Below are 121735 nucleotides of genomic sequence, written 5' to 3'. Positions count from 1 at the left end.
ACAAAATGGGTACTAAATGATGGGCTTTGGTACAAATTCGCAGCAAAAGTTGTGGTGCTAACTTCACGCACCTCAAAATGTTTTGTTTTGATTTTGATAAAAGCAATCGCCAACGAATTTTCACCGTTGCCGTCACCAACGAATTTGTACTTGTACGAATTTTTTGGCTTCACTTTTGTGTCTGCATCACGCTATTCGCACTAATTTCACCTCCTTGACATTTTGAGAACCCCTGTCCCTGTGCTGTTACAAAAGATGCCCACTTCCCAAACATACGTCTTATCATTTTTTTTTTTTTTTTTTTTTTTTTTTAAAAAATTTTAAATTTAATTTTTTTGGCCTTTTTCAATTATTTTATTTTTACCATTTATCTAAATAGGTAATACATACTGCCCCATGATTAATTAGTAAATCAAGTTTATCCAATTCACATATCTAATTCAAGGGGAAACCCGTAAAACAAACAGGTAATTGGAACATCAACACACTCAAATTGTTCTGTCTGAGCTCAGCTTTTAAGAGATCATCGGCACAGTTTAACTAACTTTAATATCAGGGGTGCGTTCGCCCAATTCTTTGTAGGAATTACTAGAGACATTCTGGGAAAAGCGCACTTTTCTGCTCACTAGCAGGCCACTAATTGAAGATAAGTACTACTGGTTATTTTAATATGGAAAAAGGATGAGATAACCATTGAATACCATTAAAATTTATTTTTCGGTGTACTAAAACTGTATTGTTTTCATCAGATTCCAAGCATGCAGTGACATCTCATCCACCTCCTCCTACCTAGTTTGTCACAGTTGTTGAAGTCTCGGTGTGACAAGAACCTCCCGAGATGTCTTGTCCTGAAACCCTTCTGAGTGGAGATGGAGGATTCAGAACACAGAAACAACTCGGTAGCCAATCAAATTTCAATTTGGTAACACCAAGGATTATTCTGGCCCTTTGCCATACAAATTGAGAGAATTTTTTTTTTTTTTTTTTTTTTTTTTTTTTTTTTTTTTTTTTTATGTGAGTCTGAGATGGCTTGGGTCTACTGGGATTTCAGCTAGCCCTTGATGATCTGTAATCTGTCCGGAAGTTGTTCATCCAAAGTGCTATTGCAAGTGGTTGGTGTTAGATGACAACAAATGAATTTTGTACAAAAGCAACAAATCCATTGCTAAACTTAAAACAAGATTTTTATTTTCAACAGGGGACCTCAAGGTTTGATAGCATACGGAGCAAACCTATGTGTTGTTGTAATAGATCCTGATACTTGCCAGACAGCTCAGAGTCTGCTCAAACATAAGGCTGTGGTCAAAAAGGTAAGATTAATGACCAAAACCACAGCTGAATCGTTTAAATATTATAAATGAGTAAATAAACCTTTATTTGGTGGTCATTATAGGCACAATACATACTTATGAGTTTAGAAAAAACATACAAAGAGTAATCCTATACCTATGAATATAACCATCATACATGAAGTATTTGCAAGTTCTGCCCATTTGAAAAATATGCCCAAGCTCAAGGCCAAGACCCCAATTCAGCAACTGCTGAGGTATAGAATCGTTCAAATACAGATTTAAAGTAAAATTAAATAGAAAAACAAAAAACATTGTGGGTAAAGTAAGAGGGAAAAACCGGTTGCTATATGCATTTATATGTCATAGCTACTCATTTTCCTCACGAGGTTGAGTGGGCCCCACAACAGCCAGTCACAGAATCAATCATTTGGATGATACATATTTCTTGACCCCGCTGGGAATGGAACCCGGGTCTCCCGCGTGCAAGGCGAGCGCAGTGACCACTAAGCCATGGGAACTGACTAAAAAAAAAATGTGAAAGTCCTGAGGTTGTTATCCACAGGACTAGGTTATGGTAGGCTTAAAATATAGAATGATTTTTCAATAAATCAATCATTGTAAGGATCTGTGATTATTTCCAAGGAGAGAGAACCTTTTGATAAACTGTGAACAGCTCTGCTTTCTAAAGTTTGCTGTTTTCCCTGTTCATAGTTCCTCAGCCTACTCCTCTCCATGTCTAACTTTCCTTGTTTTGTCTTCAGGTACTATGGTGTCCTCAGGAGTTTGGAAAACTACGTCTTGTATCAGCAGACATGGGAGGCAGCCTAATTCTATGGGATGTAGAGGCTGGCATTACTGAACATGTTGTTCAGGATGATAAGAAACCCATACTAGGTGAGTAAAACACTCGCATACTACAAGTAAAACAACCCCATACTACACAGGTAAAGCACTCCCATATTAGGTGAGTAAAACACTCCCATATTAGTTGAGTAAAGCACTCCCATATTAGGTGAGTAAAACACTCCCATAGTTTCCCACCACCCTATTCTTATCCTATACTTTCCCTTGTGTTATCTATTTGGTTTAACTCTCACCTTTGTATCAAGTGCTCACAAAAATGGAGTTTTTAAAATCACTGATCGATTGGGAGCTATAGTTGACCAAATAAACAACAGGCACACAGATAAACTAGATGAAAAATCATCTAATTTCCATATTTCGATAATCTTTTTACACTGGTAGTGCCGCCACTGGTCGCTATTCGATTAAAGTAGCTACTCAATTGTCCTCACGAGGCTGAGTGCACCCCAAACTCCAAACACAGAACCAAAAAAACACTGACCCCACCGGGAATCGAACCCGGGACCTCCGGAGTGCAAGCCTAGTGTGATGCCCATTTTTTTTTTTTTTTTTTTTTTTTTTTTTAGACCTCTCTATTTATATCAGGTACTTCGTTTCGTCAATCATATAATCCATCTTCTACCCATCAGGCATGGCATGGACAGCTCAGCCCAGTACCACACGGTCAGACACGGCACCTTTACCTCCCCTAGCGGCACTTCACTCCCCCTACTCGGCTAGTTATCTGCGGATTATGAACCAAGGACTCAGCTCTGCGAGGAAAGTGCCGACACGCTACTCAGTTCGATATGGGACCCGTTCGATCCGACCGACTTGCATGTGAGTAGCCAGTGGTAACGTGGTCAGTGGTAAACGCGCTGCCTGCCATGCAGAAGGTCCCGCGTTCGAATCTCACCATCGACAAAAATTTGAACCGTTTTTCGATTGTAAATATTTCAACGGGTTACTTTCTGGTGTTCTCGTGTTGAGCCAGCACCTAAATGGGAAGTATTGTGTCTCTTCTCGCCCATCTGATGAGAGGCATACTACGGGATGGGCATGCTACGACACAGGCCACAAGCGTCTAATGTAGCAGTTGTTCCATTGCTACGAAATAAATACGGCGGTGGAACACTCATCTTTTTTTTTTTTTTTTTTTTTTTTTTTTTTTTTTTTAAGCTGGTGGGAGGACTTGTGGGAACTTTAATTTTACGGGTTTAACGTCACGTCGCTGTGTAACTGCTAAGGTTTTTAGTAACTTGGATTTACCCACCATTCAGCTACAAGCTACCCGCGTACGCTTATTAACCTCACCCAGCCTGAGGGGGGCCGGGAAAACCCAGAAGCATGCGATTGCCTAGAGGCCTAGATGGTCACCCATCCGAATACTAAACACGCATAATGTCGCTTAACTTCAGTGTGCTGTTGAGAACTGGTGCATTCAACATCACTTGCTTCAAGATGTTTGACCAGAAATATTTGCTATCCAAAAACTATCTCAGTCAATGGTTCAATAAAAGTATGCCAGATCTTCTCCAAGCAGCTTACGACAAGAATGAATTAGCTATCATGATTGCCAACGTTCAGTAGAATATGGCACCAAAAGAAGAAGAAAAACTGGTGCAATTTTTCGTCGATGGTGGGATTCGAACCCGGGACCTTTTGCATGGCAAGCAAGCGCGTCACCACAATGCTCACCGTGCCCCCCATTTATCCTTTGATTTACTGATCTTCTTTTTCACAGTCCAGTGTCCCGACTGCATTCTCTTCATTGACGACTTCACCGTGAGCCGAATACCGTCCTCGAATGGGCGGAAGTTTTACATTTCTTCGCCCAAGATGAGTGAACCAGAAGAGGTTCTCAAGTCTAAGGATAGACTCAAGAGAATGATGCGTGGTCTGACGGTGGGAGAAATAAAACCAAGGTAAGAAAAAGTGACATTGAAAGGAATAGAATAGAGGAATAATAAGTAAAACTCTGGAATATTGGACTATATCTAAATAACTTTTACTCTTTAAAATGAACCTTCACAAAGTTACTGAGTCTACCATCAATATTGGACTATCTTTTTCAGTAACGAGTATACAGTCTGTTCATAAAGTCCCAGGCCACCCTTTTATTATTTTTTTTTTTTTTATACTGTTCACCCTGGGAAGCTGAAATTTTGCATGCAGACCTTGATTATGATAGAGAATTTTGTGGGGTACTCAAAATTTTAGAAACTAAAATTTTGAGGTACTTTTTTACTCAAACTTTAAAATCTTAAATGAGAACCCCCTACTTGTGATACATCATATCAAAGGCCTTAAAGAACGTAGCACTTTGGTACAAAATTGAGCTCGATCTGACAACTAGGGCCGGAGTTATGGCCTATTCAAATTTCCATTTTTTCATGTTCTCCCGCCAATAGGGGAAGCACCAAAAACGGGAAATTCATACTTCAAATAGGTCCCACCAATGGTTCATATTGAAATTCAGACCCAAAAATGAAATTTAGACTTTCGGCCCTGATGGCCTCCGGGGGTGAAAAAGGATGTTTTCTTTTGGGCCTGAATTTCAATGTGAATCACCAGTGGGACTTATACAAATTTTTGTCGATGGTGGGATTCGAACCCGGGACCTTCTGCATGGCAAGCAAGCGCGTTACCACTGGACTAACCGTGCCCCCGAGAAATGGGGAGTGCCATTCTTTTGCACTCCCCATTTCTTCTTCTCTATTTGTTCATTTCTTGATTTTTCTTCCAGATAAAGACTCACTCCTATCGAAAGAGCGCAAACTGAGCGAGGAACTCCTCTATCGACGTCAACAGGACGAAGATCTTACAGGCGGCGAAGCCCAAACCCCGGGGGGCCTCGGGGCCCCCCCCCCCCCCCTCCGCTTCTTGTTTCTTATCGATTGCTCAATGCTCTAAGCTGACGACTTCCTCTTATGTTTGTTCTTTGAATGAGGGAGAATAAATAATTATATTTTTCTCATAAAACTTCTCACTGTTCTTCATTTCTATTTGAGTTTATGATGTTCACTTTTTCTCTTGGTGGGACTTATTTGAAGCACAAATGACCAATCGATAAGAATTTCCCATTTTTGGTGCTTCCCCTATTGGCGGGAGAACATGGAAAAATTTAATATTTTTATTTGTTGATTTTTCTTTTCTTTTAAAATAAATAATTCACATTCAAATATATTCTATTCCAGGGCTGAGGACGCAATAACTCTGACCGAGTGTCTACAGTTGACCTATCACAGGTCGTTACGTCATCATATTCTACTTCTGTACGCCAGAGATATTCTTATCATCGATCTTCATATTAATCTGAGGACGCAATAACTCTGACCGAGTGTCTACAGTTGACCTATCACAGGTCGTTACGTCATCATATTCTACTTCTGTACGCCAGAGACATTCTTATCATCGATCTTCATATTAACATGAGTGTCGGAGTTATTCCCATTGAACGTACAGCTTCCCCTCTTATACAGGTATGAATCTCTCAACATTATTGGCATATTAACATGAGTGTCGGAGTTATTCCCATTGAACGTACAGCTTCCCCTCTTATACAGGTATGAATCTCTCAACATTATTGGCACACTTATACAGGCACTCCACTTATACAGCTGTGGGTCCGAAAATCGAGTCCTTTGGAACTAAGAGCGAATCTGGGATTCAGAAATGTCAAGGAAGAAATACAACAATCCTGTAGAGCCGTATTTTATTATTCCTCCCTGTGGCCTTTTCGTCAAGGAGATAAGATTTTTTTTAACTTTAACACTCTGATCGCCAAAGCATATTCCATGGTGTTTACCCACGGAAACCCATGTATTGAAACATCTCCCTTAACACGAGTCACAGACTCTTTAATTGTTGGAATTTTTTCATCAAGAAATAGCAAAATCTCACTCATTTCTCACTCTTTCAGATAGCCATTAAAAATAGGTGGCCTGTGTCAGCAAGTGTGGACGTCCAAAGTCGAATCTCTTTGGTTGAAACTTGAAACATGCTGAATCTAAAAAAAGTCATTATAAAATACGTCTTATTTTCCCCGTTTATTTCTAGATGATCTCATGTCGCCAGCGCGATGTGCTCTTCTGTCTGCACGAGTCCGGCTCGGTCTCCGTCAAAGTGCGCCGTCAGTTCCTCTCCCATTCCAACACCCAGGAGGTGCCCGGTACCCCTCTGCCCCCTGAGCCGGAGCCCGGGGAGGGGGATTTGTGTGTCTGGTACGAGCATCGAACCCAGGCTGAGGTGACCCGCCAGAGTAAAGGTCTCAAGATCATGGCCCTCGCGGTGTGTCCGCTGGCTGAGAATTCTGTGGGTGAGTAGAATAGTATAGAATTGGTATAAGTAGGGCCATCGGCTTTAATAAACGCCCTTGGCAGCTTAATATCTGATACGCGCCTCATCGAGGTGCCAGTATATTAAACTGATTTTTGGAAAATGACGGAGTGCTAGGGGCTTGCTCCATCTCTGTCGCGGGTTGACCCGGTATTGCAGTACCTCCGGGACCGGCCCACCTAATCTCTCATCAATATCTCCTCTTGGGGAGCTAATCAGCTAATGCTCTCGAGATCATGGAAAACACGCCCAGTCATTACTGTGACTAGTAAAGATTGCGTACGCGCACATCCTTATCCTATTACACGATAATTAAATTCTGAAGAAAACAGGCTAGTACCAGGCTAACAGCCTAGTTAGCTTGGTTGGTAGCGATTCTGCACAGTAAGCGCTAGGTCGCGGGTTCGATTTCCGTCCAGGACGGATTTTATTCTAAACGGATAATGTTCGTTCTCTGAACGGCTGGCTTTCTCTATCCTGTCTTCCTTCTCTCTTGAATAAAGGAACGATAAGACAATAGCAGTGTCAGTTCCCTCTATCAAACCTAAAAAGAAAAAAAAATTGAAGAAAACAGACCCTTTATCTGATCCATAGGAAATGAACCTGTAAAATTAGTTTCTAGCCCAATTAAAGCCCCCAATGGGTGACTGGTCTTGATCCAAAACAGATGAAATTCGATCTCGAAACGGCTGACTTTCTCCTACCCTGTTTACCTCTCTTCAATTTTGAAACGATAAGACCTCCATTGTTACAGTTTTCCTATAAAATCCTTCCAATACTGTGAGGCAGGTATCATGCCTGTCTCACAGATACGGAAAATTGGTACAGTTCCCTATGGAAATTTTCCTATAAAATCCTTCCAATACTGTGAGGCAGGTATCATGCCTGTCTCACAGATACGGAAAATTGGTACAGTTCCCTATGGAAACCCTTAAAAAGAAGAAGAAGAAGAAGAAGAAGAAGAAGAAGAAGAAGAAGAAGAAGAAGAAAAGATATTTATTTCGTCTTGAAATAAATAAAAAAGCTATAGCACAATACTTACCCCGTGTTGTGTTCTCGCACATACACACTCGTATAATATTTGAGGAAACAGTCTTGAAATAAATAAAAAAGCTATAGCACAATACTTACCCCGTGTTGTGTTCTCGCACATACACACTCGTATAATATTTGAGGAAACACATGAGGTTGTACAGTTTAATGTATAGCACAATACTTACTTACCCCGTGTTGTGTTCTCGCACGTACACACTCGTATAATATTTGAGGAAACACATGAGGTTGTACAGTTTGACGTCTCTCAGCACAACGCTCACTAGTATGTATCGGTCCAGTAGGTCTAAACTGTTGAGCAGACGATCATCTATACCCATATCGCCGAGTTTTTCCTGAAGACTTCCTGGATACGAAGAAAAATGGGTCAAACATTGGCAAGAATTAAGTAGGAATTACAAACATGTCACAAAATTTTCAATCTCTACAAAATTTAATAGACCAGTTGCGCTTACTTACTTACGTGAGGTTTCAAAGTCAAAGAGGAGAAAAAATGAGGAACTAGGAAAATTTTCTTTTTCTTCTACGACTTCTAGATCCGGAGATAAATCGATTTAAAAAATACCGGAGAAGGAAGACAGGGTATAGGAAAAAGCCAGCCGTTCCGAGAACGAGCCCTATCTGTTTATGATAAAGTCCGCCCCGGACGGGAATCCAACCCGCGACCTAGCGCTTACAAGGCAGACGCGCTACCAGACAAGCTAACTAGGCTGGAAGTGGTACATATTTGTCCATCCATTAAAGCTAGTGTGGAACAGACGGAGAAAATGTTCCCCAGTTTCTTGGCCAAAGCGTTTCCAAGCGTCTCCAATACTAGTACATTTGTACTAGATGTACGTACATATTTCTGTGCTAGATTCTGTGCGATCAATTTGTACTCATTGTTACACTATGGATTACCTGTGTTCATATTGCCGATAACACTCTCCAGAGGGACTTCCAAATACAACCGCTCCACACTCAGGACATTGGCAAGAATTAAGTAGGAATTACAAACATGTCACAAAATTTTCAATCTCTACAAAATTTAATAGACCAGTTGCGCTTACTTACGTGAGGTTTCAAAGTCAAAGAGGAGAAAAAATGAGGAACTAGGAAAATTTCCTTTTTCTTCTACGACTTCTAGATCCGGAGATAAATCGATTTGAAAAATACCGGAGAAGGAAGATAGGGTAGGAAAAAGCCAGCCGTTCCGAGAACCAACCCTATCTGTTTAGGATAAAGTCCGCCCCGGACCGGAATCCAACCCGCGACCTAGCGCTTACAAGGCAGACGCGCTACCGGACAAGCTAACTAGGCTGGCAGTGGTACATATTTGTCCGTCCGTTAAAGCTAGTGTGGAACAGACGGAGAAAATGTTCCCCAGTTTCTTGGCCAAACCGTTTCCAAGCGTCTCCAATACTAGTACATTTGTACTAGATGTACGTACATATTTCTGTGCTAGATTCTGTGCGATCAATTTGTAGATTTGTACTCATTGTTACACTATGATGGATGATGGATTTACCTGTGTTCATATTGCCGATAACACTCTCCAGAGGGACTTCCAAATACAACCGCTCCACACTCAGATGCAGCAACAACGAGTCGAAATTGTGTTTGGACAGGAGGCAGAACGGTTCCAGACGGTCGGTGAAAGCGTAGCGTTGCAATGGTGACGCGGTGATGGTTAGAGTTCTATCTAGAATGAGAAGGCTGCCGTCTTCCAGGAGAAGAATGGGGTGGTCACTGCTGGCCCAGTCTATGTCGAGGATCTTGAGAATGTCTTTCGGGCACTTGAGCTGGGCGGGAACATCGGATGGCTTATCCTGAAATAGAATATATGTACTTAGTGAGAACAATAATTGAAGATTGCTTGAAACCCCAGGAAAAAGGGAGATTTTTTTTAAAAACAAAGATTTAAAAAAAGGCGTTTACAAATTGGTGTACCCACAAGGTAGGGTGAAACAAGTTCAGGAGTGAACTCTATTTTTTTTTGGGTTACTTCTCCTGATTTAGGTTGTTGGAATGCTATATTATAGTGTCGAGCTTCCCAATTACCGGAAAATAGTCACTCGATTGGGCTTCCGGCATCCTCGTTCTTTTCTCAGTGAAACACAGATTTATCTGCAAACAGATTTCTTTCCTTTTTGTCAATTTCTTCTTCTTCTTCTTCTTCTTCTTCTTCTTCTTCTTCTTCTTCTCCTTCTTCTCCTTCTTCTCCTTCTTCTCCTTCTTCTCCTTCTTCTTCTTCTTCTTCTTCGAATTATCAAGTTGTTTGAATTATGCAAATGTTGTAGTTGTTTTAGCGGCTTTAGCTTTCGCTTGATTAATTAGTAAATCAAGTTTATCCAATTCACATATCTAATTCAAGGAAACCCGTAAAACAAACAGGTAATTGGAACATCAACACATCAACTTTTCTGTCTGTTAAAGCTCAGCTTTTAAGAGATCTTAGATCCATCAGTTAACTAACTTTATATCAGGGCGTTTGCCCGATTCTTTGTAGGCATTACTAGAGACATTCTGGAAAAGCCACTTTTCTGCTCACTAGCAGGCCATTAAGTGAAGATAAGTACTGGTTATTTAATATGGAAAAAGAGATGAGATAACCATTGAATACCATAAAATTATTTTTCGTGTACTAAAACTGTATTGTTTCAACAGATTTCAAGCATGGCAGTGACATCTCATCCACCTCTCCTACCTAGTTTGTCACAGTTGAGTCTTGGTGTGACAAGAACCTCCCGAGATGTCTTGTCCGAAACCCTTCTGAGTGGAGATGGAGATTCAGAACACAGAAACTCGGTAGCCAATCAAATTCAATTGGTAACACCAAGGATTATTCCTGGCCCTTGCCATACAAATAACAAAGGCTGTATTGATTGGTAAGCAATTAATTTCATGATCTTTTTTTTTTTTAATGTGAGTTTGAGATGGCTTGGGTCTACTGGGATTTCAGCTAGCCCATGATGATTTGTAATCTGTCTGGAAGTGGTTCATCCAAAGTGCTATTGCAAGTGGTTGGTGTTAGATGACAACAAATGAATTTTGTACAAAAGCAACAAATCCATTGCTAAACTTAAAACAAGATTTTTATTTTCAACAGGGGACCTCAAGGTTTGATAGCATACGGAGCAAACCTATGTGTTGTTGTAATAGATCCTGATACTTGCCAGACAGCTCAGAGTCTGCTCAAACATAAGGCTGTGGTCAAAAAGGTAAGATTAATGACCAAAACCACAGCTGAATCGTTTAAATATTATAAATGAGTAAATAAACCTTTATTTGGTGGTCATTATAGGCACAATACATACTTATGAGTTTAGAAAAAACATACAAAGAGTAATCCTATACCTATGAATATAACCATCATACATGAAGTATTTGCAAGTTCTGCCCATTTGAAAAATATGCCCAAGCTCAAGGCCAAGACCCCAATTCAGCAACTGCTGAGGTATAGAATCGTTCAAATACAGATTTAAAGTAAAATTAAATAGAAAAACAAAAAACATTGTGGGTAAAGTAAGAGGGAAAAACCGGTTGCTATATGCATTTATATGTCATAGCTACTCATTTTCCTCACGAGGTTGAGTGGGCCCCACAACAGCCAGTCACAGAATCAATCATTTGGATGATACATATTTCTTGACCCCGCTGGGAATGGAACCCGGGTCTCCCGCGTGCAAGGCGAGCGCAGTGACCACTAAGCCATGGGAACTGACTAAAAAAAAAATGTGAAAGTCCTGAGGTTGTTATCCACAGGACTAGGTTATGGTAGGCTTAAAATATAGAATGATTTTTCAATAAATCAATCATTGTAAGGATCTGTGATTATTTCCAAGGAGAGAGAACCCTTTGATAAACTGTGAACAGCTCTGCTTTCTAAAGTTTGCTGTTTTCCCTGTTCATAGTCCCTCAGCCGGACCTAGGTTATGGTAGGCTTAAAATATAGAATGATTTTTCAATAAATCAATCATTGTAAGGATCTGTGATTATTTCCAAGGAGAGAGAACCTTTTGATAAACTGTGAACAGCTCTGCTTTCTAAAGTTTGCTGTTTTCCCTGTTCATAGTTCCTCAGCCTACTCCTCTCCATGTCTAACTTTCCTTGTTTTGTCTTCAGGTACTATGGTGTCCTCAGGAGTTTGGAAAACTACGTCTTGTATCAGCAGACATGGGAGGCAGCCTAATTCTATGGGATGTAGAGGCTGGCATTACTGAACATGTTGTTCAGGATGATAAGAAACCCATACTAGGTGAGTAAACACTCCCATACTACAGGTAAAACACTCCCATATTAGGTGAGTAAAACACTCCCATAGTTTCTTATACTTTCCCCTGTGTTACCTATTTGGTTTAACTCTCACCTTTGTATCAAGTGCTCACAAAAATGGAGTTTTTAAAATCACTGATCGATTGGGAGTTATTGTTGACCAAATAAACAAACAGGCACACAGATAAACTAGATGAAAAATCATATAATTTCCATATTTCGATAATCTTTTTACTCGGGGGTAAGTAGTGAATTTAGAAATCGATTTCTAGGTTTGCTGTTGAATTCCGGTAAACTGGTTTTGTTTCAATTGGACGCCAATCAACCATCTGACTCGATTCGGTCGAGACATCTTCATACACTCAGCGATCTGGTTCCACCATCCACTTTTGTAAGTTCTGTTTTAAACCTTCCTCTAAAAATAGTATTTAGGTACATATTTATCCATTGTTTGAAAATTTAAATTTAGAAAATAAATCTAATAATGATAATCATGTCGTATATGTCATTAAAAAGCTAAGCTTTTTTTTTGAGATCGGATAAAAAATAAGTCAGTCCATCTTCAATATATTTTTCAGGAGAAAAGTTCCGGCCCTGCCCTGCGTCTACTGGCGAGTGGACTGATTCAGAATAGCTCCACACAGATCAGCACCATCCGTATGTGTCCGCCCCTGACTCAGAGAAATCTCCTACAGTACAGACCTCTCCTGGCTGCAGGCGCGGCAACAGGCCACATCTTCCTGTACAATGTAGGAACTGCCATGCTGGAGAAACAGTACAATGCGCACACCGTGCCTGTGAGGTAATGTGTCCGGCCCTGTTTGAGATAAAGTTAGCATTACAGAACTTAAAAAAATCTGGTGTGAACATCACTCGACTTTGCTTATCCTATTCGGCAGATTCCTAAATCCGGCATTTTGGTCGCTTTTTGACGGAACACCGATCTTAACCAACCGATCGTGTTGCACCTTTGTCACATTTGAGGGCTACACATCAAATTTCAAGTCTCTATCTCCTACAGTTCTCGAGATATTTTGTTTGCAGACAGACACACGGACCAAAATGGCTGAAACTTTAAATAAAGGCTCTTCTTCTTTTTCTTCGCCTTTTCCCGTGTACAGACGGGGTCGGCGTTTTTCGCTAGCCTCTCAATCAGCCCTAACTAGAGTGATTGCATTGGGCTGACATTTGGTTGTGGCTACAAATTACGAGTGGATGCCCTTCGCACTCAACCTTTGCTATTTCTTTAGCAAGGGGAATTCACTCCCTGTTTAAAGTTGCCCCGCCAGACTAAGCTGATTTACTCGCTGTTTAACGTCCCCTAGCCCGACGGTTTAAATAGAGGCTCTAAGGACCTCAAATTATTTACTTTACTAATGTGTACTCGTTTTGCTTACAGAGGGATAGAGTGGGTGAGCTCACATAGCTTTCTCTCTTGGTCCTATACACTCACGTCTACTAGTGCTTCCTCATATATGGCACGGAACGACCTAGTTCTCACCGACATATACATCAGTCATTCCTGTAGTGTCCGAAAGAGTGCGCAAGATGAGCCGTATATTGATATTCTTAAGGTATTCATATCTCATTGCTCCTTATGATTGATACTGTCGGGATTTTTTTTTTTTTTTGCTAAGAGGTTTGATAGAGGGAACTGTCACAGCTAAGGTCTTATCGTTCCGAAATCGACAGGAAGACAGGATAGGAGAAAGCCAGCCGTTCCGACCGTTCAGGATAAAATCAGCCCGGGGGGGGAATCGAACCCGTGATCTAGTGCTTTCAAAGCAGACGCGCTACCCTCCATGCTAACTAGGCTAGCCAGGGTATCTTTAGGGTAACTGTTGAAGGTACCCAGAAAAACGGGTCCGTCCCGATAAAAATGCTTGTATTTTTTCCTCTGAAGAGGTTTGATTTGATAGAGGGAACTGAAACTGCTAGGGTCTTATCGTCCCTAAATCTGAGCAGCCTCTTCGTGATAGAGGGAGCTTTAACAGCAAAAGTCTTATGTCCTGAAGTCGAAAAGAGAATTAAAGATGGACAAAAAGCCAGCCGTTCTGAGAACGAACCTTTGTTTCGCAGGTGAGTCCACTCAAGCAGTACTTCATCCTGATCCTCAAAGACGGCCCGTTCGAGCTATGGGATCTGCGCAAACTTCAACTCCTGCGCATCATGCCCAAGAAAATCCCCATTGTAACTGCCCTCGAGTGGTCATCTGCGCATGGGAAGAAGAAATCGGCTAAGTCCGGAGGGGCTCGGGCTGAAGATCGATGGAAAGCGGAAGATTCGACCAATAGGAGTGATCGCTCGGGGTCGGAAGAGACGGTGGGGGAAAGGAAGGAGAGAGGGGAAGAGGAGGATGCTACAGGTAAGCTTTTTGCTTTCTTAGTCCTATTTTTATAGTCTTTCTGCTTCATCAGCATCATCAAGGGTAACTGTTGAAGGTACCCAGAAAAACGGGTCCGTCCCGATAAAAATGCTTGTATTTTTTCCTCTGAAGAGGTTTGATTTGATAGCCCACTGAAACTGCTAAGGTCTTATCGTCCCTAAATCTGAGCAGCCTCTTCTTGATAGAGGGAGCTTTAACAGCAAAAGTCTTATGTCCTGAAGTCGAAAAGAGAATTAAAGATGGACAAAAAGCCAGCCGTTCTGAGAACGAACGTTTGTTTCGCAGGTGAGTCCACTCAAGCAGTACTTCATCCTGATTCTCAAAGACGGCCCGTTCGAGCTATGGGACCTGCGCAAACTTCAACTCCTGCGCATCATGCCCAAGAAAATCCCCATTGTGACCGCCCTCGAGTGGTCATCTGCGCATGGGAAGAGGAAATCGACCAAATCTGGAGGCTCTCGGGCTGATGAGCCATAGGGAACTGTACCAATTTTCCGTATCTGTGAGACAGGCATGATACCTGCCTCACAGTATTGGAAGGATTTTATAGGAAAACTGTGAACAACGGAGGTCTTATCGTTTCAAAATTGAAGAGAGGTAAACAGGGTAGGAGAAAGTCAGCCGTTTCGAGATCGAATTCCATCCGTTTTGGATCAAGACCACTCTCCTATTGGGGGCTTTAATTGGGCTAGAAACTAATTTTACAGGTTCATTTCCTATGGGACAGATAAAGGTCGAACACCCTGTATATTTTTATTTATTATTACTTTTATTATTATTTTCAGGTACGGAGGAGACCTGGACCAGCTTCCTTTGAGTAACAGGAGACTGAATCCGCACCCTTCGATACCGCCCCTGGATACCAGCTACGATATACTTCTAGACCCATACCATTATCAGGTAACAGAAAGGAGTTTTTAATTTTTTTATTTACTTATATATTTTCTTTACAATATTAGAATCTTACCCCAAGCTTAATCTATGCTTCTAAGATAAGATTTTAACTGGTTGATAAAGATAACTTGAATAACTGGGGGCACGGTTTATTTTTCACAGAAACTACAGCTGGACCGCGCTTCTCTACACGAATCTAAACGGGGGGACTACAAGCACACGCAGAATGTTATACAGAGACTCCTCTTACTGGGTGAAACGGATAGACTCTATTCTCTGCCATTCTTTTGCACTCCCCAATCTAGGTGCGTATAGTAAAAGTGTAGAACTAGTAGAAGGTATTAATTCTATTTAAGAAATTTATTAAATAAGGATTAAGGGAATTTTAAGGGATTTTCAAAAAAATAAGGGATTTCTGGGATTTTTTTGGGCTTTGTCTGGGATTTTTTGTGGTAGTCCCGTAAGAACACTGCTCCCCATATGTGTTGATGTTGGTCCATTCCTTTCTGCTTAGCCTTTTTTTAAAATGAAAATTTGGCAAACCTGATGCTTTTACTCTTAAAAGACATTTGATTTTGTCTTCAGTAAAGCGAATGGGATCGGTCACGAGTGCTTTTTCTCAGTCCTACAGTTCACTGAACCACTAGTTTGACTCTTCTTCGAGATATTATCATTATGTCAAGGCGGTCTCTTCTTGATCCCTTGTGTGCCGCGTCCATTTATTTTTGTTTAGGACTATTGCACTCTTAATAATAATATGGAAGTTAACTTTTTAACACATTAACAATAAAATTTTCTTTTTGAATAAATCCCTGCAAGTACTTGAGCATTTTTAGGAAATTCTTCTTTCTTGCTGAATTTTTTTTCTTGTTGTTGTTGTTGTTGTAGCGGCTTTAGCTTTCGCCGAACGGCGGATAGCAGAATAAAGAAAAGATGTCTTTTTGTATCTGCTATACACCGGGGTGATGGTCTCTAGCTCTAGCCATGTAAAATTGGCAGGCTCGTCCTGAACCGCAGTCAACCATCGTGAGGACTTGTATACTTGGTCTTTAAAAGCAGAGAGAACCCTTTGAGGAACTGCCAGCTTGCTAGGCTAGTTAGGGTTAGCTGTTCTCCTCCTTGTTTACAGTACCACAGCCAGACGCTAGTTTTCTCTCTGTTTAACGTCCCCTTCTTTATTTGTTCATTTCTTGATTTTTCTTCCAGATAAAGACTCACTCCTATCGAAAGAGCGCAAACTGAGCGAGGAACTCCTCTATCGACGTCAACAGGACGAAGACCTTACAGGCGGCGAAGCCCAAACCCCTGGGGGCCTCGAACCCCAAACCCCGGGGGGCGGTATAGAGGATTTCGTGTTGCCCGTGAAGGAACGCGTTGTGTTTACGGATAACGAGTCACAGCTGTACTACTTCATCGTCGAGGGCAATATGCTGAAGGACGGGATTCGAATCCCGCCTGAGGTAAGAATAAAGTTACTTCACTACCTTATTTTATATGACTAGGGTTCTTAGGGATACACAGGCGATCTTATGGATAAAGTAATGTTTTAAAATAAGACAAGCAATTATCTATTTGGGTGTTTAATATGAATCTTTTATTTAAATTTCAACCTATTGTATACACATTTCCATCAAAAATACCTACATGAGTTTAAGACTTTTGTTAGACTGCCAGTTCTGGAGTAAAGGGTCCTATTTGTTTTTTAAAGTCCTATTCTGGCAGGTCAATTAAGTCTCTATTTTATGCTGATAGTCCTTATTGTATGCTAACTTTTGCTGATTTTTGCTATTCCCAGGAGAACGCCCGTCGTGTGAGCTACCTAGCGCTCAAATCCAACCACATCGTCCAGGCTCACATGGATGGTTTGCTGCACATCTGGGATCTGAAGGCGAAACGCTCCAAGGTTCGAGACCTGGGAAGGCGGTATATTCGTAAAATGCGGTTCGCTCCCGGCAAGGATAATCTGAGACTGTTGATATTGTTTGGGGATGGTGTGGATGTGATTGATTTGAATGAGGTGAGTGAGCATCGAGTGTATTCATTTATTTGCATTACGGATAACGAGTCACAGCTGTACTACTTCATCGTCGAGGGCAATATGCTGAAGGACGGGATTCGAATCCCGCCTGAGGTAAGAATATAAAACACGACACGGCTAGCCCACTGGTAAAGCGTATGCTTGCCATGAAGAGGGTCCCGGGTTCGATATCTACCATGGACAAAAAATTGTACTCGTTTTTCGCATCTTTTTACAGGTTTTTGGCTCCCTACGTATGTAATTTGACCTTTTTTAAGTGAAGTCTTGTATTGTAATTTCAACCTATTTATCTAATTCTATGTAAGTATTATAAATATTTTCATCAAATAGGTACATTAGATTGAGACTGGTTAGACTGCCAATGCTGGAGTAAAAAGACTTTGTTTTTTTCCTTCAAAATCATATTAAGGCATTACAATTAAGTCCTTATTTTATGCTGAAATTGCTGATTTTTTGCTATTCCCAGGAGAACGCCCGTCGTGTGAGCTACTTAGCGCTCAAATCCAACCACATCGTCCAGGCTCACATGGATGGTTTGCTGCACATCTGGGATCTGAAGGCGAAACGCTCCAAGGTTCGAGACCTGGGGAGGCGGTATATTCGTAAAATGCGGTTCGCTCCCGGCAAGGACAATCTGAGACTGTTGATATTGTTTGGGGACGGTGTGGATGTGATTGATTTGAATGAGGTGAGTGAGCATCGAGTGTATTCAGTTATTTGCATAATTCAAACTACTTGATAATTCGAAGAAGCTATACGGATGCCATCAAGTGAGCCTTTTATCTCATTTAAGAAATGAACGTTTTTGTGTCTAAAATACCGATTTTTTGGGTGGGGAGACAGAAATTTTGATAATGAGAACTGTAACAACCGAAGTCTTCTCGTCCGAAATCGAAGAGAAAAGAAGGATAGAACAGGTGAGAGTCAATCGTTTCGAGAACAAGCCTTATTTTTCTAGGATGAAATTTGTGGCGAAAGTTCGCTCCAGCGCTTAAAAGGCCAGCGCTTAAAAGACAGTCGCGCTAACTTCCAAGCTAACTAGGCTATTATGTCTTTTGGCGTCCATAGATAAAAAAAAAATAGTAACTAGCCAAAGTACACGGGCTCATCATAAAATTTATTAATAAATAAAAAGTTAAGTAACTTTTAAAGATGTACACAACACTCCATAACACAACTTAAAATCAATAGGAAAAAATGATAACAATAATACCTAGTGTACAGTTTGTAGTACATAGATCTCTTACTTCAGCCCATTGATTAGTTATTTTCACTCATCATAAAATTTATTAATAAATAAAAAGTTAAGTAACTTTTAAAGATGTACACAACACTCCATAACACAACTTAAAATCAATAGGGAAAAATGATAAAAATAATACCTAGTGTACAGTTTGTAGTACATAGATCTCTTTCTTCAGCCCATTGATTAGTTATTTTCAAAGTTTATTAACGTTTCTAGTTTATCTCTTGACTTGTTCCACTCCAGGGCGTGTCTCGTGTCCACTATTCAATCCACTGGAGCCGCTCAATCCACCATTAAACTGGTCGCTACCAATCTCATTGCCAACGAAAGGATTTGGGAAGGTAAAAAAGAAATAAATCTTTTTTTAAGAGGTTTGATAGAGGGAACTGTAACTGCCAAGGTCTTATGGTCCCGAAATCGAAGAAGGAAGACAGGATAGGAGAAAGCCAGCTGTTCCGAGAACGAACATTTATCCATTCAGGATAAAATCCTCCCCGGGCGGGAATCGAACCTTGGGCCTAGCGCTTACAAGGCAGACATGCGCTACCAGCCAAGCTAACTAGGCTGGTAGTGATGCAAGCTATAGTGTGGAACAGACGGAAGAAATGTTCCATAGTTTCTTAGCTAAATCTGTCCCCAGTGCTTCCAATACTAGTACAATTGTACTAAATAAACGTACATATTTGTGTACTAGATTCTGTACGATGTACTTATAACTCACTATTACATTACACTAACATTTTTAACAGCACCAAAGCCATCAAATGTTGTTGATATAAGAAAAAACTTGAAAGGAAACTTTTTCTTAACGAGTTTATTTTAACCGATCGAATAATAATTTTATTTTAAGCAAGAAAAAACCTGGCCCTCTTTGGTTAGTGACCAATAAGCCTTTTTCTCTGTTTAGATAAATAAAAAACGCCTTATTTTGTTCAAATTTCCGCAGGTGTTCAACTACTCTGCCTGATCAGCAAAGGTCTAGATGCGTGCAAGTACCTCATATCATACGGACTGTGGCATGATGCTGTCTGGTTGTCCAAATCCATTCTGCCACCTAGCGATATGAGTGATGTATTGAAGAAGTGGGCTCACCATTTGAATTCGTCCGGAGATTGGGTTAGTGTTTATTATTATTATTATTATTATTTTCCAAGGTTCAACGTCACTGTAGAACTAACTGCCAAGATCATTAGTAATAGGGTTTTCGGCGACAAGTTACCCACATTTCCCATTTTGTTTTCAGTACTCGGCTCTTCTGGCGTACATTTCACTCGGCCAATACGAGACAGGACTGGAAATTCTTCTGGACAAGAGAGAGAACATTGTAGCCTATCTGCTACTCAATGTATGTGATCATTGTGATATCCAAATCAGTGTCGGAGTCAAGCAAAGGCTGCGGGCTGCGTTGGCTGAGCAGTTCAAATCCTGTGATGTAGACCTGGTTGGGTTCTTATTTTGAAAACCGGGACCGAATGGCTTCGATTAACAGTAAGTACTTACATACTAAATTTGTTCGGGTCTGATAGTATGGATCATGTTTTTTTTTTTTTTTTTTTTTTTTTAGTTTCTGCTTCTTTTTCTCTTTATTTTTTTATTTTAATTAAACTTGTATGGAGTGAAAAAAACTATGCTTTGGGAGTAAAATTAATTTTGTACTTGATTTCTTTTTCTTTGGTAATTAGTACTATCTAGTGGTTCTGTGAACTCTAGAACCCATTCACAAGAAGGGACCCTAAATTCTTAGAGTGAACCCCCCAAAAAATGCCCAAATGATTATGTAGAGGAGGGGGGGTATTAATTAAGTCGTACGAATTTTTTTTTTTTTTTTTTTTTTTTTTTTTTTAAGGTTTGATAGTGTATAAACTGTAGTAGGAACAAGTATACAATACAAAAAAGGTTTGATAGTGGATGAACTGTAACAACGGAGTTCTTATACTCCCAACAGTGTCAGTGAAGAAAGAAGGAGGGCAGGATAGGAGAAAGCCAGACGTTCTGAAAACAAACCTTATGTATCTGTTTAGGATAAAGTTCGTTCAGGATCTAGCGCTTTGCAAAGCAGGCGCGCTACCAACCTAGCTGGCTAGGGGACGTTTAACAGAGAGTAGATTAGCGTCTGGCTTTGGGACTATAAACAGGGAGCTGGTCTGGCTAGGGGACGTTTAACAGAGAGTAGACTAGCGTCTGGCTGTGGGACTATAAACAAGGAGGAGAACAGCTAACCCTTACCAGCCTAGCTAGCTGGCGGTTTCAAAGGGTTCTCTCTGCTTGAAAAGAATAAGCACAAGTCCTCACGATGGTTGACTGCGGTTCAGGACGAGCCAATTAAACATGGCTAGAGACCATCACCCCGGTGTATGGCAGATACAAAAAGATGTCTTTTCTTTACTCTGCCAACACCATCCGGCGAAAGCTAAAGCCGCTACAACAACAACAACAACAACAACAACAACAACAACAACAACCAACCTAACTACATAACTAAGCTGATCAAGGCAGTAGAAATCAGCTGATTCAGAAAAGTAAACAAAGGAGAGGACCTAACTCACCTAACCTCAAATATTTTCATTTCCAAGTTCGAAGACCACGTTTTGACCATAAAGACCATTGAAGTGTGTAAAAAATTAACTAAACATAATCTTTCCCAGTTAACAATCGGACATAAATTGAAAGTTAACCAGTAAAAAATTATTTAGATTGTCACAGTAAAACAGATAGTCTCTTAACATTACTTTTTTAGTGGGTATAGTGCCTAACTCACCTAACCTCAAATATTTTCATTTCCAAGTTCGAAGACCACGTTTTGACCATAAAGACCATTGAAGTGTGTAAAAAATTAATTAAACATAATCTTTCCCAGTTAATAATCGGACATAAATTGAAAGTTAACCAGTAGAAAATTAGCTTACTTTCATTTTCCGACATTCGTAAAGTGTTTTATTTAGATTATCACAGTAGAACAGAATAAAGATAGTCTCTTAACATTACTTTTTTTAGTGGGCATAGTGCTTTATTTATTTATTTATTTTTCACTAGGAACAAGAATACAATAGTAATATTTCCCCATCATGACAAGTGCTGATGGTATGAAAGTCCTTTGCGTTCGTCTAGTCAGGGGAGATGACTTGAAAGTTAAACTTAAAGCTCTAGTGGAGGAAAACAACATAAGGGCCGGGTTCATAGTGTCATGTGTGGGTAGTGTGTCTCAGGCCACACTCAGGTTTGCCACTCAGGTGAATGGAGAGCATGAGGTAAGCTTGAAATTATTTGGGGGTGCACCCGGGGAAAAAAATCTGCCTTAAATTCATTTCAAGGAGCGTTCCTACTTTGCAAAGTCCCTGAAAGTCCTTAATTACTTAGAGGCGTGTGGTTTGAAGAGAAAGGTTGAAATATGAAGGGGCTCTGATATAATCTACAGACCCGGCTTGAGATGTGTCCACACATAGTCGACCAGCCGTCGATCGACGTCGACTGAACCGTCCACACTGCCTCGACAACATAGATTAACGTCGTCGGTCGACCATGTGTGCACAACCTTTAAAACAAAAACCATACTCTTTGGATCAGAATCTTTTTAGCGCAACACTTTAACTTGATTATTAATATCATTATTTTTTTTTTTTTCCTTTTATTTTCAGTGCACTGGTGAGGTCTTTTTCTTTCTTAACATTTTATAACACAGATTTTTCCCTGGGCTGTAATAATAAAAATCCAAACTTCGATGTCCGACATCGATAAAAAATATTATCTAATTCATCTACATTTGTGGCAAAGCATTTTACATAATTTCACCTTTCCACCTTGTTTGTTTCAGATCAGAACCCTATCCCAGAACATGGAGATCACCTCCCTAGTAGGTACTTTCTCCCCGGGAGGTCTTTTTCTTTCTTAACATTTTATAACACAGATTTTTCCCTGGGCTGTAATAATAAAAATCCAAACTTCGATGTCCGACATCGAAAAAAAAATATTATCTAATTCATCTACATTTGTGGAAAAGCATTTTACATAATCTCACCTTCCCACCTTGTTTGTTTCAGATCAGAACCCTATCCCAGAACATGGAGATCACCTCCCTAGTAGGTACTCTCTCCCCGAATGGCTGTCACCTACATATGACACTCTCTGATGACCAAGGTCACGTGATAGGGGGACACTTGATGTCAGACTGTATAGTGCAGACGACGGCTGAACTTGTGATTGGCTACTTGGATCAGGTTAGGTTTGAACGAACCTATGATCCTGACACGGGGTACAAGGAGCTAGTGGTTAGCCCATGTGATAAGAAATAACTCTAATTAAACATATTATGAAGATTTATTTGGTTTGACAAAATAATACAAGATTTATTTGGTCCTTAGTCGCCACAATTGTGGACAATTATGTCTACAGTTTAGACAAGGAGTAAAATCAGTTATAGAGAATGATTGTTTATATCGATCAATTGGTCGCTAGAATTTGATTGAAATAAATATTAAGTATCTAATTATTGAATGATAGAAGTTAAAGTATTAGTCGATAAAATCCATTAAAAAAAAAAAAAAAAAAAAAAAAATAGAACATTGGATTTGCCTAGCCTAGCTAGCTTGTAAGTTAGTGCAGCCTTGTAAGCGCTAGGTGGCGATATCGATCCCGCACGGGGCGAATTTTGTCCTAATGTTCGTTCTGACTGGCTTTTTTCTAACCTCGTGGTTCCTGCCGAGTCTGCCGACGTGTTCGGTTCCGCGCTGCGCAGAAAACACGTCGCTAGGAAACCGTACCTTTACTTGATGGGATGAGAAATAATACATGCCTTTCTTGTAAGCGCTAGGTCGCCAGTTCGATTCCCGCCCAGGGCGAACTTTGTCCTAAACAGATGAGGTTCGTTCTCGGAACGGCTGGATTTCGAGTATCCTGTCCTTGTCTTCGATTTCAGGACAGTAAGGCCTACATTGTTAGAATTTCTTCTATCAAACCTCTTGGGAGAAAAAAATAGTGAAAGATTGTTGTTACAACTCTGTAAAGATTTTCATAGTAATTTGTAAAGAATTATGAACATTGTATTCCATGTAAATAAAAATAAAGTTTATTTTCTATTCTTAAACAATGAATAATAACAATAATAACTCTATGAAAATGCATTAATAATTTAATAACTTACTAATCTAATAATTAAAGGTTAGAACTAAAAACAATAGTTAGGAATGTAGGTAGGAATATGTTTTAGTACGAAAGATCAAATACATTGTAATCCTTAGGTTGGAAAACTGACCACTGGTCCACTGGTCCAATGGAAACTGAGCACTAGACCTTTGATGGTTGGGAATGCGCTACCTTGGATTTCCAACGGTTTAGTACAGGCGCTACCACGCCACCAAATGGTTGAACTTATTCCATTGCAATTCAACACCTATAAATACACATCCTAAAAGTAAATATAGAAATATGAAGACACGATCATCATAATGTGCTAAGTGCCAAAAAGTTCAAACTGAGATAATGAGGTTTTTCTTCCTGGTTTATCCACGGGCACATACCACCACCCCCATCTATCGGGATTTTTTTATTTTTTATTTATTTATTTTTTTTTTTGAACGTTGTGGAGCTTAGCGCGTTTTACAGAGTATGTTCACTGGTACAGTACGTGAATCCGTACCTAACTCAAATTATTTTATATTTTTGGCACTTAGCACATTATTGATGATCGGTCTTCATATCATAAATGCCATTATACCTAACTGTAAACTTGTTCGTTATCGTTCGTTATCACAACGCTACCTAGAGCTATATAGGTATAGCAGATAATAATAAACTCACTCTAATATACAAAATAAAACTCAAAACAAAACCAACCTCTCAATCACAGATAAATCTTAATCACAGGCTAAATCCGAACCTCTCACTTGTACTATATACTTGTACGGATTATAGGTAAATCTATCTAACAGATTTCACTTTCTAATTTTTATTGAACAAAAAAATACCCATATTTAAATTTACCTCAATTCTAGCTTGTAAAGGTAGAGACACGCTACTATCACGTCCCGTAAGCTCAAGTGACCTGATAGTAAGTGTGTTTCTAGTTTCCACCTTAATCATTATCCCTTTCAAGAATAATTGGGCACAGTTTGAAAAAAAAAAAGAAAGTCCCAATTTAGACCGATGAAGTTTGCTACACACGCTACGAGTTTTTTCTTTCTTTTTTTTCTAATAGGTGTGGACATTCAACTGTAAGATCCTTGTACTTCGAGTACCAATGGAAAACTGTGCGATCTATCGCGTATTTTCCATACCACACAGGAACATGTTTAGAACGCCGCCCCGACGCTTTGACAACACAAAACCGCTCAGACCGCTTGGGAAAAGCCGCCTGGATAGACTCCATCACCCTTATGTTTACTTCGGGTCCAAAGTCGAATCCTGCGACTCCCAAATGTCCGACGGCGAGCTAAAGTTCGACCCCTCGTAAAACTTAAGCCGCGTTCTAAGGCCTGCTATCGTACGGTCCTTCTCACTCAGTTCATTCATAAGCTGTTTGATCAGCTTCTTGAGCTGAATATTTATCGTGTGCAGTTCTTCGATGACATTCTTGTCGGTTTTGGGCAGTTTGGTGCCCGCTGGTTTTCCACCGCTAGAGGGCGTGATACCAGGGAGGGAGGAGTGGGGTGGAATGTCGGTTTTGTTTACGACTAGCATGTCCAGGAGGCTGTCGGCTTCCTCCATGGTTCTGGAACGAAACACAAACAATTAGAAAATTATGTAGATTTTTAAGATCCAAACTCGCTTGCTCACGACAGTACTTGGTTCAAAAGGAATTGCTCGAGCATCATGAGCACGTTGCCCTCTGAAATGATGTTAGATGAAGTGTTTTATTTTAAAAACTCGGAACGGCTGGCTTTCTCCTATCCTGTCTTCCTTCTCTCTTCGATTTCGGGACGATAAGACCATAGATCATTATTAAAATGTAAAAAATATGAAACTCATGAATATCATTATTAAAATGTAAAAAAATGCAGTTTCTTTTGTTATTATGTCACAACTTTGGTGCTCACTGCAGCATTGTAGGATTTTCCCAATATCTCAATAATCCTAACATCAAATGTTTACCTACCATGCTGGCACCGGTTGCTATGTGCATTTATATCTCATAGCTACTCATTTTCCTCACGAGGCTGAGTGGGCCCCACAACAGCCAGTCACAGAATCAATCATTTGACCTCTCCAAATGACTTGACCCCACTGGGAATTGAACCCGGGTCTCTCACATGCAAGGCGAGTGCAGTGACCACTATGCCATGGGAGCTGACTGAATATCATTATTATCATACTATTATCTTCAATTTATTGTCAAAACTAAGGCAGCTCCAAGCATCATCATCTTAAAGTTAAAGGATAGAATGACAGTAGATGTTTAGAAAGGTTTCGATAAAAAGTAGGTACCAGTTCTTTCCAGGTTCATGCTGAGCAGTGTTGACCTATGAACCTACCTGCCTTGAATTTTGGCCAATTTGAATATTAGAATAGGAAAAATAGAAGAAAAGAGATTACTGAAGTCCTGGAACTATCCTAACAGTGTAGGTACTAACCTAAATATAGCTTTCTGGATTTCATTGCTATTGTCTTCACTTGATGTAGCCATGATGTCTTGTCTTGCTTTCATTAGTTGATGATCAATGATTTTCTTCCTTATTTCATGCTGAGTCTTCTTAAATCTAGGAAAAACACACAAGAGAAATATATAAATAAGATGATGAAGAACTTGATACCTATGTGAGCCCTTTAAAATGCTAAATTACTTAAAAAAAAAAAAAAAAAAAAAAAAAAAAAAAAAAAAAAAAAAAATGGGTTTGTTGATAGAGAGAACACCAGAGGTCTTATCATCCTGAAATTGAGGAGAGGACAACAATAAGATAGGAGAAAGCCAGCCATTCCAAGAACAAACCTTACCTGTTTAGGATAAAGGTTGTACCAAGCAGAACTTGAACTCATGACTTATCCAAGCCAAGTGTACTTTCAAGCTAACTCAGCTCCTCAGCTGGTTTCATCAGACTTTAAAACACTTTGCAAGATTAAACTTACTGCACAAAATCTTTCTGTTTCTTGTGATATTCAAGCTGAAGTGTTAGAGACTGCACAGCCTGAGTGACGGTGGTTATCTTGAGGGCTTCTAACAAGTATTCCTTGGCCTTATCATGCTCTAGAACAGCTTCGTCAAATTGCATCTGCAGAAGTTTCTTTTCAGCCTGTCTGCCATGCTTGTGAGCCTGAAAGAAAAGGACAAGAATGAAATAAAGATTACTATTTTTTACAATACAGACATTTGAAGAGAGAATGAGTTAATCTTATAAGTCAGAATGTCTGAATCTAACTCCCTATACTTGAGGCTCAGGACTACTGTTTCAGGTTGACATGTTTCCAGACCCCTTGTAGATTCGTAGAAGCTTAACCCATCTTTAAGGGATGTTTGCCCACCTAAGCCTTGGAGTGGACTTTTTGTGTATGGACAACCCTGTGCCTAATGATAATTATTGGTTTACAGTGGATTCTAAACTTACCAAATTCAAAGGTCCCTTATTACAGTAGAAAGCTTCCTCATTATTCATGGAGATGTTATCTAGGGGTGAATGAACTCCAAGCTCTGAAGGCTATTTCACAAACATGTAATAGTAATTATTAATGAGGATATATATCAAGGATTGAATTTAATTTTATTAATTGAAGAAAATGGAAGATAGTGAGGATCCTGAGATTGTAGAAAAAAGAAGGGTAACATTTGTTTACTTTTTCTGATCTTTCTACTTTCCAGTGTTGCCGATGCGAAATGCCAACGAGGGAAAGAACGAAGAACGGCGCCTTGAAACGGCTAGAAAGAAGGCAGTATATCCATGGATATACTGCTTTCTCTCTTAATGTCTCTTAATGTCTGGCGCTTACTGCTTTGCTCTTTAGCATGGCAGAGATAATTTTGGGATATACTGCCTTCTTCCTTGTCTGTGCTCCTTGTATCTTCGTTGTTTTTTTTCGTAGACTGTTTTTGATGCGTTTTTTGAATTCTACGCATAAAAATACGTGGGTATAGATATATAACTCAAAATGTCAAATTTTGGACTTACTGCCCTCTTTTTTAGCAGGGCAGAGTATCAGGCTGTGTTTATGCCTTTTTGCGTGTAAAGTTGGCGGGAAATTTGAATTTTTGATTTTTTTTTCTGCAACTTGTACAATCTGAATTCATTTTTTACTTTTTATCTTTAGTTTGCACGTTTATATTATACTTTTCATTTATATTAGCTATTAAAAACAAGCAAATTACAAAGCAAACAAAAATAAATATAAAATGAATTTTAAAAATTGCCGCCGGGACAGCTATCTCACGTCGTCCGAGCTCATCTCAGCCCTGTTCATAACCACGGCCAGAGGCTAGAACGGTCATTTTATTTTCTTCGAAGTTCTTCCTTTTCCTTTCTCTTTTCTTATAATTCGCATCATTTATTCATTATTTCACCTCCGAAAAAAACATTTTCTATAAATGTACCTATAATATTTTTATTTGATATAATATATGATGGTTCAAAATTTTCCCTCACAAGAAAAAGAGGGAGAAATTTCTTCGTTGGGACTCGTTGTGAGAAGCTGGCAACATTGCAACTTTTCGTTGGTGACGTTCGCGTTGGCGTGTTTTTGTTTTCGAGAAGAAATTCGAGAATCGAGAAACTTGTGGTTTGCACACTTTGCACTTCGAAGAAAAAAAGTTGAAAGTTTAATTTTACCTACTTTCTTATCCTCTTTATAGACTTTATCCTTTTATTTTACTGTGGTTTTAAATTACTGTTTCCTCAGTTTCATTTCTATCTAGAGTCTAGACAAATAATTGAAATAGATAATTAAATAATAAAACACTTCGCCGACAATGTTTTAGTGTTAGTTTTTCCTCTTTACCTATTTCTACTGTTTACTTAAAACACTTGAGTATAACTAGGGATTTAAAATAGGTACTACGTTCTGATTAAATAAACTGTAAGTACAGTGTTAGTAACACTTTAGCACATTTCAAACAGTACTGTATATTTTGAAGAGATTTGGTAGAGGGAACTCTAACAACAGAGGTATTATCGTCCCGAAATCGAAGAGAAAAGGGAGACAGGATAGGAGAAAGCCAGCCGTTCCGAGAACAAACTTTATCTGATTAGGATAAAGTTTGCACCGGTCGGGAATTGAACCCGCGACCTAGCGCTTTCAATGCAGAAGCGCTACCTTCCAAGCTAACTATGCTAGCAAATAAATAAATGGCTTGGGTCGAGTGGATTGGAACACATCACATGCCTTCAGGCACACTCCATTTGTCAAGGGTCTAGGATTTCCTTGCCCTTGGCATCAATTTATTTTGAAATGCGTTTTTTCTCAGAAAGCGTAATGCACACCGTATCCGTCGAAGTCAACATGCGACACAACCGCTGCGGGTGAATACGGAGCCTTCACTGCATACGGGGCCACTCCGGCACTCACGGGCGCATGGTACGCTACGGGGCTATACGCTACCGGATGGGCGATACTCTTGACAACAGGGGCGTGGTACGGGTACGGGGCTGCGTATTTGAGCACGGGTGCGGCAGCGTAAGTCACGGGAGCTACGGATTTGACCACCGGCGCGCTGTACACGGGTGCGTGGTAGACTGGCGCATGCGCGTAGGCGATCGCATCGTTGCTAACTCGTGAGTCATATTTCCGTACGCTCGAGAACGGAGTGTCTACGGCCTTGCTGTAGACGGAATGAACGGAGTTGCCGTCCAGTGAGCGGACTACGGATTGGCTCTGGGATCCGACGGCGGAGTGAGCGTAGGAGGGGGTGACGTAGGCGACAGAGGGGTAGTCACCAGCCTGGACGGCGACTAGCAAGCAAGTGAGGAGAGCGAGCTGAAACATTTGCATAGAGCGATTTGTTTCAAAACATAGGAGTGAACAGTGAAAAAACGTCTGAAAAACGATGCTAAGTACCTACCTGATATCTGTAAAATGATGGAGATCATAACTTTCTAATTTTCTGAACCTACTTTTTTGAAGAGGTTTGACAGAGGGAACTGTAACAACGAAGATCTTATCGTTCCTAAATCGAAGAGAGAAGGAGGACAGGATGGAAAAAAGCCAGCCGTTCTGAAACCAGCCAAACCGTATCTGGTCAGGATAAGGTTTGTCCCGGGTGGGAATTGAACCCGCGACCTAGAGCTTACAACGCGCTAACCTCCAAGCTAACCTCACATTTGACAACTGCATACCAAATTTCAAGTCTCTAGCTCTTTCCGTTCTCGAGATATTTTTTTCAAGAATAATAATAAACTGAATATTAAACAAATTAGGTAGGTACATAGGTACTGATTTTCTTTAATCACTATCGAATAAACTACGGGCTAAAAAATTCTCGGAGGGACGGACCCTGCTTGTTAACACATAACCAGATTCTTTCCATCTATTTGATGAGTCGATTTATCTGATGGGTGGCTTTTGGGTATGATCGAATAACACTTACTTTTGTCCCGTCGCAAAATTACCAAAAATCACATCATAGGTCCTATAACTTCAACTTTTATACGAAATACCCAACCACACTGGAGATTTAGCTCTACCAACGGTGATGCGTTAGAAAAAGGAATTTCAATTGTGTTAAGCATTAAGCACAAATGCTTGTCACAAATGTCGTTCCCAGCTTAATGCACTACGATAATTTTTTTGACATGACTTGGACTCGAACCACCAACCTCCAGATCCAAAGTCCAGCGCGCTTAACACTGCACCACTGAGGTTGGTTGGTGATGCGTTAGAATTTTTACTTTCTATTACTACAGTATAGCGGAGCTATACTAGTAATGAAAGTATTGCAATCGGTCCAATTTTTTTTTTTTAATTATTGTTAATTTTCATCATTTATTTTTCACAGAAACTACAGCTGGACCGCGCATCTCTACACGAATCTAAACGGGGAGACTACAAGCACACGCAGAATGTTATACAGAGACTCCTCTTACTGGGTGAAACAGATAGGGCTGTACAACTCCTACTGGAAACTCAAATCAGCAATGAGAGTTACTATACGGATCAGGGCGAACTTTGTCCTAAACAGATGAGGTTCGTTCTCGGAACGGCTGGATTTCGAGTATCCTGTCCTTGTCTTCGATTTCAGGACAATAAGGCCTACATTGTTAGAATTTCTTCTATCAAACCTCTTGGGAGAAAAAAAAAAGTGAAAGATTGTTGTTACTAATCTGTAAAGATTTTCATAGTAATTTGTAAAGAATTATGAACATTGTATTCCATGTAAATAAAAATAAATAGTTTATTTTCTATTCTTAAACAATGAATAATAACTCTATGAAAATGCATTAATAATTTAATAACTTACTAATAAGTCTAATAATTAAAGGTTAGAACTAAAAACAATACCTAGTTAGGAATGTAGGTAGGAATATGTTTTAGTACGAAAGATAAAATACATTGTAATCCTTCGGTTGGAAAACTGACCACTGGTCCAATGGAAACTGAGCACTAGACCTTTGATGGTTGGGAATGCGCTATCTTGGATTTCCAACGGTTTAGTACAGGCACTACCACGTCACCAAATAGTTGAACTTATTCCATTGCAATTCAACACTTATAAATACAAATCCTAAAAGTAAATCTAATATATAAAAAGTAAAAATGAATGTGTGTGTGTTTATTCGAAATTTATGCCTGGCCAAACCACTCATCCGATTGCTATGAAACTTTGTCAACTTATTGCTTGCACTCCCGTGAAGGTTATAGGCTATTTTCCAGTTCGTTTTTGTTAAGCTACGCCGAGCAAGACCACTAAATGGATGAGTGACATGAACGGCCATGCCTTAAGGATTTACTAGCAGAAATCCGGAGCGAAGCGATGGGTTTCGGCTAGTAGTCTATAGAAATATCATAAATACCATTATACCTAACTGTAAACTTGTTCGTAATCGTTCATTATCACAACGCTACCTAGAGCTATAGGTATAGCAGATAATAATAAACTCACTCTAATATACAATATAAAACTCTATCTAGACTTTGTTCAAGTATATATAATTAAATAATAAAACACTTCGCCGACAATGTTTTAGTGTTATTTCCTCTTTACCTATTTCTACTGTTTACTTAAAACACTTGAGTATAACTGAATACCTAACTAGGGATTTAAAAAAATAGGTACTACGTTCTGATTAAATAAACTGTAAGTACAGTGTTAGTAACACTTTAGTACATTTCAAACTAAAGTCCAAGTTATCATGGGTTCTGCTAGCAACGACTTCACACCAACATTCCAAACACAACTCAGATATCTAAATCAATGGTTTCTTGAATGGAGTGAAATGCAGAGGTGTGATTTCCTACCCATCCTGTTGAACAAATTTTCTTCCAAGAGCACCATGAATGGAATTATTCCCAGCTTGGAAAGTCTGAGTACTGAGGAAAACAACCGTCCACCAAGCTTATTCCAGTGCCGTATTAAACTCTTCCATGATTGGACAACAAACTGGACTGATATTGAGAAAGAGCAGTTTGTCAACTCTCTGAAAAGTATAGATGAAGAATTCATGAAGAAATATGATGAAGAGCTAATGTTGTCAAGTAGTGATAAATTAGAAACCAATAATAACGTTAAAGAAATCATAACAAATGGAGATCACAAAGAACAAGATGTAGACTTGGAAGATAATATTATCTAAGTCACCTTTGAATGAACTATGGCCAAACAATGATGCTATCATTCCACAAAGAACAAGATGTAGACTTGGAAGATAATATTATCTAAGTCACCTTTGAATGAACTATGGCCAAACAATGATGCTATCATTCATATTTCCGTAAATTCTACTGTTCATAGTCCAAAGTATGTTGTTTGGAACCCAAATCTAAATTCACACTGATTGTTTTACAATTACAAATTACTTAAGGTGCATATTATGTAAGGTCACATTGAACTTGAAGTTAGAGACTTATTCATAGGTGTTTCCCAGCACCTAACGTTTAAATTGAACAATCAACCATGAAAGTATTTGATCACTTTTTTTTATCTTAAGCCCTTGTATGATGTGTCATATAAATTTAAAAAAAAAAATGTTCTGAACCTAATTGGGTAAATTTAGTACCTACAGAAGTAGGTTTATCTCTCTTAATTAGTAATAGGTAGGAAAATAACCACTATGAAAATGTATGTTTTAACAAGTATTTGGTGTTTCCTAGCTGTTGGCAGTATTTTACTTGTATACAATAGGTTTAGTGATCACATAACTAATATAACCATGTCATTTAATAGATGTATAGGTGTAGTAGGTACTTAGTATTATTTGATTTTGTAGTTAAGTAGATCTACTACTTAGTATAGTACTATTCTATTTTGTAGTTAAGTATACTTACTCACTAACTGATGAACTTTTTTTCTCAGTTATAAAACTCATACCTACTGTAGCTAAATGTGAGGTAGCTTTTCAAAATTGTGATGTAGGACTCAATTTATATTACAATAATGTAACTCCAATTACTTAGGTAGGGTATCTTGAATAGCTTCCAAGGGCCATTGGTCTGTTTCAAAAATGACTGCACATCCCACTCCTTGCTTTATACTTAGGGTGACCATAATTTTTTTGGCCCAAAGCGGGACGCAGTCCTTTTTGGACAAGGGGGGGGGTGAGGTACAAACATATTTTATACCCACCTGGTTAGGTGGGTATAAAATATGTATATACCCACTTAACTAGGTAGGTATAAACATAAAAAACACAAAGACATATTGTACAATATTGGAATCGTAAAATGGAATTTTTCCCGAGCTCATTGCTCTCAATGATAATATTAGGTTCGGACCAGCTAAAGCGGGACAATATCGGGACTTTGGGCGAAAGCGGGACATTTTAGCGTCCCCAGAGGATTTCTCGGGACAGCGGGACCAGAGGCTCCAAAGCGGGACTGTCCCGCCGAAAGCGGGACGTATGGTCAGCCTATTTATACTCCACATGCAGAAAATATTCACGTATGAGTGGGAGTACAGAGTCATTTGTAGAATAGGGCCCAAGTTGACAGTCTCATGTTGACTTTAAATTGGTCCATTTTTTGGACATTTTATTCTTGTATCTGCTCATGTGCAGACATCCTAAATACATTTCAACATAAATCTATCAGGAGGCTAGATAAGTTAGTAGGTACATACTTCAGTAATAGTACAAGTATTATGTCAAACATTCCAAGTAATGAGAATTTATGAAATTGTATCTTTTTCAAAGAATTTGTGTATTTGCATTATTTTTACTAAATATTAGCCACAGAACAATATTTTTTTTTTCTGCATTTCTTTGTTGTAGGCAAGTATTAGGTATTAGGTACCTACCTATGCAGAAATTGTTTCTCTGGCTAAACTCATGACTTTGGTCTAACCATTTTTACACCAGGAACTATTTGATGAGCTCATTGTTGGACTTTTTTTTTCGAAGTTGAGCTTTAAAGTTTTTGAATGGCAGTTGATTGTAGAGTATTAATGTACAAAAGTGTGTAGATTTTTTGTCTACCTCAGGCAATAGATGAAAGATCCCTGTTTGAAAGGAAGACAGAAAGATTCAAAATGTTATTGATGTAAAAATGTACTAGAAATTGAACATTCCTATGTGAGACTTTTTTTTCCTTCATTTTTCTATGTTAATGTAGTTAAGAAAGAGACTTTTATTTTATTTTACTTTGTAATTAGGTATTCCAGCTCTTTTTATAGTTCGTTTATATGTAAATATCAAAAAAAAATATTCTATTCTATTTACCTATCTATCTACTCTGACCTTTTTTTCTAATTTGATTTGTATACCTAAATATTATTTAATTTTAGACTTGGTTTTATAATTTCGAAATTAATGAAATTTTATTTTTTAGTTTACAAAGTAAATTCAATATTAATATTTCTAAAGCTAAAAAAAAACTATAATCTTTTCATGTTCTCATTTTCTAAAAACACTGTACCTAGGTGTCTTGTAGCTTTTTTTTTAGACTCGACCCTTTCTTTAACGACCCTTGACTTTGGTCATATCAGGGTTTTCTTCGCTATTTCACTGGGGTTTTAAGCCCCTCACCTATCCTGTTTAGGGCCTGGAAAAGCCAGCATCAATGAAGTTCTATGAAAAATTGTAGAATTGAACGACGACTACCTACCTACTTCTCAGTTCCTATCTCGAATCTTGGAATTTCCTGTTATGTAACAATCCCTGAACAAGGATCTTTCAAGATTGACCAATAAAGGTAAAAGCGAGGGTGGCTACCCGATAACAATTAAACCAAGGTAGGTCTCTTCGTTGAAATTGAGAGCTTCTATTGAAAAAGGACATAGCCCTACTTGTCAGCCTAACTCCATACACAAAAAGCCCACTGTCACGTTTAGGTGTAGGGACAAACAGCCTTAAAGGACGAGTTAAGCTTATACGAATCTAGCCCTACATGGGCCCTTTTTGGGTAAAACGTCTTTTCTGATAAGAAATGTTGGTCAGAGTCAGTTCCCAAAAGAATCATATTGATATCTCCATTATTTATTAAAATACTACCTACACGAGTTTTTGTAAAAATCCTCCCAATACTTTTCAATGGAATTGTTTTACTCAAAATTCGGTTTCGTCTTAGAGAGTTAGAGCCCTTATTTAATAAACCCTTCAATTCGGAGGTTGAATCAATTGAATTTCTGGCCTCCTCTGTCAATAGAACTTTGTCATTGTTAACTTCCATTATCATCCATTTCAATAGAAAACAGACAGGGTGGATCACTCATCAGCCTCAATAGTAGTGCTTTCGCTACGATGTGGAATACCTAATGGTCGAGGGAACCGTTGTCGAGTCCTGCCGGTGACATAAAATACCTACCTTATGGAGAGGTAAACTATTCTCAAGATTAATTTCAGACAAATAAGTTCCTTCTTTACTTATTTATCTACAGGGTAGACCACCAGAGTTTACAAAGCTCGAATCGGTACGACATTTTGAGAAGAGAAACATTAGGTTTTTTGTAAATTAATATTATTGACTAATTGACTATTAGGTTTTTAGATAGGTACCTAATGATTTATGTCTGCCAGTTCACCCGGTATGCGTATTTTCTATGTTGTGATTTTATTTGAAAGATAAACAAGAGTAGTACAGATATCGCACATGAATTTCTTCATTGCACATAATAATCTATTATTAACTTTGGATCTCAACCCGTTGCCATCTCGAGTGACCGAATGAGGAGGTCGCCAGTAAAAATTGCTCAATTATACGTAGATACCTAGAAAAGGAACTAGAGTCTACCGAACAAAACTATCCTAATATCATTCTATAACTTTTTTTTTCTGAAGACTTACCTTTACCTATCTATGAGTAATTTATTGTAGGATGTGCTGATGTGAAAAGGTTGTAGAACTGAATGTGTGAAGCACGTCACACATCATCTTTTTTTCTCCCGTGATTCTGTTACTGATCGAGAACTATCTGTGTTTAATCTTTTTATTTTTACTGTTAAATCATATCTAAAGTTTTTCTCATTGCAAATTCTTATCTATGTATAGGGCCATAGTACATACATATGTATACCTACTACCTACATAACCGTTATCTGTTCTCCAAAGGGTTAAGTAATTAGGGCGAGTAATGTTAAGGTCTAATCTTGAGGCTACAGATTTAGGTCTGGGTTTGGTAATTCCAACCATCAGAAGCTTGTTTTTCTAGTGAATTCAATTCACAAATCATATAAGGCAAAAGGTAATCAGTCACATAATTCTGTCTTCAGTCCGTGGTATGACGAACTTTGGTTCAGACAGAACACGTACAAGAGTTGCACGTATTTGGGTGGTACCGCTGTTAGCAGAGGATGAAGAAATGGTAGGTAATTTTGTTGAGCTATTGGGACAACAATAGGTGTATGTCCCAATTTTATTCCTTAATGGGTTTGTCTATTTTTACTTTCTATTTTAAATTTTATTCGCCAGCCTTCAAGAGTTGCACGTATTTGGGTGGTACCCGTGTTAGCAGAGGATGAAGAAATGGTAGGTAATTTTGTTGAGCTATTGGGACAACAATAAGGTGTATGTCTATGTCCCAATTTTATTCCTTAATGGGTTTGTCTATTTTTACTTTCTATTTTAAATTTTATTCGCCAGCCTAGTAAGCTTGGAGCTTAGTGAGCTTGCCTTCTAAGAGCCAGGTTGCTGGTTCGATTCCACGGAACTTTATCCAAAACAGATAGGGTTCGTTCTCGGAACGGCTGGCTTTTTCCTATCCTGTCCTCCTTCTCTCTTCCATTTCGGGACGATAAGACTTTTGTAGTTACGTACAGCTCCCTCTGTCAAACCTGTTGCGCAAAAAGTTGCGAAAATACATGCAGATATAACTTTGCTTCGACTCCTCATTTTATCTTTCCCACTACGCCAATATCCTGCATGTGGCAGGACTGACAAAATTCCCGGAGGAAGAGAAGGAGAGTGGGAAGGAAGACGATAAGGGTTAGTGACTGCGTTAGGTTGAGGGTTCGATTCATCCTAAATACACTGGAAAACTACGACAAACCGTTCTTGAGATATTTTGTATACCACCTTTTCCCATGTAAACCTGTACGTTCGTACAGACCATGGGCTAGGGAACTGTAACTGCTATGGTCTTATCGTCCCGAAATCGAAGAGAGAGGGAAGACAGGATAGGAGAAAGCCAGCCGTTCCGAGAACAAACATTATCCCATCAGGATAAAAATCCGCCCCGGGCGGGAATCGAACCCGCGGCCTAGCGCTTACAAGGCAGACGCACTACCAACTAAGCTAGCTAGGCTGGCTTATAGGATCTTTTAGGAACCATAAGATTTCCTTTCGGGAACGGAACCAATTCCAATGGCACGCCATCTTGAATTTATCCATGAGCTGGGTTTCTCCTATCCTGTCTTCCTTCTCTCTTCGATTTCGGGACGATAAGACCTTAGCAGTTACAGTTCCCTCTGTCAAACATCTTTAAAAAAAAAAAAAAAATAGACTTAAGATTTCCTTTTGGGAACGGAACCAATTCCAATAGTGCGCCATCTTGAATTTAACGATGATTTAGTACAGGCGCCATCACGCCAAAAGAGGGGAAATGAGTTTCAGAAGAGGGGGGAAATTCTGAAAGGAAAATACGACTAGGTATATGAACGATCTAAATATAAAGAACGATCCAAGCTATACAATGCAATGTTTAGACTGCCGGACAAATGAAAAAACAACATTGATTTGATTAACAAACATTCATAAGCCCTATGTAAATCCCCAGCCTAGTTTCCCCTTTGCCATAGTATGGCCTTCTTTCCCTTAGTCCCCTACAGGATAGAGACCCAGGCCCAAATTGTAACCTGACCCCAACTACCCCTTCGCCCCATACACAAAAAGCCCCATCTGAGGCGTAGGTTTAGGGGCTAGACAGCCCTAAAGGATGGGTTAAGCTTCGGCGAATCTACCCCTTCTCTCCCCTAACTCCTCCCCCCCTCCCCTCACAGGACAATGACCCCGGGGGCAATGCATCGAGTCGCTTCGCGTCATTCTTCGCTCACCGCCGCATGCCGCGCTTCGGTGAGGCGCACCACAAGCGCGTCCCCACGCCCATGAAAAAGCGCCGCCCCTCCAACCCGAAAAAGTTCCCCGATGACCCGCCCACGCCTTCGTCGGAAAACGAAGACGACCGACTCGACCCGACCGGTTCCGACTACGACCGACTGAACCCGAGTGGCGCTGACTCCGCCCAAAAAGACCCGAAGCCCCTTGGAGTCCCAGATCCGTACTACCCGATCTATCTCCCGATTGACCAGGCGTTCAAGGCCAAGTATGTGTTCCACCATAGGCGGGGCAAGACGTTCCAGGAACGGGTGTATGTGTTCTTGGAGCATCCGTGCGGCTGGATTTGTTTCATCTATCATTTTGCCGTGTAAGTATACCGCTCCGTTATTTGTGTTAACCTTTTCCTGATGTTTGTCTTTTTTTTCCTTCTTCTTCTTCTTCTTCTTCTTTTGTGTTACATTACTTGTACTTGTCTTATGGGGGGGCTTATTTTCGGAATTTGTATGAGTGAAGTCCAGTATCTACGACAATTTGCCTATGTAATTGCAATATCCCAGACTTCAGTATTTGGTAATTGGGATATCTAGGTACTGATGTTTATTAATACATACGCTATTATGTTTTATTAGGTGGATGGATGGATAGATTGTTACTTATTTATTGAGTAAAATAGAAATAGCAAATACCTATAGTTTATCCAGATCAATGTGACAGCATTCGACGCCGTCAATCGATGGTCTATGACTAAGTTATCCCCATCCGTGGCACAAGCTTTTCCCCATCCGTGGCACAAGCTCTGCTTATACGGATGGGTATACCATTTATATGAAAAATGTATGTTCTGAGTTTTTTGTCAATCAAATATAAATGGAAACTTGTAAAAAAAAAAAAAAGCTCTGCTTATACGGATGGGTATACCATTTATATGAAAAATGTATGTTCTGAGTTTTTTTGTCAATCAAATATAAATGGAAACTTGTAAAAAAAAAAAGTGAATCTATGTTGCCGAGGCAGTGGACGGTTTCAGTGGACCATCGATTGACGGCGTCGACCATGTTTGGACACAGCTTTACTCATACTAACCTAACCTTTACTCACGTACACCAATAGAATAGTTAATAGAAGATAATAGAATATACCTTGTTTATCTTGCTGGAATTTTTGATAAACTCTCTCTTCTAAAATGCAGAGGTAGAGCTCTAAGTTCAGAGGTTGGATTCCAGAACAGGTAAGGTGGATATTGCCTCAGCAAGTTGATAGAGATCCAATTAGATGTAAGCCAAAACTGACTCAAACCTGCTAGTTATCTACTAATTGCCAAGATAAGATAGTGTTGATTTGTTGTCTAGAAAACAAACAGGCTTCCAAATTGGTGTTGAAGTGATATCATAACTTGTCTAGATTCTAGGAACACGCTATCATTCGGATCATACGTTAGTCATTGTAGGCTTATAGTAGGTAATACGTTAATTCGTTTAAAGGAGGAGTGATACTGACAACGGTCTAGAATTCGGATTACATCCATTTTTGTCGGGTTATATGTATCTACAGGGTGTCTCGAACGACTGTACAACGCTTGAGGGTTGATGCAGGACCTAAAAGGGCTACCAGAAAAAAACCTATTTGGTCAGATCCGATTTTCAACAGAGGCGAAGTTAAGCATTGTACAGTCGTTCGGGGGATATCCTATGTATATACGTCTCGAAAATGGTAGGTAATTTTGTTGAGCTATTGGGACAACAATAGGTGTATGTCCCAATTTTATTCCTTAATGGGTTTGTCTATTTTTACTTTCTATTTTAAATTTTATTCGCCAGCCTTGTAAGCTTGGAGCTTAGTGAGCTTGCCTTCTAAGAGCCAGGTTGCTGGTTCGATTCCACGGAACTTTATCCAAAACAGATAAGGTTCGTTCTCGGAACGGCTGGCTTTTCCCTATTCCCTGTCCTCCTTCTCTCTTCCATTTCGGGATGATAAGACTTTTGTAGTTACGTACAGCTCCCTCTATCAAACCTGTTGGGCAAAAAGTTAAAATTAAAGAGGACTTAAGAAGAGGGTTGGTATGATCGATTACTTCTATCTATGATTAATATTATAATTATGGTTCGACATTGGACAAGAACTAGAAACAGTTGTTTTCAAGTTCTGATCAGCTGATGGTGACTTTGTCTCAAGTGACAACCAGGGTGATCATCTATTGTTGATTGAAAATTAATTTAAAATATAATAAGTTCACATTGCTGTCTATCTATACTTGGATCTTTGTTATTTTATATTAATGAATAGCTTCAATAATTGAGTAGGTAGTAATTGAATAATTATGATTTATGATAACTAATCCTCCTTCGATGTTTTATTTTTCTTCGGAACTAGACGTAGGTACCTAAAATACATTAATACATAATTACATATACCTAGGGTGTCCAAAAATCAAAGTACGAAACTTTCGGTGATTTATTGGTTTTAAATTCAAATGAGAAGTTTTTCTCTAAACAAATGTTCACTTTTCCGTATACCTACCACGCGCAGCGTTGCTTAACTTCAGTGATCCAATGGAAACTGGTGTATTCAACGTGCTACCACCGCTGGCTTAAGCAACATGGGTTGTTTTGATACACCTATACCTACGTAAAGTGTCACAACTGTCATAAGAACAATGACTGTTACAAGATACAATTTGATTAATTGTCTAGGTGAAACAAATTGAGATAATAATTATTTTCTTATTTATCTATCTACTCTCTTAATTATTTTATTTATCTATCTATCTCTTACTCTCTTGTAATCAGAAGATCTTCATAAAACACACGAGAAAGGGCCAAGCCAAAGTTCATCCCAAACAGTCGTGTTGTTAAGCGCCAATGAAATATTTCACTCTCAAGGTGTGTCGTTGATCAACATCGATTCACATCGATCGACGACCGTCGACCTTGTGTCGACGACATAATTATTCAGATTGTGTGTCAGAATTGTGGACACATATTCAGATTGTGTGTCAGAATCTGAATTTTGATTATGTACCTACAACATTAGGAAGAGCTCTCTCATGCTGCGTTTCCACTCACTCGGCATCTGCCGACCAGCATCGTTTTCTCTTTCCATTTGTTAAACAGATCATGCCGATCGGTAAATACCGAGTGAGTGGAAACACACCATCATGTTTCCCACAGCAACACTATCATCCGGACGTAGAGATGTAATCACAGGTCTTGTAGGTACTCGTAATCTGCAGTTAGGTCTAGGTACTCTAGGGTGTTGTATTAGGTATGGTGAACAACTCCTTGGATATATGCCTTCAGCCAGCAAGTTTCACACATATCCTAAAGCTCTGTCTGGCCACACATAGGTAATCGACGCCGTCAATCGATGGTCTATGACTAAGACAGTTATCCCCATCCGTGGCACGTGTTTTGGCACTAAAAACTGACCATCGAAAATTTGACCCGATTACATTACTTTCCTTCCTATAGGATAAGGAAAGTAAAAAGAGCTAGGATACCTATTACTAGATTTGAGCATACCGTTTCTAAGCGGCCTCTAGTAAGATTTACAAGAGACGACAAAACTAGCTCGACGTCCTCTTGAAATCATCATCTTCATTTCTCACGGCACTTTTACCATCACAAGAGATTAGACTGGTGGAACCTGTAGGTATTTACCTACTCTCACTCTTGATCGAACCAGAAATACAATCTAACAGGTTGTAAAGTGTTCGTATTGAGATGATTGAACTTTGTTAAAGTATGCTACCTACCTATCTACCTATAATATTAAAATCTACATAGAATTTAATTTCTATTTCAAATAGGTAGGTAGGTACCTACCTACTTGGTTGGGTAGACCTAATGTAATCCTATTCTTCAAATGGTTTATGGTTATGAATAAATTATTTATTAGACACACCAAACACAGGTGTCCAGTTCAATTAATCAGGTTATTATAAAATTTGTGACGTGAGAGAAATAATGATGGCAGTCCAAATAATTATTTCAGGCACCTAGGTAAGTCTACTGACTAAGACAACTGAGGAACAGGTTGGGTGGTTTTGTTCAGATTCAAAATTCAAATGACAGGTATATAGAATAGAATATACCTTGTTTATACTTCCAGCATAGGACTGAAAAGTCCCTTTACTCTCGCAGTCTAAACAAGGTCTTATATATTTGATTGGTAATGACATTACATTTTATGGAACAATAATAAAATTAAGACCTGTTTAAATTAAAAAAAAAAAACGTTTTATGGACGCTTTATGTCCGCCATTCACGGTCAGACCGTCTGACAGACCTGGGTCTCGCACTTTTTCGCATCCTTTCACCTATTCACCAACCAGTGCGTTGCTTAACTTCAGTGGTACCTACACTGGGAGACTGGGACCTAGTACATTCAACTAGAGTCCGTTATAGTGAACTTATTTGTATGAACGCCTGGTATCTCAAGTGATTATGCAATGTGCAAAGTACAAATAGTAAACAATAATGATCGGATTAATCCCTAACTTGATCCACTTTCTTTGAAAGAGAAAGTACATGCTCAGACTACCTATCAGCCTACCACCTATTTCGGAAGGTAAAAGGTTTCTTCATACCTAGGTACAAAAAAAAGTCCACCCGAACAAGATTTTGATTAGAAATCATCTGAGCCTGTACTTTCTTTTTCAAAGAAAGTGGACCAAGTTAGGGATTATCCGATCATAATAGGATTAACATTCAATAGTAGGTAGTAGGTATTCAAGAAATGAAAAAAAAAACTATTGGGTGTTTAATTATAATACCTAGGTACCTACTAGTTCTAACTAGATATTGATCTCACGAAACAAAACCACTTTTAAACAAGCTGGGCCCGACCCTCCGGGAATTTTTGAGCCCGTAGTTTATTCGATCGTGATTAGAGAAACTACCTATGTAGGTACCTACCTAATTTGTTTAATATTCAGTTTATTATCATTCTTGATTTGATTTTTTAATTTTACTTTCATGTAATGATTTAGAATCAAGAAAACGAAGTTCACCGCGTAAAAAACTACCACACCAAAAACGCTGATTTCGAGGGCGATAAATTACTAGCACTTCTAAAAAGAGAAAAAGTTGACCACTAGGAAAATGTTGAAAATACCGCGATTTATACATACCTACCTATTACCTATGTACTATGTAGGTACTAAAAAGGAAGAAAAATAATAAATACCTACAATACCTACATAGATAAAATGCTCTAAATTCGACTTACTTTGCAGAACATTTCGGTGGTTGGATTTGACACGTTTGTAGACTGATGGTAACTAAGTGCGGACAAAGCGTACTTATATACTGACCCTCTCTCTCTCTCTCTCTCTCTCTCTATGTAATGATTTAAAATCAAGACTAGAGCCCGTTCTCCCTTTGTTCCTTTTAAGTCACCCATCCATTTATTGGCCTTGCTCGGCGTAGCTTAACATAGGTAACGCTAAAAGCGGTCTTAAATTAACGACTGAAGTGTTATCTAAAACTTTCTCGCTTTGTGTGAGAAAATGTGAAAAAAATCCCCCCAAAAAGGAATTTTTTTTGGTTCTCTGGACAAAATTTGCACCACCACTTTCGTTTTCCTGGTAAAAAGACCTTTAATTTGATGTATAGGTCGACCAGGTTTGGATAAGTCCTTCTATGGGGTCAGACACACAGACAGACAGACACACAGACGACACCGAAGCGAATACAATAGCCCGTCCCTTGTACTTTTTTTTATTACTATCGTAATAATAAAGGAAGGACGGGCTAAAAAAGGAGAGATAGGTAAGGAAGAAAAGGTCAGAAGGGAAAGAAAAATTAAAACCCAAAAGAGAAGAGAGGGAAGAACGATGCGATAAGGAATAAGGAAAGATGATAAGGAAAGATGCGGGCTAATAAGGCCAAAGAAAAGGAAGGGAGAGAAAGAGAAAGACAGATAATTACAATCATATTATAATGAAGGTGTATACTGTATAGTGTATACCTAAGTAGATAGATGGGTATCAGGGACGTATCCTGGATTTTGTCTAGGGGGGTCGGATGCTCCAAATTTTCGGAGTCTAGCCTAAAGTATGTAGGTAAAGGAGAAAAATGAAGCTCGAGGGGCCCCTTAAATACGGCCCTGATGGGTATATGTATAGAAAGTGAGAAGAGAGCAAGGGGAAAGGACAAGAGAGAGAGAGAGAGAGAGAGAGAGAGAGAGAGAGAGAGAGAGAGAAAAGAGATGAAGAGGTCCCAAAACCTTTTCTTTTCCAATTTGAGAACTTTCCACTTTTCGTTGGTTTTTTCATGCAACGACCTCATGAAGGTATATTTTTAGAATATGAATCCTTTCATCTCTTCAACCTTCACCCAGAACTACCTTTTGCTTTATTCTTTTCATTTCAAAACCCGCAGAAACCTCGAATGATTTCCCATCAAAGTTTTTCTGAACTTTTGACTTTTGTATTCCATGCTTAATAAGATAATAAGGTAAGTAAGATGTGACGTGTAATCACGTACATATCGACGTGTAATCACGTACATATCGACCTGACTGCAGTTAGATAGTATATCAACCTACACGTTACCACCTCGGCCGGGGATCGAACCCACGATCCAAGGTATACGCGCTACTCTCCAAGCTATGTAGGTTTCTTCTTCTTTTTGAAACCTCGGGCTTTTCCTTTCAAAAAGAGGGGTTCCTTTCAATCTTTAGAAACATTCTGCCAAGAGTACCTACTAAGTTTGTTTTCTCTTTATTTATGTAGATGTCCTACTCTTCTCTTATTAACATAGGATAACTACTCGTAAGTAGGTAGGTAACTATTAGGTATGTAAAAAAAAAATAAAAAATAAAAAAATGTGTCTACAATTGTTCATATGTGGCCCGCGAAGAACCTCCCAAAGTAGCATGTGGCCCCATACACAAGGAAGTTGGAAACCCCTGAGCTAGGAAGCTCGTCTGTCTTGCAAGCCAAGGGTTCAATTCCCGTCCAGGCCAAAACTTAATCCTAAATATGTAGATGAGGTTCGTTCTCGAAACGGTTAAAATGGCTGGCTTTCCCCTCCTTTGTTAGAGTTCCCTATATCAAACCTCTTTAAAATGATGATAAAATGCAATATCTATTACACTTATGCTATCTAAAAATCTATTATATGCAATTCGATTAAAATTGAACTTTCTTCATCTGTTTGCTTTGAAGTCTTACCTCAAACTTTTAGAACCTATAAAGTCTAGAAACTGCTAAAAGTGTTAATGTTAAAATTGTTAATACTCCTAAACTATTAAATTTTATAAAGTCTAGAAACTGCTAAAAGTGTTAATGTTAATATTGTTAATACTCCTAAACTATTAAATTTTATCTTGGAGTCAGGAAAATTGTTCATCTTTATCTTTACTATTCTGTTCTAGATATTCTATTCTATTACGAGTGAAAATTGTGCTGGTGTGTTTAATATTCAGTGTGCTGGCCACGATAGAATACTATTCGAAAATGGCTGAACCCATGCTCTTCTGGATGGTAAGTTATTATTATTATTTAATGGATAAACATGTCAACTTTCGGTACTATCAATTTGGACTATAAAAAAATAAAATGTCACCAAGTTATGGTCATTTTTCTGAGCGTCTTAAACATAGGACGCTATGCACTAATGGGTTAATTATTACCGAATATCCTAATAATATCTAAGTATATTGAATTCTGATGAAATGGTGAGTTCTGGAATAATTACTGCCGAAATAAGTACTTACGAGTGCAAATTTTTTGTCGATGGAGGGCATCGATCCGGGGACCTTCTGCATGACAAGCAATCGCGTTAAAACTGTATTAGATCTTCCTCTCATTCCTCCCTGCTCCCTTTCCTCCTTCTCTTCCTCTGTCATCTCAATCTTCTCATTAAAACCCATTCTGCCTAAGGAAGGCATTTATTTTTTCCTCCTCTTCTTACTCCTCCTCCTCCTTCTCCTTCCTCTTCTTCCTCCTCCTTCTTGTTTTTCTTCGTCTCCTCCTTCTTCGTCTCCTCCTCCTTCTTTTTCTTCTTCTTCCTTTTCCTTCTTCTCTTCCTCCCTCTTCTTATTCTTCTTCTTCTCCTCCTCCTCCTCCTCCTCCTCCCTCTTCTTATTCTTCTTCTTCTTCTTCTTCTCTCACCACTTTTTATTCACGATTTTTTTTGCTCCCTGAGGGTGAAGGTAATGGCTAAATGACGCGAGGACCCATTTCTTCCTCTTTTTCATCTTTTTTTTTCTCTTTCTTGTTCTTCTCCTTTTTCCGCCTCCTCTTTCCTATTCTCCTCCTCCTCCTTTTCCTCTTCTTCTTCTTCCCTTACTTTTGGTACCTTCTTACCTACCTGCTTTTTTCTTCGGAGCATATTCCTTTATATTCATATTCCTTCTCCTTCTTCCTCTCCCATTCTTGAACTTAACAATTATTTATACTCAAAAGTCTGGGGGGACTTCAAAGCAAACAGAACTCCATTTCTCTCTCTTCTGTGCGTATCTCTCTCTCCTCTCTTTCTCTCCCTCCTCTTTCTTTCTATCTTTAGCTCAAATTTTGACTCGCTCTCTCTCCTCTCTTTCTCTTTTCTGTGCGACTTTCTTTCTTTCTCTTCCTTTCTCTCTTTAGCTCCGTTTTTTCTCTCTCTCTTTCTCCTTCCCTCCCTCTTTTTCTCTCCCTCTCTCTCTCTTTAGCTCCCGTATTTGCTCTCTCTCTCTTTTTCCTTCCCTCCCTCTTTTTCTCTCCCTCTTTCTCTCTTTAGTTCCCATTTTGACTCGGTCTTTCTCTCTCTCTCTCGTATTTTTTTTAATACAATGACGTAAATGCCGATGGCACTTTTCTCTTGTTTTCTACCAAACACAATTTTTTCTCTCTCTCTCTACTTTTCCCTCACCCTCTCCATTTCTCTCTCTCTATTACCCAATCGTTTGCTCCCTTTCTTTCTCCATTGCTCTCGCGCTCTCTCCTCTCTCTCGTATTTTTTTTTTTTTTTAATACAATGACGTAAATGCCGATGGCACTTTTCTCTTGTTTTCTAGCAAACACAATTTTTTTTCTCTCTCTCTCTACTTTTCCCTCTCCCTCTCCATTTCTCTCTCTCTATTACCCAATCGTTTGCTCCCTTTCTTTCTCCATTGCTCTCGCTCTCTCTCCCTCTCCTTCCCCCCTTTATTTCCCAATATTCTGTCTCCCTCTCTCTCTCTTTCTTTCTCTCTTCACATTATTTCATTTCTCATGCAGTGATTTTTTCGGGCGGAAAAATTGCATAGGATTGCGAAATGTGTATGTGTGCTCGACCTTTTTTAGTCATTTCCCCCTCACTCTCCCTCTCCCTCCCTCCTTTTCTCTCTCGCTCTCTATCTCTTTCTCTCTTCCTCTCTGTCTCCCTCTCTCTCTCTCCTTTTCTCCCCCCCTTTCCTCTCTCTCTCCTTTTCTCTCCCTTCCTCCCTCTCTCCTACAAAAATATATAAAAAAAAAAATCGATTGACGCCGATCGCGAAACAACTGCTACATTACACTCGTGTGGTCTGTGTCGTAGTATGCCTCTCATGAGATGGGCGAGAAGAGACACACGTAATAGTTCCCATTTAGGTGCTGGGTACAGGGTACACTAATGATAAATAGAAAGTAAAAAAGCGCCCTAAAAGGGGAAAAAATAGGTAATGATAAGCCATATACTATTGGTATAATGGGACTACAAATCCCACTTTTGACAGTCCGAACTCCAAACTTCTGAAGCGCTATAAACTGAAAACAAATTAAAGTAAAAAAGCGCCCTAAAAGGGGAAAAAATAGGTAATGATAAGCCATATACTATTGGTATAATGGGACTACAAATCCCACTTTTGATAGTCCGAACTCCAAACTTCTGAAGCGCTATAAACTGAAAACAAATTTGTTTGAAACTGAGAGAGAGAGAGAGAGAGAGAGAGAGAGAGAGAGAGAGAGAGAGAGAGAGAGAAAGAGAGAAACAGAGAGAGAGAGAGACAAATGCCCTTTATAAAAAATATCGCGATCGCGACATACCTACATATACCCCTGAAATGCTAACGTTAGAGTAAGGTCCCATGATAATATCATGTTTATTTTATATTTTTTAATTAAAACAAATTAGTTTGAAACTAGGGCCTGACATTGACATTGGATAAAAGTTGTTGAAACTTTTACGAGGATATTATACTGTCCTGAGTAACAAATCAATATGTCAGCCGTTCCCAAACTTACACCATTAAATTTACCTACCTACTAAAAGTTGTTTTTTATTATTATTATTTAAGAGGTTTAACTGTACTTTTTTAAGCGAATGCAAATATCAAGTTTTTTTTTAAAGAGGTTTGACAGAGGGAACTGTGACTGCTAGAGAAATCGAAGAGAGAAGGAAGACAGGATAGGAGAAAGCCAGCCGTTCCGAGAACGAACATTATCCCATCAGGATAAAACCCGCCCCGGGCGGGAATCGAACCCGCGGCCTAGCGCTTACAAGGCAGACGCACTACCAACTAAGCTAACTAGGCTGGCACTAAAGGTTTTTTTCTTCTTTTTTTACCCTTTCTTTCAATGCTACCTATAAAAAGAGAGTACACCGGGCGGGAATCGAACCCGCGGCCTAGCGCTTACAAGGCAGACGCACTACCAACTAAGCTAACTAGGCTGGCACTAAAGGTTTTTTTTTTTCTTCTTTTTTTTACCGTTTCAAAGCTCCTATAGGATAATGAAAGTAAAAAGAGTACAACTGATGACAAGATTCAAAGGGTTATATTTTCTATGAACGCCTTATTTTATTTGAAGTATGCAACGTGGCACGCACAATGTAAATAAATATTTTTAGTAAGGGAGGAGTAAAAATGGTAACCGGTAACTTTATCTAGATCTAGAGGTAGGTAGGTAGGTAGGTACCTACTAATTTTATTTCCATGAGGTGATTTCGATTTTAATGGTCTGTCTTTTATAGGTTTCATTATGTCTGCATCATACATCAATATTGAGGTGCCACTTTCCTTTCGACCCACTGAAACAAAAGAAAAAATACAGTAGTAGGGCGATCGGTAAGGCAAGATTAAGTAAACGAAGGGAAGGGAACACGGTCGAATGGATTGGAACACATCAAAATAAATAATAATGCCTTCAGACACACTCCATTTGTCAAAGAAAAACTTTCTTTTTTTATATGCCTAGTGCCACTTTCCTTTCGACCCACTGAAACAAAAGAAAAAATACAGTGGTAGGGCGATCGGTAAGGCAAGATTAAGTAAACGAAGGGAACACGGTCGAATGGATTGGAACACATCAAAATAAATAATAATGCCTTCAGAGACACTCCATTTGTCAAAGGTCTAGTTTTTTTTCTATGCTTATAGTTTTTGACTTCTTGCAAATTAAGTATGTAGGTATGTAACTTACCCTCTGACTACCACAGTATGTATGACTCGACCGTAAAACACCAGCCTTACTCACTTTACACCGCTTTTTCACTAGATCTTAGGGATGGCTTTTGGCTTTTGCCGTTTACGTAAGTATATTTTGCCAGTTACGGCCGACATCATCGGTGCCTACGCTGAAGCTTTGCAAACTTGTAAGTATAATATAATTATAGGTAAGTTAACGTCCTTGCTCGATTGGGTACCTACTTCTCTGTAGGGTGTCCATAGCTACTATCGTCACCACACCCACCACCACCACTGCCACGGCTAGGTAGGTACCATACGTAGCTAGACTAAACATTGTGGTTGAACAGAAGCGGGTGGCTGACGTCAGAATATGCTGAAAATTAAAAATCATATCAAGGGAAATTCTGTGTTCAGAATTGCAGTTAGCAACGCGGCAATAGCTCGTTTAATACACCACTTCTCCATAGAACACTGAAGTCAAGTTGCACGTGGTTATTATTCGGAAGGGTGACAATCTGGACACTCACGTACGGCTGAGATTAATGTGAGCGGGTAGCACTAAAAAGACCTTTTGCATTTATAAAGTGACGTTAACTATAAGTAGGTACTTACTCTCTTTATTACCTATAGGTCCTTTAAGATGAGAAAAGTAAAAATAGATGGATAAGATTCATATCCATTCTTACCTATTATCCGAGCTTCAAATCGGTGTATCATTCAAATTTCAATCGGTGTATTATCCAAGTTTGGGTCGGATTTTTATTCAAGTTGAAATCGGTGTATTATCCAAGTTTGGGTCGGATTTTTATTCAAGTTGAAATCGGTGTATTATCCAAGTTTGGGTCGGATTTTTATTCAAGTTGAGATCGGTGTATGGTCCAAGTTTGGGTCGGATTTTTATTCAAGTTGAAATCGGTGTATTATCCAAGTTTGGGTCGGATTTTTATTCAAGTTGAAATCGGTGTATGGTCCAAGTTTCAATCTGTGTTTTATCCGAGTTTGATAATCATCCAAAATTCATTCGGTACTTTTCTACGCTTAATTTGATTTTTTTCAACGCTCAATTTATTAAATTTTCTTTTGTTAGAGAGAAAGTAGGTAGGTACTTAAGTGTGTTTGTGCTTAATTGTAAAATGTTGTGAACTTTAATTGAAGCGTGAATTTGAATTCCTCAATCGAAAAACTTTTTTATTTGGCTAATTGTAGGGATAATTGGGAAATTAAGATTGACTAGTCATAGAAGGGGAAGAAAATGATAAAACTAAATAAGAAGGGAGAGAGGGATATATGAAGAGGAAGAGAGAGAGGAGGAGGAAGAGGGAGAGAGAGAAATTGAGAGAGAGAGAGAGAGAGAGGAAGAAAGAGAGAGAGAGAAAGAGAGAGAGGGTTTAAGGTGTTTTTGACATTTATGCTTAAGGAAAGAAAAGTTACTCCTTCTCTCTCCTTGCCTTTCTCCTGTTTGGGTCTCTCTCTCTCTCTCCCGTTTCAGCCTCCCTCTATCCGTCTCTCTTTCAGTTTCCCTCTCTCTCTCTCTGTCTTTCTCCCGTCTCTCAAGAAGTTTTTGACTAAAGTGGTTTTTTTAGTCAAGTATGTTATCAGGGAGTCTTCAGTCCTTTGAGCAGTGTCTGAACGTCAAGGACTTTCCAATAGTTTGATATTGATACGTTTTTTTTTCTGAGAGAGGCTTACGTCACTGTATAACTGCCAAGGTCTTTTTTATAGGTTGGATAGAGGGGTAACTGCTAGGGTCTTATCACCCCGAAAGCGGAGAGAGAAGAAAGACGGAAAAGGAGAAAGCCAGACGTACCGAGAACGAACCTTATCTGCTGACAAAATCCGCCTAGGACGGAGATCGAACCTGCTACCTAGCGCTTATAAAGCACCCAAGTTTAGGATGGATCGTTCAATTCAAGATATTTATATTTACAAATTATGTTTCTTCAGTATTAAACATGATTATAAATGGTCATTTGTAACAAACTCATATAATACGAGACAAACTGGGTTAACTCGAACATTACAGTCCCATACAACACTTTTACAGAGACAGTTCACACATTTAGGACCAAAAATATATGACCTGTTACCTCCAGAATTTAGAATAATAAATAGCAAAGATAAATTAAAATGCATGTTGACTAAATATCTCGAGAACTGTGAGAACAAAAACAGAATATTAGAAATTATTCCTTGAAAAAAAAAAAAAACAAAAACAAAAAAAAAAACAAAAAACATTCTTCCTTATAAAAAAAAAAAAAACTAAACAAACAAACAAAGGAACTGAAGACGTCGAATAAGGGTTCAAGCATTTTTCTCTAAGCCCTTGAAATATGAAGGATGAAAGAAGGGGGGGGTGAAGGAGGAATAGGAAGAGGAGGAAGAGGTCTAGGAACAGAACGAAAAGGAGGAAGAGAGAAAGCAATTCAGGGAAAGAGGAAGAGGACGAGGAAGAAGGGAAAGGAACAAGAAATAAGACAACGAGGAAGGGGTAAAGAAATTCAGAGAAAGAGGGAGGGATTAAACGAAATAATAGGGCTAAGGGAAAGAGGATGTCATGGGTTAAGGGAAAGTAGGTACCTCTCAACTCGTTTCCTGTTATAGAAGGTAAAATATTTCCTTCTTTTCTTCCGTTCAAAAAGGTAAAAATATTTAGCCTCTTGAATACACACCCCTTATCCCTAATGCCTCTCAAGTAGTTAAAAGTGCTCTTTCTCACTTCTGTCTCTTCAAGCCTCCTTTACCTTCCTTTTCACTTTCCTTATCCTATAGGGAGGAAAGTAATGTAATCGATGGTCAGATTTTAGTGTCAAAACACGTTTTGAGGTCCCTAGACCTAAATCCAAAGTTTCAGCCATTGTTCCGTGTGTGTGTCTGTCTGTAAACAAAATATCTCGAGAGCTCAAGGAGCTTATACCTCCATGCGAGAGCTAGAGACTTGAAATTTGGTATGTAGATGTCAAATGTGACAAGGATGCGATACGATTTCGGGACGATAAGACCATAGCAGTTACAGTTCCCTCTGTCAAACCTCTAAAAAAAACCCCTTAAGATAAATTTCTTATTCCTGTTTGTTTCACAGGAAATCTGTCTGGTTGTATTCTTCGGTGTGGAGTACTCGATAAGACTATGGTCAGCAGGTTGCAGATCCAAATACATGGGTATCCTAGGACGGTTTCGATTCATCAGGAAACCCATCTGTATTATCGGTAAGTCAACCCTCATCCTTNNTTCTCTCTTCGATTTCGGGACGATAAGACCATAGCAGTTACAGTTCCCTCTGTCAAACCTCTTAAAAAAAAACCCCTTCAGATAAATTTCTTATTCCTGTCTGTTTCACAGGAAATCTGTCTGGTTGTAAATAACATTAGGGCCATTATTTATGTAGAGGTATTTATGTACCCAATAACATTAGGGCCATTATTTATGTAGAGGTATTTATGTACCCCATAACATTAGGGCCATAATTTATGGTACCGGTACGATTTAAGTACCTCGCGATCATGGTTTATCGGTAACATGTTAAACGATTTGGACATTTCCAATTTATTCCGGATTCCGGTCCTTAGTCCAAACAGATTTCTACAAGTTGTTGTTGTTGTTGATGCTTTTTTTTAAATGAAAGTTTTGAATTTTTTTCTTTTCTTAAAGCAATAAAAAAATAAAAAATAATAATAATAATAAAAAAAAAACAATGGAAAAAGATTGTGAACAAGATTGGTGGGTTTAAAAATTATATATGTAGGTAACTACGGATGCGACGATTAGACTACAATATGTATTCGATTGTGTGTGCTCATTTGTTTTGGTTCGACTGTAAAATTGTATATGTCTGTTTATTCGGCAAGATCTTTTGAACGGTTTGTCCAATTTCAGTTAAATTTGGGGGGCTCCTTTTAATATAAATTGGATTCACTCATTGGTTTTGTGACCTTGTTAAATCTCTGGACTCCCTGGGTCCCTTTTCATGAGTGATTTCTCCATTTTTACAATTCACAAAAGTGATAGTTTTAATGTTTTATTCCAAACCTCAAGTCTAAACAAACCCTGATGCAACCCCACTTGGGTTTATTTCATCTTGAAAAGGATTAGAATATGAATAGATAATATAATAAACTAAATCTGTGTCAAAGATGAGTCCATATTATGGTAAACATAAATTAAATGAACCACGTTAAGAAACACTTGTCACCAAGAACTACCCACTTCAGATGTGATGGGGAAAGAATCAACATTTAATTATTATTTATGTAAATAAACTTGGTGATTAAATAAATAACTTGTTGATAATAATTCTTATCTATTCTTATCAACATTAATTTTTTTTTATTATTATAATTACATATTCTTAAAAGGATTTTTATTCCAATACCTCCCATAAAATACATAAACTATTTGGTTATGGAATACCTCAATAATTAAATACAGGCGATGATCCAAGAGTTTGATTTACACTCTCAGTAATTTTTGTTCAACTCCTTTTCAAAGATACACGTAAATTATACAAATTTACAAAATAATTACCTAATCATCATTAATCTACGGTCGGTCTTCGGGATATAAAAAACATCTGTTCCAAAAGTAGTATTAGGTATGTACGTACTACCTACTAACCATTTTACATTAGAAATGTGGAGAAGACCGGGACTACCGGTTTATCGTCAAAAAAAAGGGCAACAAACATTTCAATACCTTTAGAACCAGGCCCAATTTTTTTTTTTCGCCATAACATCTGCTAATCTGCTATGTTGGAATAGGCGAATAGGAAAGCATTTGCTGCGAATTTAGAATTAATTACGCCTACCCGTCAATAAGCAAACTCGTCAACCCTGTATTAGGCTTTGCAGAACGTAATTCAATAGGTACGAATGCTGTTAGTTCTTGGTGACAAGTGTTTCTTAACGTGGTTCATTTAATTTATGTTCATCATAATATGGACTCATCTTTGACACAGATTTAGTTTATTATATTATTTATTCATATTCTAATCCTTTTCAAGATGAAATAAACCCAAGTGGGGTTGCATCAGGGTTTGTTTAGACTTGAGGTTTGGAATAAAACATTAAAACCATCACTTTTGTGAATTGTAAAAATCGAGAAATCACTCATGAAAAGGGGTCCAGGGAGTCCAGAGATTTAACAAGGTCACAAAACCAATGAGTGTTAGATTTATATTAAAAGGAGCCCCCCCGAATTTAATTGAAATTGGACAAACCGTTCGAAAGATCTTGCCGAATAAAGAGACATATACAATTAAACAGTCAGACCAAAACAAATGAGCAGTTGAACATAACAAAAATGAGCACACACAATCGAATACATATGTAGTCTAATCGTCGCATCCGTAGTTACCTACATATATAATTTTTAAACCCACCAATCTTGTTCACAATCTTTTTCCATTGTTTTTTTACTTTCTATTACTACAGTATAGCGGAGCTATACTAGTTTTTTATTATTGCTTTAAGAAAAGAAAAAAAACTTTCATTAAAAAAAAAGCAACAACAACAACTTGTAAAAATCTGTTTGGACTAAGGACCGGAATCCGGAATAAATTGGAAATGTCCAAATCGTTTAACATGTTACCGATAAACATTGATCGCGAGGTACTTAAGTCGTACCGGTACCATAAATAATGGCCCTAATGTTATTGAGTACATAAATACCTCTACATAAATAATGGCCCTCCTCTTATTGGGTGAACAACGACCGAGCGGAGCGTAAACAGAAGCTTTGAGAGCACGGTACGGGATCCCCATTGTATTTGGTGTAGTAATAAATAAACCATTTCCTTCAACAACGCTCGAGATTTCAAACTAAATGTCAAGCAGTGAATCAAATACAGAAAAGCACCTACAAGAATCAAATACAGAAAGGCACCTACGAGACTTTGTGGTACCGGCACCATAAATAATGGCCCTCCTCTTATTGGGTGAACAACGACCGAGCGGAGCGTAAACAGAAGCTTTGAGAGCACGATACGATATCCCCATTGTATTTGGTGTAGTAATAAATAAACCATTTCCTTCAACAACGCTCGAGATTTCAAACTAAATGCCAAACGGTGAATCAAATACAGAAAAGCACCTACAAGAATCCAATACAGAAAGGCACCTACGAGACTTTGTGCTGTGCAGTGTGTTTGTATGTGGGTAGTGTGGGTACTGGGTCTTTATAAATAGCCCTAAATAAACCATTTCCTTCAACAACGCTCGAGATTTCAAACTAAATGCCAAACGGTGAATCAAATACAGAAAAGCACCTACAAGAATCAAATACAGAAAGGCACCTTCGAGACTTTGTGCTATGCAGTGTGTTTGTATGTGGGTACTGGGTCTTTATAAATAGCCGAGATAAGGCTTAAATGATAATGGTTCAATGAACTGCAGAATACGCTCAAAAAAGTACTCTTCGGGGCCACCGAAGGGTCCGGTCAAACCAAAAAACCAATTAGAAAGTGTCCTCGAAGTTTTCAACATGTTTGCCAAATTTCATCAAAATTGGACGAACCATTCGGGAGTTGGTGCAAAATCGTCGAGTTTCAACTCCCAAGTCAAATTGGTTCGTTCCTAGTCTGAGACTCAAATTACTCTCCGTGTCCTGAGGTTTTCAACATGTTTGCCAAATTGCATCAAAATTGGACGAATGGACGAAACATTCGGGAGTTGGTACAAAATCGTCGAGTTTCAACTCCCAAGTCAAATTGGTTCGTTCCTAGTCTGAGACTCAAATTACTCTCTTGCAAAAGAAGTTGTGTTCCGTTACGTGCAATTTAAAAATAATTAAACATACTCCGCGCTCCGGTTGTACAGCTTCTCACGAAAATAAAAACAAGAGCACTTAAGTCCTCACAGGCACAGGGGAACACAACAACAACTTGTAAAAATCTGTTTGGACTAAGGACCGGAATCCGGAATAAATTGGAAATGTCCAAATCGTTTAACATGTTACCGACAAACATTGATCGCGAGGTACTTAAATCGTACCGGCACCATAAATAATGGCCCTAATGTTATTGGGTACATAAATACCTCTACATAAATAATGGCCCTAGTGTTATTTGGTACATAAATACCTCTACATAAATAATGGCCCTAATGTTATTGGGTACATAAATACCTCTACATAAATAATGGCCCTAGTGTTATTGGGTACATAAATACCTCTACATAAATAATGGCCCTAATGTTATTGGGTACATAAATACCTCTACATAAATAATGGCCCTAATGTTATTGAGTACATAAATACCTCTACATAAATAATGGCCCTAATGTTATTGGGTACATAAATACCTCTACATAAATAATGGCCCTAATGTTATTGGGTACATAAATACCGTTGGAAATGTCCAAATCGTTTAACATGTTACCGACAAACATTGATCGCGAGGTACTTAAATCGTACCGGCACCATAAATAATGGCCCTCCTCTTATTGGGTGAACAACGACCGAGCGGAGCGTAAACAGAAGCTTTGAGAGCACGATACGGGATCCCCATTGTATTTGGTGTAGTAATAAATAAACCATTTCCTTCAATAACGCTCGAGATTTCAAACTAAATGCCAAACGGTGAATCAAATACAGAAAGGCACCTACAAGAATCAAATACAGAAAAGCATCACCTACAAGAATCAAATACAGAAAAGCATCACCTACAAGAATCAAATACAGAAAAGCATCACCTACAAGAATCAAATACAGAAAGGCACCTACAGGAATCCAATACAGAAAGGCACCTACGAGACTTTGTGCTCTGCAGTGTGTTTGTATGTGGGTACTGGGTCTTTATAAACAGCCGAGATAAGGCTTAAATGATAATGGTTCACTGAACTGCAGAATACGCTCAAAAAAGTACTCTTCGGGGCCACCGAAGGGTCCGGTCAAACCAAAAAAACCAATTAGAAAGTGTCCTCGAGGTTTTCAACATGTTTGTCAAATTTCATCAAAATTGGACGAACCATTCGGGAGTTGCTGCAAAATCGACGAGTTTTAACTCCCAAGTCAAATTCGTTCGTTCCTAGTCTGAGACTCAAATTTCTCTCTTGCAAAAGAAGTTGTGTTCCGTTACGTGCAATTTAAAAATAATTAAACATACTCCGCGCTCAGGTTGTACAGCTTCTCACGAAAATAAAAACAAGAGCACTTAAGTCCGCACAGGGGAACCTCGCTCGTTTAGAAAGCTTGTAAGTTCATTACGGTGAACACGCTGCTCTATTGTCAATAATTAAACGTGCGTTGAATTTACACAGCGAAAAAAAAAAATTGCAGAAATTTACACAGAGAGAAAAAAATCTAGCAGAAAACACGCAAGAGCTGAACAACAATCTGAAGAAACTTAATTGAACAGAAACGAAAGCAATAAAACCAAGTACCTAAATAGAATAACCTCGGCATAAAGCTTTTGAAAGTTCAGGGCTTTGCAATTTTGTTAATATCCATCAGGGATTCCAGGGTTTTGTATTACTCAATCTCAAAAGTCCTTTGCCAATCCCAAAAATTTTACATAGTAAAATATCTTGTTATTTTTTAGGCTTTAGTAACTCTATTCATGCGGCGCCACTGATCATTCTTCTCCTCCTCCTCCTCCTCCTCCTCGATGCATAGGAAGTTGCCAATAGTCAATGGACCACTAGAGACCTGAGAGTTACATTCAGCGCATTCTCTCGAGAGCCTCAGAAGAGCTCTTTATAGCCAGTGGTGGTAACACAGTGGGCCTGTGAAGAATTGAAGATACACTTGACCTGCGAATACCTCGAACAAACCGCGGATACCGCGAACAAACCGCGGACACCGCGAACAAACCGCGGATACCGCGAACAAACCGCGAATACCGCGAACAAACCGCGGATACTGCGCACAAAACGCGAATACCGCGAACAAAACGCGAATACCGCGAACAAAACGCGAATATCGCGAACAAAACGCGAATATCGCGAACAAACCGCGGATACTGCGCACAAAACGCGAATACCGCGAACAAAACGCGGATACTGCGCACAAAACGCGAATACCGCGAACAAAACGCGAATACCTTTCTAAGTCTTGGGTGGTCGCTGTTAAAGCAGCATCCACAAGGCCAGGCTATGTCAAACGACATCGATCACTTGAAACACGTTCACACCATTTTCTTTTAATAGAGGGGAAATGAGCCTCAGAAGAGAGGAAATGAGCCTCAGAATACCGCGAACAAAACGCGAATACCGCGAACAAAACGCGAATACCGCGAACAAAACGCGAATATCGCGAACAAAACGCGAATACCGCGAACAAAACGCGAATACCTCGAATAAACCGCGGATACCGCGAACAAACCGCGGATACCGAGAACAGACCGCGAATACCGCGAACAAACCGCGGATACTGCGCACAAAACGCGAATACCGCGAACAAAACGCGAATATCGCGAACAAACCGCGGATACTGCGCACAAAACGCGAATACCGCGAACAAAACGCGAATACCGTGAACAAACCGCGGATACCGCGAACAAACCGCGGATTCCGAGAACAGACCGCGAATACCGCGAACAACCGTAGATACCGCGAGCCAACGCGAATACCACGAGCAAACCGCGAATAGGTGACTTATCACAGAAGAATCGATGAGGACCTTCCACTTATGAAAATGAAGGGGAAATGAGTAAATACAATTCCAACGTGAAGCTGTAAGCTTTTGAATCAAAAAATCTCATTCTCTTCTCTAGAAGGAAGAGGCTACATTCAGAGCGGGGCAAAGTTCATCGGCCCTCATGCGCTCAAATTAAAGCAGACTCAAAGTAAACATGAAGGTAGAAAAAAATATAATAACATAATTAAAACACGAGCCAGGACAAAAGCAACATAATACGTACGTAACATAAAGAAATCCACATAATAAAATTATACAATGTACAACACACATAAACATAATACATACATGTAACATGTACAATACATAAAGACAACACATACGATATACAAACATCACATAACTTGAGGATCCGAAGCAAGAATAAGGATGACCTAAGATCAAACTAACATAACATTAAAAGAAATCCACCGTCGCTACTTGACTAAAGTACATAGCTACTCCATTTTCCTCAAGAGGCTCAGTGTACCTCGTATTTTAAGCAGAAAAAATCTTCGACCTCGCCGGGATTCGAACCTGGGACCTCCGGCGTGGGGTGCAAGCCTGATACCCACTCGGCCACGGAGAGGAGGTTGCTGTTATACCCCGTATTCCTGTACATATGAAATTAAAATGAAATACCTAATCAGATTGAAAACCGAAACAATAAAAGTAAAACCAAAGAAGATAATCTCTTGATAAAATTGAAAACAAAGACATCAAGCCAAGGCATGACAGACCTACCGCATTGCAACATTCTGCACTTTTCCTTCAGGTAGTTTTATTCGGAGAAATCTCGGATTTCTGCAGCGGAAGATACATACTTGAGGTCCGGTGTTACCAACTTGAGTTACAAGATGAACATGATAAAGGGAAGATACGAGCAAATACGGGCACCCCTAAATGAAGAAAACTAGCATTTCTTTGAAAGATTATTGCACAACGAAACAAAAGTATCTCTAGAATCGATTCTCTAAAAGTGAACAGCAGAAGATGACGAAGAAAATAGAAAAATGTCATAATATGTTACTTGCCATTAATGCAGTAGGACCAAATCCAAATTATGGGGTACTCTTAGAACAAAACGGATGGTGGGTACTCTAAATATAAATACATGATAATAATTATAGACTCTTCAGTGGAAGGCAACCACTAGGGGAGGTTAACGCCTTAGGCGTTCTCTACCACCTAACCCTTAGAGCTCCATTATTATGTGGTCAAATTCTCAAATAAATGAGGATAAAATTCCATACCTCAGCTGGGATCGAACCCACGCCCTCCTGATTACCAGGCGAGCGTCTTGACCACTACTCCACCGAGGCAAGTACATAAGTATATGGAGTTCATCTTGAAAGATGTACTAGAAGTTCTGAATGTCTGGATCACTGGGAATTGTACTGATGGTGGGACTTACCTGGAACAAGAAAAACAAAATGAGACTTGTTAATAATGTCATCAGAACCGATAATATAATATAACAGCGTTAAACCCTAATCAGTCAACCTACTCGTCTTGATTCGTCGTGATTACAACTTCGGAACTTGATATCATTGATAGCTTCCTGAAATATGCAACACTTGATATTGATACAATAGTTAGAGCTTCATATAACCTGCCAAGGATATAAGGGATTTGTATTAACAGCAAGTTCTAATACGCGGTGATAATGCAAAGGGATTTGAATTACAGCAAGTTGTAATACGCGGAAACAGAGACAGCTTAATAGGATTAAAGTTTTTCAGACTTGGAGGAAACATCACGGATTGTCATTGCTCAGGGTTTTAAGAACTTTGAAGTTTTGAAAAGTTTAGGATTTGAGAACTTACTTGAGAAATCTGAGGATTTAAGAACTTTGAAACTGTTCTCGGAAACGAAACTTTAGATGCATAATACACTACAATCATCTTGTCTGGATAGTTTTAGTCGACTTCTGTTCTGATCGCTTCAATTCTTAAGCCGTGTCCACACACCTGAAACCGTACACTTCACTGCCTCGACAATCGATATAATTGTCCCAAGAAACCGAACTTCATACCTTCTTTTTCAGCGGGGTCGGCGTTCTTCGTCAGCCTTTCAATCAGTCCTAGGGCGGGCGATTGCTTTGGGCTGACATTTGTTTTGGCTTGTTTTATATCCAAAGCAGACGTTTTTTTTATGTTAAATTTTTTATTTTCTTTATTTAATAAATCAAGTAATACAAAATGCCCCGGTGATAATGCAAAGGGATTTGAATTACAGCAAGTTGTAATACGCGGAAACAGAGACAGCTTAATAGGATTAAAGTTTTTCAGACTTTGAGGAAACATCACGGATTGTCATTGCTCTCAGGGTTTTAAGAACTTTGAAGCTTTGAAAAGTTTAGGATTTGAGAACTTACTTGAGAAATCTGAGGATTTAAGAACTTTGAAACTGTTCTCGGAAATGAAACTTTAGATGCATAATACACACCAATCATCTTGTCTGGATAGTTTTAGTCGACTTCTGTTCTGATTGCTTCAATTCTTAAGCCGTGTCCATTGCTTCAATTCTTAAGCCGTTACCATTTGGCACCTAGTAAAGTCTGGATTATACAAGTGGATCCTGTATGTAGATTGTCAGTTGTCATGTAGCAAGACACTATGATGGGCAGAGAGTGTTTATGAGAGCGGCGGATGGGTGGCTCACATCCCATTGTCTTACGAAATACATATATCTCGGTCTCTCTAGTTTTAATATATTGCAGTATTACTCTATTAAATAGAGAAAACAAATATGCAGTATTACTCTATTAAAACTAGAGATTTCTATTAAAACTAGAGATACAGGGTGACCGTTCAGTAATAAAAAAAGACTAAACAGAGTGGACAGGATTCTGAGCAGCTTGCAGGTTGAAATACATCAGTCGCTACACAACATGTCAAACAGTGCATTTTTCTGCGATATCAACAATGCAACAAATAAAAAATAAAATAGAAACAACAAGGATGAGTATCGATAACATTGGTTTTGTTTGCAGAAAAGTCCGAAAAGAACTGGTCGTTTCAAATACTAATATCAGAAACATCTGCTTTTCAAACATTCTTCAAAACACATTGTTTTGAGAAAAAAAAAAAAAAAACTGAAAGTTTGAAAGTATTTAAAAAAAACTGCCTTACAATCGTTCTTCAAAAAAGCTTTTGACATCCGGGGCACCTGGTTCATTTGGTATAGGATGTGATTGTGGCGCAAGATAAATGGACATGCAATATATTACTGAAACCCAGGCAAGTCCATTGTTTTCAACTTACAGGTAGCATACACGTGTGAGCTTTGAACCGAGTGGGCGGGGCACTCAGGCAAATGACTCGGAATGATTTATTTCACAACTAGGTTAGAACTAGATTCACAATTCTATTAAAACTAGAGATTTCTAGACCCAGTTATAATTTTGCTGAAGAGATTATGATGTGTAATTTCGAGGAAAGAAAAAAAAGGGAAATGGATTAATTCTGAAGACCAAAAATTAAATTTAGGAAATATGAAAAATGAGGAACATTAATAAATAATTTTGAAAGAAATTTCCCACAAAGTCGGCCCTTAGCCAAAATTTAGCCTGTCCAATCCAAAGCCTATCAATATTTTGGAAACAGGAACCCATATTTCTTAATTTTAATTAGTAGGTAATTTAGAATCTGCCCTTGAAGTTTTTCCTATTGTCAAAATTTAAATAAAATTAGGCCTCTAAGTTCAATGTACGTTTTTCTATCTATCATACATGGGAGCCATATTTCTTATTTAATTACTATGTATGTGTAAATCTTCTATCGAAGATATAATACAAGTTGATTAATTGGCTAAGATCCTAGATATAAAGCACCAAAACGGTCACCCGTTCAAATACTAACCACACTTCAATGGTACCTAGATAGATTTAGGTTTAGAAGAAGAAGAAGAAAAAAAAAAGTGAACGCCTTAGCCCATAAAAAAAGGAGAAATGAGATTCAACCACTTCAAAATCTCATTATTATTATCCTTTCTTTTTTTTTTTTTACTTCGTAAAATGATAAAAAAAGAGCTTCAATCCTAAGCATTGCCAACCACGAGGTTATTTATTTACTTATTTACCAGCCACTCTAACATTCCTCTATCCTTTTAAAAGATCGTCTTTAAACGTCTATAGAAAAAAAAGGTCCCATAATTTCTCAGCACTCCTCCATAATGGGGTCTATCAAGCTATCAAGTCCCCACACGCCTCCACAAACGTCCCAACTCCCCACTCCTAGTCCCAGCTCTCCTCGGGCTCCGTAGCCCCGCTCCCGCCCCACACCGGGGCAGCATCGGGGTCATGTCGAATATCGCGCGCACCAAACGCATCTCCGCCGCGTCCGTAACCACCACCGCCTCCGCCAAATTTGAGGAACTCGGGCACGGGCTGCCCCGCCTGCTCGAGAATGCGGACCAGATCCTTCGCAATAGCACCGTCCTGGGAAACATATACGGAGCGATAAGTTTCTACTGGGGGAAAATTGATTAAAAATAAATGAATTAGGAATTGAAAGGAATTTTTAATTGCGTTATGCATACGTAAATGCTCGTCACAAAATTTGTGTTCTTCAATTATTACACCTAGATAGATTTTATGACTTGGATTCGAACCATCAACCTCCAGATCCAAAGTCCAACGCGATAACCACTACGCCTTTGAAGTTGGGGAAAAATTGATCATCTAAGCAGGTCACTGATGGCTGATAGTTAAATATTGTGACAAAATCAATTCTTGTTTTATGGATGGGACTAACTAAATGCCGAGGTTTTTTCGTGTCTAAAGCGAAGAGAGAAGACAGGGTAGGAGAAAGCCTGGCGTTTCGAGAACGAACTTAATCTGTTTAAAAAATCCGCCTTTGGGCGAGAATCGAACCTGGGACCTAACAAGATCACATACCTGGTCAGGATCATAGAAGGACGTAGCTCTTCCCTTGTTACCCACCCGACCTGTACGTCCAATCCTATGTACATATTCATCTATCTCCTGTGGTAAATCATAGTTTATAACGTGACGGATTCCCTTGATATCTGAAACAAATGAAACATCGATAAATATTCTGCAGCTCCACACAATTTTATAAATTTTCAATACCTACACCAAATATATTCAAAATTTCAAGTCAAGACACCTAAGAACAGAAAAGAAATGTCTATATCTATGAACAGAAAATGTCTATGAAACTATTGATTGGATGTTGGAAAGTGCAGACAATTTTTGAAAAGAGAAGATCATAATTGAGAAGATCATAATTGAAATGAATGCTATGAACCTGAGCTGACTCCTCCCCAGTCGACACAAACTTTAGCTATCATGTGCAAGTTTGGTCGTCAATATTGTTGTTAGCCTCTTAGCATTACCCAGGGTGCACCAAGTGGAGTCGGACTAACATTGACAGAGAGACAGAGCTATCTCATACATAAGGTCTCGATATCCGACTTTGATTTGCTGCTTTGTTTCATTCAATACTGTTTTCATTGTTCATGTTCAACTTTCTTATAATTATGTATGTCAAAATGTACGTTCATACGATTAATAATAACACTTACCCAGTCCTCGTGAAGCTACGGCAGTCGCTACGAGCACCTTCATTTTCTTCGTTTTGAAGTCGTGGATCGCTTGTTCTCGCTGCGACTGAAGTCGGGATCCGTGGATAGAGGTCGTAGCGATCTCAGTCTCACACAGGTAGCACGCGATGAAGTCAGCATTGCGAATTGTGCTCACGAACACGATCACACCGTCCTCGTCTGTGGAGAATAGAATAGATTAGTAGTGAAGAAAATAGAATAATAAAATCATTGACTTAAAATTACCAGATAAAAAGCCTTTGGCAAAGTGATTGTACAGAGCTCTAAAGAACAAGTGAAAAAGAAAAAGATGAATACCTGTATTACTTTCTTTGTTATAGGATAAGGAAAGGGGAAAATACATCAGAATTCAGAATCAGGGTGTCTACCAAAATGGAAAAATAAAATTCCCTGGCTTTTCCCGGTTTTCCATCCATTTTTTCCAAATTTCTAGTCTACTTTTTCAAGATTTTCCACCCTATTCCCACTGCGTCACAACAGATCTTTTTTTTTTTTTCTTCAAGTAATGTTCCCAAGCCTGTTCAACATTAATTCTCCAATCTTTTTTCATTCCCCTAGGGTAAGGGCTTAAGTCCTCCATTCGCACATGAAATAAGTAACTGCTCCGCATTTTTTTTTGTAATTATCAAATTAAAGGTCTTTTTACCAGGATCACGAAAATGGTGGTGCAAATTTTGTCCAGAGAACCATAAAGCCAAAAAACAAAAAAAACTGGTTTTTGGGGGATTTTTTCACATTTTCTCACACAAATGAGCTCTGATCTCGAAATTTGTCGCGACGACCTATAAACTCAAAGCGAGAAACTTTTAGATAACACTTCAGTCGTTAATTTAAGACCGGTTTCAGCGTCATCTATGTTAAGCTACGCCGAGGAAGGCCAATAAATGGATGGGTGACTTAAACAATATATTGGTAGTTATTAGGAAACATTAAAAGGAATAAAGGGAGAACGGGCTCTAGTCTTGATTTTAAATTATTACATGAAAGTAAAATAAAAAATCAAATCTACAATAATAAACTAGATATTAAACAAATTAGGTAGGTACCTACATAACATAGGTATTTCTTTAACCACGATCGAATAAACTACGGGCTAAAAAATTTCCGGAGGGACGGACCCAGCTTGTTGGTAGAATCATTTTCTTTTTGTTACAACAGTATTTTTCTGCTTCGCCTTTTCCCGTGTACGGACGGGGTTGGCGTTTTTCGTCAGCCTCTCAATCAGCCCTAACTAGGGTGATTGCTTTGGGCCGACATTTGGTTTTAGCTACAAATTTTATGAGTGGATGCCCTTCGCACTCAACCTTTGCTATTACTTTAGCAAGGGAAATTTAGTTTACCAGTAGTTATCATTAAAATAAACATGATCCATAATGTACATAGTAAGTAGCTATTTACATTTTGCAACACTTTCCTGACACCACACACAAAATCCCAAATTACATCGTGAGCAAAAAAGTGCTGCAGAAATGTAGAGTACCATTGTACTTACCACTAACAAGTTCGAGATGCGCGAACAGTGAGAGAGTTAGAAAAAAGAACTACTCAGTTAATGACTCAGACTTGGGATCTGAGTTAAACTCAGATAGAGAGACCGAGTTACAATAATTACAGGGTTTATACGCTTTTCCTGGAATGAAATTCCATGACTATTCCATGACTTTTCCAGAAAAATAGGGGGCGGAGGTACTTAAAAATCAGTAAGATTACCCCCTTCATTCAAATAAAATATGCAATATGCAGAACGTCAAGGAATATGAGGGTGAATGCGCCGCAGGCCGTTTTTCGGAAACACTTGATATTTAATTTGACCATGTTTAATTTTTGACCGGGTGACAAATTCCATGACTTTTCAGGTTTTCTTTAAATTTTCACGATTTTCCAGGACTTTTTCGCCGATTTTCAGATTCCATGACTTTTTCAGGTTTTCCAGGTCGCATATAAACCCTGAATTATCATGTTTTATGATCTGACTCATTGACTGAGTTAGTCCACTGAAAAGGGTATCTTTTTATTAACTTACTGACTCTTTTCATACCTCTTTTACGACTATATTCATTCTGAGCATAAAATCATAAAATGGAGTATCAAATTGGTAAAAAAAAAAAAAAAAGCTAAATTTATTTTGAGCATAAAAAAAAAAAATGGAATATCAAAAAATTTAAAAAAAAAAAAAAAAAAAAAAAAAAAAAAAACCTCTTTGTTCATTACAAAGAACTAAAAGGTTTTTATTAAAAAAAAAAAAAGTTCCCCCACAGAACTTAACTTCCCTTATAGAAAGCCAACAAGAACTAAAAGAAGTGGTAACAAAAGTAATTTCACAATATAGCAACCCTGTTTAACAATCAAAAATGGGCTTTTAAAACCCTTTAAATCCTGTGTATTTATGAACCTGTACAACATTTGATACTTATACTTTGATACGTATAAGGCCTTATACTGGGATGATTTTTTCCCCTTCTCAAAAGTAAAACTTATGAAAAACACCCTAGGAAAATAGATCAGATAGAAAAAAATCTTCTGCCAGCCTAGTTACCTTGTAAGCGCTCGGTCGCGGGTTCCTTGTAAGCGCTCGGTCGCGGGTTCCTTGTAAGCGCTAGATCGCGGGTTCGATTCCCGTACGGGGCGAACTTTATCGCGAACAAACAAATTTCGTTTCTGAAAAGGCTGGCTTTTTCCTATCCTATCCTTCTCTCTCTTTTTCGGGCTTTCTAATATCCGGTCTTCCTAGGCAAAAATAAATAAGATAGTAGTTTACACTTTTTTAGTACATAAAATATCATAGGATGAACTTCAACAGAAAAATATGCTCAACTACAACAAAGCCCTGGGCTATCAATTAAAAACAATCTATCACTCTAATGTTCCTTGAATTCAATCTCTTTTCCTTACAAAGTATAAAAGGCACAAGAAAATTACAGCTAACAGAATAGAAATAAAAAAGAAATTTAAAAAAAAAAAATTGAGAAATCTCAAATTTCAATAGAAATCTCAAATTTCAATCAATAATAATAATAATAATAATAATAATAAAAAAAGAGGAAAGTAAAAATGAGAATTTTGAAAATTAATTGGAAAAAATGAAACAAATAAACGTTAACCATTTCAACTTTTTTGGTGAAAAAATTGAACAAAAGAGGTAATAAAGTGGTCAAATCAAATAAAAAATTGTACATTACTTGAAAGAATTAAAAAAGTATTTACAAAAAACATGAAAAAAAACCCCTTTTTTACATAGTTTTTGGTAGAGAAGAGAGCGCTAATTTTTTACAAACTCAAAAGCCAGATAATTCTCATGTTAGTAATACCCTCTTTTTTCGCTGGCCTTTTCAAACCCCTTTGTGGCCTTCTAATGAGACTTAGAATCCCTGGAAATGGTCATATAATTAATTATTTAAGATCGTATAAAGCACCAAAACGGTCACCCGTTCAAATACTAACCACACTTCAATGGTACCTAGATAGATTTAGGTTTAGAAGAAGAAGAAGAAGAAGAAGAAGAAGAAGAAATTTTGTCAAAAGAGAACGAATGTGCCATCAAATTCAAGGAGTTTTTTGCTCGATTATTGTTCCATACATAATTTCAGAATATTTAGTTCTCAAATCATGTGAGAATCTATTCTTTGTCATAAAAAGAAGGGAAACTGTTAAACTCTCACAAAAAAATCTAAAGAATACATGGTTTTATTAAGTTAAAATTTATACCCCAGCAAGTCTAAACACGGTCCTATGTATCTTTATGGGTTTAGGATTAAAATTGTGAAGACTACAGAAGACCAAAACCAAAGGATTACAATAATTCAGTATATCAAGTGTCCAAAGGCAATTGGTACAGTAGAAGTGGCAAATAATTTACATAAAAAAATCTCAAGTTAAATGACCTACTAAAAGGTTAAAGGGCCTGATTAGGGAGAAAAACAAACCTTTTTCTCTCAGTAGTTCGAGCAGCTTCTTTTTCTTCTGCTGTTTAGGAACTTCGAGTATAGTTTGTACGACGTCCGTGCTAGCGCCTCCTATGATGCCGACAGCAATGAAGATGTAGTTCTTCATGAATTGACCGGAAAAACAAAAAAAATTTCTGAATAAACTTTTTTTTTTTTTTTTTTTTTTTTTTTTTTTAAATATCGAGGAATCGGTAACTTTGTTAAGTTTCATATGTGAAGAAAGAAAGGGACACAGTAAGGAAGAAAGGAATCAAGAAATAAAGGAGGGAAGAAAGGAATAAAGAAATAAAGAAGGGAAGAAAGGAATAAAGAAAGAAAGGACCGAAGGAAGGAAGAAATAAAAAAAAGGAAGAAAGAAAGGATATCTTACCTTCTGAATAGTCTCAGGGAATGTAGCGCTAAACATGAGCGTCTGTCTATTAGCCACATCGGGCATGGTGCTGTGTTGCATCACATGTTGTATATCTCCCAGGAAGCCCATGTCCAACATCCTATCGGCCTCGTCCAGAACTACAAAGCGTACGGAGGCCAGAGAGATACGGCCTCGGTCTAGAATGTCCTTGAGACGGCCCATCGTGGCCACCAGGATGTTACAGCCTTTCTGTTGAGGAGAAAAGAAGAGGCATCATAATGAATAGGGAACAGGAAGAAATAAAAAAAAGGAAGAAAGAAAGGATATCTTACCTTCTGAATAGTCTCAGGGAATGTAGCGCTAAACATGAGCGTCTGTCTATTAGCCACATCGGGCATGGTGCTGTGTTGCATCACATGTTGTATATCTCCCAGGAAGCCCATGTCCAACATCCTATCGGCCTCGTCCAGAACTACAAAGCGTACGGAGGCCAGAGAGATACGGCCTCGGTCTAGAATGTCCTTGAGACGGCCCATCGTGGCCACCAGGATGTTACAGCCTTTCTGTTGAGGAGAAAAGAAGAGGCATCATAATGAATAGGGAACTTTTTTTTTTCAAATTAAATTTACGAGTGACTGCATTCGACGCGTGGCACTTTCGAGGTTAAATGACCACAATCAAGGAATTTCTGGGTAAAGGCAAATAAATAACATTACAGTGAGCTTTAGTCTGGCTGCAGGACAACAAGTACTAGGGAGTATACCAGCCTGAATTTTTCTTGCTAAAGAATTAGCAAAGGTCGAGTGTGAAGGGCATCCGCTCGTAAAATTGGTAGCCAAAACCAAATGTCAGCCCAAAGCAATCAGTCTAGTTAGGGCTGATTGAGAGCCGAAAAACGCCGACTCCATCTGAACACGGGAAAAGGCGAAGAAAACGAAGAACATGACAGTGAGACTTACCTCAAGCTGTCTATTGAAATGCATAGACGAGGCTCCTCCGTAGTGCAAACATATCTTGAGCACAGAGCTGTAGGCATACTTGCAGGCCACCTCATGAATCTGCATCACCAGTTCTCGAGTAGGTGCACATATGATAACCTCCGGCTGAGCGCAGTACCCTGTCACTAGCTCGCCTGGGGACTCTAATAGATGATGCATGATTGGAATGAGGAATGCAGCCTGGCGAGGAGAGAAAGAAAAGTATGGATGATTTGAAGAGATCTATTTGGTAGAAATAGAATCGGCAATTAGAAAAAAAAACTCCAAAAAAAAAAAAAAAAAAAAAAAAAAAAAAAAAAAAATGAGTCTTTCATCGCCATTTTTATGTAGCAGCAATGACACAACTGCCATTAGACTCGTGTGGTCTGTGTCGTAGCATGCCCATCCCGTAGTATAATCTTAATTAAAAGCATTAAAACACACACAATACACCGTATTTTCCTTTCGATTTTCCCCTGTTTTGGCGTAATAGCGCCTGTATTAAACCACAGGAAAAAAAATAATAATAATAAAATATGGTGTGAACATCACACGACTTTCCATTACATTTGCGGAATACGTATTTTTTTTTTAAGTGAAAAATTTTCCAAGTCCCAAACCGCCTATGTGGCGGCCAATTTTTGGTCGAAAATTTCCTATCTTAAAATACTCCCCGTGTAAAGGAATCATATAAAGTATGAAAAAAAAAATGATTTTTTTTTTCGAAGTTTGAAGCAACATTGACTTTGGTTGATATCTGGATGAGTTACTGTCCGATTTTTACTAATTGTTACAGTCGCATCTTTGGACCATACCGGGATATCATACCAAATTTGATCGCTTTACGACAAACCATTCTTGAGATATTTTGTAGTATGTTTTAGGGCCGAATTTTAAACTCGGATCATCATTTAATCCTGGTCAGGATTAGCTTCTAGGAGAGCTATTCTATGTGGGAAAGTAATGTTGGACAATTAGTTTGACTAACTAAGACAGGAACTGAAAGTAGCTTTAAAAGAAATTCTTAAAACCTCTCCGAACACTCCAAGCCTAACCGCCCCTAAAAGGTAATCCGGTTTTAAAATTTGACCCTTAGTCTCATTCGAGCAGGATAAACAAGGTATATTCTATTCTATTCTATTCTGCTTACCGTTTTGCCGGACCCAGTCTGAGCACAGCCCATCAAGTCTCGTCCTTCTAGTCCGGCCGGAATAGCGTACTTCTGAATCGGCGTCGGTTTCGTGTAGTTGGACTTCTTGAGATTTTTCACGAGGATTTCCCGTAGTCCGGCGGATTCGAAGGATTCAATGGGTCGAGGGGGATTGTCACCAGATACCTAAAGAATACAGAGTACATAGATCAAGTAAATAAATTATTTATCTTCTTCTTCTTCCTAGCCTTTTCCTACTTAAATAATAATAAATAGGGTCGGCGTTTGTCAGTCCAGTCCCTTCCAGGCAGTCCTATTATTGTACCTCATGCCCTGTTAATTTTTTCTCACTCAAGTCTTGATTCACACAATCAGAAGTAGTAAATAAATATTTATGTATAAAACGGTGAATTTTTATGTACTTGAAAATTGTGTTTAAGACATACCTAGTATCTAATAGTAATAAAAACGGTAAGAATAATGTTTAAGACAATTTGTTCAAGTGTGGTAATATCTTAGAACATCTAGTTAAACATCAAATTCTTCTCGTCATGAAGAGAGATAAGAAAAGGCCAACTTGTAAATTGTTGATAGACTTTACTTTGTAGTAATAAGGAAAGTAAAAATGACATTTTAAAAATCAAAATTCACAGGTGGGCCCCATCTTCCCATGGAATAGATCAGATCATCTTCCAATCAATTGAGAGGCACAACCTCTCAGTCTCATTGTAATGACACAAACATATTACGGAAAACTGGGTTTGGAATTGCAAGAAGTTACATGCCCAAGTCCATTTCTCAAATAAACAAATTACTGCACAAATGGCCAATTTGTAATGTATGCTAAATAATCCCGCATACCTTAACTTCGACATTCTCCCAGCCGCTGAAATTGATCCCGGTTTGAATCCCGCTGGAAAACAAATTGTCCTCGCTCTGGTCCACGTCCTTCGGGATGTACAGCGGGGGCTTAGCGGGGTCAAACGGGGCCCCATCCGCGCCCCCGGGCGCCCCGCCTCCAGCCCCCTCGGGCTTCGGCTCGGAACATTTGAAGCAGGCATCGCGTTTGGCGAAGTTAGAGGCGCCGCACGAGCACATCCAGTCCCCTGGCTTGGAGTTGCCCCGGTCACCTCCACCTCCTCCGCCACTGCTGAATCCTGAGGGAAGAGAAGCGGAGATGAATGTTTTTGTTGGTGCTGTTATTTTTTCTTAGTTTTTTTTTTTTTTTTTAAGTTTTCAACTGAACTGATTTGTGATTGCAAAATAGAATTTGATTGTTTATCTCCAACTTGGTCAACTTTCCTGCCCCAATACACACATTCAATCCGTTTTCTTCCATCATTTGTAGATCATCCTCTACACTACAGCTACCTGAAAATGGCTACTTGGAGTACTTGGTCTATGGCGCATAATGTCTCTATAGCGCTGTCAAATGTTCTTGACTTGGGGGGCTGAGCGCTGCCGCGCTCCTTTTAATATTTCATTTGTAATAATAAGCAAGTTACTATGTGTGATTGCAAAATAAAAACAAACAAGTTTACACTTTAAATTTTCCTGGAGCTAGTAAACGTGGAAGGTTGCTCGCCTGCCTTGTAAGCGTCGCGGGTTCGATTCCTGCTCGGGCCGAACTTTATCCCGAACAAAAAAAGGTTCGTTCTCGGAATGGCTGGCTTTTTTCCATCCTTTTCTCTTTGATTTCATGGCAATAAGACCTCTGATATAACATACTTGTTACAGTTCTCTCTATTAAACCTCCTATTATTTTTAATCAACGTACTGTTGCCACTGATAAGTAATATAATGAAAAACTTGACTTACCATTTGAACCACCACCAGGTTTTGGCTCGGAACATTTGAAACACTTGAATCTGGACGCAAAATTGCTCGCACCACACGAACATGTCCAATCTTCTCCTCTGTCACCGCCTCCACCACCTCCATTTCTACTTCCATACCCATTGCTAGCGCCACCACCTGAAATAATAACAGCCATTGTTAATAGAATTGAAGCATGAAGAATAGAAAAAGAGAAATAGAATAATGAAGGGAAAAAGAAAAAAATAGAAAGCGAATGAAAAAGAAAGAAAAATAAAACCGTGTTTATCCTTCTCGAATGAGACTAAAAAGTCCCAGCAGTCTAACAAGGTCTTGTATATTTTATATAGATTTAACATGAATTTCATAACACACTGTAACCACAAGAACGCGAGTTTGATTCCCGCCTGGAGCAGATTTTATCCTACAGAGATAAGGGTCTCTCTCTATTGCACTTGTTCTCAGAACTCGGAACCGTTTGGTACGTTCTCGGAACGTACGGAACACAAACGGAACGTTCTCGGAACAGCTGGCAAAGATTCGTTTTTCGAACTGCTGGCTTATCCTGAACAGGTAAGGTTCGTTCTTGGAATAGCTGGCTCTCAAACAATCAATTATGGGTGGGAGGAACTTTATAGTAAACAGATAAGATTCGTTCTTGGAACAACTAGTTTTCAAGATTTCCATTGTTACAGCTGATCAAAACTTCCACAGCACTGTTTGGCTAAAATCAGAGTTCACTCACCACCACCTGGTTTGGGCTCATAGCATTTGAAGCATTTGAATCTCGATGCGAAATTGCTCACACCACACGAACATGTCCAATTTTCACCTCCGCTGTTACCTCCGTAGCCATTGCTACCACCGCCTCCTCCACCTGAAATATTTCGAAAAGACAAAATTATCATGACGAAACCTAATTCTATTATTATTATAAACATGTAAATTATTGGCACCAACGACCTAATGTCCACAGTGTTAAAGCACCTGAAAGGGAGGGGCATATAAATAGGTAGAGCACTAAAAACAAATCAATAAAATTTTATCAAAATTGTGTTCAAGCATACCTACTAATGCTAGCCACAGACAGAAACAATCAATAACAATTTATTGATGAGCTGCTCAAAGTTTGGGTTGCCAGATGACACAGCATACTACTCAAACAAAATTGTTGCATTAAAATCAGAATGAAATGATTAAAAATTGTTCTGACTTATTCCCCATCTACTTTTTTCTTTTTCTATTGAATATTTGTATTTCACTTTTTTCTTTATTATTATTATGTAATTTGTTACCTACCATTTTGTACTTTGTAATTTAAATAAATAAAGTGGTGCAATATTAAACTGTTGAGATAATGGGACTACATGTCCTAATTCGACAGTCTAAATAAAGCACTAATACTAATACTAATACACATTGATTTTATAAGTAAATTTATAATTTCATGACCTCACTTAGACTCAAACCATTAACCTCCGAATCCAAAGTCCACTAACTGCTCAGAAAGATTAAGCACTTGTAACTTACCACCTGGTTTTGGCTCGGAACATTTGAAACACTTGAATCTGGATGCAAAATTACTCTGACCACATGAACATGACCAGTCTTCACCTCTGTCACCTCCACTTCTATTACCTCCGCCTCCACGACCTGGTCGACTGGAGGAGAAACCTAGGAATAAACATATTACACAGGTATAAATAGGGGACATGGTTAGCTTAAAGATAACATCCACAAGCTCATAGAAACAAAATCATATCAACTCTTTTAAACTGTTAGCATAATAGGAGAACTCTTAAAGTCAACAAAAAAGAAAAAAAAAAAAAGAAAGAAAGAGAGAGAGTGTGAGAGAGAGAGCATGGAAAAGGAGAAGGCAGAGCAAGAGCAACAAACAGGAACAAGAGGGAATATATAAGAGAGGCATGGAAGTAGAATATTTTGAGTAGTACCTACAAATTCATCATAACCGACCAAAGTTCTTTCCAGTAACTATCGTAATATACCTACACAATAATTCTACCAATGTACTAGAACTCCTCCTATGACATATGACTCCTATCAGAAGGTGAAGGAGAAACAAGAACCATTTTATGCTCTGGCAAGCATTATTTTCTGCTATGTCAGCATTGAGAATATTAGAACCTACCTACAATCCTTTCACTCAATACTCAGAATGGAGGAGTTGCAATTGGGAAAATATTATTATTATTAAAAGGTCGATTCCGACGTAAAAAGGTGTGAAAAATCCGAATCTGAGGTGAAAACACCGAAAAAGTAACTTTAAAAGGTCGACAATTCAATTTTTAATTGCTGTTCTAATGAAAAAGTTCAAAGAGTTGTGACGTCAATTTCACGTCAAAATGCGCAGAAACAAATGAAGCGGGAGTCATGAATTATGACGTCATTGCCTACGGAAGCGTATGCCGTGACGTCAAACTTTACGATTTACCGCTATTTTTTAAGTCGATTTATCTCGGTATCTAGAAGTCGTAGAAGAAAAAGAAAAATTCCGTTCTTCCTTATTTTTCCTGCTCTATGACTTTGAAACATCACCCAAGTAAGCGCAACTGATCTATTCTGCCGTGCTAAGCGAAAACGCCGTATGTCAAAAACCCCTACTTTCGGGAAATCGAGTTTAAAGATTTCGGCAAACATACGTTTTTGGCAAACATACGTTTTTGACATACGGCAACACGTTTTAGTGGGTTTTAAGGGGTTTAGGATAAAGAAGAAAAAATATAGGATCAAAATTTATTATCATAGGAACCATTTGGCACCAAAAACCAAAAATCGATTTTCTTGACATACCCCGTTTTCGCTTAGCACGGCAGTAGACAGAACTCAATGAACCTTGAAGTTATAGATCCACGTGCACCGATCAAAAGTCCAATCACCTCAATATCCTGTAGTCCATATTTCTCTAGTACATAAAAATTGACTATCCCAGGTTGACAAAGACCTGTTGGTTTTGTTTTCACCTTTGTCAACTCAACCGGGAAGTGCTGGCTGTGAAAAGACCAAATTCTTCCCAACTCTTTTTTCTGAAATACCAAATACCTCGTGGTTCGAAAGCTGTCGGCAAAAAAAGAAAAAAGGCGCTAACTCGGTGGGAACTCCAGACAGACGATCACAAAAGTCCTCTTTCTGCCGGCAATTTTTGTAGGAACAAAAACTTGTTCAACTTTGAATGAAAACTAAACAAAACTACGTAGTTTCGATACTTACACAATGCAGTCTGTTGAGGGAAAGCCTTGGACTGTGTATGGTGGAATTTTTCACTGAAAACTTTCGAAAGAGAAAAGTAAAAAGTAAAGGAAGGGAAAAGAGGAAAATGCGAAAACACGTATGGTGGAATTTTTCACTGAAAACTTTCGAAAGAGAAAAGTAAAAAGTAAAGGAAGGGAAAAGAGGAAAATGCGAAAACACGGTGGGTGGAAAAGCTGACCATGCGCTTTTAGTTCCTCTCTTTTTGTTCTCTTATCAACTTTTTACGAGCGGACCCGAGTTTTGACGAAGTCACTTCGTTCGGGTGTTTTGTTCCCTACAAACTCGCGCTTCGAATAAATTTGAGCAATGGTAAAGTTTGTTGAAATCAATTAATTTCAGGTTATTAAATGACATTTGAATGGAAAATTCAATTTATTTCTTGTCTTAAGTTGTTTTAAAGCGAATGAAATGTCTGAGAAAAGTGAGAAAACCAAAGAAAAAAATAAAAACCAAATATTGAAATCGAACGCACATTCTAGGGATCGTGTGAAACAACCCTAAAATTAGCGCAATCATTGAGCGCATGCGCATTTCTGAAATTTTAAAAAATCAAAATATTCGACATTTCTCCCGCCCCTAACATTTTGCTGATATTTTTCCACTTTTTATCAATTTTAAAACTTTTCATTCATTTTAATTGTTTTTTACCTATCTCAGGGTAATTATTTGTACAGTAGAATCATTAGGAAGCTATTATTCTGAAAATAATGAACGATACTCATCTGTGATGTGTCTTGTTTGATTACAAACCCCAAAAACAGTTAAATGCAACAGGTAAGAAATGAGAATCAGAACTTCCAGGATTGGTGATCCAAGATTTAAATTAATCTGAAAGCAAGCTAAGTTGTAAGTATTGAAAAAAAAACTTGATAAAAAAATAATGAATGTTGTTCTCTCTCTGATTTCAGATCTCATAGTAGTTGTTGCCTCACTGATTGTGCTGACAATAGGATCCAATGGACAAATCTTTGCAGCATCGGCCATCCGAGGGATTCGGTTTCTACAAATTCTACGCATGCTTCATGTTGATCGTCAAGGAGGAACATGGAGACTGCTTGGATCTGTTGTGTTCATTCATAGACAGGTGGGATTTTTTTGTTTTATTTTATTTTATTTCTTTTATTTATTATTATTATTATTTATAGCATGTGGAAGGTGGTTGGATGGAATCTGGAATAGAATAGAATATACCTTGTTTGTACTGCTCAAGTGAGACTAAAAAGTCCCTTTACCCCTTAGGTTGATGCATGACAGCATGATGCTCCTTTCTCTTGAAGGAGCTCTAGCCAAACCCTGGCACCATAAATAACACCTTTTTTTAAAAAAGCAAACATGAATAGGGACAGAAAAGTACAGCTTATTTTGTATTCTACATCAGAAATTTCTTCCCCTTTTTTACTGATGTAGAAGTTTGTGAGGCTTCCTCAGGTCAATATTGGGGTCAAAGCCTCCTTTGCGGTTGAATCTCAAACCAACTTCTGATGTTGAACCCATTTTTTTTTTTTTTTTTTTTTTTTTTAATTTTTGAATCTCAAACCACCTTTTGATGTTGAACCCATTTTTTTTTTTTTTTTTTTTTTAAATTTTATTATTATTAATTCAGCCTAATTTTCCTGTTCTTCATTTAAATCCAGTCTGAGTTTTCTCATTGTTATTTCAGGAGCTCATCACCACTTTGTACATAGGATTCTTGGGTCTGATATTCAGCAGCTATTTTGTCTACCTGGCAGAAAAAGATGAGAAGAATGAGGTCGTGGGAGGCAAACCCAACAGCTTCAATACGTATGCTGATGCCTTGTGGTGGGGAGTGGTGAGTGAATTTTCCACACTATTGTGTATTTACACTTGGAGAAAAAATTATCGGCACATGAGGTACACAATAGGGCTGCCTGGAAGAGACTGACAAGAAATGCCAACCCTATTTAAATAGGAAAAGGCTAGGAAGAAGAAGATTGTTTTACACTGTCATTCAGTTGTCAGATAGCCAGCCTAGTTAGCTTGGTTGGTAGTGTGTCTGCCTTAGTGCTAGGCCATGGGTTCAATTCCACCCAGGCGGATTTTATCCTAAACAGTTAATGTTCGTTCTTGGAACAGCTGGCTTTCTCCTATCCTGTCTTCCTTCTCTCTTTGATTTCAGGATGATAAGACCTTAGCAAAATCTGCATCCAATTTTCCAATTGGACTTGTGGGGGTCTTCTAGGGATTTTTTTTTCTTCAGTTCACTAAAGCATTAGTTCTTCTCCTATCGTTTCAGATAACAGTAACCACCATAGGGTATGGAGATGCAGTTCCTCAAACCTGGATGGGCAAAATTGTGGCCTCCTGTTTCTCTGTGTTTGCCATCTCATTCTTTGCTCTTCCTGCGGTAAGAATTGAAAACCTACTTGAATTCGAAGTACGATTACGATCGTAAATATCCCTACACTTATTTGAAAGCTTGGAGGGTAGTGTGTCTGCCTTGTGAGCACTAGGGGTTTGATTCCCGCCCAGGGCGGATTTTATCCTGAACAGTTAATGTTCTTTCTCCTGTCTTCCTTATCTCTTCTTCTATATTGAGGAGCCTAAAGCAGGTGAGTACCTGGTTAGTTATGAGTCAGCAGGGTGGTGCTTCAGCTACTACAGGTGCTGACTGTAACAATGCTCAACGTCGGGATAGTGAGGGGGACGTGGTGTTCTATATTGAGGAGCCTAAAGCAGGTGAGTACCTGGTTAGTTATGAGTCAGCAGGGTGCTCCTTCAACTACTACAGGTGCTGACTGTAACAATGCTCAACGTCGGGATAGTGAGGGGGACGTGGTGTTCTATATTGAGGAGCCTAAAGCAGGTGAGTACCTGGTTAGTTATGAGTCAGCAGGGTGGTGCTTCAGCTACTACAGGTGCTGACTGTAACAATGCTCAACGTCGGGATAGTGAGGGGGACGTGGTGTTCTATATTGAGGAGCCTAAAGCAGGTGAGTACCTGGTTAGTTATGAGTCAGCAGGGTGGTGCTTCAGCTACTACAGGTGCTGACTGTAACAATGCTCAACGTCGGGATAGTGAGGGGGACGTGGTGTTCTATATTGAGGAGCCTAAAGCAGGTGAGTACCTGGTTAGTTATGAGTCAGCAGGGTGGTGCTTCAGCTACTACAGGTGCTGACTGTAACAATGCTCAACGTCGGGATAGTGAGGGGGACGTGGTGTTCTATATTGAGGAGCCTAAAGCAGGTGAGTACCTGGTTAGTTATGAGTCAGCAGGGTGCTCCTTCAACTACTACAGGTGCTGACTGTAACAATGCTCAACGTCGGGATAGTGAGGGGGACGTGGTGTTCTATATTGAGGAGCCTAAAGCAGGTGAGTACCTGGTTAGTTTTGAGTCAGCAGGGTGCTAAAAGAAAGTCGGAAATACACATTGCGCTTGCGTAACCACGAGGAGTTTAGGATCCACTATGCATATGAATTTTTAGGAAAGCACTAAAAGGAACTCCTAATCATTAAGGTACGACTGTGCATTCGGCCCAAGCTTAGTGGTGCAGTGGTTAACGCGTTGGACTTTGGATCTGGAGGTTTGAGTCCAAGTCAAGTAATAAAATTTTTTAATAATTGGGAAACGATATTTATGACAAGCATTGAAGAATGCTTAACACAATTAAAGTTTTCCTTTTTCTCCCTCCTTATTTCTCAGTAATTATTACCATTTTAATTGAATCTTCAATTTTATTTCAATTTACCCACAGGTACACCAAACAGGGTTCGGAGGGAGGGCAGATGTCTGCAGAGTCAAACCAGTTCAGTGACAGAGGTGGTGAGTGATGAGATGGATTTGGAAATGGAGCCAGAACGAATCACACAGTAAGTCACGGCCTTCAAAATACTATCCTAGATTCATAGCTAAAACTAAAGAAAAGTGTTTTTTTGTCTTTTTTCCCCTTTTTGGAAGGAGCGCATGGGGAGTAATATTGAGTACACTACCTACATATTTTTAGAAGCTATCCAAAATTCGATAAAAGGAGTGCTGTGATCCTGCAATGTATTATGTAATATTATCAAACCCACAAAATACATGAGAATTTGTTTAGACTGCTGGGATAAAGGGACTTATTATAGTCTCATTCGTGTAGGATAAACAAGGTATGTTCTATTCTATCCTAATGTAAGAAATTCCTCAAAATGAAAACAAGATATTTCCAATACAAAATAGCCACCATCGCGCATCCTATGTAAACGATTTCCCTGTTTTTCCAGACTCACTGATGTACATAGGAACGCCATTCGAGCAATAAGGAAAATCAAATACTTCGTAGCGCGAAGGAAATTTCAGCAAGCACGTAAACCATACGATGTGAGGGATGTGATAGAACAGTATAGTCAGGGACATCTCAACATGATGGTCAGGATCAAGGTGAGTTATACAGAAGGATCCGGGTTCGAATCCCACAACTTTTTAACTTTCCAAGGAAGAATGACCTAATAGTCAATAATACCTCCTGCATTTGTAAACAACAAGAATATATGTATGTAATGGAGCTTCTAATGGGGTCCCGTGGGACTAGGGTGTAGAGCAGTATAGTCAGGGACACCTCAATATAATGGTTAGAATCAAGTTAAGCTATACAAAAGGGTCCGGGTTCGAATCCCAGGATAAACTTGTGGATTTAGAGTTAGACACGAAAGAATTTTAGAATTCACGAAAGAATTCTTCAATCAAAATCTCTGCAAAAGTTCAGCACATTCGTCCGAACACGAAATCTCTTAAAAACGTTCTATTTCTCGAGCCTTGGTGTCCTGACACATTGGAGTTAAGGAAAAAAAAAAAAAAAAAAATGCAACTTTTCAATGATTTTTCTTGACAACTTTTGAAGATGAGGATGATGATAATAATAATGGACTCTGGAGTGGAAGGTAACCACAAGGTGAGGTTAACGCCGGAGGCGTTCTCTACCATGTGTGGCTATTTTCGGCTAGAGGGCGTTTCGGGCTGTGGGTTAGTCCAAAAAACTGAAAAAATCCAAAAATGTGGGTTAGTCCGGTTTACCTCTTGGCCCCTCAATTCTCGTCATTCGTATGATCAATCTTTACTCTGGTAATGCCGCCACTGGTCGCTACTCGATTAAAGTATCTACTCAATTGTCCTCACGAGGCTGAGTGTACCCCGAACTCCAAGCACAGAGCCGAAAAAACTTCCACTCCGCCGGGGATCGAACCCGACACCTCCAACGTGCAAGCCTAGTGTGATACCCACTCGGCCACGTAGGTTGCTCTTCAAAACTTAAATTAAGTCTAACCTCTAATTATGGTCCTCGCCAAACAATTAAATGCTGTAAAATGTGTATCTGTAGGTTTACAATTGAATCTCTCTTCACAAAATGTCATCTTTGGTCACATGGTCACAATTTAATTTTGAAAAAAATCTACAAAGTAGGGGCTTTGTTTCCTTTAATTTTATAATTTTAGACCTTTTTTTTCCCCTTCGATTTGTAATTTTGATTTAATTTGATTTAACTTTTTATAAATTTTTAAAAAAATATCCTAGGTAATTGAAATTAGATCTAAATTCTGGACCAGACAATTTTTTAACCCTTGTCTTTTGTATTTTATCGACTTCTGTTTTAACCCTCTCGTGTATATCCTTGATTCTAGTCTACAAACGAATATTAGCTCTAGTCTCATTTTTTGTTTAAATTAAACTAGTGTGCCTTGTTAATACATTCCCTAAATTAATACTTAATATGATATGATCTCTTTTAGAAAATAAAGTCTAAGTTTTTTTTTTCTCCAAGTCAAACTTTTTTTACTTAATGATTTTAGTAGTCTTCTGATTTTCAGTGCTGATCTTTCACTGTAGAAATTAGAAATAGGTAGGTAAAATGAAAAATAACAGTTTTTTTTTGGCTTTTTGGTTCTCTGGACAAAATTTGCACCACCATTTTCGTGATCCTGGTAAAAAGACCTTTAATTTGATATATAGGTCGACTAGGTTTGGATAAGTCCTTCTATGGGGACAGACTGACAGTGACAGACAGACGACACTGAAGCGAATACAATAGTCCGTCCCTTATAACTTTTTATTACTATTGTAATAATAAAGGAAGGACGGACTAAAAATCAAGAAAAGAGTCGATTTTTGAAAGACACTATTTATAAAATAGAGATGCGACTTTTGACTCATCTTTGGGATTGAATCCCAACTGAGCAACGGCAGTAGGTATTAGCTTAGTGAGAATTGATGAACTCATCAAAATAAAATAATCTCAAGTCAGAAGTGATGACCTAATAAAAAAAATAGCACTAAAAACTGACCATCGAAATTTTGACCCGATTACATTACTTTCCTTCCTATAGGATAAGGAAAGTAAAAAAATGACCTAATAAAAAAAATAATGTAAAAGGTGTTTCATTTCAAATCTTGAACAACTCTTTTCTGTGTCTCACCATTTTGCTATCACATTCAAAAATAATTTTCTGCTATTGCAATTCGGCGAAAGCTAAAGCTGCTACAACAACAACAACAACAACACCATTTTGCTATCACATTCAAAAATAATTTTCTGCTATTGCAATTCGGCGAAAGCTAAAGCTGCTACAACAACAACAACAACAACAACTGAAAAATTTACCATTGTTCCATTCAGTTTCTAATAATCAAGCTGTTGTCAATATTCCAGTGGTGACTAGACCTATGCCATAAATGAAAATGCCATAGGCATTAACCCCACCCTTGATCACACTTTATTTTGTACTTATATGTACATTATGTTACCATTTGTAAATATTTATTCTGTAAATAAAGTTTGATCTAATCGTTTAATAATAATAATAATAATAACCTATTTCTATTCTATTTTTATGTGTGAAATGGAAATTTAACAAAATACATACCTCCTCTACCACCTCCACCTCCTCCTCTGTATGAAGTGTCATCACCCCATCCATCATCCACAGGGGCAGGGATGCCTCTGCCTTTGGAACCCTGGAAGAATCAAATGATAGGATTTTAATTTAAAACTGAGAAAGCTAGCCTTTGAATTTCCACAGAAGGTCATATGAGAGACGAGAAAAGACATTCTGCAAACATTGATTATTTAGAAAGAATCACATCTACTGTTCTAGTCAAAGGCCAATAAAAAAGAAGTTTGATTTAGTAAAAAAAATGTTAATTAACAATATTAATGTTCATTGAGAGTAAAGAGACTTTTTAGCCCTATGCTGACAGTATAATAAGCAAGGCACTATATATTTATATTCTCTTCTCTACCAATTTTAAGTCATTATTTTAGCAGACTATTATTTTACCAATTGGTTCTCTACTGTTAACATAAGTCTATCATCCCATACCTATAAAAAAGGTGTTTCACATTTTTACTTTCCTTATCCTATAGGAAGGAAAGTAATGTAATCGGGCCAAATTTTCAATGGTCAGTTTTTAGTGCCAAAACATGTTTTGAGGTCCCTAGAGCCTAAATCCAAAGTTTCAGCTATTGGTCTGTGTGTGTGTAAACAAAATATCTCAAGAATGGTAAGAGCTAGAGACTTGAAATTTGGTATGGAGCTGTCAAATGTGACAAGGATGTGACAAAACTTTTGGTTAAAACCGGTGCAACGCTTAGTGGCATTTTACCACTTTTTGGCGGTTTTTGGTGTAATTTAACAATATCTTGGGAATGGTATGAGACTTGTAATTTGGTATGTAGTTACTTTCACAAATGTGACAAGAATGGAACACAAAATGTATGGTTTAGATAGGTGCTGTGCTTGGTGGTATTTTGACCACTTTTGACAGATTTTGACCGGGTTTTGGCAGTTTTCAGCTATACCGACTGCAGTGTAGTAGTCACTACACAGTTAGAGATATTGTAAAAGTTAGGGTAAAAGAACTCTCAAATAAGCATCATTCAAGAGGATAAGGAAAGTTGTGTGATGTTCACACGAGATTTTCATTTTGGAGCAAAATTGGAGGAAGCAAAAATAAGATTATGTACTTACAAATGATGGCATTGTAGCAACTGCTACTGGAGCTGAAGAAGTGTAATCATCATCCCAATTATCGTCACCCATTGTGCTGTGTTACGATTGAATTACTGCGGACAAAAACAGTACAACATTATTAGCCAGAGCTACAGTTTCATGTTATAAAAGGGGTTTGATAGAAAGAACTGTAAAGGTTTTATCATTCCGAAATCAAACAGAGAAGTACAGGATAGGCAAAAGTCAGCTGTTCTAAGAACAAACCAGTAATTATGCAGAAGTCACATCTGTGGAAAAGAAAAGCTCCTTTTTGTATTTAACCTAACCCTATAATAACACTAATCACTACTCCAATTGTGGAAACTCCTTCTTGCATTTAACCTAACCCTATAATAACACTGGTCACTGCTTGTTTGTGCCAGTTCCTTTGGTAGCAATATTCCACGGACGTGACTTCTGCACAAGTACTGACCTTGGAATGTGTGTGAGGCAGAAAAGGCTTCCAACATCAGTCTCTCAGACAGCCTAACAAACCTTGGTCTGAGGCTTTTTCCACCACACATAAACGATGGTCTGAGCGTGACTGGGAGGCATATAGGGATGATAAAATCGTGGTGTGGAAAATATAAAAAAAAAAAAAAAAAAAAAAAAAAAAAAAACGCAGAGTAGCTTGTTTCTTGTCACACCAGAGTTTGACGGGACAAATGAACAAAAAATAGGCCGGGTCCTGCGGAAACATTCATGAAATGGGCTTGGGACACAATGTGTTAACTGTAATTCAACTCATATAAAGGTTAAACGCTTCTATATGCGAAAAACTTCATCAGAAGATTCGAGTTTGTATGTGATTCACTTGTTTAGCCCCAGCCTATAATTTGCATAGGTCGCGGCGCGGGTTCGATTCCCGCCCGCCGAGAATTTTTATCCTAAACATGAAGGTCCGTTCTCGGTACTGTTGGCTTTCTCCAGTTCTATTCTCCTTACCTCATTAATTTAGGGATGATAAGATCGCTTTCACAGTTACAAAAAAAAAAAAAAGAAAGGAGTTTGCCTGAAGGCATGTAATGTGTTCCACCGTTCCAACTACTTGCCCCAAAACGCCCCTTTTTTAAACTTTTGGAAAAAAGAAAATCGTAAGTAAAAAAATTAAATCTTTCAATTTAAAAGTTCATTCCCCATTTTTGGTTTCTTCCTCAGAGCATTCTCACTCAGGTAGCTAAACGGGCGAGTGTGCTAAAGCGTCGCAAGTCCAAAAACAAAATGGACGCTCCTTCAGCATCAAGTCAACCTGCTGGTGCTGCTAGTGTAAATATAAAATGAATTTTAAAAATTGCCGCCGGGACAGCTATCGCACGTCGTCCGAGCTCATCTCAGCCCTGTTCATAAACACACCCTGATTACCAGGCGAGCGTCTTGACCATTACGCCAGCGAGGCAGGTGACTTCTCTACATCTCCTTTTAACAGTACGTCTCATATTTCAGGAGCTACAAAGGCGACTAGATCAGACCCTGGGCAAACCAGGCAGCTATTTGGCGGGGATAGATCGATCTGGCAATATCAAACCTATGACGATAGGAGCCCGACTATATCGCGTTGAACAACAGGTAAGTATTTTTTAACATGACTTCAACGTCACTGAATAATTTACTTACTTGACTTTCCGTATCCAGCTCGTTCGTCAAATCTTGTCAATCCAGAAAAGAGCGGTCTGGATGGTCGTGTGTTCCCCCTGTAAACCTAAAAAAAAAAAAAAAAAAAAAAAAATCAAAATCGACCTATCTCTGTTCCTCTACAGGGTATCCTTGGGTCAGGTTTTGCTCTCAAAGTTCAGCAAAAGCAACGCCAGAAGCATTTCAACAGGCAAATACCAGCGGCTGCCATGCTGATACAATGCTTGTGGAGGTGTTTTGCAGCGGACAAGTGTTTCAATAGTCAGGCTACGTGGGATATCTACATTAAGGAACCACATAGCTCCAAGGACAACTCGTCAATCAGCAAAGTAAGATATGAATTCATTAGATTTTGTATTACCTATCTATTAACACATTGCGTGCCACGTCACACGCTAGGGTGTGACAGTGCACTTGTCGTTCTGATCCTGTCACACCCTAGGGTCCGACACCATGTTCTTTCTTTAAACCCATGTCATACTCTGGAGTGTGACCACAAATGTATTCTGGAGCTCTGGAATGTTATACTCTCCATCCGGCGACAAACTACCTGCCTCTCATAGTTAACGAAGACCGATCATACGGTATGGACGAGAATTTTTTTTTTTTGAAGAGGTTTGACAGAGGGAACTGTAATAACTGTACTTTTTTAAGCGAATGCAAATATCAAGTTTTTTTTTAAAGAGGTTTGACAGAGGGAACTGTGACTGCTAGACCCGAAATCGAAGAGAGAAGGAAGACAGGATAGGAGAAAGCCAGCCGTTCCGAGAACGAACATTATCCCATCAGGATATAGTCCGCCCCGGGCGAGAATCGAACCCGCGGCCTAGCGCTTACAAGGCAGACGCGCTACCAACTAAGCTAACTAGGCTGGCTATGGACGAGAAAATTGTCAGAATTTATCTCGTATCTAATGGAATAACGTAACTTCCTCAAGAACTAAGTTCCCTTTTACAATAACTAAATGCCATTAGATGTGCGATATGTAGCTCTGCCATTTCGTGTGATCCTTTGGATTTAAGTTCGTTTAAAACTCCTGTGCATTTAAGTTTGTCCTAAAAATCTACTGTTTTGTACAAGGCTTATGGTACCTGAGATCAATTTTTTTTCTCCATCTCTTCTGTTAGTACTGGACATGGTATCTCGTTTTTATAGTTTACCAGCCGAAATCCTTAATGCATGGCCGTTCATGTCACTCATCCATTTAGTGGTCTTGCTCGGCGTAGCTTAACAAAACCGAACCGGAAAATAGCCTATAACCTTCACGGGAGTGCTGCTGCAGCACTCCCGTGAAGTTTCATAGCAATCGGATGAACGGTTTGGCCAGGCATAAAGTTCGAACAAACACAAACACACACAAACAAACAAATATTCATTTTTATATATTAGATGATCTCTTCTGTTTTCAGTTGACCCTGATGGATCGAAAGCTGGACCAGATAGTTTATTTACTTAACGCACATACACACATACATAGGCCTTCCTTAGAAGAACAAGTGTAGTAGGTACCATAGATTTAATTTATATTTCTGTAGGTTTATAATCTTGTCTTTGGATTATGGGGTTCTCACACTTCGAAGGGGGGAAATTTTCAGACTTCAATAGTCATCAATTTTTTTTTCTGTTTATATATTATTATTTTTTTTTTTCATTTATATTTAATTTCAAATTTTAAATTGTATTTAATTTCAATTTTTAAATTGAATTTAATTTCAATTTTTGAATTGAATGGTTTGACAGAGGAAACTGCAGAAACAGAGGTCTTATTGTCCCAAATTCAACGAGAAAATGAGGACAGACTATCACTAGGAGAAAGCCAGCCGTTCCGAGAACGAACCTTATCTGGTTAGGATAAAGTTCGCCGCGGGCGATAATCGAACCCTCATATCGATTGTTTGAGAGCCCCCTGATCTCTTATTCACGTCTTTCTTGCCTCTGGTAAACCTTATAATACAGATCTTTATTTTTCAGCGAACACACTACATTCTCTTAAGTAAAATGTATACTTTATGATTTTACACACACCAGAGGTAAAATTTTGAACAATCTTTACTTTCGTGTATTCATTTGAACTTTATGAAGAGAGAAAAAAGAGATGAATTTTTTAGAGGAATGTGTAGGTACTTTATTTTCTGTCAAGAAATGCTAACAATAATACAGAAATGCCACACCTCTTAAGCTAAGTCTATCTAAAAGGGAAGGAGATGAGGGAGATGAAGAGAAAGAGAGGCAGAGAGAAAGGAAGAGAAAGAGAGGCAGATAGAAAGGGAGAGGGAGATAGAAAAATTGAAAGAAAGAGAGAGAGAGTATAATACCTACCCGTACTTATCAACATATATGTATTTACTTTATTTTGGTAATTATGATGTAGGTAACTAAGAAAGAAAAATGAAGAAAAAAATACACCTTGAGTGTAAGTATAGAAAACATTATAAAAAGAATGAAATTTATTTCCGAGGTCCAAAATGAACAATTTTTCGTTTACCCTTCTTTCGTGAATAACTTCTTAAACGCTCTCGTCTTTTTTATACTTTTTGAACAGTTAGAATATATTTTCGTTTAGATTTTAAACAAAATATTAAAACTTAAACTTCTTGCCTTGACTTTTATTATGTATCTAGTGATTCTAGTGTTAATAGATAACAACGCAATTTTTATCATTTAAAATTAAAATTTTCAAATTGATTCACTTTGTAATTTTTAGATGTAGATCAAATGCCTTTTTTTTATTTTTGATTATTTTTGAGTATCGATTTCCTGTATGCATTGCAATCTTGATACTATTGTACATTTTCGTAGCTAAGGGCAATTTTGATGGTTGGGACCACAATGTGAGTTTAACTTTCGGATCCAGCAATCTGATTGAATGAAACGCTGAAATATGATGTCTGAAACGTCTGAAATATGAATCAATCAATCCGATCGCTTAAATAAGAAGTTCAAATCAAATCATGAATTTTCTTTGTGGTAAAGCAGAGAGCTTCTCCACAACTTTTGTGGGTATCACAGCATTACTGAGTAACGTCTTTACTATTAATTGAGGGGCCAAGAGGTAAAATGGACTTAACCCACACTAACTTCATTTTGAATTGGATTCAAAGTCTAGGAGTGGCACTTGAGTGTTGTGGGTTAGCCCACCTTACCATCTTCATATCTTTGTAACTACAGCTGATACTCTTGAGGATCTAGTTCACTGAAAAGAGTAGTTCATTTTTTTAGCTCAATGAATCTTTACACATCTCTATTGTCTTGCCCGGGGAGGACTAGAAAGTAAAAAAGTCTAATTTTTCAGCTAGGTGTAGCTAGTAGGGACTCTAGCTAAATAATATATTTCTGAAAAATGAATGTTTTTTCCATGATGGGAATAGAACCCGGGACCTTCTGCATTTATCTTCATAGGTGTAGTCACGATTAATTTTTTTTCTGCTGAGTAAACAAGCAAATAGAATTAAGAAGATTCAATAAGTTTTATTCAATTATATTTTAGCGCTAAAATGATCCATTAAAATTAATTTATTTAACAGGTAAATTTATTTAATTCATTACCAGCCAACTACTTTATTTTGATCTCTGCCTTTTTTTAGTGTAAAAAATAAATAAATAAAATAATAATTTATTTAAAGAAATTCTTCAAAATGCTTAATTTAAAATTTTGTAAACAGGGTGTTTTATCTTATGAAATACCCTGCAATTTTTTTCCTGTGGATTATTAAGAGAGGCTAAAGATTATAGAAGAGAAAATTTTTTTTTTTTTGACCGATTGCAATACTTTCTCATTACCTTGTATAGGTTCCCTATACGTAAGGGTAATAGAAAGTAATAACTATCAAAGACATTAAAAGAGAGTTTCATCGCCGTTTTTATTTCGTAGCAGTTAAACAACTGCTACATTAGACTCATGTAGTCTGTGTCGTAGCATACCCATCGCGTAGTTATCATAGTATGTACCTCATCAGAAGGGTGGGAAGAGACAAAACTTCTCGTTCATACTCAGACGATCTCGCTAAAGCTTGTTAAGGTTTGGCAAAAACCAAAGAAAAATGCCTTTAAGAATTTTATCCTCATTTATTTGAGAATATGATCACATAATAATGGAGCTCTAAGGGTTAGGTGGTAGAGAACGCCTAAGGTGTTAACCTCGCCTAGTGGTTATCTTCCACTCAAGAGTCTATTATTATTTAAGTACTCTTTGGTCCTTTCTAATAATCCACAGGGACCTTACAATATTAATTCTATCGTAGAATTTTGGGCCGAAAATAGCCACACATTTCTTTGTTCCTTAATTTATTTTTAAATTTTTGCTAAACCTACTTGAAACGGGTTGCTTTCACCCTTCCTACTTCTAAATATTTGGGAGGGGGAGGGATATAAAAGAACCTCATCAAGTAACAAAGCTTTTTTGTGATAATACAAGTAGAGTAGAAACATTATACTTTATGTAGAATTTTCTTTTTGTTCCTCTTTTTTTATTTTTTCTACCCTCTTTTTTTAGGGTCAGATCTCCCTGTTCCATGAACCACTCTGCACCCCCAAGCGCAGGAAAAACTTCGTACCGTTCGTGCATGAAGTATAAAGTGGGCAATGTGGAGTCGTTCTTGGAACAGGCCACAGGTCTATAGTCACTATTTTTTTCTTCAATGTTAGGTGTACCCGGGGTATACCTAAAAAACTGATTACACAAAATTCAACTGATTGGCCATAAGGAGTGCGAAAATTAACCTGTGTTGGATTTTTCTTGTTATCTGATTTCTGAGCAATGATTATAATACTTGTATTTTAAAATCTATTTCAACAGAAGATAAAAAAAGTGGCATGTGACCAGCCCCTCATTTTTTTTTTTTTTTTACATGAATGAGTAGAGGTAGGTAATAGGTACATTTTTTTTAAAGTTTTTTTCTGCCTTTGAGGCTGAGTGTAGTCTGAGTACATCCAGAAAAATTCAAGTTTTACCATCGTAAAGTGACTATGGACCTGGATATTGGATGATTGCTTCCCAAACTTATATCCAAGTAGTGATCAATGCTTTGCAATCACCTTTTTCTTTTGTTAAAAAAAAAAAAAAAAAAACAGCCATCAGGATACCAACTACGGGCGGCGTTGCTTAACTTTAGTGATCTAATCGGGAACTAGTGACTAGTGCATTGAAAGTGCTTTCGCCGCTGGCTAAAGGTGTACAGATTCAAAGCCACCCGTTCCGAGAACGAACCTTACCGGCTAGGAAATTTCGCCCCGGGCGGGAATCGAACCCGTCACCTAGCGCTTACAAGGCAAGCGCGCAAACTTCCAAGGTAACTAGGCAGGCAAAATGTCATTTTTATTTCCAAGAGTTAGAAAAATGACCCAATAGTCAATTTCTAGCATTTGATAGCAACCTATTTCTAAAAGTTAAGCCTAGAGGGAATTTGAACAAATTTTCCTAGTTGGAATAATCATGGAGTTCGCCAGCTCAGTTAGATTGGAGGGTAGTGCGTTCAGGAATGATCGCCCGGGGCGGGAATCGAACCCGCGACCTAGCGCTTACAAGGCAAGGCAAGGCTAACTTCCAAGGTAACTTCAAATTAAATTGATTCCAAGAGCAAGGAAAACCTAGACCCTTGACAAATGGAGTGTGCCTGAAGGCATGTGGTGTGTTCTAATCCACTCGACCTCAGACTGGCTTTTACTTACTTTCCGTGATCGTGAGATAGGTTTTGTTATTGAGATTGTACTAATATACCAGAGTTCCAATGTCCGGCAAATAGTTTGACTATAGAGGAATCTTTAGCATGTTCTGGCACAGACAATCGCGCTACCTTCAAAGGTAAATAGGCTGGCTTTTACTTACTTTCCGTGGTTTTGTTATTGAGATTGCACTAATAATTATGTTTACAAATGTCTGGAACATTGACCATAAGGTCATTTCCCTACGATTGTACTAAGATACCTGAGTTCCAATGTTCAGCAAATAGTTTGACTATAGGACAATTTTTAACATGTTCTGGCACAGACAATCGCGTCATTACTGAAACCTGACTAACACCACAGCCCATACTGAGCTGATTGTATTCGTTCCAGCCACAGCCCCATAGGCTGTTATCATCTGAAAATAAAAAATAAGTGTTGGTTTCACCAAACTTTTTTTTAGTCCCCAACAGCCTGTTAGCCTAAAAGCCCGGTTAAGCGTATACAAATCAAATGGAACTTAACAGGCTGTTAGCTAAACAGGTCTTATAGAGGCTGAAAAAGATTGGTGAAATCGACCGACCATAAGGCATATAATGATAGTGGTAATTTATACTGCTTGAGATTCCATGCCTCGATCGGGCTTGAACCCACACCCTCTTGATTACCGGGCGAGCGTCTTGACCACTTATTTATACTGCTCAAATAGGACTAAAGACTCTAAAGAGTCCCTTTACGTCAGTAGTATCATCAATTTACACTGGTAATGCCGCCATTGGTCGCTACTCACTTGTCCTCACGAGGCTGAGTGCACCCCAAACTCCAAGCACAGAGCCAAAAAAACTTCGAACCCGGGACCTCCGGCGTGCAAGCCGAGTGTGATACCCACTCGGCCACGAAGGCTACTGCTTCAAAATTACTCTTTAGTATACCTACTTCAATAACTTACCACACAAAGCTAGAGTATGTCTGGAACCACAAGCAACATCTACAACTTTGATATTCTGGGAGTCAAAATCCTCAGACCACGACATAGGATGGGGATCATGAACAACTGAAATTTAAAAATTCAAAGATCTGTGTTATAACATGACCTATAGATATATAGATATCTTTCATTTGCAATAATACCCTCACAGGCGTTTACAATGGTCAATAAATTCATTATTATAGTATGCTACAAGATTCGTAGTACCTATGTCCCTTATAAGAGGGCGGGGTAAAAAGGTAAAATAATAAACCAAATACGATTTTCCAACCATGTTAAGCTGTCGCGGTTCTCTTAGCTGTCGGTAACACAATCTGAGTTCAAATTCAACGTTTAGTTAAGGCAATTGTGCCACTAATCCTCTATACACCGGTGAAATAGAATACCTACACCTTGTTTATTCTTATTGGATGAGACTAAAAAGTCCCTTTACCACAGCAGTCTTAACAAGGTCTTGTGTAATTTATGGGTTTAATAACAAATACATGGGTAATGTTTACAACAAAAGATTTTGCTTGGTAAAAATAAAAAATAAATAAAAGAGGTTTAGATAAGAAGAAAGAAAATAGTCATCTCACTTGGGGTCACTTACCCAGGTCCAATTTCCCTTCTACCCCGACTTGGCCACCATTGTTCCACCCCCACGCGTACAGGAATCCATCCTGAGTCCGGGCTGCCGAATGCCACCCCCCTGCCGAAATCTGGACCACACCCAAACCAGACAGGGCGCGAATCTCACGAGGTTCCATATTGGCGTCCGTCCCAGAGCTTGGGTAACCTAACTGTCCGCGACTGAAAAAAAAAAAGGAAAATATATTTATCTTTTAAAATGCACCCAACCGGAAGAGCTCACGTAAGTGATAACCCTACCACATAAAATAAGGTCCTAAAAAAAAAAAAAGCTCACTAATGTTAAATACGTTGGTATTATTGGTAATCCAGTAATCTATTTTATGCATTATGATTTTATTTATTTATTATGTATTATTTTATACTTTTTCTTCTTTCTTCTTCTAAATCTTCTTTCCTTGAAGAGGCTTGACCTGGGAGGTCTTATCGTACCGAAATCGAAGAGAAGGAGTACTAAAGAAGATAAAGTCAGCCGTTCCGAGAACGACCCTAATCCGTATAGGATAAAGTTCGTCCAGGGGGGAATCGAACCTGCGACCTGGCGCTTATATAGCAGACGCTCTACCTTCTAAGATTCTAAGCTAAGACGAGCTACTGATCAATAATCTAAGCTAAGACAAGCAGCTTCCAGAAGTCTAACTTAAGGAGGCGGGCAACAGTCTTACCTTCCATTACCCCATGAGAACACGATGCCCTCTTGAGTCAAGGCGAGACAATGGTCAAACCCACAGGCTATATCCGTCACTACAAGGTCTAGGAAATGATCCATTCGGCTTGGCATGTGAAACACTTGGCCTGAAATGAAGAATGAAACAGCCAACTCAAGTAAAAAAAGAAACACTTAAATTCCCAAAGAAATAAATAAAATAAATAAAAATCTGTAGAGCACTTTTTCCAGCAAGTTCTTTTGATTGTACTACTTAACATTTTCAATGGCCCAGATGCTAGATGGTCACACATCCGGATACCAACCCTATGTAATGTGGCTTAACTTCTGTGATCTATTGGAAACTAGTGCATTCAATAAGCTATTGCTGCTGGTTACTTGTTTTTTTTTTTTTTTTTTTTTTTTTTTTTTTTTTTTTTTTTTAGTAGAACAAAAATTTGGACTGATTGCAATACTTTCATTACTAGTATAGCTCGCTATACTTAGTAAAAGAAAGTAAAAAATGTAGTAGGTAGTAGCTACTTTGTACAAACTTCTACAATTTCATTACCTTGTTCAGACAGCAGTAATTGTATGTTATCACTTGTCACACATTTTCTCAAGTAATTCCTTCTATGTCTTCCTGACTTTTTTCTTCTTTTGCTTTTACATTTATCCTCACTTGAATAGGGTGGGTGTGATACTTTTTTGTCTTCAGACATCTGGGCAAGAAAAGCAAAAGATTATTAGTTTTTTTTTGTCAGCTCCCATGGCGTAGTGGTCACTGTGCTTGCCTTGCACACGGGAGACCCGGGTTCAATTCCTGTTGTTCAATTCCTGACTATAGGGTCAAAAATGGTCAAAAATTTGTATCATGCAAATGATTGATTCCGTGACTGTCTGTTGCAGGGCCCACTCAGCCTCGTGAGGAAAATGAGTAGCTATGACATATAAATGCACATAGCAACCAGTGCCAGCATGGTAGGTAAACATTGGATGTTAGGATTATTAAGATATTGGGAAAAATCCTACAATGCTGTAGTGAGCACCAAAGTTGTGATATAATAACACAAAGAAACTGCATTTACATTTAGTTTTTTATTTTACTTAGAGGGGGGAAGAGCATCCTTAAATATTGTTCCCAAATGTCAATCCTCAATTAGTTCACCTAGATAAGTTCGATAACTTGACTTGGACTTGAACAACCAACCTCCAAATTCAAAGTCCACCACCACTTACACTGTGTTCATCCTCACTCAGATCAAGTTCACAGGAAAACAAAGCATTAATTTGAGTCAGACCATGCAAATCTTGCCGATCTTCATCCTGTGATTTATTCAAAATTTCTTCCCTTGTTGTTGTTTCAGCATGGTGTGGAGGGTATGCTGGAGTCACGGCTCAGGGTATGGTGTTTCGCCCTTCTGTGGCACCATTCCTGGCCGCTGTGGCTAAAAAACCTTCCCGCTCTTCTTTCTTGGTCCCGGAACTTTTCTGTTATGACTTCGGGAAAAAGAATAAAAGCCACTTAAAAGAATAATAGAAAGTAAAAAAAAAAATCGATATCCTTGTTATTTCGAGTGCTGAAGTCACTTGTCTCTTTATTAGTCTTTGACCAACTACCTTGTATCTTGTATTGACCACTACTATATTGCACTCATGTTCTCTTGCTAGCGGTAAATGAAACCAGCTGGAGATGTGAACATGAAAACTAAACGTAGGGAGGAAGAGAGGGTGATGGGTGGGTAGAGAAGGGAGATTTGAAAAGAGATTTGATAGAGGGAACTGTAGCTGCTAAGCTCTTATAGTCTCGAAAACGAAGAGAGCAGAACGGGATAGAATAGAATAGAACAGGGGTTTCCAACTAGCGGGCCACGTGGCCCGCCAGTCCATTTTTGTGGCCCGCGAAGCTTTTTGGGATTTGTACAAACTTACCTACAAGACCAATCTGACCAATGTAGTTATCATTGAGTCGTAGAAACTGACCCCCTTTAGTGTTCAGTTACAATTAGGAGAATAATTTTCAAAAATTTCGCCTGCGGTGCTCAAAATTCGATTGGACTGCATTTCTGAAAAAAAAAGGGGGGGTGCTCCCCTATGTAGGTGTAGGTACATATGTCGCCCGCGAAGTACCTCCCAATGTAGAATGTGGCCCGAATACACATGGAAGTTGGAAACCCCTGGAATAGAACATACGTTACTTATACGGACAGCATAGGACTGACAAGTCCCTTTACTCTCGCAGTCTAAAGAAGATTTCGTGTATTTTATGGGTTTAAGTGTGAGGGTAAGTGAAGTGAGAGGGATGAAATAAGAAACAGAAAGGGAACCCTTTACTCTCGCAGTCTAAAGAAGATTTCGTGTATTTTATGGGTTTAAGTGTGAGGGTAAGTTAAGATGAAATAAGATACAGAAAGGGAGGGAGAGGGAGAGGGAGAGAGAGTCAAAAAGTGGAAGGTAGAGGGAGAGAGAGAAAGGGAGATACATATGTCTATCATCCAATCATGATCACGTCTCCAGTTATGGTGTTATCTAGTCTGAACCAAGCCTCTGATATGTAGTTTCTATTTAATTAAATAATTACAATTAAAGCAGTAACCCTTAATAAAAATAAAAGTCTGTTCTTGCGCAAGTAACTGACATTTCATGTTACCAAGTACAATCACCAAAGCTTTGTAAAGTATTATTAACACACTGGAGAGAGAGAGAGAGAGAGAGAGAGAGAGAGAGAGAGAGAGAGAGAGAGAGAGAGAGAGAGAGTCAAAAAGTGGAAGGTAGAGAGAGAGAAAGGGAGATATGTCTATCATCCAATCATTGTCACGTCTCCAGTTATGGTGTTATCTCGTCTGAACCAAGCCTCTGATATGTAGTTTCTATTTAATTAAATAATTACAATTAAAGCAGTAACCCATAATAAAAATAAAAGTCTGTTCTTACGCAAGTAACTGACATTTCATGTTACCAAGTACAATCACCAAAGCTTTGTAAAGTATTATCAACACACTGGGAAAAAAGTTCAAGTTTTGGGATAAAGAAAGTAATTTGTTTGAGCTCAAACTTACAAATGGCCACCCCCCCCCCCCCAAAAAGTTTTGGGAAAAAAAAAATAATTTTTTTTAGCCCAAACTTACAAAAGGGCCCCCCCCCCCCCCCAAAAAAAGGAACTTTTCAGTCCTATCCCAAAAGAATAAACTATTCACTTGATGATTATGGGTTACTGCTTTCTCACTTATTGATTTATTTTATTTATTTTTTAAATAAAGAAAATGAAATATCTCAGCAATAACATTCTAATTTTAAAAAATTACTAAAGAACTCTACCAACAAAAATCATTCTATTTATAAAATAAAAATATTTCTTATTAAAAAAATAATTGTTAGTTTAGCTTGTTCTCCCAAAAAAAAAAAAAAAAAAAAAAAAAAAAAAAAATCTGTAGAATAGAATACCCTGTTTATACTGCCAGAATGAGACTGAAAAGTCCCTTTACTCCCGCAGTCTAAACAAGGTATCATGTTATCATGTATTTGGTACAAAATAGGTGTATTTTTTTTTATATAAATTAAAACCTTGCTTAAATTTGAAAAAAAAAAGCACTGTTGAGCACTTTTTCCAGCAAGTTCTTTTGATTGTACTAACATTTTCAATGGCCCAGATGTTCACACATCCGGATACCAACCCATGTGTAATGTGGCTTAACTTCTGTGATCTATTGGAAACTGGTGCATTCAATAAGCTATTGCTGCTGGTTACTTCTGTTTTTTTTTTTTTTTTTACTTCAAAAATTTGGACTGATTGCAATACTTTCATTACTAGTATAGCTTGCTATACTTAGTAAAAGAAAGTAAAAAATGTAGTAGGTAGTAGCTACTTTGTACAAACTTATACTATTTCATTACCTTGTTCAGACAGCAGTAATTGTATGTTATCACTTGTCACACATTTTCTCAAGTGATTCCTTCTATGTCTTCCTGACTTTTTTCTTCTTTTGCTTTTACATTTATCCTCACTTGAATAGGCTGGATGGGATACATTTTCCTCTTTAGGCATCTAAAAGGAAAGCAAAAGATTAATATTTTTTTTTTTTTTTAACTTATAGGGGGAATGGCATAGATAAGTCCAGTATTGACCAAAGGACTAAGCAAACTAACATGTTGGTCACAAATAATGTCAATCCTCAATTAGTACACTTTGATTAATTTTGATGACTTTTGACTTGGATTTGAATTGCCAACCTCCAGATTCTAAGTCCACCACCACTTACACTGTGTTCACTCAGATCAAGTTCCTCACTCAAATCAAGTTCACAGGAAAACAAAGCATTAATTTGAGTCAGACCATTCAAATCTTGCCAATCATCATCCTGTGATTTATCCAAAATTGCTTTCCCTGATGTTGTTTCACTTTGATCTTGTGTCAATTCTACACATTCAGATTTCTCTTCAATTTTTCTTTGTTGCTTTGATCTGGATTTAGGAAGATCTAGTTTCCAAATATTTCCATTGGATTGTATGAGAATAACATGGGTGTTATAAGTTGATACATTGACTATAGGGGATTCAGGTCCAGGCAGTATCAACTGTTGGACAGATGGATTGTCAAATCCACTGATTTTAATTTGATTGCCTGAAATTCAACAATAGAAAATTCAATACAGCACAGAATATGAAATGAGTAGTAAGAAAAATATTGCCTTCAAGTTTTCTCCTTCTTTTTTCCCCCCTTCTAGAATCTAAAATGTGCAGAAATGATTAGGTTATTGTGTATTATGTATTTCTTTCGCAATTTTTTGAACAAGTTCAGAGCAAAAGTATCACAATGATTTTTTTGGGGGGCTAAATAATTGTCAGACTCACCAGAACACAAAATAACATAGCTGAATCCAAAGGCAACCATGGAATCTCTATCTCCATACTTATGATTTCCTTCTATCTGAGTCCAAGGTAATTTAGCATTAACAGACTTTGATATTTGTCCATTTAAATTAAAACCACAAGCATAAAGCTTCATGTTGTTCGCTGGAATCTTGTTACTTGATCAATCTTTTCTACTTTTGGTTGTAAATAAGTAATAGGTATCCATCATCCTGGAAAAGAGGTAAGAGATGGGGCACTCCCCCCTTTTAGAGAGCACTTTAGAACAAGGGACAGAGGGAACTGTAACGGCTCAGGTCTTATCATTCTAAAGGTAAAAGGATTTTTAGGTTTACAACTTTTTTTAGATTTTTAGGTTTACAACTTTTTTTTAGATTTTTAGGTTTACAAAAGGATTAGGTATACAACTTTTGTTTTTGCCCAAGCACTTAATTTCTTACCTTTTTTCACATCTTAATTTAATACAGGAACCAAAACCAGGAACAGAAACCACAAACTGACATCCAGGGATTTGTTGGAACAGGAATAACAGGAGACAGGAGGATCCCACTTTTTACTTTTCCCTTTTCCTACATTTTTTTTCGTTTGTTTTGGTCGTTTTAGAAGTGAAAAGTGTAAAAAAATTGTAAAAAAAAACATAGATGTATACAAATCTATGAAAAAAATATATTTTGTAAAAAAAAATAATAATAAATAAATAAAATGTTGAAATAAAACCCTGTGACCTAAATTAATACATGTACAGTTAATAATTTTCTTCAAATTAGGTTAGGTATGTAATAAAAAAAACTATCGAAAACTATCGATAGTTATCGATAGTTTTTTTGAAAAATATCGATAACTATCGATGGCACCGACTATCGATAGTTCTCCTCCTCTAAAAAAAACTATCGAAAACTATCGATAGTTATCGATAGTTTTTTTGAAAAATATCGATAACTATCGATGGCGCCGACTATCGATAGTTCTCCTCCTCTACCCTCTACCAAAAAGTACAAAAGAAAATTCAAATCAAAGTATCGATAACTATCGATGGCGCCGACTATCGATAGTTCTCCTCCTCTACCCTCTACCAAAAAGTACAAAAGAAAATTCAAATCAAAGTAAAAGTACTTGTTTTAAAAAGAACCGCGCTTGTAAAAATAAATTTCAACCAATCAGAACATCATTTATAATATTACAGAAATACCAACTGCAGAAATCAAAAGGATTTCTCTCGTTGCGTTAATTAAGAGGAGAATTTGAATGGTGAAACAGAATTTTGAAAAAATGGCGCATAATCACTAACGGTCGATTAATCTGATCAACCATATTGTTTGTGTTGGTGAAATCCACCACTACAAAATTTTCATTTTCGCGGGCACTTTTTGAAAAAAAAAAAAATCACATGCTGTTGTTTACAAAATTAGTTCTTCAGTTCAACACTAAAAGCGCTAAACGCGAGTTACTGCAGCGCTATTTCAGCGGTGTGGTAAAAACTGAAACTATAACTATAAAATAAAAAGATAAAAAAAAAAAAAAATGAAAAAAATCTCTTTGAATAAATTTTAAGTAATTTTAATTAAATAATTATTTCAATTGAATTTATTGAATCAATTTATCCCATTTCCTGGGAGCCTTAGCTGTCGAGAACGAGTTCCATCCAGATTCAGGACTCCCACACTATTTTCCAGGTGAGTGGTGTAGAAATTGAAATTAAGAACATTGAAAAGTAAAATATCAGTGCCACCATACTAGACCCATGTCTTTTTTTTTTCCATTGACCCAAGTTTTATTCCGTAGAGGTTTGGTGAGGGAACTGTAAAGTCCGTGGTCACATCGTCCCAAAATAGAAGAGAGAAGCACAAGATTGGAGAAAGCCAGCTGTCCTGAGAACAAGTCTTATCTGTTAAGGATAAAGTCTGCCTTGTGTTGGAATCAAACCACCAACCTTGGTGCTTACAAGGCAGGCATGCTACCTTTCAAGCTAACTAGGCTGGCCACAAAGTCATACGCAAAAAGTCCATTCCAAGGCTTAGGCGTAGGGGCAAACATCCTCAAAGGATGGGTTAAGCTTTTACAAATCCTTGAACTAGGCTGGCCACAGAACTTTTTTTTGCAATAACCCATGTTATATTCAATTTTGCTTACAGTCAAGTGGTCCATAGAACCACAACGATGAGCTCAGGTTTCATTTCGGAAACAGAGATTGCCAATCAGAGGCAACGTCGGCAGGAAGAATGGGAAAAAGTGAGAACGGCAGATCAACCCGTTGAAGCTCCGGAGGAAGAATATGATCCCCGATCTCTATTTGACCGACTGAAGGAGCAGAAGGATAAGAAGGAGTTTGAATACGAAGAAGCACACAAATTGAGTAAGTGTGGTCTTGGTGGTGTCCCAAAGATTATTTTGTAGAAGACATGAGAGCTACATAGTGGAAAGAGTTGAGAGAATTGAAGTGAGCGGGAGAAAAGGGCAAGAGAGGGCAGAGAAAAGGTGGAAGGATTGTGTCAATCAAGACTTGAGTGAGAAAAATCCAACGGGGTATGAAGTACACAATATGGCTGTTGAAGTGAGCGGGAGAAAAGGGCAAGAGAGGGCAGAGAAAAGGTGGAAGGATTGTGTCAATCAAGACTTGAGTGAGAAAAATCCAACAGGGTATGAGGTACACAATATGGCCACCTGGAAGGGACTGACAAGGAATGCTGACTATTTAAGTAGGAAAAAGCTAGGAGGAAGAATAATAAGCATGCAGCTAGAATTTACAGTCATCTTGTTTTACTGACGGCAACTTTTCTTGATATTATTTGGGATTGGTATTACTCTCCTTTATCCTACCCCTCCATTCTCTCCCATTTAATGCTTTCTCCCTCCCCTTTTTGTTTTGGTCTCCTTCTTTTCCTTCCCCTACTTGCTCCCTGTGTCCAGCTCGTCTGTCAAATCTTGTCCATCCAGAAAAGAGCAGTATGGATTTCCGTGGCAAAAGATCTAGCTCCGTGCAGGGTTTCTCCAGCCATTCTCTCCCATTTAATGCTTTCTCCCTCCCCTTTTTGTTTTGGTCTCCTTCTTTTCCTTCCCCTACTTGCTCCCTGTGTCCAGCTTGTCTGTCAAATCTTGTCCATCCAGAAAAGAGCAGTCTGGATTTCCATGGCAAAAGATCTAGCTCCGTACAGGGTTTCTTCAACAGAGGACATACAAGTAAATGAGCAGGATCTTGAAGTGTGCCACATTCATACAGATTATTTCCCTTCCCCTATATGACTAATTTCTCCTATATTGGCTCCTATGATTGGCTATAAAGTACAATATAGGTACCCTACACTTAACTCAATTTCCATTTCCATTTTTTTTTTTTTTTTTTTTTTAATTAAAACTCAATTTTGTAATTGAATTCATTTTCCAGAAAACATGATCAAGGGCCTGGATGACGATGAGGTGGAGTTCCTAGATCTTGTCGATAAATCCAAATTTGAAGAGGAGAAACGAAAATATCTTGAGGAATCCAAAGAACTGAATGAGTTCCGCAGGCGGAGAGAATGTCTCGAAGAGGAAAACTTAGAACAGAGAATTAAAAATGAAATTAAATCTAGTAAACCCAGTCTGAATAGTTCAAGGTAAGAAAAATAGAGTTGTTCTCTTTTGTTTAAATATGGCTTTTGTTCCACAGGCAGGGAATATTGATTATTATTTTTGTGCATTAAGTAAAAAGTAGGGAGTGCAGAGTTGCTCATAGAACAAGACGCTGCCTTCTGCAAGAGATAATTTCTTTGTAACTCTGGATATTTTCTCAGTAGAATTTTTGGCCCAATGTCCTAAAAGAACGAGAATATTTTATTTCCTTCATGGTGGGAGGGAAATAAGTCAAGGAAAAATCATTAAGCACAAAAATAATAATCAATATTCCCTGCCTGTGGAACAAAAGCCATATTTAAAATCACATAGACCTGAGCGTTGGAACTCACTTTGAGGCCCACTAGTGATGTGGGTCTCGCGCTGGTGGGTTTGTGCAAACTACTAACGTTAGGACTAGATAGTGAGGGATTTGCTGAACTATGTACAGAAAGCTTAGAAGAGAAGCTATTTGCAGGTCAACCATTTTATACTGGTACCTAGTACCTATGTACTAGGTAGTCATTTAATAATTTATTTTTTATCAAATTTGCTAATACCAATCTCCTCTGCCTCTCATTTCAGTAGCAACAAAATCTCCTCACAGAGTAAACTTCTAGCGGGAGCCTTAGTAAAGAAATCATCACCACCTCTTAGTAACAGTAGTGAGAAAGGCACCAAGAGAAAACTAGAAGATGAGGATGATCAGGAAAGTGGTGCAAAGAAAACAGAAAGATATTCTTCAGATGGTAAGATAATCCTTTTCAGTTGTGTTGCTGGCTTCACAAGTGATTGCCCAAATGGTCATCCCTACTACAACATCCTGTTACAGCATGGTCATCCATTCGGATACCAACCACACTCAACCATGTGACTCAGCGCTTACCAGGCTGGCTATTGAATTTGAACTTTATTGTATGCTGTAAATATTTATACATTGTAAGATGGGCATGCTACAACACAGACCACATGCGTCTAATGTAGCAGTTGTTTCATTGCTACAAAATAAAAACGCTAGTGAAACACTCATTTTAAAAAAAAGACATTGTTTTCTTTTAAACTATAAATAACCAAGACCTTGTTTAGAAGGGACTTTTTAGTCCTTTTCTAGCAGGATCTTCTTCTTTGCCATTTCTCATGTTCTGACGGGGTCGTCGTTTTTCGTCAGCCTCTCAATCAGCCTAACTAGGGTACCCTAGGGTAAACCAATACCCTAACTAGGGTAATTGCTTTTTGCTGACATTTGGTTTTGGCTACAAATTTTACGAGTGGATGTCCTTCACACTCAACCTTTGCCACTTCTTTAGCAAACGAAATTTCAGGATAGCAAACCAAGCAGGATAAAAGAGGTATATTCTATTTATAAAAGGAAAGTAAAAATCGTTTTTAATTTCAGATTCCTCCAGCACACGGCCTGCTGTTACCCCCGCTGTCCTATTGACTGGATCTCCAGCCATTCAGTGTGTAGCCATATTGCCCGGTATAGGAGATTATGATCAGTCCAGTGACAGTGATGGGTCCTCGAGTGATTTTGACACCGACCCCCAACTGGACCTGTGTGGGAGAAAGATTGTGAAGAAGAAGTCGGAAGATGAGGAGGATAAATGAAAAAGGGGGAAGTAAGGCTGGAAATTCTTGCCTAATCTTTGAAAGACAGGTGTTTAAGAGACATGGGTGTTTAAGATTTTCCCCAGGGCTGGGTTTCTTAAAAAGAACTTTTTGGATTATAAAAAGATGATGGGTCCTCGAGTGATTTTGACACCGACCCCCACCTGGACCGGTGTGGAAGGAAGATTGTCAAGAAGAAGTCCAAAGAAAAGGAGGATAAATGAAAGCGGGGAAAGTAAGGCTGGAGATTATTGCCTAATCTGTGAAAGACATTACACATTTTCATCAGTAAATGGTTTCCTCAAATTAAATTGATCCCAAGTTCCCAAGGGATCGATTCGGTTCGATTAATCGAACTAGGAGGCGTGTCTTTGATGCTCCTATTGTTGAGATGGCTTGTATCTTTGTTGATACTCCTATTGTTATTACTTGTATTGTTGACACTGCTAGTATCTTTGTTGATACTACTCCTACTAACATTGTTGGTATCTGTAATACCAATAGGAATCGATTCGGTTCGATTAATCGAACTAGGAGGCGTGTCTTTGATGCTCCTATTGTTGAGATGGCTTGTATCTTTGTTGATACTCCTATGATTATTACTTGTATTGTTGACACTGCTAGTATCTTTGTTGATACTACTTCTACTAACATTGTTGGTATCTGTAATACCAATAGGGCTCAGATATCCCGAACTTGTAGTCGATTTGATCGTGGGATCTGGCGAGACATTGTCCAAATCCCGCGTATTCATATACAACTTATTAGTATCCATCAGACTCTGGCTGGAGTAGATGGATTCAGTATTCCGAGCCTGTATTTCAGATACGATCTCCCCCAAGAGGCCTAGGTCGGAGGTGGCTGGGGATTCTTCGATCACGGCGTAAATGTTGTCGTTCGGGTTATGATCAACGTTGGCGAGAGCCGCCATGGATTCTGAGAGGAGATTGAGGCAATCGTCGTAGGTTTTTGGTTTCCCCGGAGGGACGGCTGGGTTTTGGTAGCCTAGCCCTTGGCCAGGCCCTAGGAGTCCTTGTCCAGGTGTTCCGGGGGTCTTAGCCTGCCCCGCGCTGGGGTTCTGATATCCCGGTAAGCTCTCTATCCCGCTCGGTGTTTTAGCCTGCCCCGCGCTGTGATTCTGATACCCTGGTAAGCTCTGTATCCCGCTGGGTGTTTTAGCCTGCCCCGCGGGGTTCTGATAGCCCGGTAAGCTCTGTATCCCACTAGGGGCGGGCGGAGGGGGTTGGCTCGGCCGTTGAGAGCCTGCTAGACTCGTGGGTCGTTTCGCCCGCATTGATCCGAAGGCGGGCAGGTTGGGCCGCTTGAAATTGACGTCCGTTTCTCGCATACTTTGCGTTCGTTTTACCATGTCTACCTTATCTTCGTTATCTCGCAGATTGTTCAGTGGTATGGGTTCGGAGATTTCCAGGGACCGTGCACTCCCCTGTGTAGCGGGTGGTGTGAGAACTTTCGAGTTCCGTCTCGTGCTATTCCGTGACATAAACGAAGTTATCCGATTCAGCGTGGACCCTTTTGGCGCGTTTGATTCGCTGCTCACCGGATGAAGCGTTGACCCAGGTAAAGCGTTTGACTCGGTGGCCACCGGTGGCAGCGTTGAAGATTTAGCAACGGACGCCGGTCTGGTGGTTTGACGCGTTGATTCCGCGTTCTTAGCGTCAATAAGCTCGCGTACCGTCTGACTGGTCGTGTCGCTTAATATGGGGGAACTTATAAGTGGCCTCGCGTAAGGTGATGTGTTCGGACCTTTGTTGGCGGGCGGGAGTTCGGGAGGTAGCGTCGCGCTAAAGTTCGCAAAGTCGGCGCTGAGACGGACACTTGTCGCGGGAATTTTGGGCGCTGCCCGGATCGGCGTGATTTGCGCGTCGCTAGGCACTTTGGGCGGCGTGGGCTTCACGGGGGCGGCCCTCGTGGGGAGCTTCACACTCATATCGGAAGACTTGTGTGTTTTGGCAGCGAGGAGGTTGTAGTTCTGGCCTTCGCCACTGGAGAGCAGGCGTTGACCGCGCCCTCCACTAGTAGAGTTGGAATGATTCTGGGTGGACTTTGCCACTTTGTGGCCCGTGAGAGCGTTGGAATTGCACTTGCTGAAATGAGAACAGAGGGATTTGAATGTTAGAAACTTGGAAGCATAACTTACCTTTAACAAATGATAGGCTTAGGCCAGCCAGTCACTATGAGGCAGACTTGACAGGTACACCTGATCAGGTCCTCCTGTCAGGTCGACCTGACACCTGATGAGCACACATACTACCGGGTAGACCTGACAGGTACGGCTGAAAAGGTCTGTCTCTCAGGTCTACCTGATACCTGATGAGCACACACGCCATCAGGTGTACCTCTTAGGTCTACCTATTAGTGAGTGGCTGGCCTAAGAAATTGGTTATTAGACCATTTTCCTAGGACAGTAGATCAGTTGTATTGAACGCCTTTTACTTAGTTCTTACTGATAGGATGAGACTGCAAAGTTCTTTTTACCCCAGACCCCAGAATATGTATAAATAATGAGAAAGAAAAAAAGGGGGAAGAAGATAATAAAAACATACTTACAGCGAAAAACAGTGCACAAGACAAGCAGAAACCAAGGAAAACAAAACAAAAAGCAAAAACTACCACCAACTGCAGTGTTAAATCAAAAACAAATCACCAGGTGGTTGTGCAAAAACCGTGCTTGTAAAAATAGAAAAACATCTGGCAAAACAAAAGAAAGTTCAGTTATTATCTTGCAAACGAAAAGAGACAAAAGTTAGTACAGGAAGGAACAAGGTAAAAAAGAGGAATTTCAAGTGTGTTAATTGCCTGTCACAAATGTCGTTCCCCTACTTTAATACAGCTCGATAACTTTTATGACTTGACTTGGACTCGAACCACCAATCACCAAAGTCCACAACGTTTTTAAAAGGGGTTAAGTGACAGAGAATGTTATTACTTTAGTCTTCTACAGTTGAATATACATTTTTTCGGAGGTTTTACAGAAGATTATACTAGATCTAATAAGGTATTAGTGTTGGTAGAATGAAAAGACAGATAAAATCAAGGGAATAATTAGACTAAATTGATAAAAGAATTAGCATTATAAGGGCATACAACGTTACATTGTGCTTTCACCCCCATAAAAACCACTTCTGGGTTCATATTTTCATTTGGATTCAAACTTCCTAAACGGACACGGTGACATCTAAAGGGTTTTTTTTTACTCACTTTGGAGCTATGAATCAAGAATCTATGATCTGCTAATCTCTAGAATTAGAAAAACACAACTTTCAAACAAGAATTGGTGTGTAAATAAAATGAAATTCAAGAATTTTGTAAAGTTTGATCTAGAATTTTGTAAAGAAACAAAATATTTTCGCCACCAATTGGTGGATATAAATATAAATTTTAATATATGGTACAAAAAATATATTTGACTATAAAATAAGGACGCTAAACAAAATAAAAGTGAGGTAAACAAAAACAAATAGAATACATTAAGTACGTATAAGTATCGAACATTTGAGCACATAGAAACAATTAACAATAATATAAATAAATAAAAGAAATAAAGGATGCATAAAAATAAAATAAACAAAATATGTTGATACAAAATACTAATGCACGTGCAATTCACAATGCAAATAAATCATCAACAAAAAGTAGCAAAAGTAATTAAAATATTTGTTCGCATAGATTTTTTTTTTTTTTTTTCACAGTAAAGTGATTTAGCATTAAATTCAACAGACTAGTAATATTAAATGTTAACCTGAGTATGAGGGCAAAACATCTTTGATAGAGGGAATTGTAATAGCTGGGATCTCCCCAAATTGAAAAGAGGAGGACAGAAAGCCATCCGTTCCGAGAACAAATTTTATCTGTTAATGATAAAGTTCGCTGTAGTTGGGAATCGAACCCACCACCTAGTGCTTAAAAGATAGCTACCCTTCAATCAAGATGGAATTCCAATACTTCTTCTCTAGCACCAAACTAAATACAAATATATCATCCATCTATACCTACCTACATAAAAAAATATGTACAAAATACATCTTAAATTTGTCCATAGTGAATTTGACATCATATAGGTAATTGAAAAGAAAAACTGGTGTGTGAATGTGAACATCACACGACTTTTTAGAACGTGAGTGTCCGTAAACGTAAAAAGATAGCAGTATAAAAAAGAAATCTGGAGAAAGATATTTACAATATTGAATACCTTTGAAGAAAAAGTTCCACTTGTAAAAAAAAAAAAAAAAAAAAAAAAAAAAAAAAAAATCGGGGAAAACTCTCGACAAGTGGCTCTATCATTTTTTACTATCTTTCTTGCCACACTCCACTCTTCAAATAGTTATTTACCTGCTTATTTGTAGTAGACACGAGATCTTGCTTCACTATATCCTGCGACAGGGTCTCTCTGGTCACTCGAGGCGACCTTTTTGGCCTATCACCAATAGTATTAGAACCCTTTGAACTTTCGGACCCTATATTTGACTTTTGCCTATCAAGTGTTCTACTGTAAGGAATTCGATCATTAATTTTACCCACTTGTTTAACGATGTTGTCTTTCAAAGCGCCTCTGGCTTTGGTCAATTGTTTGGCAAGCATAGTGGCATTAGACTCGTGCCTATGTAAATTATTGGAAGTGTTTTGAGCATTGGGAATAGAGTTGCTGCTGTTTTGGTTACTATTTGGGTTATTGACAATAATGTGAGCATTATATCTTTGGTCTTGTTTATCCGTTCCTACATCTCCACCTAAACTCGTTGGGCCTAGCATACTTCCCTGTGGAACTCCATCGTTGTCTATGGTTTCATATATGCCAGTTTCTTCATAAACATCACTACCATCGCTATCGAAACTATCTGAAGAGTAGTAATCTTCTGGTAATCCTTCTGGTAGCGTTTCTATACTTTCTATATGTACACGATTGTTATTGACATTATCACAGGCATTATCAACATCTATGTCTATGCTCTCATACAGTGGTTCGGAAGTGCCTACTTCGTCTTCAGCAGTGGCGTTATTCTCGAATCTGGCAGACAAAGCTTGTTGGAGGCTTTCACTTATTTTGCCTACATCTTGCATAAACCAAAGGCAATTTGTCACCTTGAAGAAGGGAAATGGTTTCCGTTTCCGAAAAAAACTCCGTGGTCAGCTCCCATGGCGGAGTGGTCACTGTGTTCGCGTTGCACGCGGGAGACCCGGGTATGGCGTCAGCTCCCATGGCGTAGTGGTCACTGCACTCGCCTTGCACGCGGGAGACCCGGGTTCGATTCCCGGCGGGGCCAAGAAATTGTATCATCCAAATGATTGATTCCGTGACTGGCTGTTGCGGGGCCCACTCAGCCTCGTGAGGAAAATGAGTAGCTATGACATGTATAGCGACCGGTGCCAGCATGGTAGGTAAACATTGGATGTTAGGGTTATTGAGATATTGGGAAAAATCCTACAATGCTGCAGTGAGCATCAAAGTTGTGACATAATAACACAAAGAAACTGTATTCATTCATAGGTGGCATTATACTTACTCTTCTTCACACTTGGCGTAGGTCATATTGGGTTTGTAGTAGCCACAGTTCCCGTGTCTATTCCCGCTGGTGTTCAAATCGAAACAGCGCTTATCCGAAGACGAAGCTGAGGGTCCCCACAATAGTAGACACTGGTCGGAATGCGTACGACAGGAACCTTCGTAACAAAATGCTTCACCTCCTGTTTGTGGGGAAAAGAGAGCGAAAAACAGTAAATAAAGGAGGTTGGGGACGGGCTAAGTAATCTTGGCTACAGACCATCAATCCCCCTCGGCGTAGCTACACTGCTAAAACAACTGGGTTTATCAACAGAAAACTCTTCTTTGTGACTAATGATGGTTGGGTTCAAGGCCCCTCAAAAAGTGTACATAAGTGGGAACGGACCTTTACTGGTGTGTGTGTGTGTGTGTGTGTGTGTGTGTATGTTTTTTTTTATTATCAAGTTTCCATTTTCAACATAACTCTCAGAACATACTAAAATTTTTATAAATGGTATATCCATCCGTATAAGCAGATCTTGTGCCACGCATGGTTTAGTGAGTCTAATAAGGACCCCAGACTTACCTTTGCAGGTTTCGCCATCCATTTTGAACACATCAGAAGGGCAGAACTCAGAGTCTCCAGTACAAAACTCGGGCAGATCACACTCTCTATCGGCAGCCCTACACTGTCTGCCGGCTGTATGCGGTTGACACGTCTGTGGAATAGAATAGATTAGAATATACCCGGCCTATACTGCCAGAATGAGAGCCAAAAGAGACCATAGAAAAAGGAATTGGAAGATGATTCAACTTATTACTAACAATTTTATCGGAAGTGGTAAATAATAAAAATCAAATCCATTTCTTGCTAGCCTTGCTAGCTTGGAAGGTTACAGTCTGTACAAAGTAAAAAAAAAAAAAAACTGGATGCCACAAGAGCGAAAAATTTTGAACCAATCAGAAGGCGCCTTTCTTTAAAAGTACAACGTGGCCCAAGTAAAACCAGTTATTTCCAGAAGATTTGTAAAGGAAAATTCGATAATGTATGTAATGTAGTAAGATCAGAAATTAGAATCTTATCCATCATCAGGGTAGATATAGGTAATTCTATGTAAAACTTACCTCTAAGTTACAACAACTGCCCGTAGCACAGGTAGCATTCACATTTAACATACAGGTTGTAGCATTGCAGCAGGCATTCTTACAGCTATCTTCCAGGCCACAATCACACTCTTCTCCATCCTCCACAAACCCATTGCCACACACCGGACTGTCAAATAGTCTGCAAACCAAAACCAGAAGTAGAATAGAATACAATACTTAGAGTAGAATAGAATAGAAAAGAATGTTTAGAATAGAATGGAGCAGTTGCAAATGGGTAAAAATTATAAATAAATGGTCGATTCCTATGTAAAAAGTTGGGAAACAAGTGTAGAAGGTCGAAAATTCAATTTTTATTTTCTGTTATAATGAAAGAGTTCAAATATGTGTGACGTCAGACTTTACGCAGTTGTTTTTTTCGTCCGTTAGGTAGCGCCACTATGCTAGCGCGCTAGCGGAGGAGCAGAAAGAACTGCGCAGAAACGTATGCGCACAAATACATTAATGCCTTGCCTGCGAGGGAGCTTTGCTCGGGACATTTGATGTGAAATCATCGCCTACGGGAGCGTATGCCGTGATGTCAAAGTTCACGATTTACCGGAATTTTTTTAATCGATTTATGTCGGGATCTAGAATTCGTAAGAAAAAGAAAAATTCCGTTGGTCCTCATTTTTCCTGCTCTATGATTTTGAAACATCACCCAAGTAAGCGCAACTGATTTATTCTGGGAGTAGAATAGAATAGATTACTTAGACTTAGAGTAGAATAGAATACGAGTATACCTTGTTTATCCTGCTCGAATAGGACTGAAAAGTCCCTTTACTCCAGTAGTCCAGATTAATAACTTAGTACGGCGTTTTTCGTCAGCCTCTCAATCAGTCCTAGGCACCCTAGGGTGATTTGGGCCGACACTTGCTTTTTGGCCACACAAATTTTACGAGTGGATGCCCTTTGCTATTTCTTTAGCAAGGGAAATTTCAGGTTGGTATCGAAATAAAATAGGGTTAGGTGGAAAAGTTCCTTCACCCCATTCAAGTTAGGGTTAGAGGTTCTGATACTAGAGGACAAATTTACTTCGAGGGTTGTGCGACCAAGGACTCCCTTAAGGTTAGGATTAGAGGGTTGATTCGCCCCCTTAAGGAGAGTTGTACTACTGAGGACTCCCTTAAGGTTAGAGGCTTGCTCCGCCCCCTTAACGGAAGTTCCTTTTCCAAGAACCTCTACCCCCTTAAGGTTAGAGGGTTGCCCCGCTCCCTTAAGGGAAGGTCCTTTTCCAAGAACCTCTGACCTCTTAAAGTTAGGATTAGAGGGTTGCTCCGCTCCCTTAAGGGAAGGTCCTTTTCCAAGAACGATAATCCATCCCATGATCAAAGGATAAAGCCAAATATTCCAAGGAGCAGGAGCTCCATTCTGTAGGACTTACAGAGCTGAAATTAAAAACATAAATGTCGCTATAGATCTGATGCATTTGGGTAAAATTATGAAAAAGGTCGAAAATTCACATTGCACTAGTGTTGCCTACAATGGTATGCCGTGACCTCAGTAAAAAAGATTTACCGCTCTTTTTTACTTTCTATTACTACAGTATAGCGGAGCTATACTAGTAATGAAAGTATTGCAATCGGTCCAAATTTTTTTTTAGATCGATTTAACGCGCGTTGACCTAACACCTTTTTCCGTTCACAAATTCGAGTGTCGTACACAAAAAGGCCACTTTGAGATTAGGGGCAAACAGCCCTAAAAGTTGGGTTAAGCTTACACGAATTTAGCACCTAAATGGGAAGTATTTTCGCTTATCTGGCGAGGGCCATACTACGCGTACGGGAACGGCATGCTACGACACAGACCCTTTATAACTTACCTAGAAGATGGAGCCATAATACACCGGTCACTAGGACATGTACATTCGGTCGTGTCATGTTCCAAACCCAGGTTATGACCCTGTATGGATAATAACTTACCTAGAAGACGGAGCCATAATACACCGGTCACTAGGACATGTACACAAACTACCACCAACTGCAGTGTTAAATCAAAAACAAATCACCAGGTGGTTGTGCAAAAACCGTGCTTGTAAAAATAGAAAAACATCTGGCAAAACAAAAGAAAGTTCAGTTATTATCTTGCAAACGAAAAGAGACAAAAGTTAGTACAGGAAGGAACAAGGTAAAAAAGAGGAATTTCAAGTGTGTTAATTGCCTGTCACAAATGTCGTTCCCCTACTTTAATACAGCTCGATAACTTTTATGACTTGACTTGGACTCGAACCACCAATCACCAAAGTCCACAACGTTTTTAAAAGGGGTTAAGTGACAGAGAATGTTATTACTTTAGTCTTCTACAGTTGAATATACATTTTTTCGGAGGTTTTACAGAAGATTATACTAGATCTAATAAGGTATTAGTGTTGGTAGAATGAAAAGACAGATAAAATCAAGGGAATAATTAGACTAAATTGATAAAAGAATTAGCATTATAAGGGCATACAACGTTACATTGTGCTTTCACCCCCATAAAAACCACTTCTGGGTTCATATTTTCATTTGGATTCAAACTTCCTAAACGGACACGGTGACATCTAAAGGGTTTTTTTTTACTCACTTTGGAGCTATGAATCAAGAATCTATGATCTGCTAATCTCTAGAATTAGAAAAACACAACTTTCAAACAAGAATTGGTGTGTAAATAAAATGAAATTCAAGAATTTTGTAAAGTTTGATCTAGAATTTTGTAAAGAAACAAAATATTTTCGCCACCAATTGGTGGATATAAATATAAATTTTAATATATGGTACAAAAAATATATTTGACTATAAAATAAGGACGCTAAACAAAATAAAAGTGAGGTAAACAAAAACAAATAGAATACATTAAGTACGTATAAGTATCGAACATTTGAGCACATAGAAACAATTAACAATAATATAAATAAATAAAAGAAATAAAGGATGCATAAAAATAAAATAAACAAAATATGTTGATACAAAATACTAATGCACGTGCAATTCACAATGCAAATAAATCATCAACAAAAAGTAGCAAAAGTAATTAAAATATTTGTTCGCATAGAAAACAAAAAAGAGGAAAGACTCTCTATTTTCATTTGTGAATTTTCAGAGTGAAACTACGAGTATATCTATGGACCCATATTTGCCAATTTGCCCCTTTAAAGTGAACATTTATCGAAAAATTAATAGCTCATTCTTGAAGGGAATTACCTTTTTAGGCGGAAATCACTACCCTTCTTAATCAGCCTAGTTAGCTTGGAAGGTAGCGCGCCGGTCTTTTAAGTATTAGGTCGCGGGTTCGATTCCGCTCGAACTACATAGCGGAGATGTTAGAGCCCGTTTCCACTTGTTAAAAAAAAAAGAAAAAAAAAAATCGGGGAAAACTCTCAACAAGTGGTGGCTCTATCATTTTTTACTATCTTTCTTGCCACACTCCACTCTTCAAATAGTTATTTACCTGCTTATTTGTAGTAGACACGAGATCTTGCTTCACTATATCCTGCGACAGGGTCTCTCTGGTCACTCGAGGCGACCTTTTTGGCCTATCACCAATAGTATTAGAACCCTTTGAACTTTCGGACCCTATATTTGACTTTTGCCTATCAAGTGTTCTACTGTAAGGAATTCGATCATTAATTTTACCCACTTGTTTAACGATGTTGTCTTTCAAAGCGCCTCTGGCTTTGGTCAATTGTTTGGCAAGCATAGTGGCATTAGACTCGTGCCTATGTAAATTATTGGAAGTGTTTTGAGCATTGGGAATAGAGTTGCTGCTGTTTTGGTTACTATTTGGGTTATTGACAATAATGTGAGCATTATATCTTTGGTCTTGTTTATCCGTTCCTACATCTCCACCTAAACTCGTTGGGCCTAGCATACTTCCCTGTGGAACTCCATCGTTGTCTATGGTTTCATATATGCCAGTTTCTTCATAAACATCACTACCATCGCTATCGAAACTATCTGAAGAGTAGTAATCTTCTGGTAATCCTTCTGGTAGCGTTTCTATACTTTCTATATGTACACGATTGTTATTGACATTATCACAGGCATTATCAACATCTATGTCTATGCTCTCATACAGTGGTTCGGAAGTGCCTACTTCGTCTTCAGCAGTGGCGTTATTCTCGAATCTGGCAGACAAAGCTTGTTGGAGGCTTTCACTTATTTTGCCTACATTGTTGGTGTTTTTGGGATTTCCATTGATTGAGTTTCCTGGATTTATACGAGGGTTTTTATTGATTTCATTTGCGATTTTCCCTACATTGGTGTTACTTGTTTTGTTCAACTTCTTGGGTATTGAATAATGGGGCACTTTGGTCGGTCCTTTCTCAGTAACGAGACCTGATTTTCCAACATGCCCAGTTCTTTCAGTCCCATTTATTTCTCCTTTACCACTATTAGGGGTATTTTTAGTTACATTTATGACCAATTCTGTAGTACCTTCATTCTCCGTAGGTTTGGTCCGTTTTTTGACCTCATTCGACGTATTTTTCAGCGACATTTGATCACCTTGACTTGTCGAATTGATTTTAGAACCCTTAGAAACACGTGTTACAACTGCTCCTTTCACTAGAATTTCCATTTTTCTATCTGATTGAGCGTTTGTTCCATCTATTTTTCTATCTAGCCGAGGTATAGGGTCGCTTATCATTATTTTATCCAGTCGGCCTACCGAATCCTCACCCTTGTCACCGTTCAAGCCCAAATGCTGAATCGTGAATTTTTGTTTCCCCTCGGTTTTGCCGATCGGTGATTTTTCCGAAGACGGCCGAAAATACGAGGACAGCCGAGAGAAGATATTCGTGTACGAATTGAATTTACAATTACAAGATTTGACAGAATTACAAGAGACTTTACCATTACAAGATTTGACAGAATTGGAAGAGGCTTTACAATCTATACAAGACAGAGGGACAGAAATAGAAGAAGGTTCCTTCACCCCATTCAAGTTAGGGTTAGAGGTTCTGATACTAGAGGACAAATTTACTTCGAGGGTTGTGCGACCAAGGACTCCCTTTAGGTTAGGATTAGAGGGTTGCTCCGCTCCCTTAAGGGAAGGTCCTTTTCCAAGAACCTCTACCCCCTTAAGGTTAGAGGGTTGCTCCGCTCCCTTAAGGGAAGGTCCTTTTCCAAGAACCTCTACCCCCTTGAGGTTAGATCCGTTGCTATGGTTACTAAGGACGGTCACTTGCCTGGTGTCGAAGGGCCGCTTCCACCAGAAGCTCTTCGGGTGGTTGTTGTAATATTTGAGGAAGAGGATGAGGGCGGACAGGGGCAGAACGGCTACTAGGATGACGTAGAATAGGGTGATGAGGAGACGGGATTCTGTGAATGAGAAAGCAGAAATAGAAATTAGTATCTATTTAGTATTATTATTATTTTGGATGGTCTGGCTGGGGGACGTTAAACAGGGCGTACACCAGCCTGAATTTCCCTAACTAAAGAAATAGCAAAGGTTGAGTGCGAAGGGCATCCCACTCGTAAAATTTGTAGCCAAAACCAAATGTCAGCCCAATGCAATCACCCTAGTTAGGGCTGATTGAGAGACTGACCCGACCCCGTCTGTACACGGAAAAAGGCAAAGAAAAAGAAGGAGATTATTATTATTTTGGAGTTTTGATAGATGGAACTGAACAACGGAATTCTTGTCCCGAAATGGAAGAGAGAAGGAACCGAACCTTATCTGGTTAGGATAAAATTCGGCCCGGGCGGGAATGGAACCCGCGACCTAGCGCCTACCTTGATTGACGGTGACTTTATTTCAGAGATTTTTTGTTAAACCCTCCGGTTTAAGTCTGTTTTACAACCTTGTCTACACTTAAGTAAAAGAAAGCAATATTCAAACACTCCAGTTCTTCTACTGACCTGCACCCTGCACGTAGTCACGTACGTACACTACTGAGATTGAAATCAAACTAGACAAGAATCACCAGAGTTCTGATTGCAATCAAAATTAAACAAAATTGACCCAATGAATGAAACTTATCATATGATGCATTTCTGGACACGAAAATATACATATGAAGTTAAACATGGCTAGAAAAAAAGAAAGATATCCTTTCTTTATTCTGCCATCACCTTTCGGCTAAAGCTGAAGCGGCTACAACACAAGAATTTGGACATCATTAGCCCTTCGGGGGGCCCCTAAGGACCCCTCTTACTTACCATTAGGGTCGGAAGCAGGGCCGGAGTCCACGCTGCCCCCCACCCCCGGGTACTCGCAATAGGGAGGGGCAAAGCCCGGATGACAATGGCAGTGGCCTCTGCTATTACACACGCCCTGATCATGACAGTTGAATGGACAATCTGCCACGGGCATGCTGGCACGCAGCGCGGCTACGCTCATGCACTTGCGATTCACGCACAGCTGGGGACAGAAAGGTCATAGAAGGTTAAACGAAATGGTACAACTTAAACGAAATATGTAATTTATTTGAGCATTTGACCAAATAATAATGGAGCTCTAAGGGTTAGGTGGTAGAGAACGACTCCGGCGTTAACCTCGCCTATTGGTTATCTTCCACTCACGAGTCTATTATTATTTGGATGGCAAGATTATAACGTAAGTTCTTCCACCCAACCTGTAGTTTTTTTATAAAAAATAATAAAAGATAAAGTACGTTTAGGGCACAGTTAGCCGAGTGGTAACGCGCTTGCTTGACAAGCAGAAGGTCAAGTGTGTATTAGATTAACTTGGAGGAAAACATTTAGGATAGGATAGGATAGAAGTAGAATAGAATACAATACTTAGAGTAGAATAGAATAGAAAAGAATACTTAGAATAGAATTCTGGGAGTAGAATAGAATATACCTTGTTTATCCTACTCGAATAGGACTGAAAAGTCCCTTTACTCCAGTAGTCCAGATTAATAACTTAGTACGGCGTTTTTTGTCAGCCTCTCAATCAGTCCTAGGTACCCTAGGGTGATTTGGGCCGACATTTGGTTTTGGCCACACAAATTTTACGAGTGGATGGATGCCCTTTGCCATTTCTTTAGCAAGGGAAATTTCAGGCTGGTATCGAAATAAAATAGGGTTAGGAGGAAAAGTACTTACGCTTTGGGCTTGTTCCTCATACAATAGTCCATCCCATGATCAAAGGATGGAGCCAGGTATTCCTGATAGTGAGAAGGTAGCTAGCTTACGAAAATAATACGGTTAGGTTTAAAAGTACTTACGCTTTGGGCTTGTTCCTCATACAATAATCCATCCCATGATCAAAGGATAAAGCCAAATATTCCAAGGAGCAGGAGCTCCATTCTGTAGGACTTACAGAGCTGAAATTAAAACATAAATGTCGCTATAGAACTGATTGATGCATTTGGGTAAAATTATGAAAAAGGTCGAAAATTCACATTACACTAGTGTTGTGTTGCCGACAATGGTATGCCGTGATCTCAGTAAAAAAGATTTACCGCTATTTTTTTAGATCGATTTAACGCGCGTTGACCTAACACCTTTTTCCGTTCACAAATTTGAATATCGTACACAAAAAGGCCAATTTGAGGCCAGGGGCAAACAGCCCTAAAAGTTGGGTTAAGCTTACACGAATTTAGCACCTAAATGGGAAGTTATTTTCGCTTATCTGGCGAGGGCCATACTACGCCTACGGTAACGGCATGCTACGACACAGACCCTTTATAACTTACCTAGAAGATGGAGCCATAATACACCGGTCACTAGGACATGTACACTCGGTCGTGTCATGTTCCAAACCCAGGTTATGACCCTGTATGGATAATAACTTACCTAGAAGACGGAGCCATAATACACCGGTCACTAGGACATGTACACTCGGTCGTGTCATGTTCCATACCCAGGTTATGACCCTGTATGGATAATAACTTACCTAGAAGACGGAGCCATAATACACCGGTCACTAGGACATGTACACTCGGTCGTGTCATGTTCCATACCCAGGTTATGCCCCATTTCATGCGCCACTGTTGTGGCCACAAGACCCACGACATTCTTGTGATCCACGTTAACTCCGCCACTGAATTCGTACGTACAGATGGGGCCTTTGAGGGCCTTCCCCACGACACCGTCGGAAAAGGTCATACCCCTGAAAGGAGACGATAAAATAAGATAAGAAAGAACAAATTGTCTCCAGTCCCTTGTAAGAAAGTTTCGCTTACGCCGAGGATATCAATATTCATATTCTTCATTTCATTCATGACATTTTCAATTTTAATTAAAAAAAAAAATTGAAGAGGTTTGACCAAGAGAACTGTAACAATGGAGGTCTTATCGTCCTGAAATTGAAAATTATTAAGGAAAGTTATTCATCAAAGAAAATTGTTACACGAATATTCAATGTACTTGGTCAGCCTAGCCTTGGAGGGTAGCGCCTTGTAAGCGCTAGGTTGCGGGTTCGATATCTTAAACAGATAAGGTTTGTTCGGAAAGGCTGGCTTTCTCCTCTCCTGTCTTCCTTCTCTTGCGTGATGATCCACCAGACGGTTTTCATCGGCCTTAGTTTGTAAGTTTCTGGCTTTGTGACTATTCTAACTGGTGTTGTGGTAAAAAAAAAAAAAAAAAAAAAAAAAAAAAAAAAAAAACCTTTTAAAAAAAAAAAAAAAAAAAAAAAAAAATACACCAGTTATGTTCTTCTTTGAGGGTGTTATGGTGAATTGTATTCTAAAAAGAGAGAAAAAAACAGGTCTAGAAGAGGGTCGAACCAAGGACCATGGGATACTCACGTCAGTAGCTGTGCATTGTGGTTGGGATGGGACAGGACTAGTCTGTCCTTCCTATAGGACAGGAAGTTAGTGAGACTCATATCTCCATTAAAAAAAAGGTCTAGAGGAGGGTCGAACCAAGGACCATGGGATACTCACGTCAGTAGCTGTGCATTGTCGTTGGGATGGGACAGGACTAGTCTGTCCTTCCTATAGGACAGGAAGTTGGTCAGAGTGATATCTCCATTGACATTGAGCGTTATTTCATCATATTCTGTCCAAACTACAACCCCGACCAGGGCTATGAATATGTTGAGCTTCTCATACAACTGAAAACAAAATAAGTCGTTTACAAAACAGGTTTCCCAGATATTTTAACATAATCGTGACTTCTGTTGTGGTTTCCATTTTGGCCCCCTCCTTGCATAAAAACTTTCAAGTCGAATCTGGTCCGATTTTGTTTTTCGCTCGTGTTTTTGCAAGATCACCAAAACCTTCTATTGAAAGGCTAGATTTTCAAATCTTTTAGATTCTTTAAAATGTAAAACCTCGAAGACATTGCAGTCTTTTTCCAATAGCTCAAACTCCATTTTTTATTTATTTTTTTTTTCTTCAAGTTTTATAAATATTTCTTTCTTTCTTGCTTCTTCTTCTTCTTCTTCTTATTAACAGGTACTTACAGAATTAATCTTCTTTTTCGCCTTTTCCCGTGTACAGACGGGGTCGGAGTTTTTCGTCAGCCCTATCTAGGGTGATTGCTTTGGGCTGACATTTGGTTTTGGCTTCAAATTTTACGAAAGGATGCCCTTCGCACTCAACCTTTTGCTATTTCTTTAGCAAGGGAAATTCAGGCTGGTATACTCCCTGTTTAACGTCCCCCAGCCGGACTATACTTACAGCATTGATAACATTGGAAATGTCCTTGCAGTGTCGATACGAAAGGATGCCCTTCGCACTCAACCTTTTGCTATTTCTTTAGCAAGGGAAATTCAGGCTGGTATACTCCCTGTTTAACGTCCCCCGGCCAGACTACTTACAGCATTGATAACATTGGAAATGTCCTTGCAGTGGCGGTGCACAAGCTTGGAGTTCTTATTGAACAGATTGTACAGTCTGTTATCCACCACTATGACTAGCTCTAGATAGCGGGACTTGATGTTGGCATTGTACGGACCCCGGATTTCATCGTGCTTCGACACTGTGTCCCGCTTTGTCTGAAAAATAAAACGGAAAGGATATAATTGTTGACGCACATGAAAATATTAAAAAAGAATCTTTAAGTAAGAAAATTAAAAAGACAATTAAGAGATTCGACCTTCAACAATTAAAATTTGGTGAGTTTCGAGAATACTCGAATTCTCATCATCAGACCAAAAATACGCGAGAGAGGTGTTTACTCTGCGAGCGCTGGAGTTATAGAATAGAATATACCTTGTCTTGTTTATACTACCAGCATAGGACTGAAAAGTCCCTTTACTCTCGCAGTCTAAACAAGGTCTTATATATTTGATTGGTAATGACATTACATTTTATGGAACAATAATAAAATTAAGACCTGTTTAATTTAAAACAAGGTCTTATATATTTGATTGGTAATGACATTACATTTTATGGAACAATAATAAAATTAAGACCTGTTTAATTTAAAAAAAAAAGACATTTAAGTTAAGATTGACATAAGACATTTAGGTACAACAAACAAACAAGTTGAAGTGATAAAGTTTGGTTGAAATTTCCTTCAGAAAAAGAACCGATTTCGATGGCATGCCATTTTGGATTTCCTTTGGTTTTGTACAGGCGCTATCACACCGAAAGAGGGGAACTTTCGAAAGGAAAATGAGTTTTCCGGTACAGTCAGCCTAATTAGCTTGAAGGGTAGGACGTCTGCCTTGTAAGCGCTAGGTCGCAGGGTCGATTCCCGGCCGGAGCGAATTTTATCCTGAACAGATAAGGTTCGTCCTGGGAAAAAAAATGAGATCTAATGTGTACAAAGTATTATTAATTGAGTATTTTACAGTTAGATGATTGATATGTTCATTTGTATCCTGAAACAGAACAAAATAAACACAAATTAATACAAAGTTAACTGTTTCAACGAAAAAATCTTAGTATGGCATAGGTTTGTCCAAAATCGGGTAAGGCCAGCCTTTCACTATCAGGTAGACCTGACAGGTACGGCTGATCAGGTCCGCCTGACAGGTCTACCTGATACCTGATAGTGAGATGCTAGCCTAAACCCATTATAGCGGTTCATTTGGAGTTGTAGGTATGACTGTATTTGAATGTGATTGATATGTTCATTTGTATCCTGAAACAGAACAAAATAAACACAAATTAATACAAAGTTAACTGTTTCAACGAAAAAATCTTACTTGCTTTTAATCCCCATCTACCGTGAGTGTAGGGATTGGCAGAGAGCTCGCCATTTGGGCCTCTCAGCAACACTAGGTACTCATTTCCCCAAGAAAAAAAAAAAAAAAAAAAAAAACAAACAATATGGTTCAAGGGTTCCGTCTCAATCGAAAAGCTCTCTCACCTTGCCATCCCCACAGCGGGCTCCATCAGGACTGAGTCCCGGGTCCACCTGGTTCAGTCCCAAGTCCACTATAGCCGACCGGCACGGGATGATGAACCCCCCGGGATTCAGAAACGAATGGGACAGAATGGCGACTGTTTCTATCCCGTATTCTAACTTTTCTGATAGATGTTGACAGTGAAGCATGCCGCATAGAACATCTCTGTGAAACAATAACATAATTAAAGAGGTTTGAGTCAGCTCCCATGGCGTAGTGGTCACTGCGCTCGCCTTGCACGCGGGAGACCCGTGTTCGATTCCCGGCGGGGTCAAGAAATTTGTATCATCCAAATGATTGATTCCGTGACTGGCTG

The 121735-nt window shown here is 38.7% G+C and overlaps 10 protein-coding genes, 1 long non-coding RNA gene and 1 pseudogene across 13 annotated transcripts; 7 read left to right on the top strand and 5 right to left on the bottom strand.

Annotated features, from left to right (window-relative positions):
- Positions 1-1198: 1198 nt before the first annotated feature.
- LOC103512991 (WD repeat-containing protein 11-like) lies at positions 1199-22604 on the top strand (the record flags this gene model as incomplete). Its single annotated transcript, XM_026826308.1, is given in 19 exon segments — positions 1199-1310; positions 2054-2186; positions 2786-2874; positions 2877-2979; positions 3880-4061; positions 5450-5617; positions 6195-6453; positions 12053-12171; positions 12359-12582; positions 13180-13354; positions 13860-14145; positions 16267-16520; positions 16856-17191; positions 17565-17803; positions 17851-17868; positions 18588-18685; positions 19291-19460; positions 19588-19832; positions 22382-22604. Coding segments are annotated over 18 exon segments (3181 nt in total), but the record flags the coding sequence as incomplete, so codon positions are not given.
- On the top strand, positions 6479-6657 carry LOC113468966 (annotated as a pseudogene).
- On the top strand, positions 14947-15319 carry LOC113468965. Its single transcript, XR_003392533.1, has 2 exons — positions 14947-15066; positions 15223-15319. It is a non-coding gene; the product is annotated as an uncharacterized LOC113468965 (long non-coding RNA).
- On the top strand, positions 21120-22470 carry LOC103512990 (bifunctional protein GlmU-like). The gene is made up of 3 exons (XM_026826307.1): positions 21120-21592; positions 22156-22216; positions 22382-22470. Exons 1-3 carry the CDS (start codon positions 21410-21412, stop codon positions 22468-22470), a joined length of 333 nt encoding a protein of 110 aa, XP_026682108.1. The 5' UTR covers positions 21120-21409.
- A 937-nt stretch (positions 22605-23541) lies between the features above and the next one.
- Positions 23542-27101, bottom strand: LOC103512983 (nuclear receptor-binding factor 2). The gene is made up of 4 exons (XM_008477792.3): positions 26876-27101; positions 26400-26584; positions 25907-26032; positions 23542-25047 (listed from the first exon to the last, which is right to left on the bottom strand). Exons 1-4 carry the CDS (start codon positions 26921-26923, stop codon positions 24717-24719), a joined length of 690 nt encoding a protein of 229 aa, XP_008476014.1. The 5' UTR covers positions 26924-27101; the 3' UTR covers positions 23542-24716.
- An 898-nt stretch (positions 27102-27999) lies between these two features.
- LOC103512984 (uncharacterized protein C14orf119) lies at positions 28000-32070 on the top strand. 2 transcript variants are annotated; one of them, XM_026826311.1, is made up of 2 exons: positions 28000-28332; positions 31547-32070. In XM_026826311.1, the coding sequence occupies exon 2, from the start codon at positions 31604-31606 to the stop codon at positions 32042-32044; it is 441 nt and encodes a 146-aa protein (XP_026682112.1). In that variant the 5' UTR covers positions 28000-28332; positions 31547-31603; the 3' UTR covers positions 32045-32070. The 2 variants fall into 2 exon arrangements, with proteins under 2 accessions (XP_026682112.1, XP_026682113.1); XM_026826312.1 differs by having other exon boundaries at positions 28000-28364; positions 31579-32070.
- Positions 28614-43155, bottom strand: LOC103512985 (larval/pupal cuticle protein H1C-like). The gene is made up of 2 exons (XM_008477794.2): positions 43121-43155; positions 28614-29231 (listed from the first exon to the last, which is right to left on the bottom strand). Exons 1-2 carry the CDS (start codon positions 43130-43132, stop codon positions 28719-28721), a joined length of 525 nt encoding a protein of 174 aa, XP_008476016.1. The 5' UTR covers positions 43133-43155; the 3' UTR covers positions 28614-28718.
- Positions 43156-62786: 19631 nt separating this feature from the next.
- Positions 62787-84477, bottom strand: LOC103512989 (ATP-dependent RNA helicase vasa). Its single transcript, XM_026826313.1, has 14 exons — positions 84362-84477; positions 83908-84002; positions 82804-82894; positions 74207-74350; positions 73422-73553; positions 72680-72835; positions 71723-72018; positions 70862-71047; positions 69694-69912; positions 69066-69297; positions 68362-68502; positions 64400-64597; positions 63750-63880; positions 62787-63290 (listed from the first exon to the last, which is right to left on the bottom strand). Exons 2-14 carry the CDS (start codon positions 83977-83979, stop codon positions 63087-63089), a joined length of 2202 nt encoding a protein of 733 aa, XP_026682114.1. The 5' UTR covers positions 83980-84002; positions 84362-84477; the 3' UTR covers positions 62787-63086.
- LOC108252849 (potassium voltage-gated channel subfamily KQT member 1-like) lies at positions 78529-88481 on the top strand. The gene is made up of 5 exons (XM_017445633.2): positions 78529-79278; positions 79662-79776; positions 80170-80326; positions 85372-85494; positions 86970-88481. Exons 1-5 carry the CDS (start codon positions 79092-79094, stop codon positions 87060-87062), a joined length of 675 nt encoding a protein of 224 aa, XP_017301122.1. The 5' UTR covers positions 78529-79091; the 3' UTR covers positions 87063-88481.
- A 2434-nt stretch (positions 88482-90915) lies between these two features.
- On the bottom strand, positions 90916-98931 carry LOC103512988 (guanine nucleotide exchange factor SRM1-like). 2 transcript variants are annotated; one of them, XM_026826310.1, is made up of 9 exons: positions 98795-98931; positions 98337-98566; positions 97875-98106; positions 94725-94842; positions 94057-94207; positions 93505-93634; positions 92802-93001; positions 92171-92275; positions 90916-91639 (listed from the first exon to the last, which is right to left on the bottom strand). In XM_026826310.1, exons 2-9 carry the CDS (start codon positions 98488-98490, stop codon positions 91464-91466), a joined length of 1266 nt encoding a protein of 421 aa, XP_026682111.1. In that variant the 5' UTR covers positions 98491-98566; positions 98795-98931; the 3' UTR covers positions 90916-91463. The 2 variants fall into 2 exon arrangements, with proteins under 2 accessions (XP_026682111.1, XP_026682110.1); XM_026826309.1 differs by lacking the exons at positions 94057-94207; positions 94725-94842 and adding an exon at positions 97380-97530 and having other exon boundaries at positions 97745-98106.
- Positions 98932-100511: 1580 nt separating this feature from the next.
- Positions 100512-101951, top strand: LOC103512981 (protein FAM192A). The gene is made up of 2 exons (XM_026826306.1): positions 100512-100707; positions 101737-101951. Exons 1-2 carry the CDS (start codon positions 100512-100514, stop codon positions 101949-101951), a joined length of 411 nt encoding a protein of 136 aa, XP_026682107.1.
- Positions 101952-102208: 257 nt separating this feature from the next.
- Positions 102209-121584, bottom strand: LOC103512986 (dual specificity protein kinase splA; the record flags this gene model as incomplete). Its single annotated transcript, XM_026826305.1, has 13 exons — positions 102209-102416; positions 103916-105655; positions 107860-108576; positions 109073-109253; positions 109637-109769; positions 110176-110335; positions 117344-117442; positions 118015-118230; positions 119006-119175; positions 119884-120081; positions 120862-120891; positions 121059-121154; positions 121383-121584. Coding segments are annotated over 13 exons (4150 nt in total), but the record flags the coding sequence as incomplete, so codon positions are not given.
- Between the last annotated feature and the right edge of the window lie 151 nt (positions 121585-121735).

Source organism: Diaphorina citri, unplaced genomic scaffold (genome assembly GCF_000475195.1).
Source record: "Diaphorina citri unplaced genomic scaffold, Diaci psyllid genome assembly version 1.1 scaffold908, whole genome shotgun sequence".
In the NCBI taxonomy this organism is placed as follows: domain Eukaryota; kingdom Metazoa; phylum Arthropoda; class Insecta; order Hemiptera; family Psyllidae; genus Diaphorina; species Diaphorina citri.
The sequence above is the reverse complement of the archived record's forward strand: the minus strand, read 5'-3'. Positions and strand labels throughout refer to the sequence as shown.

What these genes read in the sequence shown, in the direction of transcription:
- LOC103512984 (XM_026826311.1), top strand. Translation starts at nt 31,604, where the DNA reads ATGGGTTCTGCTAGCAACGACTTCACACCAACATTCCAAACACAACTC.
- LOC103512989 (XM_026826313.1), bottom strand. Translation starts at nt 83,979, where the DNA reads ATGGGTGACGATAATTGGGATGATGATTACACTTCTTCAGCTCCAGTA. An exon ending in TTGCTACAATGCCATCATTT is followed by an intron (nt 82,895 to 83,907) that starts GTAAGTACATAA and finishes TGATTCTTCCAG; the next exon opens with GGTTCCAAAGGCAGAGGCAT. An exon ending in TGAGCCCAAACCAGGTGGTG is followed by an intron (nt 72,836 to 73,421) that starts GTGAGTGAACTC and finishes TTATTATTTCAG; the next exon opens with GTGGTGGCGCTAGCAATGGG.
- LOC103512983 (XM_008477792.3), bottom strand. Translation starts at nt 26,923, where the DNA reads ATGAATAATGAGGAAGCTTTCTACTGTAATAAGGGACCTTTGAATTTG. An exon ending in AAACAGAAAGATTTTGTGCA is followed by an intron (nt 26,033 to 26,399) that starts GTAAGTTTAATC and finishes TGTTTTTCCTAG; the next exon opens with ATTTAAGAAGACTCAGCATG. An exon ending in ATCCAGAAAGCTATATTTAG is followed by an intron (nt 25,048 to 25,906) that starts GTTAGTACCTAC and finishes GTTTCGTTCCAG; the next exon opens with AACCATGGAGGAAGCCGACA.
- LOC103512990 (XM_026826307.1), top strand. Translation starts at nt 21,410, where the DNA reads ATGACAAGTGCTGATGGTATGAAAGTCCTTTGCGTTCGTCTAGTCAGG. An exon ending in AGGTGAATGGAGAGCATGAG is followed by an intron (nt 21,593 to 22,155) that starts GTAAGCTTGAAA and finishes TGTTTGTTTCAG; the next exon opens with ATCAGAACCCTATCCCAGAA. An exon ending in AGGTACTTTCTCCCCGGGAG is followed by an intron (nt 22,217 to 22,381) that starts GTCTTTTTCTTT and finishes TGTTTGTTTCAG; the next exon opens with ATCAGAACCCTATCCCAGAA.
- LOC103512988 (XM_026826309.1), bottom strand. Translation starts at nt 98,490, where the DNA reads ATGAAGCTTTATGCTTGTGGTTTTAATTTAAATGGACAAATATCAAAG. An exon ending in CTATGTTATTTTGTGTTCTG is followed by an intron (nt 98,107 to 98,336) that starts GTGAGTCTGACA and finishes GTTGAATTTCAG; the next exon opens with GCAATCAAATTAAAATCAGT. An exon ending in AGAAGGGAAATTGGACCTGG is followed by an intron (nt 92,276 to 92,801) that starts GTAAGTGACCCC and finishes TTTAAATTTCAG; the next exon opens with TTGTTCATGATCCCCATCCT.
- LOC103512981 (XM_026826306.1), top strand. Translation starts at nt 100,512, where the DNA reads ATGAGCTCAGGTTTCATTTCGGAAACAGAGATTGCCAATCAGAGGCAA. An exon ending in CGAAGAAGCACACAAATTGA is followed by an intron (nt 100,708 to 101,736) that starts GTAAGTGTGGTC and finishes TTCATTTTCCAG; the next exon opens with AAAACATGATCAAGGGCCTG.
- LOC108252849 (XM_017445633.2), top strand. Translation starts at nt 79,092, where the DNA reads ATGCTCAACGTCGGGATAGTGAGGGGGACGTGGTGTTCTATATTGAGG. An exon ending in GAGCCAGAACGAATCACACA is followed by an intron (nt 79,777 to 80,169) that starts GTAAGTCACGGC and finishes CTGTTTTTCCAG; the next exon opens with ACTCACTGATGTACATAGGA. An exon ending in TATATCGCGTTGAACAACAG is followed by an intron (nt 85,495 to 86,969) that starts GTAAGTATTTTT and finishes TTCTGTTTTCAG; the next exon opens with TTGACCCTGATGGATCGAAA.